At 38.7% G+C, this 144,179-nt stretch overlaps 1 protein-coding gene across 2 annotated transcripts; it reads right to left on the reverse strand.

Moving 5' to 3' along the window:
- Positions 1–24,558: 24,558 nt before the first annotated feature.
- SLC2A9 (solute carrier family 2 member 9) lies at positions 24,559–103,206 on the reverse strand. 2 transcript variants are annotated; one of them, XM_027642945.1, is made up of 12 exons: positions 103,144–103,206; positions 97,858–97,956; positions 93,972–94,132; positions 90,868–90,992; positions 89,540–89,685; positions 73,804–73,936; positions 64,375–64,562; positions 59,178–59,288; positions 50,967–51,068; positions 48,368–48,443; positions 32,608–32,735; positions 24,559–25,043 (listed from the first exon to the last, which is right to left on the reverse strand). In XM_027642945.1, the coding sequence occupies exons 1-12, from the start codon at positions 103,204–103,206 to the stop codon at positions 24,786–24,788; spliced, it is 1,590 nt and encodes a 529-aa protein (XP_027498746.1). In that variant the 3' UTR covers positions 24,559–24,785. The 2 variants fall into 2 exon arrangements, with proteins under 2 accessions (XP_027498746.1, XP_027498745.1); XM_027642944.1 differs by lacking the exon at positions 103,144–103,206 and adding an exon at positions 101,640–101,733.
- Between the last annotated feature and the right edge of the window lie 40,973 nt (positions 103,207–144,179).

Here is a 144,179-nt window from a genome sequence, read left to right on the forward strand (position 1 = left end):
TATAAAAGCAAATATGATGAATACAGTGAGGCAGCAATATAAACTTTATAACTTTAATCCAATAGGACAGATCATTCAGTGGTAAAGCTGATTTAAAAGGGATTACTTTGCCATCCTAAAATTGTCTTTGTTGCCTCCCCTCCCTCCCCTCCCCTCTCACTGTCGTAAGTCTTGGTGGTCTCATTTGTTACTTGTGTCAGGTTATGAAGTTCCTGCTGCTCTCATCCATTCAGTTAATTCTCTGACTCTGTTGGAGGTGGTGGGATCTGCACCAATGCTATCTGGTCTGGTCCTGGTGTAAATAATGTCCTTGTAAATTTTAGCCCGGATATGGTTCTCACCTGTTAAATGACCCAGTCCAGATCAAAACTCCTTGACATAATTAGTTGGTGTTCCCATCCCATAGCTTCCACTTGTTTTTGAGTTTCCAAAACTGAGAGTTAAAAGGAGTTGAAGTGCTTTTGTACTCTCTTGACTGATGTGCTCTGCAGCCCATATTGTGCCACACCACTGGCTTAATTTGTTCGCCACTGGTAAACCTCTGAATTTGATTAGAATTAAATAAATGTGATTAGAAGGAAAGATGAGCTGTCCAGGCTGACAAACCTACACTTAGAAAGTTAAATTGAAAAAAGCCCAAAAACCCACGAAAACCAACCACACAAGAAACTTTCTATGGTTAGCAAGCAGTAATTGGATTTCTTTCTGGCTACATTTCAGCCTCGGCTGCTTCCTCCCACTCCCACCTCAGCCAGTATTTCATGCAGCAACACAAAATACCCAGAAGGTGGATTATACAAAGTGTCTCTGTATTTGGTCTCTGGTTGGAATCCAGACCTGGTTAGTGATTGCAGGATCAATGAAGTCCATTGAGCGACCTACGCGAGGTAAATCATTGTAGTCCCACAGCACGAATTTCTTCCTATAGGAAGAAGTGGACGAAAAGCACCGAAAAGTGACTTAAATTCATCTTGTCAAACTTTTAATAAGCCCTAGTAAGGGTATGGCAAAGTGTTAGTTTTAACTTCTTTCACAGTTAAGAAAGTGTGTGTCCTATTTACCAGTCTGGTATTGAAGGTGTTTGAAAATAAGCCAGTAGCTCCTTCCTGAAGCGAGGAGGGAGGTTGCTGAGGTCTTCAGGAAGATCTTGCACTGAAATCCCAGAAAAAAAAGGAACTGTAATACCTGGTAAGATGTGTGCATGGTTTGTCTAACCCTTTTACATTTTGTAGCTCAAAATGAAGGCGTTGCCTTTTCTGTAGCTGTTCCTTGTTAAATTGTGCTTAAAATACTGGTATCTGAGGCATGATGTTTTATACTCAATCCCTGATTGTTGTTGTCATTGAGTATTATAAATCTCCCAAAAGCTATGATATCTTGTATTTAACTGATACAATAAACAGTCAGATTTCTGAGAACAAAAGCCTTTCTCCAGGTCAGAAGTATTTTGCCTCTGTATCTGGTGAAGCAAAGTGTGTATGCTTGAAAGTCTCTTTGGTTGTCATAGAGGATAATGAAAGATATTACCACCTGCAACAAATAGTGCTGTGCTTGGTAAGTAGCGATTCCTTTACAATTGCAACTAATTTTAGATATTGCTGAAGATTGTGTTAATATCCAGCTTAGTCTTAGAAGTTCACTACAGTTTCACTTTCAAAATTGAAGGTGCTCAACTGTTTCAAAAATTGGCTCCTGTGGTCAGCATTTGACTTGCTACATCCTTGTTTCATCTAATGCCTCCTTATTTCTTGTGTCATGTGGCAAAGAGAATGAAACCTCCCACTCCAGTGTATTTTTGAGCATATATGCTTTTAAGGTAAAAGGTTCTACACTTTTCAGTTACACTTTATGGTGGAGTAGTTTATGACCCTTATAGTTCCTGCGCAGAACCTGTGCCCTAGTACAATTCTGCCTCCGTAGTATGTAAAGTATCCTGTGATCAATGCAGGCCTGATTCAGGGATTATTGTGGCACTTTTACACCATCTTAATGTATTGTCTCAGTAAAAGCACAGCATGATTCAAAAGAAGAGTTTGAGTCACTGATGCAACTCGAAAAGGCATTTGAAAGAGAATCGCCAACTTCCATCTTTTTTCCATCTTATGGAAAAGTTTTGAGACTGACTATATTGCCCTGTGCAGATCTGGGAAAATATTGAAGTTATTTTTTTAAATTATACATCTAAGGGTTGGAAGGCTGGATAAAAGGAAATGACAGGTTTTACTGAACATCCCCATACATCATTAACTATTTGAGTCAGGGCTGTGCAGATAACATGGCAATAAAAAAATCTTCTTCAGCTGGTGCTCTTTCCTTGCCTGGAGGATTATAACTGCTTTCATATGCAGGGTTTAGTAGGAAAAACAGGAAGTATTAGAGTGAGCAAGCAAATCAAATGCTTTTAAGTGACAGAACGTGGTGTAGACAGTGTTGTATGAAGCCCCTACCCTGCATTTGTGGGTGTGTGAGTGGCAGGAACGGCAGGAGCCATATGTGTACGACAGGAGAGAAGGAGTGGGGCTGCATGCAAAGGCCAACTGTTGTTTTCCTTCCCACAATTAAAATGTGGAATCCTATATATATATTTCAGTATTAAAATTTGGAGGTAACTACAACAACGAAAGAGTAACTGCAGCGTCCCGCACGGGTAGGAGTAACTGACTAGTTTTGTAACTGAGTGGGTTTTTCATTTCCATATCCTTCTTTGGACAAATTTGGTTCTGAAGTTGATGATGTATAATGAAAGTGAACTTGTCATGAATCCACAGATTCTGAGATGCAGCTGACACTTGAGATCTGATAAGTCTAGAAGTTTTCTTCCCCATTCCCAACCCAAAACATGATAACTCGAACTCCAAAAGACATTGGAATGTGTGTATTCAAGTCAAAATATTTCTCTCAGATGCATTTAAAATAATTTGTATTTTTCCAATTGATCACCAAATTGTTAGGAAATTCTATCAGCAGTATTTTATTTCTGCTAGCTCTTTTCCTCCTCCACAAAAAAAGTAAGTTAAAGACAAGTCTGCTAGGTGCAATTTAAGAGAAGTATCATTACATTCTCTGTAGAAAGCAAACAAACCCACATCCATATTAAAACTGCAATTTGTGCTATATAAACAATTTTGACATCAAAATTTGTATTGTGTTCATAATATTTTCAGTGGCTAGCTCACCCAACTACATTAAATCTGCCTCTGAAGATGCAGAGACAATTTTGATAAATATAACAAAAATATGATCAGCTTCTGGCTATGAATTCTGTATTGTTAATGTAGTTATTTACAACCAGAGCTGCTCATCTCCTCTGAAAATCAGCTTTTCTGTACTGGTTCTGCCTGAAATAGGGTTAATTTTCTTCATAGAAGCTCATATGGCCCTGTAGTTTCATTTTGTGACCAGAACAATGCTTATAGCACACTTATGTTTTAATGATAGCACACATGATAATGTTTTTAGTGTTTTTATGTTGTGCAAAGAGTGTTTGTATAGCACCAAGACCTTCTCTCCTTCTCACTCTGCCCACCACCGTAATAGACTGATGACTGGGAGGGGATGACCTGAACTAACAAAAGACCTATTCCATGTGCTATAAAGTCGTGCTCAGCAGTAAAACAGAGAAGAGTGAGGTTAGGTAGATTAGTCATCTTTTGGTCAGGAACTGGCTGAACACTGGTCTGCACAAGGGAGGTGGTGAATGATTGCCTTTGCATCATTTGTTTTGCTTTTTCTTCCTTCCACCCTTCACTTATTAAAGAATCTTTATCTTGACCCACAAGCTTTCTCATTGCTACTCTTCTTTTTGTCTTTCCCCATCCCACTGGGGGACGATTGTGTTTCTTTTTCTAGTCTGTTATAACTCAAGGAAAAGAGCCGAAAGAAAATCCAGTAGGCCTGGATTGGAACTGCAATTGCAGCTGGGTGGGATGGTCCCAAGCCCAGGGAGCTGTGTGAAATAGGTGAGGCTTACAGAATCCCCCACTGTGATCCTCAGTCACAGGTAGCTGTGATTAGGATGGGCAGGCACAGAGTCTTTTACTGTGAGCTTCTAGGACCTGTTCCCTGCCGGTTCTCTGTGGGCAGTGGTGGCCCCTGTCACTTTCCTGCTTGTACCACAGCGAATCTGATTCTAGCCTGGTTCTGGGATGCCAGAACTGGAAAGTTGCCTTAAAAAGACAAAAAAAAACCTGAGAAAGGAAAGAGCTGATTGCTGTCTGGTACCTTCGGTAGGTGGAAACAGCAAGATGAAGGTAGATTGATTTGAAAAATTTGGTGTTTACATGGATGATCTGATGAAATTCAAGTTTTTGAATATGCCCTAAATTTATAGGTCATTTTTACGCCTTTAATGATGCAGACATTTGTCTGAGTATTACCTTCAAGCATGCATTTGAGATACTTAATGCCAGTGGAATCATTATGTTCCAAAAACAAATCTCTATTTCTCCAGCGATTTGACTCACCACTCTATTAAGATACATTTGTTCATATTTAGAAGCTGTTTTTCAGATATCCATTTTCAATGCAAGTCAAAAATTCTTTTCACAATTTTCTTTCCAATTCAGATAAAAATGGCACAGGTGAGTAAAAGCAGACATTTCCAGGAAATGTTTGTCTTTCTGATTTTACTAATTCCCTGATGATATCCTGGGTTTTCCCCTGCCTGTTGGTCACTCTATAGCCATCCCTGTGGGTGAGTTTACAGAACAGTAGAGGAGGTAAAGCACATGTGTGCCGTACTGGGGCAGAGGTGATGGTGTTAACAGGCTCAGACATCCTCTTCAATCATGCAGGTTCATAGTGAAGTGCAAATCCTGCACTGGTTCTTAAAAAAACACTGAGAATCAGCAGCCAGGGTAGAAAACCTCATCAATTTTTCATTCGTGTCTACTCTTTTAGGTTTCTACAGAAACAGAAAGGTCATATTCCATCACAGGAGCTTCTGAAAAATGGAAGTGATTGCAGGATGCCACCCTGAAGTTGAGGTTTGGGAATACTCCCAAACATGGTCATTTTACATGAGTGCCATTCCACTGACCTTGGTCCTGTGGCTGCAGGCAGGGCTGCTGTTTGGGACAACAAAGGACGGTGGCATGGGAGATCACTGTGATTCTTTTTCCCTAAAGTATCTTCAGTATAAGTTAGGATTGTGCCCCTGGACAGTGAGGGTTGTGAAGCAGCATTGGAGGAAGGAGGGAGGAGTGGAAGAGAGCAGAGCGTGGCCCTCAGCCAAAGGACTCGCCGTTGGATTTGTGCTGCAAGAGGGCTCTTCACTTGAAAGGAAGAGTATGGAGGAAGAAAGGGGAATACTGAACAGGATGTTGATGCACTAGAGGTAAGAAACTAATCAAGTGAATGATTGGAAATTATTATAATTTGCTTTGGAAGAGAATAAAAGTAAACTCTCCATCTGTGCAATTAGCAAGGAAACATGTTAACAGTTATCACAGCTATATGGGAAAGAGAGGTGAAATAGGAAGATACACAGATTAGTGATAAAATTCAATATTTTTCTCCCCCCTCTCAGCTCTCCCTAGACTAGAAGGGGATTTATCTCTCTCATGATTGTCAGGTTTGAGTCATGATCTGAACTGCAGAGCTGGCAACACAGCAATTCCTAGTTAGGGCTAGAAAGAGATGTTTTTTCCTTTAATTTGAAGAGCTAAAGATCACAAAGATACCTGGGGCATGTCCCTGTAAGCCTAAGCAATGTTGTAGAAAGGCTTAGCAGCCTTGTCTAAATTTGTTCTGGGAAGCTGGAATTTGAACATCCCATCCCACACAAAAGTAAAGCAATAAATCCATGTCTGTTTCTTGCTGTGCTTTAACCACCAGGCTGCTGTATGCCAGATGAGTGATAGAGAAGGGAATGAGCTCAGAGGATCTCTTTGGAATGTTCTCAGCAGATCTCAGTCTCTGGACCTCAAGGCTTGAAAGCTCATCACACATCTTACAGTCCTGAGTTGAGGTCCAAGCTCCAATCCGAGAACATGTATTTGACATGGACAGCTTTCTTCCATGCATAGTTTGAGCTACAGCTTTTTACCTTCATGCTAATAGCTTCTTTGAGGATATTGCAGATAACTCCCTAAATTCTTCCACATCATGCTCTTTTGGGCTTCTTGTGGTACAGAAAGTGCATACCTGCTGTATGCAGCCCAACTGAATGCTGTTGTGTTACATTTCTGTTTTAAAGATGTGTGTTGTTTCTGCCCAAAATGTGGATGATTTTTTTACTACACCTGAGCCCCCCAAAAGTGAAAACTGCCTGACCTTTCTAGAAAAGTTAATTTTTCTTTACGAGGGTCTTTAAATCAAAGCAGGAAATGTTCTTGGAAATGTGATGAGTCCACATCATGGTTTTCAGAAATATAAGAATGTAATAATTTGATTAAGGGCTTGGGAGTATACTGCATCTTACAAGCTGCAGAAAACTTCACTGTCAGCAGACAGTACCTTTAGCTGGTGATAGATTACTCAGAAATCTGTTTCCTCAGAATACCTTCGTCAGGAATTTAACTGGTTACTCTACATTGCTCTCAGCAAGACGAGTGCCCATCTGAGAGATGAATAATTTCATTTTACTTTCAGGCTTTTGATTTACACCTTATTGGACATATTCTGGAGAATGGCAACAGCTTTATTCCTAGGGAGCAGATTGAATTGTGTACCATCCCTCTATTACTCCTGTTAGGAACAAAATGTTCATCAGGCTTTTTAGATTTATGTCAGAATGATTCCTCTCCTTTTCTTCTGTGAAGTCAAATGCCCTGTCAGTTCTCTGTTTTGCTCTCCATTTCTTATCTCACTGGCCTGACCTGTGCTTTGCCGCTCCAGAGCTAAGCAGATCTGCAGTTCAGAGTCTGGTGAAGAACTCTTTCCACTCATGCTTGTCAAATTGAAAGTCATTTTTGGAATGCTGAACTTGGGAACTTTGGCATTTTCTTTCTTGTTTTTTGCTAGTTCAAAGTGAGTCATCTCCTGCTGTTTAACAATCACAAAGAATTAAGGCAGACGTTGTCTTTTAGGGAGTTAAGTGCAGTGTAAAAAGCGTGGTGAACAGAGGGGTGGCTCTCCTCAGCCTAGAACTGCAGTACTGTGCTTGAACAACTGGATTTGTCCTATGGCTGGTCACTGGGGCATTGGCTGTTATTTTGGAAGGTACACAGAAATGTCTAAGAAAAGTAATTTTATTGTCAGTGGGCTTTGTTTCCTACAGAAATCTGTAACCAGTGGAATCTTTTTAGGGACCAGTAAATAGGAAAACATTGACAGTGTGAACATGGAAATTTTTTCTGTTTTCCTAATCCATATTAAAAAAAAAAAATCCACAAAAAAACCCCAGAAATTTTTGCATAACATTTTGCTGAGAGATATGATGATGCTACACAGGTATTGTCTCCACAAAATAGGGAAATTGGGCCTATTACCTAGATGCATCAACTCATTTCAGTGCTCTACTAGAAGAAATTACAGAGAAATGAGAAACTAATTATCAGAAATGGTCCTTGCCTTGTCCCAACTCCCAGACTCTGCCTGAGAAGTTTTTGGGAGGCTACCAGTCAGCATGGGCCAAAACTGAGCCAGGGACCTCTTTAGTGATTCAATACTAGACAACTGTAAGGTTAGAATGCCCAGGCACGTGCCCTTTTGATTTACAAGCTAAGACTCAAACACAGAGATCATAAGGAATATTATTATTTTTTGGACCACCTGGTCTCACTGAGATGGGTGCCACTCCTCTGTACACCTCTGTTGCCACCTCTGGTGCTTTGAACCACGTGGGATTTGCAGGAGGTTGCTTGTGGAGGCCAAGAGAATTCCCTGCCATGCACCAGGACCAGAGGCAGCAGTGACAGAGGGAGCAACTCTATCTCTCTCTTGGTCCCACCAGCAGCTTTGCTGTAAAACTGTGTGGAGGACCAGTCAGTGTGCTGTGATGTATGGCAGGAGGAGAGAATAGACAGCTGGTATGAACATCACCTATTAGAGTTTCAACTGAAACACAACTTTTGGCTCTGCAAGAAGGGTGCAAATTAGAGAGTTATACAGGACTTGTGTGCAGGTTGTCATGAATGTCAGGCTTTGGACAAGAGTCTAATAAATATTGAGCTGTTTAAGAACAAATGTACTACCTAGTATCTTCACCAGCAAGAGGAGCAAGGCAGTGGTGTTCTCTGGAGTTTAAATATAACCTACTACTCTGCTGGAGTGAAAAGTGAGATATACAGTAAGGGAGACATTTATCTTCTTTGTTGACACAACAGGCTCATCTCGCCTCTGGAGTGATCTGAAAAGTAGTTTCCAAAACAAATGCTTTTGTTTATTATTTTAGTAATGGACTTGGACCCCACTGCAGCATTTACCATCTTTAACACAGTTTTTGTTTTGAAGCATGTAGGGAATGTATTAACATTGAATTTAATCCTAAAGGACAGTAAAATGATTCCAGAAATTACTTGTGTCACATTGTGTAGTAATAAGGTGTGCTTTGGGAGCTAAATTCAAGCCTTTGTAGGCAATAAATTGTGGACCTTAGTGCACATTGATTACATGCTATAAAATGCTGTATGAACTGATAGAAAAATATGTTTTTTCTGGCAGCTGTAATGTTACAATTAATCAGTTCCAGATACCTGGCTGTTACATCTAAAGGAGCTCAGAAATGCTGGGATGTCAGTTTATTCCAGGTGGTTCGGAGGCTGTGTGTACATTAATCCAATGCATACCTTAATTTTTAAAAAGGCTCTAGCTCTGAAATACTTGAATGTTGTCTTCCCAGGAACAATTTACCATCATACAGGACCAGAGTCCCAGAGTTTGTTGTGGTGCTGTGTGGATGTAAATCTGGGTCAGGATTTAGGCTGATTTACTCCCAGGAATACCTTAGAATAGATTGAAGATACAGTGATATGACAAGGGGAATGGTATTGAGCTTAGAGGGCAGGTTTACATTCGATATTAGGGAGAAATTCATTACTGTGAGGGTGGTGAGACATTGGAACAGGTTGCCCAGAGAAGCTGTGGATGCTTCAGCCCTGGAAAAGTTCAAGGCCAGCTTGGATGGGGCTTTGAGCAATTTGGTCTAGTGGAAGGTGTCCCTGCCCATGTGTGAGTCCAGCAACCCTGGTATCTCTGACAAGATAAGCAATGTCAAGATAGACAAGGTAACAATAATTTAGATAATTCATAGGTTCATTTCTCTCCCATATCTTTCTATTTAAAATTAATTTGTGTAACCTGTAAAAGATGAAGGTGATGATTAGATTACTGAGCAGTTGGGCAGGAATTTGACTGAGGCAGATTTGATATCTGCAGGAAACTTGTTACAAAAAGCTGGCACTTGAGTTTACTTCCTTAAAGAACAACTCAAATCAAAACATTTAAAATTTATTTTGAATAATTTGAAAGCAATGTATTTCAAAATCATTCTGTTTGCAGACTTTTTCCCAGAGCTCAGCTGCTGACTGAATAGCCCTTTTTAAAGATGCTCATGACCCAACTTGCCATGCTCATTTCATGTCTAAGTCTAGCCACCTCTGTTATTGCTCATATGCATTTCAAGGTCTCTTGAAAAGCCTGTCCTTTATCACTAGTATTTAAAAAAAAGAAAAATCCAACAAATTAAAGGTTGCCAATCAGTAATGTCATTCTGTGGGCAGTGGTTAAAGTGGGCACAAGAACTGTGTGTTCAACAGTTGGATTTGGGCTCTGGGTGGAAGGGAGCAATTTTAAAACTAGCCCTTATTTTTCTTATGCTGGTAGAAGAATGCCTTTAGACTTTATGAGCAATAAAACTCAGGGCACTACCCTGATTTTAGTGGTACATTTCATTCTTCTGTTTATACAGTCAAAGTTCTGTTATTTTTTTTTTCTGAAGTTCTTCAGTCATTCAAATGTCTTAGCAGCTGGCAAAATGACACTGTTGAGTGCAGATAACTCCAAGTATTCACCAGTAATTCACCACATTCATCAACATGAGGACTTTTTAGACTACCCTCTCATAGACAAAGAAGAATCGTATGGACAAGATGATTTTACTGACTGATATATTGGTAAGTAACAGAGCTGCTGCAATAGGAGGTTGCTATACCTCTGATGGTTGACACACACCCACATCCCCAATATACTCAGTGTTACACTGATATTTCCAGGACCCTTTGGTTCTCATGTGCAGGATGGTCTAGTTCCTCATCTGGGCTATGGGTGCTGCCAGCATGGCCAGGTGCCTCAGCATTTGGCACTTCCTTTCCTCAGGCTGTAGGTATTAATTCAAGCCTGTTTCAGAAGTTCTTCTGAATCCCTAAACTACAGCTGTTTCTTTTGTGGTGAGGGTCAGAAGCTCCACCGACCACAGCAACATTGTAAACACGTCTAAATGGCCAAGAACACAGGCATAAATTGGGTATTCCAGGAAGAGTATTGTGTTTGAGAAGCAAGAGGTGGTGGCAGCCACCCAAGGCTCTTGCAGTTGCTGTGGGGGAGTTTGGTGTGTGATGTGGTTGGGTGTAGGATGAGCTAGGTAGGATAATCTCATAGGAGATGCTGCCTGGCTGGCTTGGTCACACATGTGGGAGCTCCTGACCCACCACAGCCTTGCTGCCTCTGAGGTGAAATAGCCCAGGGATGAGAGCTGTGTTTTAAGTGCCCGGGATGAGACATGGGCCATGAAATGTGGATTTGCCACTGTTGCATTGCAAAATGTCTTTTATAGCAGTAATAGTGGAAAGAGATGACAGTATGGAGAGAGAAAGTCCTCTCCAGCCCCAGGGTCACTGGCAACAGAAGGGGTTCTGGCTCTGACAATTACATGCTCTCACAATTGAGCATGTAATTATATACCTGCATCAGCAGTTTCCAAAGCCTGAGAGGAGATTATGGTGAGATTTATGTGGCAAAAAGTAAGAATAGAAGTCTCCTCTCTCCCTGCTTGTGTGTCCTAGTGAGGTACTGTTCTCCCAGTTAAGAGTGGGACCAGAACTACGCAGAGTCCTTTCTGCCTCAAGCTGCTGTTGCCAGAGAGCAGAGTGTGTTGCATTTGGTTTTATTCTGCTGCTGAGAAACACTCTGATTTACCTTGGCTGTGATAGGCATGGCCAGCTTACCTGCCTCCTCTCAGCCTCATCTGACAGTCTTTCTAAGGGGTAGAGTCATCAGGTCTCCCTGTGCCTCCAAATGCACTTTCTGACAGGACAAAAAGACCTTGAGAAGATGACGGGAGTAGCTCCTTGGGAGCCCCACAGCTCTGCTCTCAGAAGATGAGCAGGATCTGCAGATGGGTCCCTGAGTTTTCCCAACCTCTCTGCAGTCATGTTTCACCCTTTGCCATTGCAGCAGGTCTCATGCCAGGGCAACTGCATTGCTTGTGTGGTGTTAGCCAGAAGCACTGTGAGATGCTGGGAGAGGTCATGGGCCATAGCTCACCCCAGTACAGACAATACAGCTATGACCGAGCTGATGTTAGCACGCTGTTGGAAGGTGATCTTTAAAACATCCTTTACTGGGTGTCTCTCTCCCAAGAGAGAGCTATTTAAGGTAAAGCACTATGTAACTACTGGAAGTAGGTAGTCAGCTATTCAAAGTTGATTATCTCTGCTGATGAAACCACTAATATTCAGCAACTGTGCAGTGTATGTTTATTGTGGAGCAGATGTTGGGGTTTGGTATATATACCGAAGAGACTCCATTTTCTGTTTATTTTCAACATGAGTGTGTATTGTCTTGACTCATTTGGGAAGATTAAACTTGTGCCTATCAAGTTCCAAGTGCACAGCAAGGTGCCTGGAAAGTTCTAGGTGGTTTATGGTAGAGCTTGTTCCTTCATTTAACCACATTGCCTTAATGAGGAGTGCATTTACATCACCCACTGGTTCCATCCAGAGGACATAAACTGAAATCTCTCACTCCACAATATCAACACAAATCACTGCTTCCACTAAAGCTGAGCCAGGAGAATAAAATTATTCAGCAGCAATGTTTTTTTTTTTGACACATGGCTTTAAAACACAGTGTAACTGAGTGTTGTGGCATTTCTATATTGTGATGCTCAACTGCAATTACCAGAGACTTTCCAGATCAATATGTTTAGCATTTTGAGTTTGCGATGGTAATTAAAATGTGTTTCCTATTCCTATTGATTTCTTTTTTTTGACTTTTCCCATCACATTCAGAAGGAGCACAGTTAAACCCTGGCTCTGTGGATAATGTATAGATGAGAGGAGCTAGCCACATTTTGCAGCACTGTTAGCTAAAAGTGATACACTCAGTATGGCGATGGCTTTTTCTCTGCTGAACTGTAAAATGAATTCAGGATAAAATAAGTTCTGAGCATGTCAAAAAACTATAATCAATACTGCATGCTTTTGCTGGAGAAAGAAATATATTATCAGGATTATCAGGAGAGAGGTTTTTCTGGGTGAAGTCACTCAAAAATTCAACAATTATCTCTTGTATTCTGTCAGTTAAAAAATTTGCACTGAAAGGCTTTGATTATGTTGTAGAAAAAGAGAAAAAGATAAAAGATGAAAGGAGCTGAAGCACAGATTATTCCACATGGAATTAGAAACACCTGTGTCTGATCTGTGTCTTTGAGAGTTGCCTGTTCACAGTTCACTCCCAGTCAGGGTCAGGGGGATTCAGGGCACTTCAGAAAGTAAGAGAAATTGTCATTACATTCTTGCTCACTGTGTGGTTTCTGGCTGTTCATAGTCTTTACAGTTGGCTTCATCCTGCCTTGTATCACATTGCTAATGATTGAAGTCCAGAAATTTGAACCTGTGAGCACTAGAAGACTGTTGCATATGGCCATGGGAGAACTATGGAAGTATTCTAGTGCCTTGTTAGAAAGGGATTAATTGCATCTAAATCATTTTCTACAATATAGTTTTTGGCACAACCAGAGAAAAACCTTCCCCAGCTCCCACAGACATCTACTCCACTGTCATGCTGACTTTAATGGTATTAAAAAAAAAAAGAAAAAAAGAAAAAATTGCAATTGAACCCCCCTAGCTCTTATTGAATCCTGCAAGAGCACAGTTTATGTCTTCCCTTTTTGCAGCAACCTCTTATATATATGTAGAAATATATATATTTCTACATGTGGTGGATTTCTTTATGCTGAGCCCTGCTTCTTTCATTCTTTCTTCAGAGGCTGATATCTGCCAGCACCACAAAACCTTCTTCCTCAAAACCTATGAGATGAGACTCAGGTAATATGCTGGGCAGGCTGTTCTGAAGGGTTGTCAAGCATTGGAAGAGGCTGCTAAGGGAAGTGGTAGAGTCATCATCCCTGGAGGTATTTAAAAGACATGTAGAGGTGGCACTTAAGGACATGGTTTAGTGTTGGACCTGGCAGTGCTGGGTTAATGGTGGGACTTGGTGATCTTAGGGGTGTTTTCCAACCTAAGTAATTCTGTCATTGTCAAACTCTGTATATTGGTATCATTTCACGTTAGTGCAGCTTTGTTTTGTGACCTGCAAGACTGAACTGCACCTCATTATGAACCCTGAGTAGGGAATCAAACGCATGGTGGGCTTGAAAACTGAGTGAAAATGTGTAAATCACAATTCCCATCAAAAACCTGCAGGACTGCAGACCTGAAAAACACTGTTTGCACCAATGAGATACAAGCTGATAGAAAGCAGAAAACAATGTAATTGATGGACAATACGAGAAGTGGGTTGGAACTGTGTGAGAGGTGAAGGTGCTGTGGGAATTGTGCTTAAAAGAAGAAGCTGAGACTAAGAAAAAGCGTGTTCTCAATGGCTTGGTGTCATTGAAATGGAGTCAACATGTAGGGTGAAGAATGTGATTTCCCCCTCCATATCCTTAGCAGTTCCTTTGAAAACATTCATCAGGAGCCAGGACTTTGACCCAGTCAAGCAGGCTAAGAGCACCCACTGACAGGTTGAAAAGCTGTTTGGGCAATTCAAACAAGAAAAACAGTTCCAGTTTGTGTAAAAACAGTAGATTTTGCTTTGGAGGACTAAATTACAAAATGTTTTACTGTACCTGAGCCATCTAGTCTTGTGTAAAGCTAGGCTTTAGCTGTCAAACCCCAAAGACTCTGGATTTATGATATCACACAACTTTTTTTCTGTAAACATTGTACTGGAATACAGAAAAAGATGCAGGCATCAATAGATTAATATAACTCCCCATTCTACTGCCAATATAAACTAAGCAATAGAGAAAGAACACTATTTCAGTATTAACAAGATCATAAAAATTCATGAGGCATTCAAAGCTGTTAGTTAAGCTGTGTGGGAATTTCTGAATATGTTCAGTGTAGGACCAGACTGAAAATAACTCACAAAAATTTAGTTTCAGTGGCTTTTTAAACTGCTCTCAGTTTGGCAAGAGCTATATTTCACAGCCTATTGTTATTTGGTCCTGAATTTGCACACACAGCTCACACAGGAGTACACTGATGGTTATTACAAACTTTGCATCAATAACTGGGAACGAATGCAGAAAAAAACAAACCAGCAGGGACCTGGAATCCCTCTTCACTAATTGTGCACAGTTGCATTTATATTTCAGGGACTAGAACTATTCAAGTGATGATTTATAGAAATTCTCTTTACTAACTAAAGAAAGCAAATCACTAGACTCTTTACAGACACATAAATAATTTAAAAATCTGTCAACTGGTCTGGAGAAGTGCTTCAGTTTGTGCAATTTAATGAAGACATCTAATCTACATACTCAAGGAGATACAGTTTACTGGATTACTGCTATTAGAATATGAAATTTGGATTTTTTTCAATGTTATAGGGCACATAAATTTGTATTATGTATATATAGGCATCTAAGTATAAAGAACTGTGCGTGAAAATACATATGTATCCCCTACTGTGCATATAGTTTCCATTATTCTGGGAATGGATCTGGTAACTGAAAGCAATTACTGCAATGAAAGGACATTTTTGTATACATTCCCCCTTTTGAATAAAAAGATCTCTGCACTTGTAATTTTGGAAATGAATCACAGAGCTGCACTATTGACCCAGGAGCAAGAGTTCCCTCGAGTCTGAGGTGCATATTTCTCTGTGCATAACTATTATTTTAATATATTGCAGAAGAAACAGCTGGAAAGAGCAATTATCTAATTTTAATAATTATTTTAAAAAAGCAATTACCATCACAACAACACAAGACATTTAAAGTTCATGAACATTCTTCATACTGTGATGAATATATACCAGGAATAACTGACTAATATTTAGCTGTCTAATGTATATTTTTCCTTCTGTTTTGCACCAGGATTCATCTGATGCAGAGTCATTAGTCACTACAGTGACAGAACTGTATTTACTCCAACAAGTGAGAGTAAGGTCTAACCAAACTGGTATTTGATTGCCATGTCAGTATGACAGTCAGAGGACTGTCATACTTGAAGATAAGCAAACTTTTGAGCATTATGTATAATTTTTTTTCCAAGCAGTGATTTTTCCTTGGGCTAGAAAGGTTTATAGACATTTGTACTTTGTGTTAAATCTAGTGTGCTAAGGATGCACCTTAGGTCAGAGGGTCAGCTGGCAGAGCCTGGCTGGGCAGAGCCTGGTATTTAGCTGCTATTTCTGCTTCTCACATCCCCTTCACAGTCTGCTTTTTGTCTGAGACGCTGTTGGAAACATAAGCGAGGTAGAGTGGTGCTGCTCCTTCTCCTGTCATGTGGCATGAACTTCACAGCCCCCAAAGCTGTCCTGCAGGTGAACTGGCTCCTTGCAGGACAGCAGCAGCTGGAGGAAGAGGGACTCTTCCCTCTTCCACCTTCAACACCTTCGTGGACTTTTACAACATTTGTTCTTGTGGTGCTTCATCCTTGTTCTCTGTTAGTCCTCAGTAAATCCAGTTAACAAAAGCATAGATTTTGAAAGGGGTTGTGAAGATGTTATTTGATGAGTTATTAAATAAATACCCTACAAGGTTATTTTTTTGTTTTATAATGCAAGAGAATCTGATCTCCCAGGTTTCTGCAGCTTAAAAAGAGGCAAGGGCAGAAGTTCTTTGGCTATGAAAGACACATACACAAATGAAGAGAACACCAAAAATGACCAGAATAAAGCAACTACCGAGTTCCATAAATATGAAGCACAAAAGGTCATGGAGCAGATAAACCATTTATCATGTACCAGCTCAATAGGTTGTAAGGTTTTTATCCTTTAAGTAACTGTGAAAGGGCTAAACTAAGCACTTCTACCAGGCTGAGGGAGAGGGACTGGATCTCTGATCTGCTACCAGAAGTGATAACATGTAGGAACCTGGTCCAACCCAATCAGTTGTAAGGAGGGCAGATCTCACACTGCTCGAATTGTGCATGTAGGTCAGATGAAATATTACAGATAAATGCCCAGGCCAATCCCGTTGTTGTACTAAGTCCTACCAAGCAGATTCTCAAAGCAGAAAGCAAATTGTAGAGATGGTTTTAATTTTTCTCTTAGGTGGCAGCAGGAGTATCCTGGTCAGCTCCATAATAAATCTATAGGACCACAGACTGGGGGGATTGGCCATATCTGCTGTTAACCGAACAAGGACCCAGTCCTGTTAATTTTTGGTCTTATGACTAGCCCTCCTTTGTGTTGATAACCTATCATTTCCACACTGTTACAAGCATTTATGTCAACATTGTGTAAAAGTTTTGAGTAAAATCCTGACCTATGATGGAAGGGAAGGGTAAAATGCCCACCATTACCTACCTCAGATCTGACCTCCAATATTTAGTGGTAAAACTTCTACAGGAACTATGGTCTGGAGCTCCAGAACTGAATGGCTTTTATATTTGACTATTCTGGCTTTTTTTTTTTTTTGATCGTGAAGTACAAGCAACCTAAAAGACATCTCCTTGTCAAGTGGGACAGGAAAGACTTTTCTACTGTTGGTCTGGTGAAACTGTTCATGGTATAACTGATCAAAAATGGCCATCAAATAGTCATCCATGGTCTAATATTGTGTACAGAAGAAAGTATTGTCAGCATCCTTCATTTGAAAGGAAAAAGAAATGTCTTTGCCTTCAAAATCTGATTTTTAAAGTAGTATTGAGTAACTTAATGGCAGTGAAAGCATGTATCATGTGTTACAATTTTCTTGTCACTTCTAAATTTAAAGCAAAAATTGTCAGAGCTGTGAGTGATTCTGAATTCCAGAATGATCATCTCTTCAGCACCACCTACATCCCAGGTGCCGACATCACCTACTCTATTTGAACTCCAGTTCTTCAAGCCGGTGGTTTGGACTGCAAAGCTGACCCCATTTAGTAAATAGTTTGAGAATATCTAAAAAAGCTATTTATTAGGTTTCTTAAATAATCAAAGCCAGCTGTCCTGGTTCATAGCAAACACACGAGCTTGCCAGATAGGCTGATTCTCCTCCTGCTATTGCTGAATTGTTCCCATTTTCCTTCTGTCTTACTAACATTCATTTCTAATGCTTATTAGCCCAGTCTGTCAACAATGAGAAGAGGCTGAAACTTGTACCAAGTAACAGCCATGCAAAACTGAGTTAATAAAATGTAGCAAAGCTCCTGGAAGAGTAAAGAAAGTTCAGCACACAATTTCCCAATGATTATCAGTAGGCATAATGTTTCAATTTTAATCTAAGTGCTCCCTTTTGTGGAAAAAACTTAGGGTTGGGGGTTGTTTTTTTAAACAATGTGAGACTTAGAGTCTGATTTATTTATTTATTGGGTAATCCTGGGATTCTCTCACTTCTATTGTACTTGAGTCAGCAAATAGTGTTCACTGCAACTTGCAAGAATTGTAACAGCATGTCTGAGTAATGGTCCAGACAAAGCTTATGTCCATAAATTATCTGTACATTTCAAAACAAGGTGAAAGTAGGATCTAATGTCCAATTATAGGCAACTAAGCTCCTTAGAGAAATTTCTCACATTTTATTAGCTGTAGCTTTTCTTTAATTTATTTCTGGCATCTAAGTTAAATATGAAAATTACCATCAATTTAAATATCTACTCCAAAAAAAAATTAATTAATTCTAATTTGTGCTAATGAATTAGGGTTTTAGGTTGTTTTGGTTCTGTATTTCTGAATTTTTCTGTTTCTTTAAAATTAATTTTTAATTGCTCATTGAATAAATCCTGTGCCATGTGCTATAAAAACAAGTCATCCTTCTGTCTTGCATCCTGTTTTCCTCAGTTATGTTTCTTCTTAACTTTTTTTGACTTTCATATTCCAAACTTAAAATAATTATTATCTGCCTCCTCCTAAGTCCCTTTTTACAGAGGGGGACAAGACTTGTAATACTTCTGTTGTCCATTCCTATCCCTTTGGTCCTTTTTCTTTGATTACTGTTGCAAAGTGAGTAGTGCTTTTATCATTAGTTCAGTCATAGCTCAGATGCCTACCTATGTATTTTATATTAATTAAATCAACAGCAGCAATGTCTAAGTCACTTGGATGATTTCTCAGACACAGATTTCCTCTATCAGCAGCTGCTCAGTCAAAAACTCAGAGTTTCTTCCACCTTCCTTGTGGTTGCATCATTTATGTCCCCTCCAAAATCTACAAAAAAGTTTAACAGTTGCAGCCACATCTGTCTGCAAGAGGGCCACAGGTTGCACAGTGTCATCCTTTTATCCTGCTGAGAAGTGACTTTCTCCTTTCTTCCTCTTGATACTGTTTCACTTGTCAGTTGATGAACAAGTTGTTTCTAAAGATGTGCTGACAGGAGAGGCCACGTGCAGCCACAGGGGGAAGATGGGGATAGAGGAGGGATAAAAAGGGAGCGGGTGGCAATGAAACCTCTCCACTGAAAGGTTGAGAGACTCTGGTGTACAAAATATATCATTAGATACTAGAAGAGTATATTTGGCTTGGCCCAGACTGAGCATTCTCCTAATACATCCTGCTTCTCAAGGGTCTTCAATAAAAATTATTCTCTAATTGAATGGAAAGAACTTTGATATTTTCCTTTGATACCTCAAAATAAATTTAAGTAAATGAGCAGAGTAGTCTCTACCTAACAGTTTAGAAAGGTGCAAGATGAAAAATCTAAGGCCGGCCAAAAGGAGACAGCCTTGCTAGACAACTTGTCCAAACCTAAGATCATGCAAATTTTAGCTAAGTTTGTTTGTGGAAGCATCTGAGTCCCAGTGTGTCTGACCTGTTTAGTTCAGAACTTGACATAATTTCCAAATGGTCCAATTTCTTTTATGTCTAAGAATTAAAGCTGCTGAATTTTTTCCATGGGATAACATAAAAGTATCTCTATATATACACATATGCATATACATAGTCTATAGAGTTTAATCCAAAGATATGAAATTATACAAAATTTGAATTTAAGTAATTAATTCTTGAATGCATATTTGAAAATGTCAGCCTGCAGAGAAAATTGTATTTATCACTTTTTTTAATCTTTGGCATGCTTGCTTTTCCTAAGTAGCTATTGCTTTCTGGTTTTCAAATGTGAATTGTAAAAATTTTTATATAATTGAGTGGAACAAGTCAGAAAAAAAAAAAAAGTGGAACAAATGTAGAGGTGAGCATTGCATTTAGCTTGGCTGATTTTTTGTCCTGAGAGAAACAAGAGAAAATGAAACTAAAATCAATGTCTTTGCATGGCAGGTTACATAGCAACAGACAAATTATCTCCTACCTCTACAAGATCATGCTCTTAATGGATTGTGTTTCAGGGGTCGGACAGAGTTATATTTTGCTTTTTACCTTTTCTAAATCATCTTAAGACAGCCAGCTACTCCAGGGGTCTCACTCTTGACACTCTTCTTTGGTGTACGAACCAGACTACTAGTATTCTCACTTAGATAAAAAAACCCAAAAAATCTTCAACCAACCAACCACCCGGTTCCAAATTCAGAAGAAAAACATCAGATTAGTGCTTTTACAGCATCTGAATAATAATATTGTTTCCCAGATTGAGGAAATAAGCCATTAGTTTACTACTAAAGAAGATAAAAATGTGCTGGTTTTCCCAACTCCTGTAAGTATACCATGTCTTTCTTGGGTACATTAGTGCAGTTGAAACCACTGGAAAAGATTTCTATGGACTTCACTAATCACTGCATATGTGCCTCCTGAAAGCTTTTCTTCAGTACTTTTGTTTTGTTTTAACTCAAAATCCTAGGTTTAAAAGAATTTAACAGTAGTGAAGCTTTAGAGAGAACATCTTAAGAAAGAGCTCGACCATCCACTGCCTGTGTTTCTCTTAGGTCATGGAAAAAGCAAGGTTAATGCAACTTAGCTTGCAAGGAAGAGGGCTGTAGTGACTCAGGTTATGCATGATTGCTTACTGAGCTGTGATAACTTGATTAGGAGTCCAAGTACCAAGTGTTTGCCTGGAAATTCACCTTTTCACAGGGCTCACTTTCAAATAAAACCAGTTGCAGAGACAATTAAGTATGGACTCAAGCCTGAATGTTTTAACAGCATGAATATTTGTATTAACAAACCTGCTTTGGTCTGGGTCTTTGTATTTTAGATTTTAGGTTGTATCTGAACTCTGTTTACTGGAGGTAGACTGAAATGAAAAGTCCAGATGTGTTTCCTAAGAATGCTTTACTTGGACTTGTTCTTCCTACTGTGTGAGGTGATGGCAGATCCAGTAGCTTATATGGTGATGTCTTTAAGGAAAAGCACATAAAAATAGTCAAATGAAAGAAAGTAAATTTCAAAGAGTTGAATTTAGTGTGGGTTTTTTTTTTTTACTTTTTTTTTCATTTTACTCTAAAGATGAAAATTATCCCATATGGATTATTACTCACATCTTCCCCCACTAGAAAGCAGATCCTTGTGGAATGAAAATTGGCTTAAAAAACTGAAGTATGAAATTCAACTTTCTATACATATTTCAGATTTCAGGTTTTGCATATCCATGTAGCAGAAATAGTAATTTGACTGAATTTCTCATCAGAAAGGAGACCTTTAGTAACTCAGACTTATACATTGCAAAGGACAGCTTTCTACAAAAAAGCCTCACCAGATTCAACAATTCTTATAAACAACTATTACTACTACTAACCAGTTTTAATCATTTTCCTTGTACTGATGTTTAAAGCTGAGGATAAATATATCAAAGAATGAAGTGTAGAATCTGACTTGAGAAGGAAAATGTAAATAATGCTTAAAAAAATATACAGATTCAGGGATGATTTTCTTCCCATTAACTCCCAACCACCCAACTGTAGATTCCACAATGACTTGGGTCATCCAGACCCAAGGATGGAACAGACTTGTACTGGGACACACAAAACCCCAGGGAATCGAAACATGCAGCTGTAGAGGTTCGGATTTATCCAGAACAAAATCTACATAATTTTACTTGAATTCCAAAGTTTTATTTTGTGATCACTGTGCACAGACATAGTTGATCACACACACTTGTGGTAATCATACAAACACCACCCTGCAGTGGCACCACACAACACTCGCTGGCAAACACACAGGTTATAGAAAATTTGATACATTCAAAAAGAAAAACCAAATGATAAATTGCTGATATTTTCCATTTTATCCTCTCATTGCTGGAGAAACTACAGCAACACAACAATGGAAAAAAATTTTATGGAACAACTTGAAGAACAACACGAAACTCTCATTAGGGTGAGAGATGAGAAAGTTATTGCAGTACTGGCACATCTGAAACTTCCACAAGGCAAGGCAGAGGACACTGCAGCCACCTTCCCTGGCCAGTGGGCAAAGCACCAGCTCAGTCTGGAGAATGGAGTTGCTTTTAACTTGTACCACAGGTGGCAACAAACTACTGGGGCGATGTGGAACCATCATCCCATGGCTCGTTCAGTCTGTAGCAGCTTTCTTTGCAGCCACACAGGAAGTGTGTGCCCATCTCAGGTAGGGCAAGAGGTGGGCAAATGGGATGGCAGAAGAGAAAAACATGACCCCTTGTTGTTAATGTTGTACCAGTCCCTTGAGCTGTATAACAGGAAATTCTGTTGAGCCATCTCTACCCACACATTCAGACCTAGGCTCCAAATGCAACTGTAAGAAACTGTAACATGATTTTATTTTGTTGCAGAAGCCCCATAAAACTGCCATATCAGGTCATCATGAAGTTATCCATTTTTAGAAATTTCTATAATAAACATTAATGAACAGCACTAAGTGCTAAATTCTTCTAATTCTAATAATAATGGTTTCCAATCTTGCCACCTTGACTCAAACCAGATTACATCATACCATGTTAGTAGCCCTAACTGCAATATAAGGTAATTCTCAATCTGAATGAGAAGGTCTGAATTTGCCAGTCTCACCCTGCAGGCAGAAAAGGAAGAATTTCTTCCTAAAACTGTCCTAAAACTTTTACAAAGTCATTCACTTAGCAAGACTGATGTAACTCATGGAATAGGGAACTAAAGGCACTGAAAGATAATATTTTCATTTGCTATATATAAAATTTTGTAAGTGCTTATTAAAAAACATTTTTCTTCAGTTCTCTCCACAATTACCTTCTATCTATGATTATCAGTTGGTATAATCCTGATTCACTCTCTCTCTTAATAGTAGCATCAAATCCATAAATTTTATTTTTTCATTCTTAATTCTCTTTCTCATACATATTTTTATTTTCTTACTGCTGTACCTCTATCCCAGTAAAAAAGCATAAATTCTGGCATAAAGGCTTACATCAATTTTTTTTTCTATTACCTAGTAGTAAAATTGCCCTATCAGGTCAGCTTACATTGTGTGCAGTAAATATGCCACATACAAATAAAACACAGTATAAAACTATATACATAACTTAGTAGTAACAGCTGAACATTAGGATCTCTAATTTTAATTTACAGTGTAATTTAAAGTGTAGAACAAAACAAAAACCAGATTATCACTTGTGGAAGTATGAAAAAACCCCAGGTATTGGAAAACAATTCTCCGTCTTGTGTGTGTATAAATATAAATATATAAATATAAATCATGGAATCACAGAATGGCCTGGGTTGGAAGGCACCTTACAGATCATCTAGTTCCAACCCCCACCATTGGCAATGACACCTTCCACCAGATCAGGTTGCTCAAAGCCCAGTTCAATCTGGCCTTGAACACTTCCAGGGATGGGGCATCCACAATGTTTCTGGTCAATCTGTGGCAGTGCCTCACCGCCCTCACAGTGAAGAATTTCTTCCTAGTATCCAATCTCTATCTACCCTCTTTCACTTCAAAGCCACTAATATTAACCCATTAATTATTAAAATATATCTATACTTGGAATATATATATATTCATATATGTATACATATGGATACATATGCAAATGTTCTCATGAAAACGCTCCAAATGTATGGGTTTCTGGATTAGTAAATATAACTTGTATAAGCAGTTGGCTCTGCCTACATGCTGCACTTTCTTCTTGTGTCTTACTCCTACCTGAGAGCAGCTCTAGGACTTACTGACTTTTCATGTAAAACAGCTATTTAATTTAAAAGTGTTCATTACCCCTCAGCATCCAGGTACCTAGAAGGATGAAGAAAAACTATTATCAAAATTGCAAACTGCAAAGATGATGTTCATTTAAAAAAAAAATACCATGAATGGTTCACCTAACCACCAAGAGCCCGCTGAGTTTTCCTGTCATGAAATTAAGAAGTTTTACAAAGCACTAAACAGCTTAGAAACTTAATGTGAACTAGGCCTGGAGCTTCAGAGTTTAATGCCCAAATAAAAATTAGTGTTTAAGTAAGAAATAGGCACCGAAATTCCTTTGGAGAGATCTGAGTGTTAAGAACTAACAGGTCTCAGAGAAATTTTGGCTCCTAAGACTTACTTTAAAAGGAGTTTGAAAAGAAAAGCAAAAAACAAAACAAAATAAAAACCCACAACCCCCTCCCAGCTGCCCCCCAAAAAATCAGAAAACCCCAACCCTTGGAACACTGCATGTTTGATTTTTTGTTTTAATACTATGCCCTACACATACCACCAGAGTTTTCTCACTTCATCATGAGGTTTAGTTTTTTCTTTTCATAGTAAAACTTCTGAGTCTATTCTTAAAAAATAAAATTATTTAAGTATATATCTTCAGAGAAATGCAGTGCCAACAAACCCAGAAACTACTACTATTACTAGTCAATCAGGATTTGCAAGGAAACTCATCTGGACCCAGAGCTGCCTGTTTGTGCTAAGGTGGGAGATGTTCAGAAAATACAACTGAAGGTTAAAATAGCTGGAAAAGGAACGAGAGGTCAGGGAAGTGTCATGAGTCTTCTTTCAGTTCCTCAGTTCTCATGTGCAACCTGAATGATATCTTGGGAAACGTGGAGAAATATATGCTGGTGACATTTCAGGTTTGCTTGCCTTGATTCTTAGCAGACCCCCACTGGGATCTCTTCCCTTTTCCCTGCTACCTCCTCCTCTTCCTGGAGGACATCTCCCTGTGAGCACAGGGGGATGCTCAGCCAGCTGCTGCTCACAACCCTGGCTCCCCACTGCCACTTCACTTCTACAAGTCCATATTCCCCATCCCACTCACCACAACACCAATTTCACAGGTGCCAAGAAAACCCTGTCTCTTATTTCTTTAATCAGTTGCTGCTACTCCATGCACTTAGTGCCATGGTTTCGTTGGATCAAGGGTTGGATTTGATGATCTCGGAGGTCTTTTCCAAGCCAGTTGATTCCATACTCCTACCTCTCGTTGCCTCAACCATCACCCCAGCTGCTAATAAATTTACCCATATTCACTTTAACCATATTCAAGGGAGAAGCAGTTCACAATGCCACATAAAAAATACAGGTTGTGCACTGCTATAAATGAAAAGAGCATGTTTTCCCTCATCCTCTGAGAGAGTATCCTGATTTTACACAATTCCTTTTTTGGTTTCCCCATTGTCCACTGAAGATGGGAAGTCAGATTCTTGTTCTGCACTCGATTTCCTCTCCCCTGCGTAGTGGTTCATTCCTTGCATTTCTAAAGTTACTTTATTCCTTTTGGCAAATGCCTGGCTGATCTCATAAAATGTCTTATTTTTTGTTTCAGGCAGGACGAAAAACAGGTAGGTCGCTCCCGCAAAGCAGATGGCAGCAAACACTAGGAAGCAGTAGGTCTGTAAACCAGCCTGTGAATAGAAAACAAAGGAAATAGTCATGACAAAAGGGAAAAAATCCAGAAGAAAGGCAGCATCAGGGACATTTTGAAAGAAAAAATGAAGTGTATGGAGCAATTTTTAACCAAGTACAGCACATGCTGGCACTCGTTGCAAGTCAGAGTGCTGAGAAGTTCATAAAAATGCATGAATTGTTGGTTCTTCCAACACTGCCTGTGGCCTGTCGACAGAAAAGCAGGTTCCTGGCAAAGGCGTGTGGAGCTGCAATCTGGGTGATACCAGGAGACACCGGACTGAGCTCAGGCACTGCGGGTACGGGGTGGCAGCAGGGCTCCTGCAATGTGCTCAACGGAGCCTGCAACTGCTGTGGCATTTGTGGAATTCAGGCAGATGTTTCACTGGGTTGTTCTGCACACCACCTCATAATTCCTAGGTACAAAAACTGCTGCATGCTTCTGCAATATTGGGCACCTGTACACAACCCATCGAAAAACTGCCATTGCCAGGGGCACCTTCATCACTGTAGTTACAGGCTATGAGATTTGCAAAATGAACAAGATAAAAGCCCCAAATGGTAGACATTTGTATCACTCATAAGGTTATGGGAGCTTACAGCAGGAAAAAAGAAATCCCTAAAATGCGTTGACTTTCATGCTAGAAAGTGCACAAATTAAGTGAAAACAAAGTACAGACTGTATTTTAATGTTTTGGATTTTACTTCACTGCAAAAATAAAGAGAGAAGGCACAAAGAAATTAATTTATAAATAGATTATAAAGGCTCCAACCAACTAATATGAGTTGTACTTCACTGAAACGTAAGTATTTCTTGCCTGGTGATTATGAAATCGCTTAACACCTTTCAGTTACCTTTCAACAGTACAGTTGTGAAAAAAACATTTGATAATTACAATATTGCCAGCTGTGCTTTGTTGAACTACCAGCCTTTGAGGAAACCTCCCTTCCTCCTCTGTAGATTTACGCTCTGTGTCCTGAAACCAAAAATCCATTTGACTTTCATTAATGAGGCTGAATGAAACCAAAAAGGGTATCTCCAGCTCCAAAAATAAAGTGACCTTTCTGTGGTGCCTTGTGTGAACAGCAAACCCAAGGAGACCTGGATTCCTTGCACATCACCTCAGGTGTTGCAAGGCTGAGGTTACCCCAGGGAAAATCAGTCAGGACAGAGGAAGCAGATGTGGCTTCCTAAACATGTGTGTTTATAGATGCCATTTGAGGTATGTAACTGAAACAATTAAGGCAGAACCAGACAGTGATGCAACCCTGATTTTGCACATTTTTGTAACACACTCCCATCATTGCTGGTTACACTAACCCTACACTGCAGGCTGGTTTAGCTCCCTGCTTTGGGTGCTCATGGTGTATGCAATTCCCAGCATTACTTTTATGTTTCACTTGCTCAGTATACATTATACATGGTGTGCTAGAAGAACATCAATTCCTGTGTGGAACAAGAAAATAAAAATGTAAAAAACCTTTCCTGCAGCTGCTTTTTAATACCATGGCTGATTGCCAGCCTGCCTAGTTAAACTGTTTTCTGTTTCTGTGGATAATTCATTACCTAGGTCAGCCTTTTAAATCCTGCCTGTAATAAGGAAAGCTGGAAAGTGCATGCTCTGATATTGTCTATGGACTCTTGAGATCATCAAAGCTTTTTCGTTAAATTCTAGAAGCATGAAGTTCTGAACAACCTGACAATCACAAGACAAACAGCATGAGTGATGTGGGGGGAAAATATCCTGGCATGGGAACAGATAGAACTTTCAAGCTTATACAGAGGCAGAAGCAAATGGATATAGTAGACAGGAAAAAATGATTTCACAGTGCCTCATAAATCATGCTGTCATGCTAAGAATTCAAATTTTACATCTGGATTTTCTGCATCTATAATTGTAGTTCAGCTGGATGGTGGAGTTTCAATCCAAAATCATGTTTTTCACTTTTTAAAATTTTACTGAATTAAATATTCTCCATTATGACAACAAACAATTAATGCCTCGAACAAATAAGCCTGGCAAACAAATGCAATAAGTTATCTGCATCTCTTGGTGGGGCAGCCACAACTTTGTTCCACCTTTTTTATCCCTCTCTATTTCTTTGCTGTCCAGGATCTAAATAAATTAGTGTTTATTATCTTTTTTGATTCATGTCTCTGTAAACCTTTCCTAATTGAACTGAACACTCTCATGAGTGCGTGATTTATTTGCAATTATTTTACATTTATTGGTACTTAATTTCTGCAATCCCTTAAGAAGTAGCCCTCAAGAACCTCAAGAACCTCTAAATGAATTTCCACAGAGAATAAGATAAAAATTAAATTTTGTTTTAAATCCTGCAAGTGGGGATTATAGGATTTATACAAGACTTTGCACTTGTACCAGGATTTGCCCAACGAAGCCATAATTCCCAGATAACAGCACTGCAGGGTGTTGCACACAAAGCCCTTTTCTCGCTGGCCAGTCTTCAGTCTCAGTATTTCCTTAAAACTGGTTATTATTTTACTCTCACAGGGAAGGAAACCACTTGTATTCATAAAACTTTTGTAACTCATTCAGAATTCAACTCGTATCACCCAAACCTGCATTTGGCACAGAAGAACATCACGTGTTAATTAAATTACTCGTTATAAGCACAAAACCTTCTACCTGCACTGCACACTGATAAAGGATGTAGGACAGAAGTACAGGATAAAGTGGAAGGAAAATGTTAAATCACAAATCCTAACTCAGGAAAAGCCCTTAGCAGGACATGGGTGGGATACAGTTCAGCCTAGATGTTCATTTTTATCTATTTCTGATATATTTTGAATTGCCTGGTAGTGGAGGAAAGATCTGAGGGGTTGGAACAAGCAGTAGATTGGCCAAAGCATATTGGATGTGCCCATCAGGGGGTTCAGAAGGTAAGATAATGTGATGGAAAAACATTAAATGCTGAGTTATTGAACAATGGCTACTACAGAACAGGTACTGATATACAGATCTGACAGAAAAAACGATCTGTCTTTGTTCCATGAAATGACTATACTTTCTCTTATTTATGTTATATTAGATATTATTCATATTATGTCCAAGAAACCTGTATCCCTTGTTTATTCTTTGACATCTGTAACCTCCATAGTCTCCTAACTAATCCATAGTCTCTCTTCGTTATTTTACTCCTTCCAGCTGTGTAGAGATGAGACTCTCCTGCTGCTACTCTGGAACTAAAACCCCAGAGTTTTACTGATCTTGAGCCGGGGTGAGAGTAAAAAAACTGAGTAAGAACTTCAACTAAAGTCTTCCGTGACTAAGCCCACATATGCTGCAACTCTGTGTGTTTGGGCCAACAGACATGGTCTCAAGATTCTTTTCTGACACGTGCACTGTCAATGATACAAGAATAATGACAATGTGTACGATAAAATTTAAAAGGTAAATATTGTTTCTATGCTCTGTGACATTTCACTAACTACATGGAGTTGAAGCCTCGGCGTTCAAAAGCTTGAATACTTGTATCCACCAGAAGAGTAACTTGACCCCTTAACAAAATATACCACACCCAAGGGTTAAAAGGGGAAGGGAATGGCAGGGGAAGAAGCAAAGGCAAGCCAATTCTGAATGGAAGTTGTAACTAAACACAAAATGAATACAAGGGAAGTATGCGGTTTCTGCTACTTCTGTTTTCTCCCGTAAGGACAAGTTACTTCCTCAAACTCAGTTCCCAGCAGCAGCAGCAGCGTCAACCCTGGCCATGTGAGAGTCACTGAGCCAGCCCCATCCAACCCCCCCTGCCACATCCACTCAGGCAAGTCTCTTCAGATAACATGTTCTGTTCAAGTTCAGAACATGCTGCGATCTTCACAAAGCTACTTCTCTTCCCCCAACACCAGAAAGGCTTGCCGGAGCTAGGAACACATTTTCTTAGCAAGACCTGAAGGCATGACTTTACATGCACCGTGAGAAACCCCAGGGTCAGAAGGAAGACAGAATAAACCACTACAATACTCTGTGCTTTGCAGCCATTTTCACCTAACATTTCCTTAAGCATGACCTCCTGCAGGAACATCCAAGGTTCAAAGGTGCCTGACGTTTCAGGTGGTTTCCTAAATAACAACAGCTCTGTGTCTTGATAGATAACCATTCAGAGCCAAGGTCAGATACACAGGTGAAGATCTTTGAAAGGCCAGGCTTCCGATGGGTTACTGAAGGTCGTCTGCCCTCCCAGGTGCATAGGGGAGGGCAAGAGAACATTAGACACTTATTGATGCAATCTCCTGAGGGAAGCACCTACTTACTCAGCAGGCTAATAAAACCTCTTCAAAGCAAGATTTACATTGGGTTTTTCAAGGCTGATGAGGGCTATTGTTATACAGGATATTTAATAGTTAAGCATAAACTTTTAAGTACTTCACTTTCTATTTGCATACCAGCTTTCTAAGGAGACCATTTAAAACACAGCATTTCTGCAAATGTCCAGCCAGCTGAATCCTGAACTACTCACTTTTATTTTCTATATTCTCTTTTCTGCAGCTTATCAAGGCTTTGCATTTGTCAAAAAAAAAAAAAAAAAAAAGAAAATCAAGAAGTGATTTACCTAAGATGCTCATACCACAAAAAAGAATCAAAGGTGAAGGAGTTGGGCAACCCCCTCAAATCAGACTGCAGACATGGCAAGCAATCAGGTCTGACTTTGAGGAGGATTAGATATAGCTGCATAAGGAAGGTATATGATTAAGTAGGTGCAGCTCTGCCACATTTTCACAAGGAAAAGGTTAACAAACGTATTTCCAGCTTGTGTGGGGCTGCTATGCACATTAGGCAGAATGTACAGGCATTTCCTCCACCTTCCTTTAAATAAAATGGTAAAGAATACTTGATTTTTGCTATTGTCAACTGACTTTAAGTGCTCAGAATGAACAAGCAAGAGTTCACTTTTTTCAAGCTAAAAAGTAAACTAAAACAAATAAAAAACCTAACATTGAAATGATCAGATTTCTGATTTTGATTTTAAGAACTCAACACTTTGCCACTTTTAAAGTCATCTAGCTGAGAACAGTCTTCCTGCTAATAGCTTACATGCTGTGAACACCATAGTCTGGAAAAACCTAAAAGTAGTTGAGAGGAACATCATGACGTGCTATTTTATGATGGCTGCTTACAGACTTAACACATTCTGTAGCAAAGGTTAAATTCTAAGCAGGACTGTGATACTGGAAACAGTAAAATAGATATTCTAGGGCAGCTATAGCAAAATTAATGAGCAAATCAACAAATTCTGAATCAATTTAACAAACTTAACACATTAATATTTTTAAAACAGAACTTCTGGCAAATGCCAAATGTGATCCTAAATTCTCAGCTTGCAATGTCACAGCCCCTTGGCACTGGCAATGGGTGCTTGCATTTGGAAGTTGCCATGAAGATTAGAATCATGAGATGGGGGTCAAACAGGATATTGAAGTGTTGAGGTCAAATGGTAATGGTTAGATGTCTTACAAAAATGATCAGCAGCAAAGCTGTTATTCATGTAGGCATTCAACTTTGCTTTGAATTGATATAATCCAGTGAAACAAAAGGATGAGAGAGTTTGTGTCCTTTACCCCTTGTCCTTCTTCATTTCCAGACACAATTTAAGGTTCTGCTGAAAGTGCAGGACAATGAAGGACAGAGCACTAAAGTATAATGTATGAAACATATTTTCTAAGTAAAAAAGAGATACATTTTTAGACACGAACTGCAATTTCAATCACGACCCTGACACATTCACTATCTCCTCATAAAAAGTTAACAGATCCTTATATTTTATACCTGAAGTGGGTTGCTTCTAAGTAAGAGCATTTTTTTCCTCATGTCTAATCTTCTGATAGCCTACATTTCATTTTCTCATCTTTGAGGGGAACTTTAGCCATTTACCTTAATATGGGGGCACTGTAGTTAATTTAAACATCTGATGTATTTTAAAAAGTTTAAAATAGCTTGGCTGAGGGGATCTATGCATAGGCTTCTGTGAACACCCTTGTTATTCAAATTCTTATACTGCATAATAAAAAATGTCAAAGGATATTATTATACAGTAAGGAAATAATAAGGAAAACCAAAAGGCAATCTTGCTGAGTAAATGACACTCGAGGCATGAGAAGGAAAATATCAAGTGTAAAAATAAGGAAGAAATAGAGCAGAAGTACAAGAGAGCCTCCTGAAACAAGTATAATGACTAAAAATCTAACAGAACAACCTGGAATATGAGGTAAGAATACATCAACATGTAATGAAAATAACATGTAAAATTATTTAATTATTACTCTTTAGTAAATCTTTGTATTTACACAATACATTACAAAAAGTGAACAGAACCTCTTTCTAGATAACATGTAATATATGGTCCTGCTACACCATTGGATTACAGAAATCTGTCCCTCCAAATTTACTGTTAATGAAGAGTACTAGTTTAACACAAGCCTATTCTGCTGCACCAGAGGTTTTCCAAACTTTTAGATTACACTTTTCTGCTGAGGTAGTTTGTTGTCCCCTCTGCCTGCTTCAGCTCATTGCACCTATATACATACATTCTAATTTCTGATTTACCAAGTGTCCCTGGTCAAACCTCAGCACCTCAAATAGGTAGTTATGAGGGCTGGAAAAGTAGCTACATTTAATTTTTTTTAATTTTTTTTTTGATTTGTCAAAAATTTATTTGTATACTAGCTTTTCAATATTGTCTGTACATTTTAATGTATGACTCAAGGCACAGTTTTATTATATTTATCTACAGATGGTTGAAGGGCAAAAATCTAGGCATTCAAATTAGTTAATTGGTGACATTTGGGGAAGTAACTACTGGTTGATTTTTTTAGTAACTCTAAAGTTAACAGATTTGTTTCTCAAACATTTTTGATAATTTTGTGGAAGGACACCAATGATCAAAAAAAATGGCTGCTGTTTCTCAAGCAATCAGGTTAGTATTTAAATACTTAGGCAGGATTGGGCATTCATTCTGTGAATGAATTTTGAAGGATTTTTTTCCTGGTTTAGATTTATAAAATGAGCTAAGAAGAGGATATTACCTTCCTGTAAAGAAGAGGATATTACCTTTCTGTAAAAAAAACAGGTGACTCATAAACTGAATTTTGAGAATAAGGTTGACTGAAATAGAAAAAAGGGAAAGCTCAGGAAAAAGAAGACGTTCTAGTTTGATCTTGTGAAAAAGCTTTAAAATCAAAGTCTGAGTAACAGTGCTTTCATCTCGAGGTGCAAACTCTAAACTTTTTCTCTTTTTTATGTTCTAAAGACCAAAAAAACAGAAAAACCCCTTCAAGCCGGAAATATAATTTACCTTCATTAAAAATAAACTGGTTAATTTTGTAATCACAAACCAGGATATTTTTATGACACATAATGATAAATTCCCCAAGGTACTTCATTTGGATGCAAAATCATTCAAAAAGCTTTAATATGCACATGGAAAATTAGAGAATGTAGTTTTCCTTTTTATTTGAATTTACTGAGGGTCTTTTTAAACAATTCTCACCAGGAGATCTGTCAGGTAGGATTAGCAGGACAAGAAGGGAGTGTTGAGTACCTGAATGAAAGGGAAGAGCAGTCCGACTGTGAAGTTGGAGAGCCAGTTGACTGTTCCAGCTATCATGAATGCAGCCGGCCTCTGGGACTGCTGGAAAAACTCTCCAGTGAGGACAAATGGAATGCCACCTGAAACACAGAGTCCAACAATACAGTGGTTTTAGTAAACTCCCCCTGCCATCAGCAGTTTGACTTACAGAGATGAATGTGCTCCGTGTTGCACACCTCCATGACCAGCATTGCTCTGCAGCTCTCTGCTCAGGTGTATGCAGGGGCTTCTGAGACAGTAACATGTGACTTGTCAAAATCATATTTCAGAGAAGTGACTTCTCTCTTTCGTGCCATAACATCTCATGTTTTACATTCTTTTCAGAGATGGCAAGCAGGTAGCAGAGCAGTGAATCCACACAACTGCTTCCAGAGTACTATGTGACCTGCTGTTTAGTAAAAATAAGAATGCTTGTTTCTACTAAAATGCTTGAAATTCTGAAAATTCAGAAATACTCCAAAATACTTTTAGACCTTAACAGTTGGGAAGATGGTTTCAAAGAAACTAACACTATTTTTTAAACAATTATTACCCATTTTATTTCAGCAATAAAAAAGACAAAACATTTGCCTCTCTCCAAGTGTACTTGTCATTGATGCTTATTTAATACATTCTCTTACTAAGATACACTGCTGGCACTTCTGGCAAGGTCTGTTTCTCCCATCAGCCAAGGACTCTGACCTCCATAATAACAAGCTCAGCTGAATACCACATTTGTCACTCGTGTTTCCTTCCACTTAGTCAGTGGACTATTTTGTACAGCACTGGCATATTGCTGGCCTGACAGTAACCCCTAGGGAGTAGCTGTCTAGTAGATGGAAGTCTCAGTTTATGATCTTTGGCTTCTTTCATTCCCACTGGATATTTCAATAGAAATATTTCTATTTTTAGAGAATAAAACGTGGATTGTATTTGCTGATTTGCTACATATTTCAGTTAACATTACATATTAGACATGTATCTACTTGCAGAATTGTCTCATTATGGTTTGGAGAACTGCAAACCTAGTAACATCAGTATTCTGCTTCTACCAGTTTCTACCTCTAGGTCCTCATGTGTGCTGGTATTACCTATCTCACCATTTAGCTTTGTAGGCAAAATCCATGTACACGTGTACTACGTAAGTCCTTTCTCTGTTTTAAGCATTTTAACAAGTTAGTGTGAACAATCAAAAATGTATTTATAGAAGCATTTACTTTCAAAAGCCTCTGTAACAATCCTGATTTACAAAACATATATAAATTACAATGAAAACACCACCAAAGACTGGTTCTTCTCCTTGCATGTCCTTGCTTGATCTACATGCTCATCTTTTACACTGCCCTTACTCTTGGACGTATGTGAATACATCTCTAAGTGCATTATAGCAATGCATTGCCCCTTGTGCTCTATGGCACTGAGCTTAAACACACACACCAGAAGCTGTCCTACGAGCAGTGTGAGATAGGCACTTATGAACACATAACATGACGTGAAGATGACACGTTATCAGATATTCTTTCATTCCAGATCTTTCAGATGCAGAGGCCATGAATATGTGCATAAAAGAAAGGCAATGTGGTGCAGCAAACAGCTGTTCTCTCTCATGAGCTAATGTGACTTTTTGTGAGAACACATCTAATGTATTAGAAAAAGCTTCAACTGAACTTTCTGTCCCAAAGACTGCCAGTACAGATTACACCAAAAAAGTAGAGAGCAAACAAATGTATTTACTCCTACTTTATACATAGGAAGCTGAAATATGGATAGTTTAAGCCTTCCAAACTGCAGCTTTGTGTCTTTCTAAAAGATATACCTAGTATCAGAATTCTGTGATTAAAAAAATTAACCTCTCCCAGCAGCAGTCTGAACATGTAGAATAAGCAGCTAAACATGCATAACTGAACAAAATTCAAGCAACATGTGGTCTAGCAATCCTTGATGGCTTCCACTGGCCATCCTGTCATATACTTGGGATTTGGTTCAAATGGCAGCAGTCACACATGTTCTGTCAGCATCTGCTTTAGGTCTCAAATGCCATGAGGTAGCAGTTTTCCAGGACCCTTACCCCTTGCTGAGAGGAACTGAAGGACTAGAAACACAGAAATCATGTAAGATGACTTATTTATGATCATTTATTCTGTCGTGCCTTTGCTGTAGGACAATCTACAGAGGTGTTGCTGTTCTTGTCAGTATAATAAAAAATGCTGTTGGAAAATGCAGCTGGAAAAAGAAACATTGTACAAGAGAGGAAAAAAGCTGGAGGCAGAAAAAAAAAAAAGAAAAGTACAAAAGAACAGAAACTTATCAGAAATTATAAATATTATGGAAATGAAAATGCATGGGCACTATCTTGGAAAAGGGACCTTGAAAAGGTTCCTTGAAATTCCAATGTAATTTCTGAGACATATTAATCATCACTAACTTTCAAAGGTTCTGTGGAGGAATGGGAAGGCTGGCATAGACAGACCTCCTGAGTTTCTCATGGCATAGACAGACCTATCCACAGCATCACAAAATAGAGAAAGTCAGTTTCTGTGGAGGGATGACTTAGAAAGGTCACATGGATGAACCAAGGGCCTGAAAAGCAATACTTGAGTTATGTGAAGGACAGGTCAGGTCTAGAATCATGAGAAACTGGATGAAGCCAGGCCATTGCTGTATATTGCTATATGGCTGGAAGAGCACAGACTTGACCTTAGGATGATGAAGAGGAGGGCATGTGAATGCCTGCCAAGGACCATACTACTGTGAAGAACACACTCTGCAACTGAGTGAAGTGGAAAAAGAAATTTAGATGAGCCGAAGGAAAGATGACCTTAAGACACAGCCAGTGAAGGCACCTGAGATCAGCTGAGCCTACAGCCCCAGGATTCCATGCTCAGCCATTTCAAGCCATCAGAGACGTGCTCAAGGTCTTCCTTCCTCCTGGAACTTACTGTTCTTTGAGATACAAATCTGAGTGCATGGGGTCGAAAGAAGCTCTGTTATGCTTTGAGTGCATAAGTTGGATCTGAGCTGTAGAAATCACAATATTATGGCATCTTACCAACCACTCCTTACAGTCTTTGTGCAAGGCACCCTGTATAATCACTAGGCCAGATAGGTCCATACTGGCCTGTGTTCAAACGTGGATGCTTGGAAACCACTGCCAAAAGCAATTCAACCAAACCACTGTATTTTTGGAACAGTCTTTAAACACTTTTTCATGAGTTTTGCAGCTTTAATGTGTATTTGAATGTGGGTGAAATAATTCACTGAAAAAGCTACCTGACGATCTTTCTCATGGTGGATGAACCTGGCATTGGCATTTCCCATGGAAGGCTTTCTTAACAATTTTATCTTTATTTTAGCTCTGATCACAGAATCAAAATTGTGTATTAAGATTTTCTGTAAGAGTTTTTCAGCAAGGTAGCTTCCAAACAAGAATTTAAAGAGGATGCATTAACCCCATAATTATAGTGATTAATTTCTAATGCTTTGTTCTTTTCAGCATTGCAGAGAATATAATGGAAGAAGCTCTTAACATACTGCAGTGGCAGTAAAGAAAGACTGTTATACCTGTTAGCAAACTACATCTACTGGAAAATACAAATGTCTTATTGCAGGACTTGTATATCAACAAGCTGTTTAATGAAAGGAGATTAAGCACATGACACAATTAGACATGAATAAATACTTTTGAATCTGCATATTTTGTTAATTTCTCTTTGTAATTCGTCTAGTGACATAGAATCAGTGTCATGTACTGGTAAAAATCCAAGTCTCTACCGAGTATTCCTTATGTATGAATTTGGAATGTTAGAACAAAAAAAATATTCTTGGTATCCATACAACAGATTTTCAAATATGTATTTAAATTTTCACAGGTATCAACATATTTTCTTTCGAAAAATTAAATACATATATTTACCATTTTGTTCAGTGAGCATTTATAAATAAACACTGCTTAGCAGAAGTTACATGAATCAGTGCAAAAATCTGAAAACAGAAAGCATGAAAAAGGAAGGAAAATGCTGAACTCCTCATTCTATTTTTATCTAGTACCTAAGTGGAAATTGAAGTTGTGGTTATATATATGATTTATGAAAGGAGACCATTAAAAGAATAAATGCCTAATACAAACCAGAGAGATTTATTACAGTGGTAAATCACCTCTAAAGGTGCTGGAAACTTTGTGCTCTAAGAACCAGTAAGGAGAAAGGAACTCTGTCCCTGAGCTAGCAGCTCATCTTTCAATACCCACCCAAGACAAATCGCCGTGTGTTCAGGCAGTGGCAGCCAGAGGGTGCCCAGCCCCACCAGCAGGACCACCCACGGCCACTCAGCCTTGTGACCCCCTGCACGACTCAGCACCCCAAATCCTGCCCATACAGGAGGGAGTCTGGGAATCCCAAGAGTCTGATTAGGGCAAGAGACCCCAGACCTTCCAATTCCACGCTTTGAGAGGAATCTTCAAAGGGAGATGTTTCGAGAAAACAAACTACTTTGCAACAATGTTCCCCCCAATGTTTTTTTGGGGAAAAAAAAGTCTGTGCAGCTCTAGATATTATCAAGCAAAATGGCTTTTGTCTGCAAGGTAAGGCATGTAGGGAAGGCTGGTATATCCTAATAGGGTTGGAAGATAAAGTACTGTCTCAATTAAAGGTTTTGCTATTTGTAAGTGCCCTCTAGAGTGCAGCTGTGGGAGAGAAGCAATGGAAGTGAGGCAAAAATCCTGAAAGATAACTGCTGGAAAAACAACTCAATATTCTTCAGTGAGAGAGCAAAAGGCTGTTAGTTTCCAGCCAGATCCTAGCTATTAAAAAACCCCAAACAAAAAAAACCCCAACCCAACCAACAAACAAACTCCCCAAAAGTCCATGTCAAATCCCATAGGAAAATATGCTGCAGGAATACTGCCAGTGAGGGATGCAATGCAACTACTGAGTTTCTTACATCTCTGTGGGTCTATAGATAGGAGAAGAATTTTGCAAAATGCGTATCTCAGTCTTTATAGAGGTGTTCTGTCACCTGTTGAGATTATTTTAACTTGTACTTTGTATTTGATAGAATAATACACCACTAAATCACAACATTAGTCAGATATGACAACTGTATTGCCCAGCTGATCCCGCTGAGAGAACTGGGAGCAGAAGGTGTGATAGAGATGTACTGAGTCACAGCTTCACACTACAGACTCTGCTATCTCTCTTTAGCTCTTCTCCACAGGAGAATTAAGCAAAACAGGCACTTTGCTCGTGGAAAAGGTATAGTTCATTAACCACATTAATTTGAATCTTTTCTGCCTTAAAGGCTGCTTGGATAAAGAACATTTAAAGCTATGTCAGTCTATAGCAAACCAAAAGTACAAACCATAAGACCAAATAATACAAAATCTTGGAAAACCCAATAATATAACAATTAGTACCCATAATTATTAAAAGATTTTTAATACAATATTGTGTGAAAGGCTTATTACATTGATTAACTGCCCTTTGGTTTAGCATCTATAGAACCTGTTATTCTACCAGCATATAGAAGGATTGGAGATATTCTGAAGTTTGTTGCTGCAAAGCAGTCCAGTATCATTCAGGGTAAATTAGAAAAACAAAATAAGCAATGGTGCAAACCAAAAATATTGATATGCTCTGTCATAAAATCATTAGTAAAAATGTTATTTCTTGGTTCTCAGGTAATTTATACTAAAATGGTTGACATACAACAAGGCTATTACATAAAAAACCCACACAACATTCTTTCTAGGTCCATTTAGGCAACTATTTCTACTGCAGATATTCCCTGCAACTTTGTAATGCAAAAGACACAAGAATACACTTATCTGAACCATATGATAATTTCCTCTTCAGTGAAATTCTTGTCCTCTTGAATATTAACTAGTGCATTTTCCTATATTTTTTATTTTCATAAGTCAGTGCTCTGAAGTAGAATTTTATGAGCAGTCCTTTACTGACTGAATCATTTTTCTCTGAAAATCTGTTCAGTGAAGGCAAAATATTTACTGAATAACTGGTGAACCCAAACAATTTCAGTACTTTTAAGATATTGCTTTTTACATGACCTATAACAATTCCATTTTAAATACAGCTGTTTTCTGGAAGCCTGAGGAATGTATTTAATTTTTCATAACTTTTCCTCTTTTGCCTTTTTTATTGTAAGAAAAACCAGCAGTGTGTAGGCCATTCTACCAAATTTTGAACAAAATGAATACATTCTTTTTTTGTTGTTTTGGTAACACTTTCAAGCTATTGGGGTATTTGATTAAATTTTTTGTTTGTTTTTTTATTGTTGCTGTTTGATTTTTTTGTGTTGGCTTTTGTTTGTAGAAATTGAACATCAACATTAAATTTCTGTTGTGGTACTTAGCAACATTTCTTTTTGCTTCGCAATTATAATTTGGCTTAGCTACTGAAGAATAAAATACAATTATAAATACACTCAACTTGTAACTACATGTAAATAGTCTTTTAAACATTTCTGCTATATTTTCAGACTCACTTCATCACATCACAACTCTAATTACAGCCCAATTTTCTGTTCTTCTATCTGAATGTGAGGAAAAAAATTTTTGCTGAGCTATGAGTCTTCATGATAGAATTAAATTTATAGTTACTCTCAGTAACAATGATGATTAACATAATTTCTGTTCATATTGCATTATTAAAAACAATTATCTCAATGACAAGTACCATGATGAGAGTTTTTACTTCAATAATAGCACAGAAGTGTCCCTTATGTATTCTCCCACTATAGAGATGGCAGTATTGTGCAAATGCCTGAATTAAAGACTCACAAGTGTGTTCAGTCCTAGGTAAGAGAAATATTCATACAGTTGCATCCCTATGTCAGCACTGAAAAGAAGGAAAAATCCCAACCCCTATCTAGTCTAGGCTTATTAGTTCTACAATAATCTTCGGAAAGAAATGAAAAGCCATCAGATGTAATTTCCCTGTCAGCAATTCAGGTTGACAGTCCATTAGTACAGAATGCTGCTGATTGTGAACCTATGAAAGCTAAAACAGTCTTGAAAACTCAGTGTGGCATGTCAGGTTTTCCTCATGAAATATTTTAACAAACAAATCAATCGTACTAGCAGTGCACAATTTATGTCATTGTGTAGCTGCACTCATCCTGAAGGGCCCCAAGAGTAAAAATAGTGGACCAAATTTTCAGAGAAGCTGGGACTGAAGAGTTCTCCCTGTCCTTCTCCTGTTTAAGATGGGTAACAGACCATGTCTTCACGTTTTTTGTTTATGATTTCTGGAAACTCCTGGAAGTTTTTAGGACACTTGTCCTGAAATGCCAGTAATTAAAAAATCTGGCTGCTGCCACAGGGTGGTAGACAGGGTATGAAAAGAATTAGATGTAGAACTAATTAATGTAGGACAAATAAAAATATTTTATTTTCCTTATTGTGGCTGATAACCAAAACAAATTTAGCAAATAGCAGTATCTATTTGCTACCAAACAGGAAGGAAAAGGAGGTGAGTCAGAAGAAGCCCTTTGATTAGAAGTACCAGCTTGAAGAAAGAAAGTAACAGTCTTCCTGTGAAAAGATATAAGCCTTCTTTCTGATGAAACTCAGAAAGAAGTATCCAAAGGCATAACAGTGTTCCCAAAAAAGTGAAGTTTCTGGAGTAGGACAGATAACATCTGGAGATTCAAAGAAAACAACTGCTTACTCGGTCAAACTGACACCGTCTGACTACCCTTGGTCATGCAGTTGTCCTTCTGACCTATTTTTTGCTCTGGAAGTCTCTTACTGGTCTCTTACTTATTTAGCTTTCTATGGAGTATGTTGGTGACCAAGAAACACTGTATAGACCCTAGACCAACTTTAATTGCAACATAAAACTAATAAACTTCTGCATTCAGATGTCAGCCATGGAACTCAGCCAGAAAGAGATGAAACAAACAGAGAACTTTTCTTTGCTGTGCATGGTGCCTGGGCATAAGGAAAATAAAATATTTTTATTGTCTTACATTCATTAGTTCTACATCTCCCGTTCTACAAATTTATTAGTTTGCACTTTTGTAAGTATAAATATTTTATACTAATTCACAGAAGAAGCAGTATATTTTTTTTACTAGGCTTTCCATATCCAATCCCCATTAATCTGAATAACGTACCTAGGTCACTTACACAGCTTCAGAATAAATTAATTTTTCATGGTTACATGAAGATTTAAAACACATGGGTACATTTTTTCAGCAGTAAATTTCTTCAGTTGTGAGCCATCAGCAAGTAATAAATGATTATTCAGGAAAAGCTGCTAGTTCTGGTAGGAGGAGCACTGTCAAGTGTCAAAGTATTCACATTTTGAAAGCTTCAATTAAGATAATTTGTGGAATCTATTGTTAGAGGGATAAAGTTGGTAAGTTTTCCTGCTGCTAAGAACTCCAGGTGTCACCTCCAGCAATTCCTTTATCCAACAGATACAATTACCTTTCAAATACCCAGGGTTAATTTTTCTTTAGAACTACCACTAATTATAAATAATTGAAAACACCTCTGCTACAGAACTGGTAAAAGTTACACATTTACTCTCTGCTGCTCTTGGAGAAGAATTCAAACAAAATATAAAACAGGTATTGACCCCAAAATATATGTTAAATGATGCTGTATTTAATATATTCAAGGGTCATGCTATCCTCCCCCTCAAAAAAATAAACAAACAACAAAACAGTGAAGATGTGGCCAGATTTAAAGCAATTCTAGTTTGATTTCTTAACAGCCCCAAAACTCATTTTGTTCCCTCAGAGGTAATTAAAAGGGAAATTCTCAACTACTTGACTCAATAGAAGTATTTGAAAATACTTCTGCCCCCACGCATAGGCAGAAGCTTTTTCTATTGCTAGAGGAAACCAGGAAAGGAAAGGAAAGGTAAATCAGGCCTCCTGTGGCTGCACTTCACCGTCCACACAGACTAAGACAATGCCATTAATATGGCAGGCTGTGATGGCTGGCAGCTGGGAGGCTAAAACACCAGTCCTGGGGATACTTGCATTGGATGGATGGCAGCCTACAGCAACGGAATGTCACAATAGAGCTGGGAATGGGGCCAGAGATCCCTCAGCCAATCTTCAACTGCAATGGGTTTGTGCTGTTTCCAGTTTATTACAAGTTCCTGAGCTGAGTTGTAACTCACATTTGGAGTATTTAGCTGATTTTAGAATGGTATATTTTAAATCTACTCTTGCGTCCACAAAAACCGTACAACTATCAACAAACCAAACCTTTTCCTAAATACCTGTGAAAACTGAAGGATATTTCTACAAAAATACTCTCCATGTCCGATGCAGGAACCACTTGGTACTATCAGAGGATGTTTGTCTGCTGGTAAGATTGTAAAGGCTTCTTGTTTAGAGAATAAAATAAATTTTGAAAATTAACCTTTCAAATCTACTACTTTTTAATTAAATATAGAGCAACATGGGTTTATTTGTTTCTTTTTAACATCATAGACCTTTCTGTTACAAAAAGGTGGGTTTTTTTTCAACTCAAGCAAGCTCAAACTCTTTCTCGAAGTGGACTAGCATAATGCCTCTGTGGAAGGCCATAAGCATTAGAAACTCTTACATCTCTAAATGGAGAAGCTAAAACTTCACACAAAGCTTCTGTAAATGCCTGTTTCAGGCAATAATACCAACACCACCTTTCGTTTCAGTACTTTTATGTCTACACGTGGGCTATCACACCTCTGTTTGTGTTTCACATCCAAGAGATGATTTTTGTTTTCTTCACTCATGGCATTTCAGATCGAACAAACCTCATGACTTTCGAAGTGACCCTTTTATCACAACAGCTCTGCTGTCAATACAGCTGCACACTGGCATTCAGGGTAAGAGCACAGACTGATTTAAACTTTAAATACCAAAATATCTTTGATACACCTCGGGGCACAGCAGTGATTTCCTCTAAGTTTGGTTTAATTTATAATGTCAATTTAACATGCTGAATATACTAGTATCATGTTTCTATTTTTTTCAGCTGTGCTGGGGAAGACTTCACTCACATTCTATAAGCCATGACAAATATTATAAAACTCCATTATAGGATAAAACTCTAAAAAAAGAGACAAACGTAAGTGGAACAGTTTTCTGGAATGGCCTGGTTTGTTAAGGTTTCTGAGATGTGTCTGAAAATGCAATTGCTATAAAAAACAACAATCAAAAAATGAAGATCTTGCTACCATAAAATTACTTTTTTTTTCAAATTCCATCTGAGTGTGAATTTTGTTGATTTCCCTTTCCTATGATCAGAGTGTGGCTGGAAACATGCCCCTGATCTGATTTTGTCAACCCTAAATAGAAACCTATTTTAAAAGTAGAAATCAAGACAAAATCACACAGACTCAAGTTTAATCACACATAATTCAGCCTTAGCCATGCCCCACTGAACTCAGTAGGAATTCTACAGGATTTGAGACCAGAATAACTATGTCTAAGATGTTACATGGCATAAGACAGAAAAGTCAGAATGCCTGAAATCACTTAACCAGAGACTCCTGCTTTCTTCTTACTCTAGAGCCACTGATGTAAAAATAGCAGCTAGTGATAGAAATGAAGTCAGATGCTGATCTGCTTTATGCAATGACCATCTAGAAAATCTCTCTGGCCACCTGCACATCTTTGCAGACACCGTGGGCTTTCAGACAACGGAAACAGAGTAAGACTTTATACAGAGGATCAAGCATCTCACTTACAGATAAATGAAGAACACAGGACTTGAAGAATAAAAGAATCTAGGGTCAGATTAGGTCATGTGGTTCAAATCCAATCCTCAGCTGTTTCAGACAGCATTTAATTTATAAAATATGTTTGTTTCAAGTCTCATTTTACTGTTTCCATTGAGGAGCTGATACAGAACTTGTCTCCTCTAGCAGCTAGGAGTTTTCTTCCAATTTCCATTCTAAATTTGTTCATGGCCAGTTAGCATTTAAGTTTGGGTCTTTGTTTTTATTTTTTGTAGCAATATTTGCCTTCAGATTATTCTCCCTTCTCAGTGTTGTTTTTCCTTTTGTCCACATACTTAGAAACAGAAATAATATTTTCAGCCTTTTAGACACTATGAAGTTATTCTGTATCTTTTCATATAAAAATCTATTTTCTTCACCTTCATGGTAGCCCTTCTTTGCAGCTTTTCTGTGCTAACTACTGCATGAACAGTTTTGTACTCCAACATTCAGCTCTAAGTCATCATCTCAAAAATGGTGACATGATATATGACAACACAATGAGCATTTTTCACATTACAATACAGAGAGACAATGCATGACAATATGATGTATTAGATCTCTGAGAAAACATGTGCAAGAATGTGTACAGTGTTAATATAAAAAGAAAAATCTTTCAAATTACTTAGATAAAATATAAATAGCTATAAGGAAGACTTCCATGTGATACTTAGAGGTGTTATTCTCATATTCTCCCTTAGCTAACTGGCGTTTTCAGACACCCTTAAATTCTTACCCTGTTCTGAGTTTCCAAGCCTCTTTTCCTCTCCAACTCATACAGATATATATGTCCCATTACTAGAAATGGGCAAAATGTGAAACACTTAAGTCAGATTTCAACAAAATCACTAATCTCAAACTTGAAGTGCCACGAAAATAACACAAATTTCCAGCACAAAGGTGGCTTGAGTTATCATGATCAGACAATGGATATAAAAGCATATCCTCAGATTTCTGGAATTTCCCTGAGTGTTACTGCTTATTGTAATAAAAGCTGATTTTTTTTCCTTCCAGAGGACTCCAAGAAACTCTTGGGGAATGTTTGATGAAAGAAGAAACATTACTGGACACCTTGCTGTGCACACATGTAGGTGACCTCCCTCCCAGCTACAGTGGTTGAAGAGCTGGCAGCACACTTGTGCTACACAAACATTTTTTACAGATCTTACTGCCACAATAGGGTTGGGTGTTATCTCTGCTTATTTCCAATGATAAAATAAGTCCAGTACTCTAGTTCACCATGTTTTCAGGGCCAGAAAATTTGAAAATATTTGAAAGCAACAGTACTTATTCAATTTCTGAAATAAACTGTTAAAAGAAAATTACTTCAAAGCAAGGAATTTTATTGAAACAGTCCACCTCCTCCCATCTTTCTATTTAGTTAAAGACAGTCATCATACCTAGCCTCCCTCACCCTGGTTTCCGTCCCTTCTCCGCAGAAGTGCCTTGTCCATTTATCAAAGCTCCATAGAAAAGTGTTACACTTAAAGAGCATATGCTTCTAAGAAAGAAATATCAATAAATCTCTTCATACAAAGATAATGCATGGAAATGCTTTATGCCAAGTTTTCAAGTTTTCAAGGCCTTGACTGTGTTTTTGTTATGCTTGCTTCACTAGGAAGGTTATCTAGAAGTCCATGCCAACGTTGCCGTAATCCCCGGTTAGTCAAGTTGATGGGGTTGTTTTCTCCACATGTTCCACCATCTGGCACATCTTGACACATGGCAGAAAAACCATTCTCTGGTTCAGAGAATGAACATTCAATCGTTTTATACAAATTGGAAAAAACATCTAAAACAAGGACTGCAAGCCCCTCACCTCAAAATGCATAACAAACTCACTGACAGGTGAGGTCACATCCCTGCAGGCAAATCAGGAAACTGGATTGCACACATTCTCGGTCAGAGAGGAGGGTTCATATGTTTTTGCTTATTTGTTTGGCTTAAACTATTTGGCTGGGAGATAAAAGGAGCCAATCTGCAGCAGCTTTTGTAAAACTACAATGCACATTTTTCAATTCTCCCAGAAAAATTAAAAATCACTTGTTGGCACAGCAACTGTTGCAAAGGCACAGTGGGTGAATGGGGAATTCAAGATAACAACTAAAAATAAGCAGAACCTTCTCCCTTTTTTCTGTTTAAGTCAGTATATAGAGTGGCTTTCCAGAAAGAGATTGATTCTGCAGGCACAGTTTAACATGACAGTGTTCAGTGTCCACGAAGAGACAGCCACACAAATTGAACTGAGAAAGTGGTGATAAATTTTAGGCTTTCCTTTTTCCTTAAATATTATCTAAGGCAAAGTTAAATAAGGAAGACACTTCACATGTACCTAAGCCTGTCTATCACTATCCAAATTTCCAAGGTGCTGCATATTGTTACCCACCCAGTAAGAGCTTTACAAATCAATGCATTTGCTCATGATGCATAACACATAACCTGAACAACACATATACTCTTTAGAGATACGGAAAATGTTCTCTTACTATTTTTCTTCTATTTGTTTTCTCTTTTTTTTTTTTTTTTTTTTTTTTTGCTTTTTGTTTGTTGTATCCTTAGGAGCTAGAGCCAACCCCCTCAGTTCTTTCTATTTACTCTTTACTGGATGACAATTCTTCAGCTGAAACATATCCTATATTTATTTCAGGTCAACTGTGAGAGCAAGAAAAAACATTTCCATGATGCTAGATGTTGCAAGTAGGTGCACTTAAACTGTCTGAACTGCTTAAAACACTAGAAGGGAAGTTTTCAAGAAGTTTCATTTCAACATTTGACATTTTTATGGTATTCAAAATTCAAGGACAGTTCTATTTCACAGAATTCTTAAAAAAAAATCCCAACCTCAGTCTACAAAACATGTCAGCAACACAGTGGATGTAACTGAAACTGAGATATGTAAGAACAAAGGGATGGCAATATTTTTTTCAGTATTTTAGCAGTATTTTGCACAGAAATTAGTAACAAACTCTTTTCCCAAAAACAAGGGGAAAAGGAATATCTTGGTCTTCTCCCCATTTTTCCTCTAAAGCAGCATATTTTTTTCTGAGCTTTCCAAAAGAGGATCCACAGAATGACAACAATGTTTCATTAGAGTCACATTACACATCAGCAACTCTTTCTTCCCCCAAAGAAACCACAATCAATCAATTAAACCACTCCAGTGGTGAAAATGTATAAACATTTGATTAATGTTTAATGTCAAACTCTTTACAAAGAAAAAGAGGCAATAAATAGTGCATGAAAAAAGCTCTGAGAACTCAAGGGAACAGAAGTCTTACTTTCTGGTTTACTGCTGAGCAACTGTGAAAAAATCCTAAAAAGCAGCTGACTTTTCCCCTTTTTGTGGAGGACAACTTGTAAGAGAATCTTTGAAAATTTAAGCACTGTTTTGACATCTTAGTTTGTATGTCAGTTGAACTTGGATTACATTTTTCTTTATCTATCTGCAAATAATTTTCGTTAACATTTCATTTTTTGATAACTTCAGAATTCAATTCTCTTTAAGTATCTGAAAGCTAGAGCAATATTATTTAGATAAATACTACACTCAGACAAGTATTTGCATCTCTATTAAAATATGTTTTCCAAAGATGTGATTCAATTAGAATCCCAGGATAAATTAGGCTGGAAGAGACTTCTGGAGTTCAGCTGGTCTTAGCAGGGGCAATTTCTCATGAACTTGTGCAGCTGAGTTTTGAATAGCTCCAAGGACAGACATTTCATGGTCTTCTTGAGTGAAGTCTTCCAGCGCTTTATATTGTCATGTCCTGGGGCTGGCCAAGACAGAGTTATCTGCAGTAGCCAAGAGTGGCATGGCCAGGACTCAGAGGTTATTCTATACCACCTGATGTCATTTTCCAGTGACAGGGGAAGGGCATGGCAGTGGGAGTGGTTGAGTATTGTCAGGGGATTTCCATGTGAATTGTTTGCCTCTCTCTTGTACCCTCTGTCATTGGTATTGTTGCTGTTATTATTAGTTTTCTTACCTCATTGCTGTTTCCAGTAAATTATTCTTATCTTAACCCATAATCTTTACCTTTTATGCCTCCAGTTCTCTCCATCCCGCAGGGGAAGGGGAGGGGAAGGAGGGAGTGAGCAAGTGATGTATGGTTTGGAGTGATTTCAGTGGGAACACTAAATTGGAGAACACCATTCCGAAACCACGACATCTCAGTATAATTTTTTTTCTCCTCTATCCAGTCAGAGAAGGCCTTGCTGAGACTTGACTGTTGCTCTTGTCTTTTTATTCTACATTTCTGAGGAAGGTCTGGCTTTATCAATTTTTTATACCACAAACATGTTCTTTGTTAAAGAAAATGAAATACAAAAATTACAGCCTGTGAGTACCAGATTGTCTATAAAGTTCTACTCATCTCTAAGTAATCAAAGTTGAGCTGAGAAAGTAGTTTTGATAAACACACTATAACCTACAGAAGCAGTAATCTGAGGGCATCAGCTCTGAAATGCATACAATCTCTAGAGAACTGACAGGACATCTACCTTTTCTATCATATTCCTAAAGAGAATATGTGTAAACCCTCTCACCTGGGGCTTCTTTGTCTTTGGAAAGGAAGAGAACAAAGGAAGCACACACACCGTTGTTCTCTTCCTCCCTCTCCACCAGTGCCCCATTTGAATTCCACCAGCACTGAGGTGTTAACACAACAATTTTTACATAAAACACAGCTTCCAGTCTGAGTGTTTTTGTAGATCTTGAAAAATCACAGTGATCCTACAATAATAGTCAAAATTTTAATTTTTTAGGCCCTAATTCTGAATTATGCTGACACCTAAATGAGAACGCATGTGTACAGGGGTTTTTTGTCAAGAATACTCCTATCACTTTGTGTTTCTATCTTTTATTGACTTAGACCCCTTGTGGTATTCAGATAAGGGTAAAGTGAAGTTCCACACTTCACTTTGTTGACATAATGCCAGTGAAAAAATATCTGTTCTTTGATGTGCAAAGAAACATGAAAAAATATATAAAGACATACCTGGTCCAATGCAGAATGATGCAATGATTGCAAGGATACAAAATATACTGAGGTAAGGAAGCCAATGCACAGTGTTCTGGGTAGATAAAAGACATTCACATTAAGCATATTGTATGTATCACAAATATTTTAAAAATATTTTTTAAAAAACCACAGATAGTGTTCTCCATTATTCTTTATCTATTTCAGAATTTAGTCTAGGGTTACTTTAGAAAATCACAGTATTTCTGTAGGACCTTACTAGATGACCTGTATTAAAAATCTTGGTCTCTGTGGAATCCCTGTAGAGAAACACTAGACAAGCTCATGCAACACAGAAGTCAGAACTCTAAAAATTCGCAACTTCTTGTGCTAAACTTCAAGCCAATCTGGAAAAGAGGTTTTCTTTCCGATGAACAGATTAAGCACCTCCGTCCTCCTCAAGTATTTCAGTCATTTTTAGAAAGAGTAACTATGAAGGCCCATAGAGCGTCAAAGTTCACCAGTCAAAGCCTGGGCTGAAGACTAGACACGACAGGCTGCCAGTCGGTGTGAGAGCTGAATCTGAACCTTGCCCCTGGCGGAGCCACAGCCCAGGGATTTTTCAGCCATAATCTTGCTTTGCAGACAAGGAGAGCCATGTGTGCAAACAATAGGTAGAGGTAAAATCAGAACAAACTATAAATGCTTCTTTAAGGGAACTGTAAATGGCATCACTTATTTTCCTCCCAAGGCAGTCTTTCTTCTACTTCTAAGTAGATTTTTCTCTATTCAAACCTCTAAGTGATAGGAACCTGAAACATGATGAGCAATTTCTATGGAGTTAGAACACTTTTCTTAATCACGTATGCCTGATTCTAATACCATTAAGATGGGAAAAAACCATGGATGCCCATTTCCTTCTCTCTCTGACAGGTGGGGTTTGTTCCCCAGTAAAGTGTGAATGATATTTTTATTAGAATTTTACTATTTTTGAAAAGTTGGTTAAGATACATGTTACTGTACTATCAGAAAATATCATCTTGAATGGCACTGTAAAAATATGCTTATTAAAATATTTTATTAAGAATTAATTATAAAATAAATAATTAAAAATTTATTTAAAATATTTTTTTTTCAGTAAAGACCCTCATTTTGTGATGTGGTTTTTCTTCCAGTCTGAGTTATTCCTTTAGTTCTGTTGAAAACATGGTCTCCTAGGCATTAACATTAACCAAAAGGCTTGTAAATCTATCACAATTACACAATCTGGAGTTCTTGTTTAGGAAGAAATCCAAGGTCTCTGAGAAAGAGAAGGTGCAAATACAGAGTAGACTAGGTTTCAAAAGATCTAGAAGAGAATTTTTCACTCGGTATACAAGATTTGCAATAGCATCTCTCTTCTGGAGAAGAGCTGTTTTACGGCTGTCCTGATGGCAGTATGTGAAGTAAAGATTTATTGTGCTGTACATACAGGTAAGTCAAACAAAACTTTGTAATGTTGTGGTGTACACCTGCCAGTCACACTGACTTAATGACTCTCTTCAAACAAGAAAGGAAATTTGAAAGTCAGATTAATGGCACCACACGGGTATCAACAATAGCAGGAAAGAAACTTGAAAGACCACCCAAACCCATGCCATTGCAGATGCCAGTTTTACTTCTCAAAAGTCCTCAGAAAGAGAAACAAACTGCATCGTTATGTAAATGGAAGCCAATAAAGGAAACAATACTCATGGGTAGAATTTAAACTGGTTTAATAATCCTCCTCTGATCATTTGAAACAGCTGGGGAATTGAGTGCTAGTAAGATCTGAGAATTTAGAATAAATAGTCATAGAATCATTTGGATTGGAAGGAACCTTTCAAGCTTACCTAGTACCAAACCCACTGCAATGAGCAGGGACATTGTCAAATAGATCAGGTTGTTCAGAGCCCCATCTAACCTGACCTTGAATGTCTCCAGGGATGGGGCATCAATCACCTCTCTGGACAACCTGTTCCATCATTTGACGCTCTCTCATTGTAAAACACTTCTTCCTTATAACTAATCTAAATTGGCCTTGTTTTAGTTTAAAATCATTACCCTTTGTGCTATCACAATAGGCCCTGATAAAAAGTTTATCCTCCTCTTTCTCCTAAGTGCAAATGTTCCCCAAAGGCTAAATCTTTATATTACCTATACAAATATCAGACAAGTAAGTTGAAGAAATAGCAAACATGAAATTTTTTCACTACTGGAAAAAAAAAAAAATCCAAACCTAAAATAGTGATGATATATAAAGTAAGAAAGAAATCTCAGAGAGAGTGAATCACAAAGATAAACTCATGGAATGTGTAAAAACTATTTACTCAACTATGGGTAAAATTGTCTCCTAAATACTTCATGATATGCATAAATCTCTGAGTTAAGGAGACAGAATGTGAGAAAGCCCCTCTTGCTTTTAATGCAAAAGCTGCTATGACTAATGATAGCACTTTGAAGTCAAGAGATTCATAAATTAGCAAAAGAGACCGTTCAATCCTTATGCCAAACTTATTAAAAGGATTCACTTATGTAGGAAGGTCGAGGCCAACCAGTATCAAGCATATTTAAAACAGGCCAAAGAGAGAGCAAAAATATATAGTGACTGAAGTGTTACCTGTAAAGTCAGGGAGACAGTAAGTACGGAGAAGAAGACAACCATCAACCCAAAACCTCCAATGAGAAGAGGCCTGCGCCCAAGCCGTTCAATAACCAAGCCCTGGAAAACAAAAGGTGGCATTTGACTTTCTTGATAAAGCACTGAAGAACTTGGACTATGTGATATGTTCTCCCAGTAAACGTGAAGATTAAAAATAAAACCATGAGAGTTGATTTTACATTATTTATAAGCTATGACATGTTCATAATTGTACTCACAAATATGTTTACACAATTTAGCCTCTTTGAAAACACAAGTTACCATGGCATCCTTATCTGAGACCATTGAAAAGACAAGGAAACCATCAAAGCAATAGTTGGTATTTTGTGTTTGCCCAAATTTCCTACTACAGAACAAATATAACCATTTAGGTAGAAAAATCTTCCACATATCCTTTGAGCAAAAGATAAAATGAGCAACTAAAATGAAACCTGGACTAACACCCTTAATTCTGGGAGACAGGACACACCATTCCCCTGTGAGTGTTGAGATGAAATGTGTTAGAGGAAAGTACAAAGTCGCCCAGAGACTTGCCTCGAGTGGCAAGAACTTCTTCAGCGTGGGGTTGACCAGCAGACCTGAGGACAGGCTTCAACATGTGTTCATCTTGTACCCTGAGCTGAACTTCCACACCAGAGATGTGCACTGTGACACTGCAGAACACTGAAAGCAGCTCTGTGGCAAGATTTCCTTGTTTCTTTGTATGATGAAATATATTCACTTGGAAAGTTTCCACAGCTTCCATAATAGAATTATGGAATTTCAAAAAGACGGGCACTGATGTTAATAAGATTTCACATTGTGCTCATGAGGACCAAATGTTTCAAAATTGCAACTGCTTCACTGTTGAAACCTTTACAAGATGGTAAGTAGTTTCCATTATGATGAATGAATCCATCTTGCCGACAGATTTTAACAGATTATAACATAACTTCCTAAGAACTCTCGAGATGCAAATATTTATCACCTCATTTCCTTCACCTGCTATGACTGACTGTCACTGGAATGTATTTCTTCCTGTTCTGACCCCAGTAAGAGCCACCAAGTTTCAATGGAAATATCTTGCATCACACATACACTTAACCAAGAGACATCTTTTATGGATCTGAGGGATGAATGGGTCTGTAAGACAGAGGCTTCTGCAATACATGTTGCACATGTAATTTGGTATTAATTACACATTCAGCAATAAATGCTGCGCATGTAATTTGACATATTGGGTAATTTCTCTTATTTTTTTCAATGCTGGATTGGTGGTCATGATTAAACAATTTCAGTGTTACCCAGCTGGTGGGTTTTATGTTAAAATAGGGTAAGGGATGATGCTTTTCTTAGAGGCAAAAAGGGTCATAGATGCCTCTTGTACAAAACATGGTGAAGATCCGATACATAGTTTTCAGTTGTAAAGCTCAAAGCAAATCAAATTCCAGTAAGGCAGAACAGTTTGGAGAAGTCCTTCAAAAAAACATGTGCATGCAGTTATGTCTACCTACACTGTGGACATATTTGTGTAAAACTAGATGGGTTGGTGAGGCGCTCCCCGTTTTAATTGAGACCAGCCAAGTACAGATACAGTTACAGCAGATCTGTGGGTTCTATATCCTTTTTACAGAACATAACAGTAGTTTCTAATATATTTGAATTCTGTTTTACTCAGAGATAATTTGGGAAGAAATAAAGCAAATGCATGTGCAAGCAAGTCCATGACATTCTGTTTCCTGAGCTATTGCCAGGTTTCCCAAGCATTCATCAATGCTATCTGTTTAATACAGAACCATTCAGGAACTTGGATGTTTTAGCTTCTGGGCACTCCCTGCAGTTTCTGACCCAAACAATTTATAATTGCTGTTGTTTGTTACACTTCTGGTCATTTATGGAATGGACCAACTTCCTTCACAGGAAAAATGATCAGGAATTTTGTCCTTACTCACAGGACACTATGTTGTCTCAGAATTGCTGGGAATCCTATAATCATTTCCACTTTGAGGATTCAGCAATACTTGAAAAGCAAGGTCTAACACATCTTCCACAACAGCAAGTTTCCCTGGTGAAAAAAATGCTGGTTTTGAGGTTATAAACAGACAGCAATTTAATTTTTTAGTTATGATTATACTAATCCAAAACTTGTTAACTTGCAAAACCCACTAAGATGCTTCTGACTCATAAGAAGTGGAAGATGATTCACCAGTTCTCAAGTATTTATAGTTTTGAATGCTCCACTGCTATGCATTGGTAACTGTTACCTATTGAAGACCTATAACAAGTCAAAATATACTATACAGTAGAGTAAATGAAATAACAAGAAATTCAGTATATGCTCTAGTATAGACAAAAGAAGAACCTTACAACTGTTTTCAGTGATAGCACACTGAGTTATGTGCCAAAATGTGTAGGCTGCTACTTGTTTATGTGTGATCATAAACATGCCTTTGCAGAACCCTATACCCAGTCATGATAATTAACACAGCTGAAATTACTGAAAATGTGTAAAAAAATATTGTAACCAAAATTCTCTCAGCGCAAATGTTTGGTGATAATAAGGCAACTGATATGCAAACTACGTTAACATTTCACACAACTTACTTTTGTCTGGCAGGAAACACTTGTGAATAAAGAAGCAAATGTCAACCTTTTCACTTGAGTCAGCTGCAGATACCAAGGCTGACATAATGAAAGCAGAGTGCATTAAAAAAAGATCAGACAAGCTTGTCTGGATAAAATGAATGTCTAGGCAAGTTTTACAGCCCAAATAGGAGGTCACTGAATACTATTCCCTACTTATATCCTGGCCCTAGATTATACTAAGAAAACTCTGTCAGATTTTCTTGATGTGAAGTTCTGTGAAGAAGTTTACTCTGTATGTTAATGTCAACAGTAGCCACACTTTCTTTCTGACATATTTTGGATAAAGGTCTGAGTTAGACTGGTTTCAGACTTAATGTGGCAAGCTAATACTCTTAATTCCATTTTAAGTATCAGGATGAAAAAGTATAATCTCATTTATGTAACTTTATGACACAATGTGTAGTATCTTGCATCCGGGAAAAGGAGCAGAACAGCAGACTGAGCATTATAAATTGAGGGGTTTTGCTCTGTATTTTGATGTATGTCCATCAGTCTACTCTATGAATTATACATTTTAAAACAAAGAAAAGGGTTATTGTATTTTAGTACCTAAAGTGGAATTTACAGGCCTAGCATCAAGTTTGACCACATAAGCAAAAGCCTTAAATAATTTGCTGCATTTACCTGTACCTGTGTTCAAGCCGTGACAGGATAAGATCCTACACACCTTCTGTAGCTGCCAGGCTGGAGATTACTCTCAGCAAAGGGTAGAATTGATTGCTAAGTTTCCAAGCTCAGTTTGAAGTATTTTGCAGTAAGGCATCCTTAATCAGCTTCAGTTGGAAGGGAAATTTTCTATTCACTAAAGATGCTCTCCATAGTTGATGCCTGCCAGACCAGCATGACTGAGACAGGAACTCATCCAGCCAGATGCTTTTGCCTCAGCAGTGCTTGGCAACAGCCCCTAGGGCAACAAAAAAGCACCTCATTTCCTTGTTCCTATGATGTCCCTTCAGTAAACTGTAGATATTTCTGAATCAAAACTCTTTCTGTTGGTGATTTAGCTGTTAAAAGCACTAAGTTTTGTCTTATGTCATGTTCATGCTATAGAAGCTAGTCTAGATCCCAACCTTCATCTATGACAGGTTATTGTGGCTGGTTGCTTTATTTTCTAATAATGGTATTTGAATGCCCTGATGAAGATCATCTTGAACAGATTGATACAAACATTACTCAGCAGCAGGAGATGTCTTCAGGAGTTTTAATTTCTGAATGTATCCTGCAAAAGGATTTGTACTACACAAACTCAGCCTTTAACCATGTACACCTTGGGTGTTAGGAGTGGTATGGTAAGGTAGACCTTCATAATGAGACTTTTTCTCCTGGAAGGCACTACATGGTTACTTCAACACATGTAAGCCTTGTCTATTCATAAGTCCACATGTATTAAAACAATTGAAAAGGAATCACGTCTTTGTCTAAAAGCAATTCCATTGCTCACTTGTGGATAAATGCAGTGTGCATTAACACAGTCCCACTCTCCAGTCCATCCTGCAGTGAAAATGTGCCTGTATGCCTCTGTCTATCAACAAATACCATGATCTGAGTTGCTGGTTGGCCAATCTTTCTTTTCTACTGCTGACTCTATCCAGGTTATTACAGGCCAAGATATAACTTTCAAATTCTGGTAATCCTTGAGCAACAGCTTGTCCGAGTGAGGGGAGAAAGAGGGAGGAATGCCATGTTCTTGCACTCTACTTACATCCTATTGGGGTTTATGGGCAGGTGAAGGCTGATTCTGACCTACTGTGAACAGTCTCACATGGGACTGCCTTAAAAATCCTAAAAATCAGATTATAGCACAACTCCCTAAGAACTCTTGAGATGCAAGTATTTGCCACCCCATTTTTTTCACTTGATATGACTGGCTTTCACTGATACATATTTCTTCCTGTTCTGACCCCAGTAGAGCCACAGAGTTTCAATGGAGATATCTGACATTGTCCTTTGGAAACCATGGAGGAAATGTGTTGGGGATGAGAATACCTATGGAAGTATCTGGAGTACCCTTGTTTTAAGATGAGCCATGGTCCAAGCAGGGAATCCCTCCCATGTTAAGATCTATTGACATTAGAAGAAACACAGACCAAGTCTAAGAGCTCTTTCTCATGAGATCCTGAAGCAGAATAAAATCATCTCGCCTAAGAAGCTTGGCTTCCTTGGCTTCTGTGTGATACTGCAAAGGATTTCCTATATTCCTTTATGGTCTAGTACTGAAATGTATTTTAACTCACTTGTGGTTCACATGGCTTGTCTCTGTCACAGGCTTTTAGTAACACCTTGGTGCATCACCTTATGGGAAATGCTTAAGGCACAGTGTTCTCAATATAGCCATAGCTAGTCTCTTTCTGTGAACACTATATAAAGACCAAATGTGGTGTCACAGATGGCAAAATTGGATGTGGGATGCTTAATTTGAATAACATTCCTTTTTGTTCTATACTGGTTTCATGGAGGAGGGAAGGAACCTTTTCAGAAGCTTACTTGTGTCTTTACATTCACCCTGCTGCCTTGCTAAAGAAAGGCACTGGCAAATTGTTCTTTTTGTCACCTAAGAGTAAGATAACAACTAAATTAAATAACCTCAATCAGTAAAAATTAAAAAATAGCCATAGTAATCAATCTTACTGAAGAATAACTAAGTTTGTGGAATCCCCTTACTGCAGAATTTATAGAACAGACTTCTAATAATCACAGGGAATTATTTAGGTATATTCTATCCTACTTTAATGAATGGTTTCAGGTTAGATAACGTATTGCTGTAATATGCCTACAAGTAGCAAATCCATTCAGTCATTCATTCCAGAGGACAACAAACTTCTTCAGAAGTAAACTGAAATTAATGGGCACCCTCATTAAAAAGTAGATTGTCTAGTCAGTCCTCTAAACTGAATCTGTGTTCAGTACAGTGGGTGGAATTCTCTACAATTAACAAAAAAACATACAGGAAGTTTATATTGTCTCCCTAGAGAGAAGCCAGGGCATCAAGCATGCAATGCTAAAACAGAGGTGTTTTGTGAAGTAAACTAGGAAGTGCTAGTATAAGCAGAATTTGCAGCCAAATTATATAAATGAAAGGAACATAACCATACAGGAGTTTCATTTTTCAATGGCTTGGTAACATGGCTTTTGCTTGAGGGGAAGAGGAATGGAGCTGTAGGCAAAGCATGCTACTAGCTGGCATATCATGTGATCTGAGGCAATACAGAGCTATAAAATGATGGGATGTTATTTGCCTTTCCTCACAAACCACATCAACATTATTACTATATGCTGCAGCTCCTAGGAGACACATTAAAGGGAGACTTTCAAAATTTTTCACAGTTTCAGTATTTATCCCCTAAATGTTAACTTTGTTTTTCTGTGAAATATGTCTATTTCAATCTATTCCTTTGGCATTCATCAATAGAGCTCATCAATACCTCAGTATTCTTACTGAGGCTCAGAGTCTCATAGCCACCTCATTTAGGCATAATGATCACAGATGGTACGTGATTTCTCGTGGGCCTCTCCTATCTAATTTACAAAGACAAAAACTATATCTCTGTTACTGATTATCTCTACTGAAATCCTGGAGTTTACTGTAAGTAAAATCTGGCTTCTTCTAGAAAGCACAATATATTAAAAAGACCAGGAAAATTAAGTCCTTTTTCTGCTTTCTTCTCTTTATTCCCTGAGTGGTACAAAAGGCACGCACATCTGACTTAACATTTAATGCTGTCAAATAGATTAAACAAAGATTGGGATAGGTTGAGAGTGGGAAGAAATGCCCCATCCTTAGTGCTAGAAATGAAAAAAATTGAGAAGAAGTTACTTGAATAAATAAGCTGCAAAACCCTCAACTGAAAAACGAAATTCACACTGTCGTTGCTTTAAACAGCAGCAATGAAACATCTCTGAAGATTACTGTAATAAAATTAAGGCTACAAAGCAGCATCTCTTGACCTGAGAAATTTGAAGAGAGAAGAGATATCAACACATCAGCATTTCCAGAAGCACAGCAGGTAGCTTAAAAAGAAAAAGTATTAAAAACACTTCTCTTGAGAACAAAAAGCTACACATACCAGGAGCCAAAGCAGACACATCCACCTCATTATGTATGAACAGTGTGCTCTGAATAAGCCCCACAAACTGACAGCACAGATGACAGACCCTATTTATATAATGGCTTTAATATCAGGGAATCATCTCTGTGTAATTTTCATCTGTTTTCACATAAAAGAGGTGTATTCTTCACTTATATCAGTGGCAGAATTATCATAATTGTTTTTACATATATCTTAAACAGAGGAGCATTTGTGCAGTATCACAAAGAAGAAGCTGTAACAGGTAGGGACTTCCATATTTCCCTGCTAATCAATGTCTCTTTAATTAAAAAAAGAAATTAAAAATAGAAGCTTTTGCCAAAAATAGATTTTTGGAAATTCAAAAAGATCAGAAGAAGATATTTGTGACCTTTAGAGTCCTTATGTCCTAGGCAATAAGAAAATATACCTGATAGCTGGATTTAGTTTAACATTTTATAGGTCATAAGCAGTTGCTCTGCCACAGAAAAGGATATTTTTTTTCCAAAACCATTCTTCTGACATTTAAAAATGCTTGGCTTGTGTGTCCAGTATTGTGCAAATACAGTTAGTATAGAATAGATGAAGAAAAGGAAAAATTCTAGCAAGGAAAGAAAACAGTACTTGCTTGTTTGCAAGTTTCCATTCCTAAGACCTCTCCCATTGCTTCTTATTTATTGCAGTGCAAACAGAAATGCATTTCCTTTAACAATTAATCATGCATTCACCTACTAAAACTTTCAGATTAAGTTTGCTCATTTAGCGTATTTTTTTTTTCCTAGTCAACTTTTCCAGTCTGAAATTGGAAAAAAAAATGCGCATGGATGATTTTTTCTATTACCAGTTTCCTCTCCATTCCGTGTAGAGTGAAGGTCCCCGACCTACTCAGGAGCTCATGCATTACGAAAGGATGCCTGCTGGTCCTCGGTGAGTGAGAGAGCAGAATTTAACACCACCCTAGAAATGGGACACCCTTTTCTAGCATGCTGGCTCACTTTTCCACCAATCTGGGTGGCTGTTTCTGCAAACCACAGTGAATGCACCTACCTGTACTGTGCCTGAGCCTTCTCCAACAACACTGTCTGCTTACAAACAGACACATGAGAAGGCTCTCAGATGTGAATAAACTGCTACCAGGTAAATTTGTTTTACCAGGTAAAATCATTTATGAGTTACCACTTAATATACTTTGGGCCTTACTGTTTCTGCCGCCTTCCTCTTTGCTCATACAGAGCACCTCAGGATATACCAACTCATATGTTCCTTTTATGAAACTAAAACTAAAGAGCATCTTAGAAAAAACATCCCAAAGATGCAAAACCAGGTTTAGGTTTAAAATTAGAAATAATATTTTCAATCGCTTTATCAAGTGTTACACTTAATCAAGATACTATTCTCTTTATATTTTTAACCTGTATAAGGAAATAAAATCAGTAATTTAAACATCAAGCATGTTAATGGTTTTTAAAACCATACTTACAGAAAAAACAGCAGCCAAAGTCTCAACAGCACCAGTACTTAGCGTAACATAGGGAATTGTTTCATGACTGATCCCAGCTTCACTGAAGATGTTGTTTGTGTAGTACCAGATCTGTATCAGAGAGAATAAAATGAGTTATTAATCATTATGGATTGAACTACAATATATTGGTATTCAATTCAACCACCTAATCTGCCAGAGGCCAGACTTGTTAAACCTCTGAGTACTCTCAAATGACCAAGGGCTGGACAAGGGACAACAAATGAAGGGAAGGTACAAATTCCAGGAGGATTAGTCACAAGGCCGCTGTCCTTCTGCTTGCAGAACCAGGCAGAATTACAAGCAGCTTTAACTCGATTTAGCTTAATTCACTTTAGGAGTAAATCAAAGAAACTCACTTTAAACTTGAACAAGAGGATACAAATAGGTTTCACGTGGCTGAGCCACACTGCTTAACCAGCAGGTTTGTGTGGCTTTATGGAATACTGGTGCATAACAACAGAGGTGCATAATGGTGCATAACAACAGAGGAGAACACAAGAAAGAGATGTTGAGAGGCACTGAAGAAACTGCTCTGTTTTGGATAGAAGGTGTGAGATTTGTCTCTAGTTTAACATCACTGCAGTGTGGAGATCAGCACTCAAGTCATTCCCCTAATGTTTCTTTATTATCCACAGAAAGAAAAGGTATTTTTAGAATGAGAGTTGCTTGGTGAAAAGTAAAAATCTGTTTTTAGGATGAAAGAAGTCATAGGCTAGAAGTAGCTGTCACTAATGGAGAGAAACAGAGGTTGCATAGCTTAGAGGAAGTCAATCTTGTTTGGTCGGTAAAACCGTATCCAGTGGTGACAATATCCAGGCAGAGAATAGTAGCAATATTCTAAAATAACAAGTCTGGTAATCATCGAAGCTCTACTCACATCACAAATAAAGTTTGAAACCATAGAATATTTATGTTTGACTCACAGCAAAGAACTAGACAAAGATTTTGGCTGCCAAAAGCATGCAAGAAGAAGAGACTGCCTTGGAGAGCGAAAATATAATTGATTTACTAGAGAAAATGAAACAACTGATTATCAAAAGAAAATAAAGTTCTAAATCACAGGTAATTTACCAGTGACAACAAAACTGAAAGCCAGAGATAATGATGGCACTAAACATCAAAGTAGTAGTGATATTTTTCCCCATATGCTGTCCATGGGACACACACTAACAGGGTTAAACAAAAGATTTGTCAGATGAATGGGAGTATTATGATCACATGAGGAAAATCATGCTACCTGCTGGCATATTATGCACGTTACATCTGTTCATCAAGATACTAACCCAGGAGTTTTGTAAAACAAAAAGTAACTCTAAATTCCAAATTAGCCCTTCAGCAAAGCTGCTTGTCCCAGATCAAAGAAGAAGATCCAACTCATCTTACATAAACCAAAGCAAAATAAAACGCCAGGGATAAGTCACCTTATCACCCTACAGATAAGGAGAAGCTGACTGAAGACTTTTATGCCTACTGCTGACACACCAGCTCTCACCAGAGCAGTGATGAGAATAATATCAACGAACTTCTCTGTATGAAGTAATCTGCCTTCATGTAGCACGTGCTGGTGTTAACTGACCATTGGCCTGCTGACACAGAGCACAGATTGAAGCAAAACCAAGTTTTCTCTGAAATGTTAATGCCCACTGATAATTTTTTGAGGACCCAGTACGGTGACAACACATTCACTTTGCATATACCTACACAGTATATAAGGACAACAAGGTAGGATAAGAACTGTGATAAAAATAATTTTCTTCTTCATTCTACAAGTTACAGGACTGATTTCATGCAATAAAGTTAGAAATCATGTAATTTAGGCATTTCATTATTGATATAATTTTTGTATAGCAGCTGCAACTTCTAAAAATGATAGAGATATTGCAGGTTTTCACACCTTTAACAAGAGGCAAAATGTCAAAGAGTCATTCAAGCAGTTAACTCCTGAATGCAATTTGCCAAAATGCAAGAACTAGAGCACAAGATATTTTGCAAGTGTTTTTACAGAAGAGTATGACTGACCACTGATGATAAGATTAAAAAACTGGCAGAACAAAGACAGGATAAGATTCGCTGACTTACTACTCTCTCTAACAGAACAAAAATAAACTAGGATAAAAATTAACAAAATGGACACATTTGAAAACTAAAAAGTGAATGTTTTTCAGCTTGTGTACCATTGAAAAGGGAAATATATTAGGCTATATACTATTTCCTAATATATATATATTAGGAAATATACTAGGCTAAAGATGACTGTTCTACTTTCACTTAAGTTATTTTTCTAACATGTTTTTTGTTAGCTAATGATTTCATTAGCTAACAAAATTAGCTAATGATTAGGCTAAAAGTTTTGGAGTGAAAGAGTTATTGAAAATGGTGCAGAAGGTTCAAAAACTAGATGGGAAACAACAGAGACACAGCGTGGCACACTGCATACTCACCCCTTCCTACCCCACCTGGTACCAGGTATTCTCCATACCAACTGTGAAGAGCACACTGTGGTACATCTTTTGCATAGTGAAAACATGCATTGCTACTTCAGATCCATCCCCAGCATAATTTCTTTCTGCTTGAAATACAGCCCTCTGTATTTCAGGGGAAACCCTACAGAAGCCTAGGGATCCCACTTTGGGAATGACTCCCTTAAAGTAATATGCAGTCCTTGATATGAAAAAAGATAAACCAGTGAAAACTTCACTATAGTTTTGCTTCTTCTTTAGAACTGAGATAAAATGGTAGAAGAGAAATGAATTTATTATGACTTCCATATATCAGATAAATGTTATCAGATGAAAAGAGACTAATACAAAATAGTTTATTTATGTCAATGTAGGTCAGACTGTCTGGTATTTTGTTAGAATTGAAAACATTATTATGATCAGAACTTCACCGTGGTTTCTGTTCCATGTGGAAACCGACAAATGCACTGTTTTTAAGCAAAACAAACTTTTATTTAAAGCAAAAGCCTTAAAAGGAAGCAAGTTTCTCAGATACCAGCAGGATGATTACAGAAGTCTGTCAGCTGGCAATTTCCCTGGAGAACGACCTGAGATTCTCGCCTGAAAGAATTCCAATTTTCCAATATGCTCTGTCCAGATGGTAGTTGTGGAAAAGACCAGACTGCCTAACAGGGCACTACAGACAAAGCAAATGATGGGAGCGATGAGTGAGAAGGGGTGTTCACTGCCAGTTAAACCTGGCTGATGCTGGTTCACACCCAGCAGGTTGGTTCAGATGGACTCAGGTAAACTAAGACCCAGGTTCTGCAGTATTTGTCACACCTGGGCCTGTCCTCTAATCTTGGAGTTTCAGGTGACTTGAGCAAGATCAGTCAGGAAACCCAAGCAGAAGAGACAAGCTGTTGAAGCCTGTTCTCTTAATCGGCTGGTCCAGCTATTTCTCTTGACCTCTCATAATTTGCTTGGTTTTACCATTAACTATTACTAACACTTATTTCATGTTTAGTGGCATTGCACAGGAGGAGAAACAAAGTAATAATAAAAAAGGTAAGACTTGAAATAGCCAACTCAACACACAGGTTTCCTGACAAAGACAGTTTTTCTGAGGCATGTTTTCAGAAAGTGGCCACCCAGGGCCACTTTTAAACAACTCTGGCATCTGTTTCAGACTGGACATGTCTTGCTATTCTCCCATGCCCCCAGTCGAACTATGAGAGTGTGGCTTTGTTCTGCCACAGAATACTGCACAATTTCTGTCATCTATTAAGGATCCTTGAAGTCACAAAACTCTTCTATTTCCTCTGAAAATTTAGCTGCTTCATTATTTGAACAGTCTGTTTCTTACCATAAGTGTCATTTTATTTCACTTATTTATTGATAAGTCTTAAAAAGACTGGATGACAAGGTAACTGTTTCTTTTCTAAAAAAAATTATCCACAATGAGCAATAAAATAGCCTGTCACTAGCTCTGAAATCCTAACATTAGAAGAAAACACCACCATTTGTTATTATAGTTCACCCCACAAAATGAAAAAATCTTCTAATTCCCTTCTAGCATTTTGTAAAAAACTTTTAGACACCAGAGTTCTAATTGCATGAATCTTTTAAGTGATCTTGGACAAATTACACTGTATTTGGAGTATTAAGACTATGAGATATAGCTATATACCTGAGATAAGCCTGAACTAGTGCTTATAGATACAAAAGCATATAGAGTCATTAGCCCTGGGGAAAAAAATAGCTGCAGAGCCACAGTGAGAGGTCCTTGCAGCAGCGATAATATTGCCTTTCATGCATATGAGCAAGTAGCACATTTGAACTATGACAAAAAACCCTTTCTCTTTGAGGTGCTTCATGAGAACATGCTGCAGCAAGGATAGCTCTGGCTGGAAATAAAGAAACCGTTTTTCACTGTGTAAGTGGTGTAAACACCTGGTACAGGTTGCTCAGGGAGGTTGTGGACTCTTCACCCTTTAACATGTTCAAAACTTAACTGCACAAAGCGTTGAGCTGACATTGAAGTCGCTCCTGCTCTGAGCAAGGGCTTGGACCAGATGAAGGGATCTTCCAAAGTAAACTGTCCTGTGACCCTCTCATAACTGGTAAAATAGGCTCAGACATATGCAAAAGGAGACTTCTGATATCCTTTAGCCTCTGACACATTAATAGTCAGTAGGATTCCCTACTGACTGTTTAATGTCTTTTTCCTCTCTTGCTCCACTTTCCAAGACAGGAATACTGAAGCAACAACGAAATCAAACATGCAATGCAACCTCTTAAAATCACTTACAGGAACTTTTGCTGACTTCTATAAGTACAGAACTGAACCAATGAAAGCTGAAATGGCTACTGAAAAGACTATGGATAAACATGGGGCATATCAGACCAGAAACAGAGAATTTGAGTATCAGAAGTGAAAGCTGTGCACACTTTCTTTGCTGTGCTACCTTTTCATGTATTCCTTCTAAGTTAACACAATATGGCTTCTCTCATGCTTTTTTTGATCCAAAAAAAAAAAAAAAAAGTCTGAACAATACAGATTTCTGTGGACATTCCCATGTGCTACGGTCACAGAATCACTACTAGTAAGAAAGAGCCAAAAAATGAAAGTCAGAGGTTGCTGAATGGTATAGTCCAAACCTTGCATTAAAGGAAAGAAGCATCCCAGGAGATGCCATGGCCTGAAGGACACTTACAGCATTTAGCCCACAGAGCTGGTAGCAGCCCATGGTGACGACCACGGTAACGACCTGCCATCGCACAGCGCGGGTTCTCAGGAGCTGAAGTATCGACACTAACTTGGTGTTTCTTTGGACTCGAGACTCTGCCAAAACTTCTTCTATTTCATGAGAAACATCATCTTTCCCAAGGAATCTCTGAAATGCTACAAAGAGAGGAATATGCTTTAGGCCAGACGCTTGGCACTAGGTGCGTTTATAACAGACTTGTTTCTTTGAGATGGAAATGTGTTACACAAACAGGAGACATACATGGGCTACAACCTAATTATTCCTCTGCCAACAATATCATTCTGCTCTGGGCACAATCTAGCTCATCCCTGCTACTGGTCTCAGAAACTGCAATAAGAATATAAATGATTTGTTTCCCTACAAGATCTCTCATATTATTTCATATATAATATGGCCTAAGGTCCAGTGCAGAGTAAAAACCTTGTGTAATTTGAAAAAAACATTAATACCAAAGCAGCTCCAAATATTATTTGACTTGGCTACTTTTGCTGCCTAACAATATAGCTGACTTCATTGCTGGAGATAGATTGGACAGAGAAGTAGTAAGATGTAAAAACTTATGAAAGTCTGGTAAACCAAGAAAAGGCAGACATTTGAAAGAAAGAGCTGTTATTCTTTATGTTACTTCTGGTTTTTACTATCATATAGACAAGAATTCAAGATGTCAAGATGATTAATATTAGAAAGAATTACCCAAAGCAGTTCAAGACTTTCTATTTGTCAATACTGGAGACACAAGAGCAAATTTACATGGCAAATGTAAGCAACCAACTAACCCTCATCTCCCTAGAAACATACAATTTAATATTGCACATCAACGACTTACTGAGATATCCTTCCACTGTGAAAAATAAAAGCTTTCCATCTCACACCTCCTCCTAGGTGTACTACAAACAGATATCTCCTAATGCATGTGGTGTATCTCCACCAGCTTTGTTTTAAAGATACTGTATATGCTGATATTTTATCTCAATCTCATCAACATACCCCAGGGGTTGGATTTTTAAGAGATGGTTAAAATACTCATCATCTCACAATGACTGTAGAGAAACAATTATGTTACACATACCCCTGCAACAAGGCTTTGCAACCCAGTAGGATGCTAACTCTCAAAACAATCCCTTACTCAGCAGGTCACTTTAAATTGTTTTTTTTATTAAATGAATAAGTTAATTAAGTTCTCCTAAGAGCCAAATGAATTTTTTTTATCCACAGCTTTGCATAACAGCGCATATAAATAAATGACCACATTTTTTAGTAAGTTTATATCCTTTTGGATCATAAAAAGGACTTGGATGGTGAAGAAAGCCAAAGAAACTGACTAGTCATGGTTAAAATGTCCAGACTCTATTTAGGTTTTGAAGTTACAAAATTTGAAATTTACCCAGTAGGTGAAAAGGCCAATTAGTGGCATTTCAAAGTTCTGAGGGATAGGTCACACGAATGAACCGGTGGCCATTCTGGAGCATCCCTCTCTGTCACTTTGGTGAATGCCCAACACTGCACATGCTGCCTGGCCCCCAGTCTGGTGACACAGGGAACTAACTTGTGCTCTGGGCCAAGATTTTCTGAGGCACTTAGTGCTTCTAATGCATTTTAATGGGCCCTATGTGACTGTTTAACAAGGATGGGTTTTTTTGAGGGATGAACCACCTCTGGGTGTTGAGTCAATTCATAACGTTCATATATTGCGATAACCAGTTTCTCTCTGGTGAGAGGTCAAAATTTTTAAATCCCTCAGAAACAGCACAAGATTTATCTTTGCACACAGACTGTACAATCAGAAATGAGTTAACAAATTCAGACCTCAGAACGCAGATTTTAAGCTGTAGTTTTCTCCTTATGACACTACCTGTTTTTTAATAAATAACATGCTAAGCACTCATTAAAATGAGTGTGATGTATTTAAAGACAGTGTTAAGAAATGTAAAAATAGAACAATCTGTGTCTATGGTATGATAAAATCAATGTCTTGTGCTTAAAATACCCTTTCCTCAGTACTGTGAGACCACTGATTAAGAAAAATTCAAGTAAAGATGCAAGCAACCAGACATATATCACCATACTCTTCTTTGAAAAGATTCTCTCCGATTTTTAAGCATCTGGTTTATCAGTGTAAATTAGGTCAGTGCACAAATTTCTTTATTTTTCCTGTCCTTGGAATTTTCAGCATTACTTCAGGGCACACAAGTCAAAAATATAGGTGCAGTCAAGTAAAAAGAAAGCAATCTGTCTTTTCTGCACAAGGGATCTTGCTGTATTTCTAGAGGGACCGGGAATCAAAAACCTGCAATTTCAAAAATTACCAAGTACAAGGCAGGAAAAAGATAGACACCTGATTTCTTTTTCTTCCCTCTGTGGCATTAAGTCAAGAGATGCCACTAGGCAACTTTGATGGATACTTAAAATTCACAGAATCACAGAACATGACAAGTTGGAAGGGACCACATGGATCATTGAGTCGAACTCCTGGCCTGGCTCCAGGACCATCCCCAAGAGTCACATCATGTGCCCGAGAGTATCATCCAAAAAATTCTTGAACTCTGTCAGATTTGGTGCTGTGACCCTGGGGAGTCTGTTCCAGTGCCCAACCACCCTCTGGGTGAAGAACCTTTTTCTAATATCTAACCTAAACCTCCCCTGACACAACTTCAGGCCATTCCCTTGGATCCTGTCACTGGTTACCACAGAGAAGAGATCAGTGCCTGCCTCTCCTCTTACCCTCACAATGAGGTCTCCCCTCAGTTTCCTCTTCTCCAGGCTGAACAGGCCAAGTGCCCTCAGTCACTCCTCATATGGCTTCCCCTCAAGGCCCTTCATCATCCTCATTACCCTCCTTTGGACACTCTCTAAGAGTTTAATACCTTTCTTATATTGCAGTGCCCAAAACTGCACACAATATTCAAGGTGAGGATGCCCCAGCACAGAGCAGAGCAGGACAATCCCCTCTCTTGACTGGCTGGCAAAGCTTTCCCTGATGCCCCCAGGACATGGTTGGCTCTCCTGGCTGCCAGGGCACTGCTGACTCATATTCAACTTGCCATTGACCAGGACTCCTGAGTCCCTTTCCGTGGCAGTGCTTCCCAGCATCTCATTCCCCAGTCTGTACAAACATCCAGGGTTGCCCCATTCCAGGTGCAGAATCCAGCACTTTCTCTTGTTGAACTTCCTATGGTTGGTGATTGCCTAATCTTCTAATTTGTCGAGATCTCTCTGTGAGGCCTCCCTGATTTTGAGGGAGTCAACAGGTCCTCTCAGTTTTGTGTCATCTGCAAATTTGCTTAGTGTCCCTTCCAGTCCTGCCTCCAAGTTATTTATGAAGATGTTGAAGAGCACAGGGCCCAGGTTGGAGCCCTGTGGAACCCCACTAGTGACAGGTGGCCGGTGTGATGTTACCCCATTCCCTATTACCCTCTGTGCTCGACCCATGAGCCAATTGCTCACCCACCACATGATGTGTTTATCCAGCTGTGGGTTGGAAATTTTGTCCAGAAGGATCCTGTGAGAGACAGTATCAAAAGCTTTGCTGAAATTACCAACAAGTCAAGAAAATCTAAGAAAATGCTATGCTATACATACATAGTTTTGAGTAGATGGTACTCAATCTACTTGGAAAAACGTTTTCCTGCTATATCTTTAATTTTCTTCCATTACCAGTTTTCAGTACCATAAGAATCTCAATTTTATACATAACTAATGCAGAAATAAATTCTGCATTAGCAGGGAGATGGGAAAACTCAAAGGTCTTTCAATGTATGATGTTCGGTTTATTCATTTTACATTCTAAACCCCTGCATTGCTGTCACTGAGAAGCACAGCAGTCGTTCCTCTCCTTACTGCAATGACTCATTTCCCTCCGTGACTGTCTGCTTCTCTGTATAGGGAAGTCTTATTTTCATGTAGCACTTAAAGCCATCTAAGGAGTTGAAGTTCTAGCAACTTTTAGACCTTTCCCAGATTTCTATTTAATTCCCTTTGATCATAAGGTTCTAGATGCTCAGCTTTTGAATCTTGGGATGCTGTCTTTATAAACAGTAAAACAAGTTGATAGTTCCAGTCAAGGGGAAACTTTACACTTCCATTTACACCACTAGTTTTTTTTCTTCTTGGCTAAGTGAAGGTGAAGCATTTGAAAGCGGTTCAAAGATCTGAACAAAATCAGTCAGTACCATCTTTAAAACCAATCAGTCCTTTAAATTAACTGAAGATGGACACTCAAGAACTCAACTACTCAACTACATGGAGAATGCTTTTTCCACTACAGCACTTCCAGGATTGTGCAAAAAAGCAGTTGTTATCCTACAGACAGAATTAGCATGTAAACTTTGAGAAGAAATTTTAGTGGATCAAAATGCTACTGCATGGTTTAGAGAATAGAGCCAGCCTCAGGCAAGAGGAGGTAGAAAAAGAGAGAAGCTGTCACAGGTAGTTTGGGCTTATGTCTTTAAAAACAAACAAACAAAAATAATACAAATAAGCTGTGTGAGTATTACTGTCATCTGTTTCCCATGGATGCATTCACAGTGTCACACTGTTATAAAGCTGGCTGCTGTTCTGAGCAGCAGTAGACATATGGGGTACCTTGTAAAAGTTCACCCAACCTCAATGCTTTTGAATTGACTGTAGAAATTTCCCTGTCATAACTCCATGCCAACACAAAAATAATTGATAAAATGAAAAAAACTAATTATTGTCACATATGACTAATTTCATTAGAGTACTGGATAGCCAGAAGAATAATTTAGATGTATCTTGCTAGGAGAGATTTAAATGTAATAATGCTATTTAAATCTAGCAAAATATTTATTATCTACTAGCATGTAGCATAGCAAAATTTAAGATTAAATCTCAGTAAATATAACTGCAAGCAAAACACTTCAGGCTTTTCCCATTTGTCACCTCCTTCCTCTTCTAAGAAAAGAACACACACATATCTTCTATGAGTTATCAGCCAGTTAAGGATTACATCTTTACCTTTTTCGTATGTCTGGTTTCGCAGACTATCAATAGGCCTGTTCAGGTTCACCTGAAACTAGCTAAGATGTACAGGTAAAACAAATTATCCACATGCCACCCTAAAATAACACAAGAGCTGGTAAACAGAGTTGTATTAAAGTCCAGTGAACCTAATATCTTTTGTAAAAGACAGGAATTTTAAGAAAAGTTTAGAAACAAATCAGACACACCACAAGCACTCCAGCTTTTGGCAGTTAGCAACCATCTGAGATGGAGCCTATACCATAAGTCAGCAAGTGTAGGAGTCACAGCTGTCTCTTCCTTTCCAATAAGAATAGTTTATAATGCTTACAGACATACAAAACCTACAGATAAACAAAAATAAAACATATATATCCTTGTCATCAGTCATAAACAGTTCATTTTAGTCACTGAATTTGCAGTAACTTGTTGCTGGTGTGGTTTTGGTTTTAATATCACTCCTGTCCATGTCCCACGAGGGGCTTTGTAAAAAATTAGCTACCTGCTTTCTTAAATCAGGAATGGCCTTGCTCTCTTATCACGTGAGAAAGTATCAACTCTAATCCATCTTTCTAAGAATTTAATTCTACACTGCTTGTTATCCCTATTGTAATGCTTCTTTCATAACCACAGAGTTTATAATGTATGACTGAACATACTAGATGAACAGATTTTGCATGTCACCAACAGATGTTACCATGACATTTTATCTAAGTTATTTGACATAACAATATTCTTGTTCTCTAGCAAGCTGGGATGTCAGCTGAATTCGATTTTTGATTGACAAGACCTGCTCCTGTAGCTGCACAGAAAATGTAGGTTTCCTCCTTGTAACAGTATACTTCAAAAGAGACACCTTGGCTCTCCACTTGAAAGTGTTTATAACAAATGTTGTTAGTCATAAAAAGTGTTCCATTTTATCACTATTGATTTTATTTATATTGCATCATTGCAACAGTCACAGGTCAGGGGTGCACTTGCCATGCAACTAAAAGGCAGCTACTAGAGCTCAGATGGGAAATTACTGATGTAACTATAGCAGTAAGTTTTTCCTTTTCTTCCTGTTTCTATCCCTGTTCCTCTTCATTCCCACAATCTCCTTCTAAAGCCCTTCTCTTCAAGCACTTAAATACCCATTTCTTCTTTGCTGTCCGGTCAGCATTATGAAGAAGGATCACACCAATTAAATAGTAGGCATTTGCCTCCCTTCTGTTCTTACCAAGGGAGGGGAATAGTAGTTATGAGACCTGGGAGTAGAGCTGGGATGCTTCTACCCTCTCTCCATTACCAGACTTTTAGCTTCTTGAGTAAATCAGGTTTATAGATTATGCATTGCTCCAGTTAACTTTTCTCCTCCCACAACACATAAATCAGTTCTCCCACATTCAGCAGTAAGACAGAAATACGAGGGAGAGTTCAGCTCCTTTTGGCCTCAGGGGTTCAGATAAAGGATGATGACCCCTAGAAAGATGAGCAAAGCTCAGCTGTTAACGCTGCTTTTGATAGCAGACAACCACAAGTCGAACACGGCATCCGTGTGGCTGATGGGCCAGACATGGGCTCAGCTGCCCAGAGCATGCACCAACTGCACTGCTGTAAAGGGGGCAGGAGGAGACCTGGTAAATCCCTGCTAACAGAGCACAGGAGACACCGCTCAGCTGAGGCCTCACTACTCCTGTGTTCACAGAGCAGCTTCTCTCATTGTTTTGTGGTTTATACTCACACATGATGCTTCCTGCTCTAACTGCACCTCTTCATTTTTTTTCATTGCTTACACAACACATTTTGGTCCTTCTCCTCCTTCCAGTCTGTTATTTTCCCCTTAAAGACATCTACGAGAAAAGACCACTTGTATTTTGGTAGTTATAGTCTGGCTCTTTCCTGAGACTGAGAAGAAAAAGGGGGGGATCAAAGCAGGAGTAAAACTTTGTGGAAGCTCAATGACCCACATTATCCCGCTGGATGTTATTGCTCTAAAACAATTAACAAGATTAATGTTGTCAGCTCCATTTTAGGAGCTTTGACATAGATGCACATTTTAGAGTATTTCATAAAGACTAATGTAGTCATCTGCATTAGATACAGCAGACCTTTTACAAATCACTGTTTTATATTTCTCTAACAAGGTATAATCCACAGTGAAAAATACATTTGCATGAATAGCCCTGATCCATTAGGGGAAAGAAAGGGGATTTAGTCAGAAGAAAGAGTTGCATATTTCCGATATTAAAATGCAGATTTAAGCTAAGAGGCAAATAATTCAAGAGCATTACTGCAGTCATCATTAAAATGGAGAATACTGCTTTGTCATTATATGACTTACAAGCAGAAGGGCATTTTAATAACTCATATCTCCTCTAGTCTCCCTAATACTTAGACTTTTCCTCCCTCATTTCTGCTGGTAATGCAAACATCCAGATGATTTGTCTTGATTGTTGATTCACTCTCCTATTTTGTGAATTCTGCTGTAGACTACACACAAAATGAGTTTCACTCTGTGTTACAACACATCTCAGTATTGTTTTTTTATTCTGGAATTAATCAAGTCCAAAAGCTTCTATTGACAAGCAGTTACTTTGAAAAGGTTTTTTGTATCAATCTTTTCATTTTTCTCAGAGTATCTAAATTTGTAGTCTTTAAGGTGGCTTATGAAAGCCATCTTCTCCTGATCAGCAAGCCAAAAATCATTTTCCTTCAACTACCAAATACAGCATGGGTAACTGCTCTCCTACTGCCTCCTACTCCAAAACCTACATCCAATACCTCTGTATTATCTTTCAAATTATTTTTAGAACATGTATGCTGAAAACATCCCAGACTGCAGTTGGCCCATTAACAGCAAGAGTAAATGGTGTGAATTTCAAGGCAAGTGGTGTTATTTTACTGCCATTTTTTTACAACTTTTAAACTCTACCTATGAGAGGCCCAGTTTCACTGTCAGTGCTGAAATTTCCAGGTACTGTAGCAGGAGTTGCAATAGTTCCTCATAACAAGTGTGACATTATGCAATAGCATTGCAGATGCAGACTCTTTGCCAACCATAGCTCTGAAAATACATCTACAATTTTATCAGGTAGAAATCAGTCAGTTTAAACTTGGCACCCAAAGGCATTTCTTCCCAGCCCAGCCATGATGCTGCAGAAGTTACTCACCAAACAGCCAGCCCCACTCTGGGTCCTGCATCCCTGCTGGGCACTCTGACCACAGCTGGCAGGCCGGCACTTTCCTTCACAGTCCCTGGAAAAGCTGTTCTCTGTCTCCTCTAATCTCTGCTAATTCTGTAAAGCTAAAGAACTGTCCCCAAAGCCTTGTTACTTTTGTGCTATTTTTTTAAGCACTGAACTATATCTCCAAATGTCTGAGGCTCCAATAATCACTGAGTTCTTCATTCAACATCAAACTGAAATAATGTGGGAGTCTCATCATTAGTGCACCATTTCTTTTTCAGAGCACTCATCAGAACAAAAGAGGCCAGTTTTTAATTTAATAAGAGAAGAAACAGGATAGAGTTACATTAATTTCATGCTAAAAGATTATTAAATTTATATTTCAGGTGTTGATTCACACTTTGCAAGTAATTTTGCAAGCAACCAGTTTATGACTGAAAATGTTAAGGATTATATTCAAATGAAGTTTTTAGGAATAATTTGTAAAACAATTATGTTTGATATTTTGGTATTATAATCAGACTCTGTCCTTCTTTGTACATTCCTGTTTTTAATGTGTCCCTATAATAAGCAAGAACAAATTTTCGGTACTCTCTCAGCTATATTGGGACCATAGTAAATTTACTGGGGCAGAGAATGCAGCAGCTGTGATCACACAAGCAAATTGTTTTATACCCAGAGCCTAAAGTAAAAACAAAATATTCTGGTCTGTGTCTGTGAAACAGAAGTAACATGGAAGCACTGGAAATTTTCAGTTAAACAGATGTATGAGGTTTTTATTAGATTTACGAAGGTTATTGAGTTACAGAAGCACAAGGTCAAACACAGTGACTACTTGGAAAAAAAAGTAGGAACAGAATCTATGTTTTTATTAATCAAACTGCAAAGACTGTAGATAAGGGAGAGTCACAACAACTGAAACCACCTTTCATTCCCAAATGACCCCTGCGTAGGGTGGCTGACGCAAAACAGCAGGATGATTTGGTTAGGTCTGTATCACCACATATAATGCTATATAGGTTGGTTTGTTGGAGAATTTAATTTGTGAAAACTTCAAAGCAACAGTTATGTTTACGCATACAGAGACAAACAAAAAAGGTGACAAAAAGTATTGCCAAGAGAATCTCTCCTATTAGAAAGTTCTGCTTTTAGTGTGATATCAGAATCAGACATGTCCAGCCTGCACTCCTTTAACAAACAGCCTTTGTTGAAAGAAAGTAACATGTCATACCTTTTTCTGCCTCACTTGTGTTATGCTTTTCAAGTAGGAGGTAACGAGGACTTTCAGGAAGAAAAGGTAGAATCACGACTTGTATCAACGAAGGAAAAGCGATTGCTCCAAATAAATAAGGCCACCGAGATTCCTGCAAACAGATACAAACATAAGACAGTATAGTCACGTATGGTCTTCATGTGGGCTCTTTGTCTAAACTCTCCCATAGTGATACTAGGAAGAAAAATAGCTTCGATGGGAAACACTGCAATTTTTCATCCTTCAACATATCAGTGATCAGAGTGATGTGTTCTTCCTGAGCTTAGTAAGCGGTTTGAACACCTCCCCCTAAGATCATCTTACTCAAGGGCCGAGGAAGGCAGAATTCCAGCCATCAAACGAATAAGAATGAAAAGAGAGATAAAGGAAAGTTGTAAAAAACCGCAGCAATGTGTAGGATATTTTCCTTTCCTTCAGCATCAACAATTATACAGGTAAAAATATTATATATACTCAGGTATATATTCTGCAAGTCATCCACACACACAATAGTATCAACCATTAGCTTTAAAGAAATCCTATAAAACTATTTTCATGTAGTTACATATACCTTCACATTGTCTCTTTCCCTAAACTAATCGATCTAAAATGTTGACAACACTTGAGCTAAGCTGCAGTTTAGCACAGTTTTATGGTTCAAAAGGCAGGTAGTGACTTTTCAGCATTTCACAGCTTCTGGGAACAAACCAAGGTGGTCTCAGGTCTCACCACAAACATCTACTTGATGAAACACAACATTTGCCTTGCAGGAACAACTGACACATAGTTGGGCGGTTTTCATATATGTTCAGAAAAGACAACACACGCAGTTCAACACGATTAGAGCAAAAGACAGCTAAGCTATAAATCTTACAAGAAAAACAATATCTGGCTAGCTGTTGTGAGGTGATATTTATGAATGCTTTCTCTTACAGCCAATGATTCCATCTCTTAAGCTGGCTTCCATGTTAATGTAAGAATAAAAACCAGGTTTCATCTATTCTTTTGCCCAAAATCACAGGACCTTAAAGAAGTCCTTTGGTTTTAGAGTAGTATAACTAAGAATAGCACATCGTACTGTTTCCCACTCTGAATTAGCTAACCTACCTCAGATATTTACATGAAACACTGACAGTCCTTTTCCAAAGTCTGTGAAACAGAAAGTATTTTTTCTGTTGACTTGCAAATAACCTGCTGGAAGTCTCCAGCAAGGACCTGAAACACCAGAGGCATCTGCAGCACCCCCACCAATGCAAAGCACTGATGAACACTCACTGGCAAGTCCCCCATGTAGAAGCCAGGCATTTTAACCTGCCAGAGCCCCACTGCTGTGCAGATATAGAGCACAAGGTGCTGCATTATCCAATACTGTTGATGTGAATCTATTTGACTGCTAGCAGATTTCAGATACAACTTGATTTTGATAATTTTCTTTTATATCAGCTGAAACAAAGTTGTTAACATCCTCAAATGCATTCTTAAAACCAGCTATAGAGGGTGACTTGACCCAAGCTTTTTCAGGAATAGGCTGGGAAAGACAGCAGAGAGCTCCTCTGGTTCTTTGGGCTTACTCTCAAGATAGGATTTGTTCAAGCACTTAAGGAGCAAGGTGTCAGCACTATTATTTTCTTCTACAGAGAGGCTCTTGTCTGTCCATGTTCTTCAGATATCTTCTGTTCTAACTCAATGTCAACATGAAAATTTTGTCATTCTCTCCAAGTTTAGCATTCATCTATTCAATTCAATGCTTTCTAATCTGAGACTTAATTGAAAAGCCTGATGAGACTTCAGTGGGTCTACTGTTTAGGCATCATGTCTAGCACATTTTCAAAAGCTTGGCTAGTTCAGGGGCAGACTACACTGCATCCTGGCTGACTGATTTCCAAAAGGCACCAGTGGTTTGGATCCTATCCCTCCACCAGAATGAATCTGTCCATTCAGAGCCTGTATTTCCCTAAACAGAGCTGGATAAATTTTATTTCAATATAATTTTCAAAGTCAAATTAAAGGTCAAAAGGCCCCAAACTATTTTCTGTTGACAGTTTTTATTTTACACTCTCCCAGTTCAGCAATGCCTAAAACACCACGTACTGCATAGTATGAGATGTAATCCATGCCCAAACCTGAAATGGGACCCAAGATAACTGAATAACTCCTGGGAACAATATGTGGGGTATCTCCTAATCAAACTTTTCACTTGCTCTTTAAGTGATAGAGGTGTTTTTTTAAAAAAAATCTCCGGGGATGGGAAAACAACTTGAGAAAGGGTGTTTTGCAAACAGATTAAAGCTTGAGGTAATCAGTTATCCTAAGAGCCTCTATTACCATGAAGATTTCAAGACACTCTTAATTCCTTTTTTCTTCTTTTTCCAATGTAGTTGAGTGGAGAACTTTACCTAATACAGGTGAACACTCTGTTTATAAACAAATAAACCTGTATCTTATTTTAAAAACTAGGAAACTAAACTAAAGTTAAAACTTTAGGAAAGGTCAATAATCACATAAACAAAGTGGATACTGGTTTGTAAAGAATAACTGAGGAAAACAGGCAGTATAACTCATCAGCTTCATTCCATGTCTGCCTGGAGTAATTTCCCATAATATAAACACATTTGTTGTGTACTGTACAAGAATTTTTGACAATACTTCCAGATAAAAATCTTACTCTTGATCAGCACATCATATTTTCTGTAGTTTTTTTTCCACAATGTCAAGAATGTTTCTTAAAAGAAAAAGGAAAAAGTATTCTTTGTACACTGTTACTATTAGCATTCTGCCAACCTACGGAGACTTCCTTGGAATAAGCTTAAACTTCTTTTAAAGTCTCCCGTAGTGTATGGTTTATCAGTTGGTCACATTCTCTCAAAAACTCTTCAGAAAGTGTTATTTTGAAAAAGTTAGGAACAACACTCTGAACTTACCCTTTACAATAAATACCAGTATAATGAAAGGCCATTTATTTTCACCACATTAGACACCAAGTTTCCTTTATTTCTTCTATGAATGATTTCTGTTTTACTTTTTATCATGCTAAGTTCTAAAACCTTAAGGTAAACACTCATAAATATGATCCCATTTGCCATTGCAGGCATGAGAGTCAAGGGAAACTTCTCTATCCATTTCAAAATTCAGGTGATGCCTATTCAGTGCTATGGAACTGTGTTCTACTTGCTTTTTTCTTAATTTACATTATCCAAGTTCAAATTCTTCATTCCACTACATTAAAAAAATAGTAGGACTAAAATAAATTTAAAAGCTTAATTAAAAATTGTTGAAAATCAGGCTGAATTAGACCCTATAAAGAGAACAAAAAGAAGCAGGGAGAAGGAGGGTTTCATAACCTCTTTAGAAAGGTTAGGACAGGCCACAAACTGGGACAATGTCCAGAAGCAGTAATAAGACCAGCAAAAGACAGTGCAGGTGTGACTTAGGAGACACATTAACACTTTACCTCAGTTGTCAGCAGTAAGAAGAAGATGCACACAGGCACTGCTGAGAGAAATGAAAACAACTACATCCCATTTTATCTCTGGAAAAAACTTAAAAGAGCATTAAACATTTTACAGGAGATTTGATTTATCACCTGCTCAGAACTGGTACAAATAACATGTCAAGATGGTAAAATTTTAATTTTAAACTGTCACATTATGGATATTTGCTTAGGCTGGAGCACGAAAACGCTGGCTTTGATGTATTAACAGAAGACAGTTAAATAGTACAGCAAGTTTGACAACCATAGACTCATTCAAAGGTTGACATAATAAAGTGCAAACCTGCAGATATAGAATGTTGGTGGGGAGTGGAGTAGGTAAAGCATAACATGGATTTATCAACTGCAAATGAGACAAGATTAAGCTGTACTGGAATACAGTAAAGCAAATGTTACCATGCCAGAAAACCATCAGTTAAAGTAGAGAAGATGGAATTTACTGTAGCCATCAAAAGGTGGAAAAGAAACTGGTATGGGGAAATGTCAACAGGCACTGCTGACAGCTGAATTACTGGTCCATATCAAGCTCAATGACCGATTTAAGCACCAGTGACATTTAATATTTTCAGCAATTAGGAAGATTTTTATAAGATTTGAAGACTGTCAACACAGAAGAGGTTAACAATATATACATAGATGAATTTTAACAGGGAGAAAGGAATTGTTCACAGGGTCATGCAACAGAGGCGGGAAGAAGTGCTATACTGCTCTGGACATGGACACACGTTTTTTAAAAGATCTAGTGTAGTGGTTTGAACCAGGTTTTCCCCCTGCAATTATAAAATGGTAAACCCCCAGGGGGTGGTGACACTTGAGATTTGAAACAATGTGCGCCTCTGCAAAATATAAGCATATCACAACCAGACCAGAAGAGAAAAAGTTGTAGTTTGTAGTAGAAGAGGTAGCCATGTTGTAAGACCACGAGGAAGGGGGCTCAGAGCCCCTTGGGGCTAGCAGCCTTGAGACAGAGCACAGAGCTCTGCAAAGGGGAATTTGAATCCCCTGAGGAAAGGGACTGCCACGAAGACCCCTGAGCCTCGTGGTATGACGTGGTGACGCGAGCTTGTCCCTGCTACTCAGTCCACGGAAGAGAAGACCCCTCGCTTGAAAGATGACGGGGCCAAGGGGTTTGGATATCCCCTCGTGTGTGCTGGCAGAGATCCAGCAACAGCTGCATGCGTGAGAGATAGACTGCTACTCTGAAGAAGCTGCTGCCCTGAGAGTTGGAAGGGATCTTTCCTTCTTCCCTCCTGGACTTTTATTTGGAGGGGAGAAGAGATCCGATTGATTGTAAATACTTATGTCGTGGTGGAGATAGTTGAGATCGTGTGTATAATGTATTACAATATTTATTTGTACAGTCATTGTAATATAACCCTTCCCCCCATTTTGAGTCTTGTGTGATTGTCTGGAAAACACATCTTACACTGGGTTGAGATGTGGGAAGGGGCTTGGACTGGGGAATTGGATTTTGGAGATCTCAAACCATGACATCAAGTGAGGCCAATTAAATATCCCAGTATGAGATGGATGACAGGATCATCAAAAAGACTCAGTAAGGAAATACACAACTTTGACAGGCTCTACTCTCTCTGTCTCTCTCTAAATAATTTCCCAGAAACATAGAATGACTTGGGTTGGAAGGGACCTCAAAAATCATTGAGTTCCAATGCCTTGCCATGGGCAGGAGCACTTTTCAGTAGACCAGGTTACTCAAAGCCCCATCCAACCATCCAACCTGGCCTTGAACACTTCCAGGGACAAGACATCCACAGCTTCTCTAGGCAGCCTATTCCAGTGTCTCACCACTCTCATAGCGAAGAATTTCTTCCTAACATCTATTCTAAAACTCTGCTCTTTCAGTTTTATTTAGTTGTGATGGGCTTACTGCAATGCTGAACACTTTATAAACAGCAATGAACTTTTTTTATACCTTTCTCGTGTAAAATTACAAGTTTTACCCATTTCATATGGGGGGAGCAAAGAGACAAAAGTCTCTGGCATCCAATGCAAGATACTCAAAATAGCCAGGAAATAGTGATTTGGTAGTTTCTTCATTTTTATGTTTCTTTAAGAAGCAGGAACACATTTAAAATTTTAGGCAAAATATAATCACAGGCACAGATAAAAAGAATTACATCTAGTCTAATTTCTAGATGTCCTGAAGCATCTTGCCTCACCTCTTGCTGTGGCTACAGAATGATACTGTAGATCTGATATTCTGCGTCACATCTACCGGCCCCCACAGGGACACTTAAAGCACCCATGGGCATCAAAATGATATTATGTGTCTTTATTCAAGTAATTGAATTTTGTCCTCTCTCACAGACACTTGGCACGAAAACTTGTTATATCAGAAATATTTCATTTTGCACAAAAAAAAAAAAAATCACATCCCTGCTCAGAACAAACTGAATAAACTTACTTGGGTGTGCAAAGTTGAGAAGACTGCACAAGTTCAGCATTTCTCTGTTAATCTGCTACCATGCCACATAAAGAACTCCTAAAAGTAAAGGACAATCACACTGGCCTGGGGTCAAGGACTGAAAAAGCACTGAGATGGAACTAATTTCTTACCATTAGAACTGTCTTTTCTTCCTTGGGCCAAGTGTATGGCACAGTGGTGATGATCATGAGGCAGCTGAGAAAAGAGTACTTTCATAACTCAGGCTTCAGACCAGCTATTCAAGTAAGGTGCAGAACAACTACCTTCATCTTACCTTGTACCACTCCAAACACTGCTCTACAACCTCCTCTGGCTGCAAAGGACACTAATCTCACAGTTACACTCCTGCTGGACACACTTTTCTCTTTGCATGACCATTCCTGTTACCCCCTTTGACAAAATGTGTTTCAGTAGCATTGTTACAAATTGCTTACCTTCTCGTCTAAAACATAGGCAACCCAGATAATATGTGCGTTCTGCCTCTGTTCTGCACCCACATGGATATTCATTTTTATATGTCACTACTACAGGTATAGCTCTGACAACAAGATTACTCAAGTCTCAGTATCTTCCCAGGTATTAAACACTACAGAAAGACACCAGACTTGAGGCTGTACAAGTCTAATGTAAAATTCACAGAAGTCAGTGGGAGGTTTTTGCTATTAAGTAAAACTACCTTTGAATCAGGACTTAAAACAGCCTTGAAAGTGGCTGGCATCTGAGTGCCATGATTTTCCTTTCATTACATTGCGTGTTAGATCACATTTTACATACTGAGAGGGAGAATTAAAGTATCTGTTACCAGTTTCTGAGATGTTTTTGGTCCTACTTTTTTATTGGAGTAACAACTAGCTTTTACTCCACGCTTACATGGCACAATTTGTCTTCGTTGTTTATTCATTTCCAAGAAAAAAAAAATTTCAGAGAAAAGCAGTGGGAAACAATAAGCTTTCAAATAGTTAGCAGCAGCCAGCATATATACTTGAGCTTCTTTAGAAAGAAGTATTGGAGGGTTGGAGCTAGACAAAATTCCTGACAAAGTTTCCTTTCAGCAATGCATGTAGACTCAGGTTAGCTTCCATAAATAATAAAATACAAAATATTAAATTAAAAAAAATGAGGAGGATAAGATTCAGTTTCTCAAATGAGCATATAGTGTCATTCTGATATCCTCAGGCACCTTTAATGTCCCTGTGGGACTAACAGATGCGACACATACAACTCCAGAGACCTGCATCCTTCTGGAGCTGCAGCAGGAGATGAAGAAAAATGCTCCAGGTCATCTAGAAATTGCATTAGATGCAAATCTTTTTTATGTGATTATATTTTGTCAAACTGAAGTTATGAAAGTTAGACTACAGTATGTCAAGGTTAAGAAAAACAAACAAACAAGCAAACATAAAAATACCCAAAGCATGTTTCTTGATTTAAAAACAACTGATATAGTTGAATATTTAATCTTTTTTCATGGCAACAACTCAAGTTTAGATTAAAAAAAAACCAAAAAAACCCAAAAAAACACAACTCATTTTAATTTGACATTTTCTTCAAGTTTGAAAAAACCCCTCACAATACTAATCAAGAATATATCTCCTGATTTTTCCCTTTGCCAGCAATTTCAAAAGCAAACTAAGAAACACAGGTCTAGAAAATACACCCAAAATACTCAATAGACTGCATGCTGTAGAACAATGCTTGACCAATTTATTAATATTTAATATCCAATTGTAAGGGACAAATTAACATCTTAGTACATGAATTTGCAATAATGGTCAATTTTACAAAGTACAATGGAAATGAAAACTGAAATCTTAATCATCCAGAAAAAGGTTTAAATAGTAGTTATCTCCCCTGTGAGTGAAATACACTCAGAAGGAAACCACAGGTCAAATAATTTTAGATTTATTGCTTAATAATAGATCCATAAATATTACCAGATAACAAGCACTAAGGCGAAGGCAACTTTACAACATTCCCTTACTCATAATCTTTTGAAGCAGAGTCCAACAAACACAGGGTAAGATAAGGTTCACAGACAGATGTTGCCTGTTATTAGGTCACCTACAATAAGTGAAAAAGTTCACCTTTTTAAGTCTGACAAAGAAACAGAAAGTCATAATTTAAATATTAGTATAAACAAATGCTCTAAGCTTAATTACACATTTTAACTATGCTTCAGTGGACCAGGAGAAAGCTGTATGACAAATTACAAGCAATTGCTATCAACTTCCATAACATTTTGATGTCTTTTTTCCTTTAGATCTGTTGAAGGACATCTTTCCGTGAAAGCTTGTCTACTGTTTTTCCAGCTGACCTAATTAAGCAGAGTACAGCTACGTAGAAGACTTAAGAGTCATATGAGCACTGTTCCAGCTGTCTATGAGAAAGCAGTCCTCACTGATGATTAACTTGCATCCAAACATCTGCCCTAAAGTCTTTTGTTCAGCTTGAAGTCTAAATATATATATATCTCCATAGTGCTCTTTCTTCTATAACCACACTTTCATTTCCACATTCAGACAAATCCTCTCCTGCAGGATGTTCTCCTTTCCAGATGCAAAACTACAGTATATCAATATTACATATGGCCAATCAGCCATGTGTTGTTAAAACTTCAGGAATTGAAGTCTCACAGCACAACTTTAATGGACTGAAACTCATTTGCAAATATGAAGATACTCATCTGTTTTCCCATGCTTTACTTAATGAGTTCTGTACAGAAAAGGAATGAATAAATACTGCTGTGTCTGTCTTGGGGAACCAGTAAAAAGCTAATTAATAATCTCCAGTAAATACATAATCTCTGCTGATCCACAACAGATATAAACAAAATACTTCACTTAACATGTCCATTAGAAATACATCAACACCCACCACAACCCACCAACAGGGCTGGTGTAACAGAGCAGAGCTCTTCCTGTGGGTACTACTGAACTATGAATATGCAACAATCTAGAGGGTCCTGGCAGTGTTCCTGCACCTTTATCAGCACAACCAAGGCTGTGTGCATGGCATCTTCCCTTGGCTGCATCCACTAAGCCTTGAGTGAGGTGACCTTCCAGCCCCTGATCAACAACTCACAGCTTGTATGAAGCACAAGTGCCTTGATAAATGACATGGAAATTGCTTCAGCAATAAGGAACTTAGTGCCTAATGTATTACTGTGAAAAGAGGAAGGAAATTTCCCACAGCAAGAAAAGAAACAAACCCAGAAAATATCTTAAAAAAGATTGCCATCTTCAAAATTGCTACCTCAAGCAATTCTTAATTGGCAGGCCTAATACCAGTTTGCAGGAAGTGCAGGCAGGTTTCCATCAAGACACACATAATCAATCCAGGCTCAGAAAGGCATACAACCACCTGCTGAAATTGGTCAATGTCTGAATAAGCACCAAAACATTTTCCTGTTCTGTTTTTGGGTTTGTTTGAGGGGTTTTTTTTGTTTGTTTGTTGATTGGTTTGGTTTCTGTTTGGTGGTTTGTTTTTTTTTGTTTTGTTTGTTTGGTTGTTTGGGTTTTTTGTTTGTTTCATTGCTTTTTGTTTGTTTGTGGGGTTTTTTGTGGTTTTTTTTTTTAAGATTGTAATTCAGAAGCTGTTTTTCTGAGCAATTCTTAGCAGTTATCATTGTCATCCCCTTCTGGTTTTGAACAGACACCTACAAGCACCAACATGTCTCCTGTATCCTTAGCAGAAGTTTTAAAACGCTCTTCAGGGAAGAATTTTGCATTTTACTAAAAGAATATAAAGCAGCTTTGCTTCTGTGCTCTTAAGAAACACTGTACAACTTCAGCAGTCCAATAAATTGGTAGGGACCAGGGTAACTTGGTGCCACCTTTTGCAAGTCTTACTCGATAGTAGAATAGTTTCTAGGAGTAGTTGAAACCACCTTCTCAAACTCTTGCTATAAACTTAGGCAAATCCTGATCAAATCCTGATCAAAAAAATCCACAAAACCCCTGGGGAACAGAACTGATAAGCCAAATTCCTAGTTTATTTTTCCCATGTCCTAACTTTTTCTCTTAAGATTTTACTCAGAACTAGCAATTTATATCCTAAAATATAGCCAGATGTTTGAAATTATCACAAACAGGACGCTTCAGGAATTCAAGTGATCCTGGAAAATGCTAAACTAGTAGATGTATTTGTTCTACTCTAATGGAAGCAACAAACACCTTTTTATATTCTGTAAACAGTATAAGGCATAAGCTGCTTTGATTTCCAAGATCCTCCATGCAGCTGCAAGAGTTCACCTGTTTCATTGCCACAAGAGCTCTCTGTTCTATACTCTGAAATAAATTATCACTCATATCTTGAAAGAAGAATATCTTTAACTATAATCAGTATCATGGCTCAAGGCGAAGATAAACATACAGAAGAAAATAGCTCACAGAAAAATATAAGGAAAATGGCTGATTCATGCTTTGTGTTATCATGCTAATGTGTAAGATTCATTTCAAGCACATCTCCAACAGACCACTTTGTCTTTGGTATCCACCGGCAGGCTGCAGGTCCCTACAGCAATTCTGAATTCCTTTCTTTATTCATCTGTAATTTGCTGACAGTTCTTAAAGAATCCTTGTATTGGAGTCAAGAGTCTTAGGAAGAAGGATCAGTTAAAAAAAAAGAAAAAAAGGGAAATATCACACTGAAAATGAAGCTTTGACAAGTAAAATCAAAGCTTTTTCCAGAACAGCCTTCAACTGCACAGGCTGTTGAACTACCTATTCCATCACTGTCTATTTTAGTGCAAGTGAAGGAGTACTTTTAAAAGAATGTGGTAAAGCAAAACGAAAAATTCCTATATAAACATTTTCAAATACACAACTATCTATCACATTAAACACATCATTTCTAAGAGGTCTGTTAAGAAAAATTAGAGTCTGACACAGTATCTACAAAAGTTTTTAGTTGATTTTTTTTTTTAAATCACAAATATTTCTTTGCAAGGTCCACTCATGTAAAGAACTAACTTGAAAGGGACTAATCACAGAGATGCTTCCTTATTAGATACATAGTACAGTGTCTGTGAAGTTCATTTGTCCCTTTCTAAATTTAGCTCAATTTACTGCAGAAATTTATATTGATATTTATATCAGTAACAGAATTACTTTGCTAAAATAATCAGTTGTGTGGAGGACAGTTTGGCCATTGTCATCATATATCAGGACGTATTTCCAGCTAACTCCTTTTTTTAAAAACAGGAAATTTCTAGCCAGATATGTATTAAAAATTCAAAATCCTCAAAAAAAGTGTAATTTAAAATGAATTCATGTTCCTTCTATGACAAAGACAATGTCTAATTAATACAGTTCATAACCATAACCACTTATACAAAGTTTTGCAACATAATAAATTCCAAACGTATTTAAAGAAAGATCGAGAAGAGTCTAGAAAAGACAGCATGTCAGTTTAAGGCAAATTCTAAGTCTTCTCAGGTGTACTTTGTTTTTCATTGCTTTGAGTGTTTCCCCAGTATGGGGTTACCCGTAAGAGCTGTTTAACCCTGACTTCTCCTCAATAAGCCACTTCCCATCTCTGATAATTGCTGCTCCTTTCTGTACCCTTATTGCTTGACCCTTTAAAAACAGAATGACCAAAACAACTTGCAACATTCAAGAGATGGACGCATCAGGAATTTTATGTTGTTCTGTTTACGCTACTTTTTTTTTTTCCCTGGAAACACTTACAGCAGTAATAGGGTTTATTTGGCAAGTCTTAGGATGCAAGCAAAGCAGGGTTTTTAGGATGACACGCTATCCGCTATGAAACAGTGCAACAATGTAGTTAGACAAGCTCCTGGGTGCGTTACCTAGAAACACTTGAAGTCTATAAAATAGGGTTGCTGAAGTAAACCTAAAAAATTCTATTTTTCTGTTGGCCTACCTATGGCAAACAGCTGTTTGGTCAGAGAAGCAGCCAGAGCCAGCCAACCACTGGGACCAACTCCAGAGAAAACAACTGCAGCTTGGCAAAGCTTTACACACCACACATAGGAAAGGGGGCTCAAAGCAGAAGTCTGAGGAAAACCTGGCAACAGGCAAAAATTTCGGTTTTATCTGCCCTGAATACATACACATACCATAAAAATTTTTTTTGTCCCATTTCTTGTATCTATACACAGATGAAAGAGATACTGAGGCTCTAGGTATATTAAAAAATATGAACATTGTAACTACTGAAAAAATATTCATAAACTAAATCCTCTATCATTCAAGGAAAGATTAAAGCCTACCTTCATTAAACAAATGAACCAATAGAAGAGACAGTCTTGTGGTTTATAAAATCTAAAAGATGTTTTCATGCTAAGGAAAACCTGTAGAGCATGACATCACATGCAGGAGAAACTAGATGAGATAGTCAGAATGATGCCTAGAGTTTCACGTAATACGCCAGAATCAGGCCAGACAATATTCCCCCAAGACAGTAAGTGTAAATTTGAACTTTCAAAACTGAATTTGACAATGCACTGGTCTTTGCTTTGCAGGGATCAATCTTTTAGGAAAAATGGGCTGGGTGATTCAATTGTAGAATCATAGAAACAGACAGAATGGAAACACCTGAAGGGCAGTGTTTGAAGAGTTGACAGATCTGAGACCTCATCTTAATGTCTGTTTTTTCCTTCAGTCAGATACATGGAAAACTGCACACGTAATACAACTAAAAATTAAATAATCCTGTAGCCAGTAGGAATAATCTGGTGCTCACATTACAGCAGACAACATCTCTGCACACCTGTGGGCCTGCACCAAGTTGTCATTTATAGTTGCCATGACATCTTGAAGAATTAAGAACTCTGGCTTACAGAACACTAAATAAAACGAGATGCTAGCACATGAAAACAAGCACTCAGCTCTCAGCAGTCAGCGTGGTGGAGAGAAGCAGGTCACCAGCACATAAAGTTGTCATGCTCTGTGCTCTGATCGCCAGCTGGCTTTATGACTGTGTAATTTACCAAACCTCAGTGGAGACATAGTAGATACAGTTTTCCATAAGTTATGGCCTACAAGAATCAGAATCTTGAATAAAAAGCACTGCTGAGATATTTGTATGTGAGGGAATTAAGGCAGTGGAAAGAAAGAAAGAATATCAAGTCACTGCAGCATTGTCACAACTCCAGCTTTTCTCCTTCAGATAATCACTCTTGCTAAGCATTGCATGCTAAAGGAAAGCATTCTTCAGACTTGGTACTCTAAAATTAGTACCTTTGGAGACAAATAGGATAAAAGTCTATATATTCAGAATCTAAAAGAATGCCTGTATTTAGATTTTACTGCCATTATTGGGGGTTTTTTTTGCCTCAAGTTAACACTCAGAGCTTCAGAGCTATTTTTATCATAATTCCACATTTAAAGCAACACTTTTGTATTTAATAACAGAGGAAGTAATCACTTAGGTTGTTAATAAATGCTTGTTAACACTATGCCCCCCTGCCGACACAAACACTTTCCTTTTCTGTGAAGAGACTTCTACAGAACCACTGAAGGCAACAACTTCATATAACCCACAAGAATGCATCAAGCTCCAATTTAAAAGTTAAATTTTCTGCTCAAGCTACTTCAGCTGAGAGTCTGTTCCAAACATCCCTCTGATGAATTTCTGCATGCAATTATTCACACAATTATTATAAAAGTCATTCTTGTAGCCATATTGTCCTTGAGATTAAGCCACTCTATTCCTTCTGCAGTTCTCTTTCTTGTGTTTACATGGTGCAGTCAGTTTGTCTCCCTTCCCTCTACTTGAACACACAAGCAATGTTGCTGTTACCTGCTCTTACAAGACAGAATCCCAGCCATGCTGAAAGCCCTGCTCATGTCCCCTCCTCTTCCAACAAATCTCTTCCAGTATGATGCCCAACTCTGGCTTTGTCCCTCCTTTCTTCAAAACCATCACTGCTTAGATACTACAGTTAATAATCTCTTAGATATTTGCTCAATTTACAAGTAATAGATAAATGACAGAGCTCAAGAGAATACTCTTACGAAACCGTGACAGAAGACATGAATTTGTAACTATTATTATTTACAACAAATTCTGATAGGAAACCAACAAACAACCACAGAGCAACAAAATAAAAACTACGTCCCACTGAGGGAGGTTCAATGGGAACCACATAAAGCTAGTGAATAAAATCCTGGCTTGACCAAAACCAATAGAGATAAAAAGAAAAATACACCCACATACCCAACTAGGAAATTCAAGCTGCTTCCAATAATTTTTCTGGAAATATGCTAATTCACATCAGCCAACATGCTGATGTTATCTATCTTGAAAAGAACTAATTCTACGGATAAAGTTTATTTCTTCTTACATAAATTAATTAATGTCTATCTTTAATAGTGTAATATTAATTAACTTCATAATAAAGCAGGTTGTAGAAGCAATCTCCATAATTTGGTAGCAGCAACAATGGGGATGAAAGGAAGGTGAGAAATAAAAACAGCAAGAATGAGCTGGAACCAAGAAATAAGTATTTCCTATTCAAAATATCCCAAAGACATAAGAGGGAAAAATTTGCATGACATCTCACCTTTAAAAGTGTATGCATGTTTAAAAAAAACAAAAACAAGCAACAACCTCCCCAAAAAACCAAATAAAAAACCCAACCTACTACATAAGGGCTGACATATATTCTAAACAATCTGATTGGCCTCTTGACATTTCATACATTCATTTCCATTAATTTCCAAAGCAAGAGAGGGCAACTCTGTAGAAGTCACCAAAGAAGGTCAGTAAAAGCCATTTAAAGCTTTTTTCTAAAGTTTGTTGCTTTGAAGAGGACAGAGGAGAAAACTATAATTCAACAAAGGGTAAATTGAATCAAACTGTTTGTCTGCAGGAGGGCTTAACAGGATAAAGGGACAGAATAAGAGAGCTGGTCAAACAAAATTAAAAGTGTCAGGGAGAATGACATTGTGTATTTACAAAGGAGCTGAGTTTGGATGGATAGAGGAGGAAAAGTTCTCCTCACTTTTGGAACAGTTTACTACTTCTGCTGGCTGTCAGAAGGGATTCTGAGTTCAGGTTTCATTGTGAGAGGATACAGATATTTCCTCCACACTGCATTGAAGATTCACATCTGAAAGGAAAGTATCTGGTTGGATCAGATGACCCACTGTGGTTCCTTCTAACCTTAACAATTCTGTGATTCTGTATTTCCAAGCACCAGCCATAACCAAACTCAAGTTCATTTATTTAGAGCAATGATGACATCCAGTGGTCACCAAGTTAATCTCAGTCTATGACAGCAAGACAACCTATTAACTGAAGAGATAATCTTTCCATAAAGGTATATATTAGCTCTGCTCTTCCACCTCATAATCTAAAAGCAGGAGTGCATTACAAGGAACACTCTAATCACTAAGCAAGGGTCTTCCTATTCAGGTTCTCATACGAACTCTAACCAAGCCTTTTTCAGTTCTATCTCACACTGAAAAATCACAAATCAAAAATGTAAAAGCTATTAGGCATTTCCCTGATATGCAAAGAAACTGTAAACCAGCAAAAATAAATGTACATCAAGAAAGGGGAGGAGGGTAACCCACACATGGACACACACAAGCTACTCAAGCTGTTAAAACTGCTGACTACATCTACCAAACTTAGTCATATGTACCTGCTTTTAGAACACATGGAGGAAACTACTTTTCAAAGTGCTTCAAAACAAAAAACCCTATTGTTTCTATTTTCCACTTTTGTAAAGAACTCAGTCAAAATACAAAAAATATGACACTTAAAACACACTTGTGTTCTTTGACAGAAAAGACGTGTTAAGTACTTACTTGCCCAAATATTTCTGGCAGCCCTAAAACTTGACCAGTGAAAACGCCAATGCAGATGAAAATTGCTGTGACCTGACCCAATGAACCACGGATTTCCTTAGGAGATATTTCACTCAAATACATGGGAAGGGCACTTAAGGAAATTCCTACAAAAGAAGAAAAAAACCCATATATTAAGTCAAAACTTCTTTTCATTATGTCAGGTATGGAAAAAAAAGTCTACTGGAAAGAGTCTGAGCGCTAATCTGCTCACTAGAGTGGCATAAGAACATGCAAAGAGCAGAAATATATCTGTCCACGGACAATATGAATTATCTTCCCTGTACGTCTAATTACTCTTACACCATTTAATAATCATTGGATTGATTATCTTTTATAGATCTACAGAAATGTGTGTATGTGCTATTTGATGAGGAGCACCAAAGGTTACTCAGAGATGAGAATCACCAGGAGAACAGATTTGGTGTTTTAAATTTGCTCATTCCGAAGCAAAGAAAGTCATGTTAGCACTGGTGTGGGTAAGGAAAAAAATGCAAACCAATGTATCCATCAAATAGAACAGATACTGTCAGGTGAAATATTTTTACTGTAAACAGTACTAGCAGATATTCCTCTCAGTACAGGCTTACACCTGCAATGAACTCTTCATAGTAGGCAGATAATAAGGGTGAGGTGGCTGCTCAAAACCAGGAAGAAACAATTCCATGATCCTAGTTAGTACAATGAAAGTATTTACATAGCTCCAGAAGCTTGGTAGTTTGGTGGTAACCTAGACAAAAATTAGCAGTCAGCACCAAAATGACTCATGAACTTCACATCTAGTGGCCTGAGAAGTTGCTGAGACCCTTATTTTTAGCTGCAAGACAATTCTAGTGCTGCAGTGCCTCAATGGTTTACTTTTAAATTGGGAAGACCATATTGCTAGGAGCAGCTGAAGATGTACCAAACCTTCCTTAATCCTGCCAGTATTAGCATGGAATCCAACAACTTCTAAACTCACAGCAACAAGCAGTGTTAATAAATAGGCTACACCCTCCCAGCTTAAGGGTTTTCATGGCATGAAGGCAGATAAAATACACCAGGGTTGGAAGAGGAAAAGTGGGAGAACAACTAGGATGGATAGCAGTGGCTGACATTCATTCCAATGTCTTCTCCAAACATCAGATCCTTCAGCCCTTAGTCTGCTGTTTTGTCCCAGTGAAATCAGTGTGGCTACAGCTAGTCCCTGAAACACCTCTTCAATGTAAAGAAAGTTCTAGCTGGAGGAGAGGGGGGATTTTATGCATGGCACAAGCATTTCAGACAGGTAGAGCATGACCAAAGCTTACCTGCATCAACACCCATGATAACGCGGCCCAGTATGAGCATTTCAAACGACCCTGCCAGCAAGGAGAGGGACATCAACAACGCAGCTGTCACTGCAAACACATTATTGAGCAGCAACGTACATTTCCTAAAAGGAAAAGACAGCTTATATAGAAACCAGCACCATGGCAGCTAAATCTACTCAAATTCCAAGCATACTAGGCTGTTAAACATTCATGAATAGAAAGTTCCTAACAAACACTGCCTCTTAGATGTTGTGAGGTTCCAAAGTACAGCACTATACCCAAATGTATACAGTTTCAAACCTATACCACAGCTTTAAAATAAAACATATCATAGCTAACTGAAGAGCTGTATTTCAAAAGCAGAGCAATTAGCCACTCCATGCATCCCAAGAACCCAAATGACATGCCCAAGATTCTGTATATGAATATAAGCATAAACGAATGTACTCTGGGTAGATGATGTCTAGATGTATGGAGGAACTGTGGAATATACTTTAAATAGCAACAAGCTGATATAACTACAGGCATTTTAATGCTACATATGTTTTTTGACACGTTGAGAACTACTCAACACTGACATATTTATGTCATTATAGTTCATTCTTAAATCCATGATAATGAAAACATACATTGAGGAAAATTACCTCCTACCTGTCGAGTTAGAAAAAAAACTTGGGCTCATATGAGTAGTAAAACTCAACCCTTCTCTAAAAATTGTTCAAATTATCCAAAATACAGATTTACATATTTCTTTCCCACTTTTAAATTTAAATAATTATATAACAGTTAAATAAAAAATTAAAAGTATTTTTCAAATAAAAGAAATATTCTCTATGGAAAATTATTACTTTGTTAAAAAAAATTTTTAAATCACAAAAATATACTTTAAAATTTTAAAAACAGGAGGAGGGAGAAGAAAGGAACGGCACAAAGAAGTTGTTACACACTGACTCTGACTCCTTGCACTGCCCATTCTCTCACTGAAGGCACTGGGTGTGACCTGCTGTGGCACAAAAAGGAAGGAGAGGGACCTGTAGTGATGCTCAGCCTGGGAATGTGGCTCCCTAGCAGCGGTCTAAGCAATCCCTTGAGCATGTTGCTCTGGGTGCTCAGGATACACAACAACAGCTGCTCTTCATTAGAAGAAGAGAATTTAAATTATGAAGCGTCAAAGACACAGGGGACTTAAGCTTATGTGTGTGAAGGTTCCCTTTCAAAAAACTACTCTATATCTCTCTTGAAGTAAGTAGGGCCTAGGAATCCAGTAATTTGGAAATTATGTTATTAACCTTACAGCAATGTGATTCAAGTGTTCTTTTTAAAGTCATACATTATTTCTGACTAATGCTTTTGATCCCCCTTTGCTCATTGTTCTGTGTCAGTGTAAATGGAGCTCAGCTTCATCATACATACAACCCTCCAACCTACACTTGAGCAACTTAACAGCAGAGTATTTTATTGTTCTGTCAACATTTCACAATGTGCTCCCCAATTACTATAATGATACATCAGTCTGAGTTCCTAGACCAGAAAAACACACTGCAGTGTGAACAGCAAACTTAAGAACCACTCTTTGGTGAGTAGCCTTTATCCACACAACCCTTTGCCATCTGTACTGTAACATTCATACACCATATCTGTAACAGAGCTGTTTTCATGGCTTAATGGAGATAAACATAATAAACACGGGCAGAATCTGCAAGTGTAAAGGTCTACCCTGGAAACACAACCAGCTCCAATTGAAGTGGTGTATCTATGACTGATCAGCCACCACTTTAAGGAATTGCATGCAAAGCTGTTCTACTCTTCACTGAAAATTCAAGCCTTCTTTGAACGAATTTTTTACTTCACTTTATTTTAATGAAGACTTAGCAATATTCTGGGAATTAATCTGTCTTAATCAGGCATAGTTTTATATATTACACAAGTGTGTAAAAGCCAAATTGGCAGAAGAAGTTGAAAACCTAAAAAAAAGAAATAATGTGTCTATGAAAAATATTTAAAAATTGAAAATCAAATGGTGAAGTGACAGAACAAATTAATGAAGAATGAGTAACAGCAAAGAATACTGACTTGCTGTAAGCATGAAATGGAAGAGCTTGAAAATATACTCTTTGAGGTGAAAAATGGAATATGGAAGAGTCAGGAGAATGCCAAAGAGACCTAGGACAGTACAATCAGTCAAAGTGTACAGAAACGTCAAAGTGTAAAACAGAAAAGTAAGAACAGTGGAGGTCAGTGCTTGTATTTAAGCCTCCATGATGATGTTCTCCTGTGATTTAACTGACAAAAAAATATCAAATTATATAGAATTTGCAATTAAGGAAATCCAAATGAGCAGTTATGATGAATACTACAGTGGCAGGGTTTTTTCATGCTCTTCTAACTATAGGTAATTAATGAATTACCTTTAAAATTCTCTTTGGAAGACTGTATGAAACAAAAATTTGACAGAAATATCTAGTCAGTACCTGCAGCAAAAATGCAAACACGCACCAGCACAAACATTCCTAAAATGTTCATATTCTCTGTGGTCAAGACTTGGTCAAATACTGCAGTGTATAGAGCAGGGACAGTATCCCCAAACTTGGCAAAGACCAAACATGAACTTCATCCTAGTTTAGTTCTTCAAGCTCTTTTTAAATTGACATAAGGAAGGAAAAATATGCAAATTTTCATTACTATATGACAACAGATATTGTTAAGAAGCAAATGAGATATATTGATGGCTTTGTTTGCTTACAGTAAGGTACTCAGCAGACACATGAAACAAGAATCTACCAGTCCTTTGTGACATCATTTCTATTTTACAGTATTTTCCCTTCACATTCTTGACAATGCAACCTCCTTGACATCTCAACCCACTGTCAGTTCAGAGCAAATGGCTTCTTTGACTTAAATGATACACAGTAAGGCCAGAGAGAAAGGTACCAATTTCACTCTTGGAAATTCATATCTCTCAGAAATGAGCTTTCATGATTTAAAGATACTTAAATTTGTATTCTGGTGAAGAGGGTGCTTTTCAAAAATAAAAGTAAAGCCTTCTAGAGAGACTAAGTGAGAAACCACTTTAGAAAATACAAGTTTTGCAGTACACTTACCGTCCGAAGAACTTCACAATTGGGGTAACAATAATGGCACCCACAAGGCCACCAATGGCAAAAATAGAAACAGTTATGGACCAGAGCAGTGTCAGAGTGCTTTCATTCACTGAGAAGCCGTATCTGCTCTGCCAAGTTTCATTGTAAAACTTCTTGATATACTGAAAGAAAATAAATAGTAATAATACATGTAAAAAAAAAAATCACACATTAAGAATACAACTGAGGGAAATAGAATTAGAAAAAAAAAAAAATCAGCCCAATAGCTTACTTGCAGCAATCACCCTTGCTCTCCTCCAAAAAATGGACCCTCAATTCTAGATGCAACTGCAATAAAACTAGATCAATGAAAGCATCCATACGTATAACTGCATGGCAGTCCCAAACAAGGTGTGGAAAAAACTACAGGTAGACATAAATGTCTAGGACCAGCTCACTTTTTAGCCTTCAGTGTGACAGAGTTTATACTCTTTTTCTGCTTTCCTTATGAGCACAACTGCAGGTTTTTGAAGGATGCTTTCTAACAACTTCTCTGTATTGTCTGCAGAGACATTGCCTGTTTACTTTCTTGTTAGTCAGACTTCCTCATTTTTATGCTGCTCCCATTTCAAAATCAAGGACCGCTGTGCCTGATGCTCTGACGAGGATACAGCACCAGGCAGCTGCAGTCACTACAGCAGAAGGGCACAGCATGCTTGTGAAAAGCTCTCACCTTTTCTCTGTCACCGCTTCCCAACAAGCTCTACAATATCACAAAATTCAATCTTGGTTCTTTTCCCCAGTTTCTTCTCAGATTTCCTTCAGTATGTAATAGCTCCTAAAGTATCCTGGAACAGGACTCAGCAATATAAGCCACAATATTTTCCCCATTCAAACTAGGAATTTCAAACTTTAGTCTAGCCTTGGACACACAGAATATTTGATTTGAGGACTTCAGTTAATTTGAATCACCACCTCTCCATCTGCAAGGTACCTTAAGAAAGGTGGAGGTAAAAGCATACAACTTTCTGAATTCCTTCTATCAAGTTTCTAGTAGACCTCTTGTACCTTGAATTAAAAGGTGGACATGGATATTTCTCCAAAGCTATCTTATGTGTTTCTAAACAGATAGAAAAAAAACCTCTTAAAAAAAAAAGAAAAGGATAAAAGTCAATTTGATACTTTGTCTATTTATAAGAATCTCACAGTAAGCTTCCAAATGAATCTGCCAATAAATCAAGTAGTACATCTTATCTCTTTAACACCAATACTCAGATTATATTTAGATTCAGAGATCTTGTTTATTTGAAGTTAATTACTGATAGTAATGAATGCTAAGAGAAAGCCCTTTTACAACACTATTAGCATTTCTCGCTAATGATAATGGTTCAAAACAGTATGCAATTTATTCTCCCCTTGTGTTATGACTAATTTTCTCATCATAGCTTGGTTTTTTACAAGGAGACATAAATAACTGCAAATATTCAAGAAAAAGTGCAAACTACAACACTCAGTAGTAACATACAGATGCTCTGACATGTACAGCACCTGTGTTTGGATTTTCATTGCCAATAAATTGGAAGCTAGTAACACATAGAGGTTTTGAGGGGAAGAACATGAAACAAAACAAATCTGATCTAACAAATCCACTAGATTTTAATCCATTTAATTCTATGGAAAGGCTCCTTTGGGATTTTGATCAAGTGTCTCAATAATTTTAAAGTCATAAACCTGTATACACAAATTTTAGCCCCTAATCAAAGCCAACAAGAAACAGTAGCTGATGCATTATCAGTATCTTATTTTCTCAATTGCTTTAGTCTATTACAGTAGTAGTGCTAGGGTGAGAAAACTAAGAGGAATGTAAGGGATATATATAGTTATATATATATATATTAATCTAATGGGTACATTTTAGATATAAGGGAAATATTTTCCTCGTCTTACCCATAGTTACAAAGGTCACTTACACACAGCAACCACTACTGAACCAGCTGACACAGCAGGCTGTACATTTTTGCATTAGGAATTCAGAACTGCAGCCCTCCCCAGGAAGAGGGCAAGAGCAAATCAGAAAGTAGCAGAGGCTTTGCTTCCCTGCATAGAGCACAAAGCACATCTTTGTTTCACAGGCCTTGTCTACAATCGGTCTATGAAATGAAATTTAGAAATTCTGCTCAGAAAAACACAGCTTCAACTCATATGTAATTAAACCTTTTGTCTTCCGACTGCCAAATGCTCCCATAATTTAATAAATTATGGTAGCTCTTTGAACAAGTCCATAGACACTTCTAACTCTGGGTTTCTTGGGAATCATACCTGCAATGGGCCACTGCTCTTTCCCACAGAACAACAGGGAACTGAGCTGGATGTAATCTCAGCTCTGAGTGGAGTTTGTACAGTTTATTTCCCCCTTTCAGTGACCAGGAAATTGGATTAACTCTACCTTATAAGATGACATGAGGTAAAGCTCAGTGAGAACTACAGGAGTAGCAAAACCCAGTGAGAACTATAGGAGAATTTTTCTGGAGTTTGATGAACTGACACGATTTGCAATATCAAAAGAAAACGGACACAAAAATTTACAAATAGTTCTTCAACTTTCCAGCCTTAAATTAACTTCCCCCTGTAGCAGGGCTCTTCATCCTGGAATGAGGTCAAGCAACTCAACAGGAAAGTACCCTATTTGCAAATCTATAAGTGGTGGATTGAGAGGGGGTCCAGGTGCTGTTTTTGGTATTGAATTATGCCAAAACCAGTCTGGCTTATCAATCCCAAACCAACATACTGGTAGTGAGGCAAAAATATGACAGATAAAATGCTAAGCTGACCTGGAGACATGAGACTGACAGTCAATCACTTTATACTATAAAAGTCCAGTCCACTTTCATATGGCAGGTTCTTCTAACATACTCTTCCTGGAGTGTGTGGAGATTCTCCCTGGAATGGGACACCCATTCAAGGATACTCCTTGAGGTTAAGAGAAAGAGATCTGCCTACAAGCATTGTTGAGCCGTTACATCAATTAAATAATTACTTCTTTTTGCTAGCTTTAATCTAATTGCTTTGAGATAATTGCTTTGATATAGTTGCACTATACTATATACTACTAATAGTTTTAGCTTTTCTATGGTGTGATAAATAGTTCTGATTAAGATCTTTTGTCTGATCATTTGTCATAATAAATAATTCATTTTATATAAATATACCTGGTTTGACATCTATAAACCTGCAGGTCAAAGTTGTTCTTAAAACTGTTGACAAAGCCTGGGGCTAAGATTGTTTGTGATAACTGATATTTTAATGAAATCACCACAAGTTTTGCCTAATGACTCCACAGAACTCCATTCATCAAATCTATCCCACATATTGCAGCCAACAGATGGTCAACCCAGCAGTTTTGAATTCAGAACCAAACAAGACATCACCACAAAATGCAGGAGAGGAGGCCTATTATTTGAGGGGAAGCCAGAGGCATTATTTTTAATATTAATCAACAGGAATGACATGTTGTGCAACCCTCTAGAACTGAACCATGTGAACAGAAGTTGCTGAACATGTGCATACAGCTACCAAATACCCATTAGGCAGATATTAAAAATACTTCATCATACAAAAGTGTGCAAGGAGATTTAGTATTTGTCTGGGCTTGGGGAGAATGAGAAGCAAACCATGTGCACCCATGCACCACAACAGTGGCATCTAGATTCCTGATAGCTACTGGATCTATGTGAAAACCTCATGGAGAGCAGGAAGGTTTCAGGCAAAGGAAAGTTAGTGTATGAGCTGTAATCTTTTTCTACTGTGTAATCAGGAGGACTGTAAAGGTAGGATACTGAAGAGTGTGCAATAGCTGGACAAGGCTGCCCTCTACTGATATTAAATTCCATTTTTGTCAGTCACTTACCACTGCAGGAGCGTTCACCACCGAGAGATTGTAACCATAAAGAAAAGATGACCCAAAAGCACCAGTCAAAGAGGCTAAAATGAGACTCCCAGACCAATTCTGAAAGACAAAGAAAAGATGCAGCCACTGTTAGCATATCTTAAATTAATGTACCTCAGGTTTTAAACACTTCTTCTGCTATCTTGCATAGTTCCTGCAGGCAGATATCCTTGTTGCAGAATAATGGCCTGAAACACTTCTCCTTTCTCAATCTGAGAAACAGTAAATTTGAAGTGACAGCATCTCAGTTAACATCTACAGAGGCATAAGTGAACATTTGAACTTCTTTCAACCTCACAGAGTTTTGCTGCAAGCATCCTACTAGCCCCCACTATTAAAAGTAAAATGCTGCAGAAGCATAATCTCAGCAAAGGAAATTGTTGACAATATTTCACTAACACAGCAAAGCAAGGAGTAGTGTATACGGGATACAGTAGGATTGTGGGTAGACCTGGCTTGGATAAAGACTCATGAGATGATGTGCCTCTCAATCCCACAAGGATTAATGAAATTGTGACCAAAAAAAATTTAAAATGATGCCTACAAACCAGGTTTTGCAAACCAAATGCAAGTCTCTGACAGTAATTTGCTGCCACACATGCTCTCCAGCGGAAACGCATTTACCCTTTTTTGCTAATGACACACTTGTACCTCCCCCTTCTCAGGCCTCCTCCCTTCATCCTCCTCATACTGTTTTAACCAACCTCTGCAAACAATTTCTTCTTCCACATCAGCTGTAGTATAAAAGGTAGAACTGCTTTGATCTGAGAGATTTTGCATTTCAGGGTCCTTTCCACCTACCCCAGTATTACTTTCTGCCACTCAGTTCTCCTGGATTACAGACAGCAGCAGCAAAGACCCCTGCCAGCCAGTCCCAGGAGACATTAAAGTTAGTGTTTATGTGGCTGGTCAATTTCAAATATAGTTTTGTAGATCACGAAGGATAACTTTGAACATGTTAAAATGGATGGCTTTTCAATGTGTTTTCAATTTAAAAAAAAAACAACTGTGATAAGAATCTAGAATTTCAAGAAAAGCTCACTGTCAGTTATGCCCAGCTTCCTCACTCACTGAAGCCTCAACCCTTTCAAAAGGAGACAGACCTGCTTAAGCAGGCTTGAGAAACTCAGACTCAGTTATATCACTTGCAACAGTGAATCAATATATTCTCTCAACTGCACAAAGCTGTATGTTCACTTTGGAAAACATTCATGTAGCTAGCACATGGCATAGCAGCAGTGGCAGTGGACTGGAACGAGTTCCACCAGCCTCCTGGGCACAACAGGGCAAGTGGCTGTTAGAATGTGCCAGAGCTTGTGTTCCACAGTCAGTGGAGACTCACTGCGACCTGTGAAGAAGGACTGAGGTACCTGTGTGGTCAGGCAGGGACTACAGAGTACAACCTGGCACACGTGGGATCTGCCACACTCATAGCTGCCACTCCAGAGGGCTCAAAATGCACCCTGTAGGACAGCGGAGTGTTTTTAACTTCTTCCACATGATGTGAGAACCTTTTAAGAGATTACACAGTTCATTAACCAGCCTGGTTTTGGTCAGGTCAGGAGGAAGTGTGCAGGGGGAGAAAAGCCTAGTGTAAGAAATATATCCTGCAGAGACCACTACACAAGGCAAATACAATTTCTTATTATTAGCCTGCTTCTTAAAATGAGTGTGTCACACACACACGCACAGAGCTTTGTGCCATTACTTTGGTAACAAAATGTAGAAACTTTGACATAAGGTTTTATTTAGCTTCTGGTTACAACACCTCATATTAGGTGCTTATTATTTCTCTACTATGCACAAGCATTCCTAGACTTAGGAGAAATTGCTACTACTCTGAACGTTCATTGGGGAAAATTCCCGGTGGTCTACCAGGCTGCTCCTGAAGGGTTCACAAACAATAAGCATGAGTTCACAAGTAATCTTGATGCGATATTTCTAAAGGGCTCTACTCCAACAACATTAGACCCATCAGAAAAATCCTGCAAGTAAAATGATTTGGAACATATAGCCTTGGATTCATTAAAAATTCCAATGAATGCTTAAGCCTTTTAGCACAGGCAAATTATATGCACATAAGGCTAAGTGGAAGATAATGCAAGGCAAATCACAGAAGTGCTTAGAAAACCCTACATTCATAGTATTTTCAAGTATTTTGAATAGCTGGGTTTAGAACCTACTTCAATACCATGATTTTTTTAAGCATACAACCTGCTGCAGAAAACCTCAGACTCATTCTATTCAGAGGTTTTGGAGCTTGGAACATGAACTTCAACTTCTCCATGACCTGTCTCCTCATTCACTGTTTTAAATATTTGCTCAGGTTTCAGCAACTCCAGATAAAGGTGAAAGCACAATGAAGCAAGAATGCAAAAAAAGAAAAAAAACCCACACAAATTGTTGCTCAAAAAAATATTAACCCTGTGGCAGCACTAAAAAAAAGGAAAGAAAAAAACCAACCCACAATGTCTTTTACAATTGCCAGGAAACAAGAAGGCAATTGCCAGGAAACAAGAAGGCAATTGCCAGGAAACAAGAAGGCAACCGCGCCTCCTGCCTCCTTCACAGGTGTTCCTTGGCTTCACAGCCATGCATGTGCTTATCCGTCCCTGCCGTCAGCCAAAGGGCAGGTAGGTGTGACCGTCACCACAGCAATAAGTGTTCAGTCAGGAACGCTGCGTAACAGTTCACAGCAAAGATTTCCAGGTACCCGAGGACTGCTTACTTGTGAAAGCCCACATTTTTGGTCTAATTGCAATTCCCAAGGCACTGTGCTCTGAAGGTGCTTTTCTCAACTCTAGTTCTTGGTCAGTGTAATATTTGTGCTGGCTGCCGTGGGTCTCAAATTGTTTTGGGGTTTTTGTTTGTTTGTTTGTTTTTAAATGCATGACAGTTTGCATTTCAGTTTTCAAAACACAGTTTAGAGTACTGTACTTTTGTTGGTCAGTCACAGCCCCCTTCTCAGACTAAAATTAAACACAACCGCTAGCAGTAGACATTGCACACATGCATAACGAAGCTTTAATTTTTTAAACAGCTATTGCTAAGACTTTCTATGGATATAGGGAACCTGGACTCCGGAGAACCTTACCAGATACCCTTAACGGGACCCGGGTCCCGTTACGCACCGCGGAAGGCTGGCTCTCCCGGCAGGTGCCCGTGGACCCGGTGCCCTTCGGCTACTCTGCCCTCGGGGCTGCGGGAGAAAAAGGGAAACCCTGCAGCCCTCTCTGCCCGGGTCTGGCCTTGCCCTAAGGACTTGTCCATACGGGTGGTCTTGGGAAGCAGCGGGGAAGCAGCAGCGGCGCCCTCGCCTTGCTCTGCTGCCGCCGCTTCCCCCGCGGCGGCGGCTGCGCTCCCCGGTCGGAGCACCCCGACCCGGCCGCTGCCCTCCGCCCGTCCTCTGGGTCCCGGCCGCGGTATTTTTAGCTCTGCCCGCCGCCGGCCTCCCCTGCATCGGCACCAAAAACTTTCCAAGCGGGTAAGGGCTCGGCGTCGTCGCTGTGCAACCGGAGATCCGCCCGGCTCCCGGGGGAGCTCCGGGCTGTTACTCCAGCTCCCGCAGCCACCGCGCACCAGCCGAAGGTCCCTCCCTCCGCACCGCGCCGGAGAGGGTCGGAATCACCCCCTCTCCCGTTAATCGCCCCCAAGGCGCGGGCAGCGCAGACCGAGTTCCCCCACCCGCCCGCACCGCCGGGCTGGCTCCCGCTTCACTGGAAAAGCCGCCCCGCGCTACTTACGCTTCCGCGGGTGCGGCCTCCCCCGCTCCCCGGTCCCCGCGCCACCAGCGTGTCCCCCTCGGGCCCCGCCGCTCCGGCCATTCCGCCGCCACCGCCGGCGCGCAGCGGCCGCGCATCTCCCGCAGGCAGCGCCGGGGGCGGGGGCGCGGCCGCGGTGGCGGGGCGGGGGGAACGTGCCTGGGCTCGGGGGTGCCCGGGGGGGCGGCCCTGTCCCCGGCTTTGCAGCGGGGAGCGGAGAGAGTCGGTGCCGGCGCAGGGCTCGAGGGATGGAAGAGCCCGAGCGCGCTCCTCCGCGTGCTCGCACGTAACTCAAGCGCACACAACCCACCTCCGCGCCTCTGGCTTTCCGGCTGGCCCCATCCCTCAGCAGGGATTCACCCAGCGGCCCAGGCGGGCAGGGGGTCACGATATTTGTCACAACTCGGTGTCCATCACGACGCCCCCGCCGAGTGGTACCGGGGCTGGGGAACCACGGCTGGCAGGGCGGACCCGTGCCGCGGTCCGAACTGGAGACCTGGGTGACCCTTCTGTAAGCAAGACGCTAGAGTGATGCGGGGAAGCGTTTTACCGTGTTGCCGAGGGTGGGAAGTGAGGATAGAAAAAGGTTTTTAGCCAATTAAAATGTTAGGGATGCTTCCACAGCCTTAGGAGGTTTAGAGCTGACATACCACACTACTGCCGTGCAACAGAAGGAGATTAGACACGCTACCTGGGGAAGATAGAAGCTTTCAACTATTATGTTTGAAGGTACCTATTTGCAAACATGGGGATTTTGAACTGCTAAGAGTTAAACAGCACCTTATATTTGGCAATGATGAGTATTAAGTGCATCCAGGAACTGTTCCCAGATGACTGCAGTTAATATTGGTGTAAATCTGAGGTCTTTCCACTTTTGACGTGCTACATACCTCAGAACTAGCTTGGAGCTCTCAAAGGCATAATATGTACTGCCACAGAGCACTGCAGGTTTGGAAGAAGTTTATGATGCAGCAACTTTGAAGCGTCGTTTGCTCAGATCAAACTGAGAGGTGTTTGAATAGAAAGCCAGATGCTACTCATTAACATGTAAAATAATTGTACATATTGATAGATGATCCAGACATCATTTATAATCTTTTTGGATGGTCATAAGCAGTAAAAGACTAAAGTTAGGAGAATCAAGCCTCTAGAACACATGGAGTGCATTTGAGATGAATCAGACACCTGTGTTTTGTTTAGTTTCATTCTAAATAGCACAGTGCGAGTAATTCAGTTCATACTCAAATAGAAATAATATGCATGTGATTAATACACATACATAATTTCTTACCTTAACACACCATTTTTGACCTTTTACAATCGCTATTGGTAAATTACAGAAACTAAACACGTGCTACCCTATATATACCTAAAAAGCCCCCAAACCCACAAAGTATTCATACAAGGTTCCAAATAGTTATTTTCTACCTCCAGTCCCCAAATAGCAAACAAATGTCTTGACAGAAGATTTGATGAATTCACTCACCACTTTTTTCTTCACCTCCTTGTTTTCTTTCATCACACTGTTGCTTTGCTGTTTGTTCTCCATTCTGTTACTTTGCTAGGTAATAGCTGAGGGAAAAAAAGGAGAAGTTGTGCTACTGTTTAATAGGGGAAAAAGCAACAGTATCAGGCTCTTCAGTAGGCATGCTGTCTCTACTAGGACAGGAGCATCAGACCCACTGCAACTGCAAAAGAAGTTTAGTCAGTCAGGTGGAACATTGTTATGGCTGAGTTCCAGTTCAGATGTTTGGATTAATTGGTGGTGTGATTCTAATTATTATGAGACCTTATACTAGCTGGGTCATTGCCTGAACACAGTTTGCAAAGGTGTCCTTTTACGTATTGCTCTGTCAAGAAAATTCTTGCCGGAACATCACCTTATGTCCTTTAATAGTGTTAAAGGATATTTTAATCTTAATTTATTAAGAAACTAAACTGATTTCTGGTGTTTCAGAGAGGATATGATATTTGCATGGTGCTTCATCATATGACCTTGGGCAGTCTGCCAGTTTGTTCAATTTATTTTGGAGTATGGATTACTGGGTTCTTCTGCTTCAAGTGCTGGGGTGACAGCACATTTCAAGATTTTTGCTTACGTGACCATTATGGTAATAATAGATCCAGTCCTGAATGCAAGTTTTCTTCCTTGTAGACAAGAGTCTATAAGACAATGAGCTATGACACATGGCGAGTAACAGGCAGTTTAGCAAAACAGCGCATAGGAGTGGAAATCTTGTTGAGGCCATCACACATACAGGAGGTTTTTCACGTGAAATCCTGTGTCATAGGAGTACTGCCACTGGCAGTATTCCTGTGAGACATTGGCAGTACTGGGGCCATTATATCTGATGGTTCCAAGAAATCAGGCTGAGCTTTTAAGTAAGAGAAACCAGAGATGTGACAGCATCCTATAAACACCAAAGCTGGAAAAGTTACCTTCTTGCCTCTCTATCCACCAGTGCAGTGCAATGCACAAAAAACTTCTCTCTCTCTACTGCAAAGGGCCTTAGTCAATTCCTGCTAAATTATTCTTCAAAAAGAGCTTTCAAGTCAAATGTATTTCACTTAATAGGAAAGATACTTAGTCTCACCATCAAACAGGTCACTTGTCTCTTGCCACATTTAACAAGTAAATAATATCAAGACCTGTTCAATGAACCTCCCACATCCTATACAGATTTCATACATAGACAATGTAGATAATTAAATTAATGAAGGTTCTGGTGGAGCACAAACAAAGCATCATCAAACTGGAATTTAAGAGCTGACAAGACAAAGTATATGGGGCATAGTTCTGAAACAGAAACAACACAGGCTCAGTATGAAACAATCTTTTAAACATCTAGGGAGATACAGCCTCACAGCTAAGCCACTAGCAGGGATAACTTGTATCTACCTTCCCTCTCTGCATTTATTTTTATATGACTGAATCTTTTCAGAGCATCTTTAAAACATTTTAAGATATATCTGTTGTGACTAGAAAGTTTAATTGCTAACTGTGGAACTGTTCAGACTGAACTATCCCTTCTATATTTCAGGTAACCCTTGTTTCACTTTTTGAACACATCCACTTGACTGTAGCAAAAGGACTGTTCCTGTATCCAGAACAGACATTCTACATCACGCAAAAAAAGAAAAAGGAAATCTGGACTGGGGAGGGAGTAGAAATCACTGAAATCCTGCATGGATTTATCAAGGTTATTTTTGCATTTTATTGACGTGTGTGCAAGGAAGAGAGATGTGATTACAGCAGAAACTTGTTCTTCAGACTGCAATATTTGACAAAATCTAAGGAAGTGATGATACACTTAGGGGAACAAAAGGTTGAAATTTGCTCTGCTGCTGCTGTTAAACATTCACTGAAAAATTTTAACAGATAGTGTGGAAAAACATATTCTTTTGCTAGTACCAGGTAAGTTGCTTAAGTTGTTGATCCAGAAATATTAATTCATTATTTGTTCTTTGTCAGAGCAAATTAGATTTTTCTGCTCCATAGCTTGTACAGTTAGTCAGGAGGTGACCAACAAATCAAGAAAGGCTCATTTATGTTAGGCCAGGAGGCATCTTCCATTTCAGCTACGGTTTGCTTATCTACTTATCCAGCAGTTTATTTAGCAATATATAGGCTGAGTTCATTGGTAGGACATACAGTAAAACTGAGTCCTACGAATTGCTAGCCTTGGCAAGGATGGCTCAGCACTTCACAGAAAGGGAACATTATGACTGACACAGCAATGACACAAAAATGACTTGAGAGAGGTATGAATAAACATAATCCAGATTTGGTTCTGAACTTCTACTGAACATCCGGCTTTAATTTACTGACTGCAAGTCAGGAAAAACAAAAGCTGTTGGAAAGCTGTCCTGTTCACAAAAAGCGAATATGCAAGGGGAGCATATTTTAAATAGCCATATTTGTTATGATGAAATCACCAAGGAGTTGATCACCTTGGAAAACCTGAATTAAAAGATACAGTTGTTAAAAAAAACCTCCAAACCTAAACCAAACTAAGAAGCGTATAAGATCTGGACTAGATTATATATTGTTGTCCAGTCTGAGCATAAGGCATTGTTTGGGCCAGTAGTCAGTGAAGGCCCATTTGCCATCTTGGTCAGATGAGTGTGAACTTACAGGAAGGCCCCAGCCACTCCAACCAAAGCATAACACAAACAAGATTCAGGCAATTTATCTGTGATGTAAAAGGTTCTTTTATCACTAATTCCTCATGGTGGGCATGCACAGCTTCCCTATCTGTCTCCCAAGTGCAAACTTATACTACCTCTAGAGAAATATAATGTCTGTGTCAACATTACACTACTATGGACAGGGAAAATGTGGAAGTGGGAAGAGCAGCCTCCAGCTGATAATTGTAATTATAAACAAGTACAATTTCTCAGGGAGGATAAGGGACTGCTTGCACCCCTCAGGGTACCCCTGTTTCAGATGTAGCACAGAATAGTTTGGTTTCTTTTAAAAGCAAGAAGAGGATGCACTAAGAGGAATAACATCACAGTAGAGTATGAATTGCAAAGCTTTGGAAAATGTGTTGGTGAAAAATAACCAAAACACACTCAGTAAGTCCTATTGTCTATGATAGACTGACATGTAATAATTTTTGCTTTAGGGAAAGCAAAATTGCCCAACTTGATTACTTTTTTGTTTGCTATGCTTTGCACTAGAAATAAGTATATGTTTCAAAAGACATTTTACTTTATTTTTCTTTTTGATTCAACACTAAACCTCTAGTAACAGAGGATGGAGAGCAAGAGTTTTGGATCGCACTCCAATGCTGTAGCTCGTGTGCTGCTATCATTTTTCTACGCAGTTATAGCCAAAACTTTTCTATGGCTGAGCACTCTTGCCTTTCAAAAAAGGAGACTTCCTTGCAGTATAACAGACTTAAGCTGAGGACTTGCCTATGTTTCAAGTTAGATATTTCTGTCACTAGTGTGTACTGCAATGAATGTGTTCCTCTCCCTGGTACTGTAAATCACACATACACGTGCACACAGAAGAAATCCAGCATCAATTAATAAAAACATTAATTAGAGCATCCAATGTGAAGAACATATTTTGTATTTCTCTGTCCCCTGGAGCAGAAAAGTTTGTATATGTTAGATCCTCATAAGTGAAATAACTATCTGGTTAAATTGGGTGCACTGGAAATCCATTAAGAACTGAAGGGATTATTTTCTTCTCAAGTAGTTTTATTAAGCTAGATCTATTCTGATGCAAGTGAGAATGTGCAAGTCAATGCTTATACTGTTTATGGAAAATGTCTAACAGCCCTAATATTTAGATACTGTTGAGGGAGTCAGGTGGGGCATGACTTTAATTTGACACAGAGTATTACTATAGTACTGAACTACTTAGCAAAAGTTATTCTCAAATACTGTAGACACCCCAGCTTCCAGAAATACCTATTTTTATAAGTAGTCAGTTGACACAGTGGTAAAAGATATACGTCTCCTTTTTTTCCTATATCTGTAGTATCAGTGCTAGAGTGTCTTTAAAAGATGATGAATCAATTTATCTGGATTTCAGTATTTGATACAGGTCACAGTCTTATCTGTTATACTGAGAGGTGGAAGGATTGAATCTCTATTTTAAGGTGAAGTGTTTTGCTGTGGGTTATTGTTTTGTGGTGGATTTTCTTCTACAAATTGTCAGAAAAATTAAAGCTATTTTCCACAGAAATCTATTAACCAGGAGAGTAAGACAGATTTCAGAGTTAATGAATGCTTATATAGAAGTTGAGTACTTGACTAGTAGAGGAAATTAGTTGTTTATAAATTTCACAACATTGGTTTATACCAAGATAAATCTGTTCCTCCTCCCTCCCCAAGTCAACCCCTTGACAACACTGCCAAATCTGCTGCAAAGTATCAAGTCCAACTGCTAGGTACTACTCACCACTTATCTGAAGTATTCTTCACTTCCAGTGATGTTCAGCGCAGTGTAGAAGCAGCCCTCTTCAGAGTTGCTACAGCAGCCTTCTTCTCTGAAATAGGACCAGTTAAATCACTGCATTAAATGTAAAGCCAGTTTTAACTCTTTTATACCTTTTCAGAGGTAATGAATAATTAACAGTAAAACCAAAGAATAGTATGACGCTCCAACTGGAATTCATGCAATGTGTATTTCCTACTCAACAGAAAACAAACTGCCTTGTATGGCTCTGATACCATACAAGAGGTCTTTGTTTTGGATGCCACAAACCGTAAAAAAGCTTTGGAACCATTAAATGTTTGAAATGCAAGTGCCTAAGGCGAGGACTTGCATTCATATAGTTTTTTACCTGACTGCAAGTGACCAGGTGGGGGAACACCCACAGAATTCCATGTGCTGTAAATGGCTTTTAACAGTGATGTGTTGGACCAGTACTGCATGTGTGAGAAGACTTCTTGTCAGGAATCACCCTTTTACAAGATTTTGAAAGGCTGGGCCGGAACATACTGTGCAATAATTAACTCCTCAATAGTTAATAAAAACTTCATAAAAGAGTTTGGCGAAATAAACACCTGAAGAAAAGTACCAAGATCAGTGTTTACAGAGCCATATACTGATCTGAATCATGGGTCATCTACCGCCACCACCAGCGTCTCCTAGAACGCTTCCAACGCTGCCTCCGTACAATCCTAAACATCCACTGGTCAGATTATGTGACCAATACATCTGTTCTAGAACAAGCAGCAGTCACAAGTATTGAGGCCATGTTGCTGAGAACACAGCTGCGTTGGGCAGGACACGTCTCAAGGATGAAGGACCACTGCCTCCCTAAGATCTTGCTTTATGGGGAACTTGCCACCAGCTGCTGCAAGAGAGGAGCCCCAAAAAGAAGATACAAGGACTCCCTGAAACAACATCTCAGCCTTGGCCATATTGATCATCATCACTGGTCTACTCTGGCCTCCAATCGGGAGGCCTGGAGACACACTACTTTCAACGCTGCTGATGCTTTTGAGAACGCACACAGGTTCACTCTTGAGGAGGAAAGACTACGCAGAAAGAATTGTGCCGTGCAGAATTTACCACCTAAGGACTCTTTCTGCTGTGCCTTTTGCAACCGGACGTGCCTGTCTCCTATTGGCCTTCTTAGCCACCAGCGTGCTTGTAACAAATGTGGGTGGAGCCCTCCCCAAATATTTGTTCGCGAAGCCCAGCCATGATGATGATGATGATGAGTTAATAAAAAAGATTTCTTTGTCTGCTCTTCAGGTTTTATGCCATAGAGAGGCAGTCCATAGCAGTGTCAGTTCAAAAACTAAATGAAACATGGGTCAGGACAAGGGTGTAATAGTTCTGACTCTATTTTTGCTGTTAGTTCCTTACATCCCAATGCTAAATAGAGATAAGGACACACTGTTGTGAAAAGGTGCTCTCTGCTTGGGCTTTTTCCTGCTGGTATACATATTGTTTTATTTGAAAATCCAAGGTATGTTAAATCAGTGTCATTCCTCAAGGACTTTTATAGCTAATTTAGTTGGATTATTTCTAAACTTGTATATGCTGAGATATTCAAGATGTTTTAGGTAGAGAGGCAGCTGTACAGATGTGAGTTGGCTGAAACTGTAAATATTGGCTGGGATTTGAAGTAACCTTTTTCTTTTAGGGAAAGTGGGATTATTGAGCATGTGGTTCTTGGTTTGTATTCCAGCTATGATTGTTCTGGCAGCTCCTACGGATCATTTTTGACCCTGTTATATAAACCTTGATGAGGTTCTCAAAAGATATTACCATCAGATTTACTTCAGCTAAACATAGGCATCCTTCTCAGGTTACAAGATGCTAATCAATGAAAACATCACTTTCAAGGGACAGGAAAGAAGTTTTCTTTAAGATCCTCTAGCATATTTTATCTAAAATTAGTTTCTTTAGGCTTGGAATCCAATATCCTATAATTAATAGGAAAAAAACAAAGTCTTGTATGTTAGTTCTCTGTAACATGGTGGTTATAAGCAAGTAGGAGATTCATTCTCTGGAGTGAGAGTGAGGGAGCAGACAAGTGAGTTTCAAATAAATGTTTTATCTCAGATACAAATAAGAGATGATACCTTCCAGACCTATATACATTTAATTTTCATCTTAATCTACATTTTAACTGAAATCTTTGCAACTTTTAAATTAACCCAATGTTATTAGGTTGTGACAACTAAGCCCAAGATGCACTGCTTCTTAGTAGCATCAGTCATGTGGAAAGGACTTGTTGCTTAGTGTGTCCCATGATTAGCACATGGACAGGAAAATAAGCAAGACAAGGATATAAATCTGGCACAGCTACAATATAAAACAAGTTTTACAAGCTTTGGAAAGACAAGCATGTTCAAAAACATGAATTCAATGATCACTGAAGATCAGCTCATTCTGTGGCAGAACCAATCCTTTCAGATGAAACAATGACTAAACAATGAATCAAACTCTTTGATCCAAGTTTTCCCGAGTTTTAGATTCAGGTTTATAAGTTTGGTCTGTATCATCCTGAGTAAGAATACAAAGAAACCTTCTCAAGGGCAACTTACACAAGACCAAGAAATAACGCAAACCGAGAAGTGATTAATTAGATACTACACATGAAAGAAACTTCAAACAGAACAGAAAAAATAGAGGGAATCTTTACAAGCAAGCCTAAGTTAAAATTTCACTGAGTCAATATTCATATAGGAGTCTATGAAATTTCATGTTCAAGATTAATTTTTTTGTTGTTACAAAGTTGGAAACACAAATGATAGAGAAAATGTGATAACCAGAGAGTATACAGTGTCTGTAACTATACATGGAAATGCTCATTCACATGTAAAAACGTAGTTGGTTCATATGCAGATAGACCCCCTTGGAAATGCAGGCTAAAACCGGTAAACCAAACTGATGCTTAGATTTTGAGCCTAAAATGTCTTGACCTAGCAAAGTAGCAGAATACAGTTTAGTTTTAATCCTTATTCCGTAGGAAAATTAAGTATGTACATATATACTTCGCTAGTGAACATGAGAACATCTAGTTTCTCACTTAGGCAAATCCCTCAAACCGAAATTTGGTGTCTTTTCATGGCTACAGATCCTTGTATCAGTTTCCTGCACTGATAAAACCATAGTTTTGAGAGAAAAACCAGGACTCTGACCATTTTCATTTAGTAGTCTTTTTAGCTTAAAGACCTCCAAGTTCCCAATACTTAGGCATTAGTACAAGGAGATCAAACAGATCTGGGGGGAGCAGAATAAGAATACTGAATATTTTAAAATAGTTTTTGCTGATTATTACATAATAGTCCCTCAAATCAGCGACAGCAGAGTATTTCCCAGCTCTTTTGCAAGAAAAAGTGGTTAATAATTACCCTTTACTGTGTTGGCCATTAGTGTTGTTTTAATAATTTTCCCCCATGTACACATGCAAGTCTGGTATGTCATCATTTAGGAAAAATCTTATGAGCCGTGAGTTTAATGTTTTCATTATGCTAAGGTTATTTCCAACATTAAATTCCATGTATATTTAAGCTAGTTAAATCTTTGCAAAATTATTTCCAGCAAAGTCAGCCTAGCATCCACCTACCATTTAGTAAATGTTGAATTAAATATTGACAAGTGAAAGGTTTTATGTTGTAAGGCCATGCCCTGAGGCAAGACCAGAGCTGTTCCTGTGTACATGTTCATTCCAGGTGGTAAAGAAATAACCTTAATGTAATATGTATTATAAAGAAGAGTGATGCCCCAAAATGAAGCCCTTCTAGGGTGAGAATTTTGGGCTCAATCCTGAAGGCTGAGAAACCAGCATCTAAGTTTCTTTTGGTTTAACTTGAAGAATACTTTCAAAATTTCCGAGATCAATACATTTGCAGCTTCTGTTGTTTATTAATAATATTGCAAGGAAACTTCTTTTCACCAGAGTAGTAAGGATTTCAGCCTTCCCTTCAGGCAGTAGCAAAACCTGCTTCCAGCAGACAGATACATCCTGACAGATGAATTCTTTATACAATTCTTTCCTAGGGTCTCATTATAGGCATCAAGAACAGGTAAGCAATTTCTAGCAAAACAGTTTTTCCAGCCAGTGGTCTTATTACACTCAGGAATTGTTTACTAATTCTTTTGAAATCTTCAGTGGGAGAACTGGTGACCTTTCTGAAGGATCACTTAAATTGCTAAGCCTCCAGGTGAAGCTCCCTTATTCTCACTCATACAAGAATCATCCTCATCAATATAATGACTCCTTCTAGCCTTACATATCACTCTTGACCTCTGTGGAGGGGGAAGAAACAAAATGTCTTTGCATGCATTGCACTCTCAGCTAGTCTCTAGCTTGCTCAAAAATTGAGTTGCAAGGCTCTGGTCCCCTGGGAGCAGCAATCACTGCTCTTGCCCAGAGTACACACATTCCTTGCAAGGTTGACTGTGCCTAAAAAGGATGCAGAGCAAGCCCAGAGTAGAAATATACACTCATGCTACTTTCTTGTGAAAGCTAGTCCTAGAAATCAAGCTAGGAAAATAACCTTTACCAAATTTTGCCCTATCCAAAATGCCCAGATATTTTTAAAAGCCCCAGTCCCAGCTTTGCTTCAAGATACCAAACCCTTTTAGCTTGTCTAGCTGTGGTTTTAGGTTTGATGTTTCATTTTTTTCTTCATCTAGGAACTAAAAATAATCAGAAATATTCATGTAACAAATTATTCTCTCTGCAGAATCATGAAATCTGGCAAGCAGCAGCTCATTATTTATTCTCTTGAAGGCTAAGAGATATTATCAAAGTATTCTCCTCTAAAAGTAGGGATAGATAATGTAATATAATAATTGGCTTTAATGTGTCACTACCTTAATTTGTGTAATTAAAACTTTATATGTAAATATGGTAAAATTCTGCATGTTGTGAAAATATATGTTCTTCTCCCAGTTTGAAGAATTGGAGAATTAAAGAAAAAACTAATGAGATAGATTCTCCTCCCTCTCTCAAGCCTTAGCTGTGATTTCCAGGGACATTTAAATGTCTTTTGTTGTAGTTTTAAAAACAGTACCAAAAAAATGCTTTGTCAAACTCAGTAGGCTTCAATTACGAGTGTAAAGATGCAAAACTCCCTTACATTTCCAAGGGTTATGAAGCACTGGAAAGGTTGATTACTAAAGGGCCTGCTTTGCATTTCAAAAGATATTGGGATCAAAGTCTGTTAGTTATCACCATTTTCAGCATTTCTTGGTGTCAAGCCCTGGGCACCGAGCCTGTCCTGGGCTCAGGGCCAGCTGAGAGGGTGGGTGCAGACACTCAGTCCTAAGGAGAGCCTTCTGAGCAGCAGGGACTCTCCTCCACCTTCACTCAGGAGAGCACATTGAGGGCACATTCTCAGCTGTTGTCCTCAGTCCACAAAAAACTGATCCAGACCTTTACACTGACCAACAGGCTTGACTTTGTGGCTAAAACTCAGACCTGCCTTGTCACCATGGACTTGCCTGTTGATGACAGGGTTGTGTCTGACCCTCACTTGATGACTTCAGTCCACATCTGAATCCCAGACCTGCTCATCACCAGGGGCCTTTCTGCAGATCAGGGCTTTCTGGTCAAACATGATCACTGCTACCAGATGATTGGCAGTCAAACAAAGAAATACCCAAATACATGTTTCTAACATGCACAAAAGGCGCTGCTATATAGTAAATAAAAATAAATAAATCCCAAAGATTTTATTTTACAAAAACCCAAAAGACTTGGAGGTGCAGGTGACTTGTCACAACCTGTGGGAGGTGTGCCCTGTGCCCTGGACACGCCTCCCACAATAACGCACTCCCCACCATGGTGAAACCATCCACCTTAGGAGAAACAGGGAATGGACAAGCAAAATGCTAGGGAGAGGGGGAGGGTCTGAGCAGCATGTGTGTAACTCTACTGACTGCACTGTTGTCCTCTCTTTCTCTGTAGATCTGGACTAATAACAGGAGTATTAAAATTCCAGTTATAGAAACAGACTCACAGTTAACAGTAAATTCTTAGTAGATCTAAGGTGTGCTTCTTCTTTGACAATAAACAGTATTTTGAGCAGTGTTTCCATTCCATTTTTTTTTCTTTTACTCTGGAAACTGAAGTAATTTGAACTGTGATCTCCAGAAAGGGAGGCAAGAGTTTAGTACAGTATCTCTATTTGTCAAAAGCAAGACTCTCTCAGCTGGTTAGCACGAGTGACAGCAAAAGGAATTCTCCATAAAAGGTTGTCTTTTTTTCAGTTGCAGTCAAACTGTAAAATAATTTTTCTGCGGTAAACTTCATTGTCAATCTTTGTTCAGGATGGTAAGTAATAGTTTTTAACCATCTAATTGTATAGATGGTCTAATGATTCATAGAAATGATTATGTAAGCAAAACAGCATAAGACATTAGAAATGAAGCTAATTTCACTGTGATTTCAAGTGAATAATGTATCTTTTGGCTCATTTTGTGGAATAAAAGGGCATTGATAGAAATCCATCATTTTGAATCCAGACTTTTCTTAGAGAAAGAATAGAAGCAGGGCAGTAGTCAGCACTGGTGAGGCCACACCTTGAATCCTGTGTTCATTTCTGGGCCCCTCACTTCAAGAAAGACATGGAGGTGCTAAAGCATGTCCAGAGAAGAGCAGCAAAGCTCGTGAAGGGGCTGGAACTCCTCTTTTGAGGAGCTGCTAAGGAAGCTGGGTTTGTTTAGCCAGGAGAAAAGGAGGCTCAGGCAGAATCTCTACAATCACCTGAAAGGAGGTTGTAGTGAGGTGGGCATAAGTCTCTTCTCACAGGTAACAAGTGACAAGACAAGAGGAAATGGCCCCAAGTTGCACAGAGGGAGGTTTAGATTGTATATTAGGAAAAAATTCTTCACTGAAAGGCTTTTCAAGCACTGGCAGAGGCTTCCCAGGGAAGTGGTGGAGTTATCATCCCTGGAGATATTTAAAAAGTGTAGATGCAGCACTTAGGGACATAGTTTAGGATTGAACTTGGCAGTGTTGGGTTAATGGTTGGACTCAATGATCCTAAAAATCTTTTCCAACCTAAATGATTCTATGATTCTATGATTCTCTGATAGCCTACCCTGTTACTACACAAGCTTCCAGAAAGATGCATGCCCAGTTTCTCAGGTAACAAAATCACCAAGTTATATATCTGCATAACACTCCATGATAATCTAATATCCTCTGTTTGGGTTGCTACTGGCAGCTACTGTATTCAACCTTTTCTGCTTTGTTCATACTCAAGCATCTCCCATTGTAGCAACCTTTTGGTCTCTTCAGTCTTAAGTACTGGCTTTAAAGTTCAATCTGAGTTGGCCTCTGCCCACTCTCACTGTTAAGGGTTTGAATATCGAGCAAGCTATTGCAATTTCATGGTGTAAACTAGTATATGAAAGCATGACATGATAAAAGTCGTGTCACTAACAGTGAGTTTGTCCCTAGTTTTATTGCCAATTACAACAGGATGTGATAGTGACCGGATTATATCCAAGTGCATGACTCATGCCATGTATTTTAAAAATCCCATAACGACTCTAGGTTATTGCATTCCACTTTGCTGTTCATTTAAGGGGCATTACCTCCATGTTAAGCTTTATGTCGTTAATTAATAAAACATTAACCTGAGAACAGAAACAGGAGTCTATAGGTAGTACACACTAAGCCACTGGAAGAATGTTCAAAGTCGTCATTTTATTCCCCAAGCAATTATTGAAATAATTTGCAATTGCATAGATCCACTCATCTTCCATTTATGGTTGTAATGAAAATCAAAGTTTTAAGTACTTTGTGTGACTTGGTCTGTGAAAGGTAATTCAGTGTTCCCGACAAATATAGGTTGCAAGAGCACGCTGTCTAAGCACACAAGCAAGTTATACAAGTGCTAAAATACACTTTTAAAGAGGATCTTGGGCATCTGGCTGAATTTAGTTACTTCTGTGTAAAATTAATTGCATTAAATGATAAAGCAACACACAATACCACCATTATCTGGGGATTGTATTGCTCAATCTATAATTTAGTTATTTTGAAAAGGAAGGTAGATGGGAGGAAAAACTTTACATAACAGGGTACACTAAAATCTAGAACTGATTGCAGAGAGCTGTAGAAAGTAATTTTGTGCTTTAGGCGACAGATAAGATTGGTGGTTCATAGATGCATATTAATGTTGAAAAAACCTTAAGGTGTGTACACTAACAGAATCACAGGTATCTATTTTTCTGAAACACTGTGGACATTTCTAGAAAGCTGACAGTTACATTCTCTGGGGCAGACAAAACAAGGAAAGCATTAATATTAATCTTAATAAAAGATTCCTTACGTTGGTACTGTTCCAACTGCAGCCAGCAATCCATTTTGTAATGGACCTTTCCTCTCACAGCAGGTGCAGATAAGGACAGAAATTATTAATGCTACTGTTGAGACTAAGTATACCAAGGACCCCTTACCTTAGGAAGGAGATGTGCCCTTTCCCTTGAATTGTTCTTTCCTTGCAGAACCTTTGTAAGGTACAGAAAACAACACAGTCTCACTTCAATTAAAATTTGTCAGAGCTATATTTGGTCCAGCCCCACAGTCACATCTTATCAGAGAATCACAGAACATGCTGAGTTGGAAGAGACCCATGAGGATCATCGAGTCCTTAGCCCTGCACAGGACCATCCCCAAGAGTCATACCATGTGCCTGAGAGTATCATTCCAAGCCTTCCTGAACTCTGCCAGGCTTGGTGCTGTGACAACTTCCCTGGGGATCCTGTTCCAACACCCAACCACCCTCTGGATGAAGAACCTTTTTCTGACATTTAACCTAAACTTCCCCTGACACAACTTCAGGCCATTCCCTGAGGTCCTGTCAGTGGTCACTACAGAGAAGAGATCAGTGCCTGCCCCTTTTCTTCCCCTCACAAGGAAGTTGTAGACTGCTCTCCTTCAGTGTCCTCTTCTCTAGGCTGAACAGATCAAGTTCCCTCAGCTGCTCCTTGTACGGCTTCCCTTCATGGCCCTTCACAGACTTCATTGCTTAATAGTGCTGTAACCAAAGCTGCAATATAACCAAAGCTCCCGCTCTGCTCTCCACTGGTGCAGCCTCACCTTGAATATTGTGGCAGTTTTGGTTACTGCAATATAAGACAGATATTCAGCTGTTGGAGAGTGTCCAGAGGAGGGCAACGAAGATGGTGAAAGGCCTTGAGGGGAAGCCGTATGAGGACTGACTGAGGTCACAATGGCTAATAGTGGTTATTCAGGGATGCAGTGTGAAACAAAGCAAGTTTACCTGGCCAGATTCTCGTTATTGGTTTCTTAGCAACTTCCTAGCTTACAGTATGTATTTGGATCCACTTTCCAATCTCCCCTGTCCTTTCTCCAATTTATTTATATTTTTTTGTTCCAACATCCTATGGCAATGAGTTCAAAAGGATCCATACATCAGGTTGTCAATTTTAACTGCTTTTCTGATGACTTGTTTGGAATCTCCTTAATTCTTGTGTTGTGAGATTTATCAGCCATCCCCTTCCAAAGTGAAGTAGTGGTGGTTTACATGCACATTTGTACATTAACTGCTTGGTTCCCTGGGCACACTCCTGTTGTGCTACATTAGGCAATTGTGCCTCACAGGCTGTATCTATATTAGTCACTAAAATAGTTCTCATTTTCCTAAACTTGACAAGACATCCAGTTCACATGCTCCAAGACTACTCTGTCTCACATGTCTTGGTTTACTGAAATTCAAACAAAACCACAACTGTTGTACCACAATCTTCCCAATGTGTCCAAGGGATTTCCCCTCATCTAATGCTTTAACAGGCAACCTCATCCTTAGGTTTCTCCCCTGCCAGTAGTGACTTGGTGTGTTTATTTTAAAGAGGAATTGGTCTGGACAGGAAATATCTGCTCTGGTAAAATTCTCCACTTTTTTTTTTTCCCCTGAGCTGCTGCAGTAGTTCCAGAAACTGGTGCAAGATATCACTCAGAGCAGAGACAAAACTGAACTGGAGCTAGATGCTATAGGACAGGGAGAAGCAGGACTAGCAAAGGGGAGTTATCAACAAAATGGAGCACTACAGCCTACAGAGACAGCCTGTTGCTTGTGGAGTCTTACAATGTAAATACCCTTTTAAAGCAAGAGGCTCAGAGTGGGAAGAGAAGAGCAGAGGTAGTTAATCAACACTTGAAAAAAAGCTGGACTACTATCAGACTACTCTGAGTTATTAGTTTGCCTTTGGGCCAATAGTTAATTTTTTTTTTCTGCATATTTTTCATCCTCCCAAGCTTTCTGCTATAAAATTCCTTGTTCAGTCTTTTACTTCCATTTTAGAAAGGGTTTAATTAAAACTCTCTCCCCTTCACTCACATCTAATTTGATGATAGTTTATGCTGTTTCTACTTCAGTTGTGATACAACAGAACTGTAAAACTGGAGGAGAGAGGACTGGCAGTTTCTGGCTATCCCTAAAGTCCTGGAAAAGGATATATTGTAGTTATGTAAAAGTATAGAGATTCTTGTACTTGCTGGTTTTTGTGGCTGAGGAATACAACCCATCCGAGTGTTAAATATCACAAGTGTCTGGCAAGCCTGCTCCTTTTTTGCCTTCCTGTCCAAGCCCTTTCTGAGAGGAGACTGTGTGTGCATTGGGCTTTCAAAGTGGTTTTTGCTCACTGACATTGCACAGCAAAAGTTTATGCACATCATAAGTGTCAGGTATGCTCCAGAGCCCCACAAACTGCTGCAATCCCGTTACTCACAAATCTCACTGTTGAGGGGCACAGGGAAAATCATTCTATTGGCAAACTTATTAGCCTTTTTCCATTCATTTATTTTATAAATGCAAAATGGAGTGGATTCTCAATTATTGAGACTATGTCTGGTCTGAAAGTAAGAGCTCAGCCAACTCTAGCAGTAGAAACAGACATGTCCTACAGAAACTTCTGAGAGCTTTTAGCAATATGTATATTAGAATATTCCTCTGGTCTTATGCACATTTTCTCTTCTTCTTCTCCCTACTCTCCCGACAGATAAATTGTGAACATAAAACTCTCTAGTCTGATATACAACAATGAGGTCTGCTCAATAGAAAATTAAATCTAAAACTGCTCATTAGTGTTCCACAGCACATCACATATCAATTAGTGAGATGAAGACAATATATTAATCATGTTCCTGAAAGAATCTTCTGCATGGCATTTAAGCTTCAGACTAAACAGTGTAAAAAGTGTAACATGGTGTTCTGCAGAAACACCGAGAGCAAATATCCACCCTGCAGTTTAATAACCGATTATCAACAAATGGTATGACATTTAAATAGAACCATTACTGTTTTATCAGCTGCACAAAACAAGCTGATAATCTTCAAGTAAACATGATAATAATGCCACTGAATTCAGTTTTTCCAGCTTTGTACTCAAGATCTTAACAGACGTAGACAGAAGAGCCAGCACAGAAGAGGGAAACACCATGAATTTGTCTAAACTGAAACTCATGATGGTGTTAGTACAGGCCCTGTTTGCTATTTCCCCTTCTTCCCTAGCAGGGAACAAATCAATTCACATGCAGTTAATAAAAGCTGGAAACCGGCCTGATTGTTTCATTAGGCTCCAAAAGCATAACCCAGGGAAGCAGGAAAAAACTAACTTGTGTAATTACTGTTGCAAAAGAGGCATGCATCTTCTAGCCAACCTGTAAGAAGCAGCTATGTGGTGTGCCAGAATAAGATAGGCAAACGTTTAGTGTAGCCACTCTCACCTTTGTGAATTCTTAGTGTCTCAAAGGAAGGAAAAAGATGATATACCGTAGTAACTTTTCTCTCTGCAGTACCTACCACCACAGCTGCTTTGGGTGGACACATAAGCTGTACACCACAGATATATATGCTGTTTTCATGGAATAGCCTGAATATATCTAACTGCTTGAAACAGTTGAATGCTGTTATCAGCTCTAGTTTTGATATGCCCTCAACAGTCCTCAAGGCAGCGAGGTAGGGTAAATGCTATATTCTGCAGATCTAAGAGACTTTGCACTTCTCTCAAAACAGAAATTTTGAAAATTTTGGTGATCTCCATTCATTCTCCTGTGGTGGTTCTTTTATTACTATGATTTTTCTCTTCGACCCCTCACAGGATTTGGTGAAAGCATGAAATTTATTCCTGAAGCTCCTTAAGCTGCTGTCCCCACCTTGCCTTTCCTCATATTTCTGCAAGACCAGAACACTATGTTATCTGAGGCTCAATTCTGCCCCATGGCCTCCAGATCCTTATGGATCCTGATTTGTCACTTGATCATTTTGATTAATATTTGTTTCCGTCCAGGTGCAAAGCACTGCCGCAGCACCCTGCTGTCTGCAGTTATCCCAGCTTCAATTTTTCTTGAAACTCTAACTTTAACTCTTCAGCTCCTTTCTCTAAGTAATTTAGACCTAATTCCCAATGGAACTAGTGCATAATGTGCTGTTCCTCACTTATTTATGGGGATATTACCTTATGCCCACTCTTCGTCCCAAATTCCACAACAGCAGATACAATAGCCAGACTGTTTACCACACAGGACCCCTACAGCTTCCAGACCTCATTAAGTGACTTTTGTCCTGATTTACATCAGTTGATTAAAGTCTAGTATTCTTTGTGGGATAGGATATACCAAGGACAAGACAATTTTTTAAATGAGAGGTTAGATTGCAGCACCTTTACATATACATCTTTGTTCTGACTCATGCTTGTACACATAGCTCCACAGAAGCCACAGCCCTCTCTGGCCAAATCAAGACTTGTTTGTGTCTTGTTTATCAATCTCTGACTGACCACAGATTTTCTATATAGCAGATTACATGTGATGTTATTCCTTGGATCCACACTTCTGTTGTGGTAAATTGTATGTGAAAATGAATATGGAGAAGACTCCAGCTGCATTTGGACACTGACCAACCAAACCTATTCTAATTCACTGTTGCCTCTAATCCGAAGTGATTTGAACTACTGATACAAACTGTTGTTCTACCCAAGATGCCAAGGAAACACTTGGAGAACAAAGTGAGGGAGCTTGTAGATATGAGCAATGAAAGGGATAATGTGACAACTTCAAGTGACTGTGGAGACTGAGAAGAAGACCTCACAACTTTTGACCACATGTGGCTTAACTTCTTTTTTCAAAAGTCCAAGGAGGGAGGAATCGGGCTGTGACTTTCTTTCAAGTTGCTCTCTTCTCTACAACATGTTCTTTCATGTTTGCAGGGATTACCTTAAAATACTGACAGCTCGGCAGACAAAATATTTTTTTAAATATAGTTGCTCTTCTTCAAGGTTAGTGTTAGGTGTTTTTCCATTAAACGAAATTACTTGTTTTCTGTAGCTGTGTAGAATGATTTAAACCCTGTTGCCCAAGTTTAATAGTTGATACCACTCTCTTCAGAGTTTCCTGGCTCTGTGTTATGATCTTGTTCTATCTGCTTCACTTCATGACCTCCATTAGGTTATTTTTTAATCCTTTTTAAAAACAGCTTGCAATCCAAAAAAATTTTTACAGGAATAACTTCCTATTATACAATCTGAAGGGTTTTTTCCAGCTGGTAATCCAGATATCTTCTAATTTTACCTAATTTTTCTTACTTTTAAACTTAAATTAAAAAGTATAGTTGCTGTATGACCATAAAAAAATAATAATAATAATTAAAAAAAAACAACAACAACAAGAAAACCCCAAAACAAAACAAAAAACCTTGCCAATTTGTAAATCAAGAAGCAGTAATAAAATAATGGAACAGTAATAAACATTTCTTCTCCAAACTCTGTGGTGCACCACAAAATCATTTCACAATTAGAGCAACCTGATTTGACAACTCCCTTGTTGAACAAATTTTTACTATTTTTCCTTCTACCCATTGTCTGTGATGTTTGTTCATAAAATTTCTTCCTAGTAAAAGTCTAGTAAGAGCCAAAAGCTCCATTCCCCCTCCACTATAACACCCTGTTTAGGAATGAGGAACAACTCCTGTCTGCTAAGCCAAAGCCATGAGAGAGCTGTGTCTGTCGGTACGACTCCTCTGTTTCAGTGCAGTGGGGAAGAGAAAGATAACCCCTTGCTTCATTACTTGTTCATTTTTTTCTTTCTCCTTCATGGACTAGTTTTGTCTGACTTGAAAGCTGGAAGACATTAACTGTCTTTAAACAGTTTGAGTTACAGCCTAGTAGCAGAAATAAGGAGTTCATTTCTATTTTGTATCAGCCATTGTTTTGAATATGAAGGAGGACTAAAGATTAATCTTCAGTGATTTGCTGTACCTATACAGAAATTATAGAACCTATAATTTGACTTTTTGTTGCTATAACATGAGACTCACTGGGAAACACACATCCCTGAGGTACAGAGTTATAACTAGGGGTTAAGGATCTGGCATTGGATAGGGGAGACTACCCCATATTTCAGCACAGTGGTATTTAGAAAGTTTTGGTTTTGGAAAACAAAACAAAACCCACAAGAACAACACCACCACACACACACCCCTCCAGATCATGAGAATTGAGAAGTAATTTTTTTTCCATCCTTTTGTTTTCTCCATACAGCCACCTTCTTTCTGCTCTTCTTCCCCTGCCCTTTCAGCACTATGACTAAGCAATACAGAGCAAATCTCATTTTCAGGTTGAGGAACAAAACTCCTCCTCATTGTGAGGAGCAAAGAAGGGAAGAATGAGGAATGTGAAGTTGACAAGGCTAGAACAGAGGCTGATAGGGAGAGAATCAAACCTGTCTGGACTAGGAGCCTGGTAGGTATCAGGTCTTGTTGCTTAAGGAGCAAGTTGCTTAAAGGCAAGTTGCATGCAGACCCTAGCATCAGCTGGCTCTCCAGTTCTCTGACACTGGTACTGAACAAGTCAGGACAACCATTACAGATATTTGAGAGTAAAGGAAACATTTGGATTGTATACACGTTTTGACTCATCCTATTATATTACCGTTAGATAGTCTACGAGTACGAGAGGGAAGTACTTCCTGTCAAACTATGGTTCTTGACCTGCCTAACTTCCAGCTTTGCAGCCTTAGAATTTTGAACTCTATGACTTAGTGCAAGTGGATTTGTTAGCTCTTCCAAATAAGGTGTTTTGGTGATTTAGCAATAATGTGGTACTCCAAAACACTGGGGACAACTGACAATATAATTTCTGAACAAAACCATGGAAACAAAATTCAAAGCAAGCAGGTAAGCAAATATACAGACTCCACCTCTGGTATTACCAGTTGTTGCCTCCTGCCTCTGAGGATAGATGACACAAAAAAAGTGCTTACAGGAGGAAAGTATTTTATAGGTGTTGGGTATTGTTCCTCTTAAAAATCTTGAAGATTTACTCCAGATCAGTTAACACCAAATGTTATTAAAAGGAGATGGGTTTGTTTTTCTGATATGCTTGGCAGATTTGAAGCAGTCTGTGATCTTTGTTTGCCTTTCACACTGTGTGCCTAAACAAAGAGTGCTCTCTGTGGTTTGTTTTCTTCTACCTTAGGACTCAAAAAGATAATGGATAAAAAGAGATACAAGATCACAACCTCAGCTTAAACCTGTAGTACTCGTTAGAGTTTGTCAGGAAAATATCTTAAACCTTTACCCCCTAAATTATCTCACCATAAGTAACATAGGTAAGACAGAATTAGGCCCCTTGACCAAGTAAGGAGTATCTTAATATATTTTATTAAGAAGGATATGGTGCAAAGATTTCCCAGCCCTACTTTCCTGCCTTCCAGTTTAGAAAGCATCCTTCACAGTTTTAAAAATTTATTTAGACCTAAACTAGATCCCACAAGACCAAGTGAAGAGATTCCCATTAACTTATATAAATACTTGATCATCCCTCTTAAATACAAACAAGCAAGGATACGAGTCTCCATCTATCTGTTGCAAGTTTCCTCATATATTACTACACATTGTAAGAAGCCACCATACCTTTTCTTTAAATCTTACAATCATAAGATTATTTCCTTGTATATTGGTTAGAATATTTATGTCAGACCCCAAGTTTAAAACTCAAAATTTTTGCCAAGGAGCTGAAGATCCCCATGACTTTTTGTTTCCTTTCTATAATGAGTATTTTAGTGTTCTTGAAGATAGAAGCAATTTGCAATAAATCCACCTGCCAAGTTAGCATATGATTGATATATACTTACAGCAATTAAAGAAAACATTACTGCATGTTTTTTTGCCTCCAAAGAATGCCACAGTTACAGAAAAATACCTTCAGAAGATAAAAGCTGTGGCATTACAGGCACAGACTCCTCTCAATCAGAAGACTCCCCATAAAAACAAACCTTTTGTGGATCAGTAAAGAGATGAGCAGCTGCTGGGCATCCTCTGCTGTGCTGGCCCTCAAGAGAAAGAATGAGAAAGTGAAGAGCTTCTTCCTTCCTTCTCAATCAGCAGAAAGGGCTCTGGACAGTTTTAGTAAAGACAGCCAGCCCCTATGTCCTCAAGCTGAATTTCAGTCAGTGCATGGCTGACGGAGGGGAAGGCGAGGCGTGCCGGCTGTCCCAGTGGGCTAGAAACTGCTGAGGTCTCAGTCTGACCCTCTTATGCACAGTAACCAAATACATCATAAAACACACCTCTCTGTTCCCCAAGAAAACTCTTCCTATGTCCTGCACATTTGCTTCCTGCGTTGGGAGTGGTAATTAGTTAGCCTTAAATTTCTCAGGAGGAAAGACACTGAATAACATGTAAGGAACAAAGTCAGCTAACGAGTGAAGAAGTGTACAACAGATAAGCTAAACTGCTGGTTTAATATTGTGCAATTAATTGTACTAGAATAAAGTTGAAAGAGGAAAGATCAGTGAGGTAAGTCTTAAGAGAAAGCATGCATTTATTTGCATGTTTGATAGGTTTTTGTGTCAGGCAATCTGTTTTACTGCAAAGAAAGCTTCAAAAAGACAATAACACCTGTCTTAGAAGGTTTTTGGGCTAAGAAAATAAAAGAAAGTTTCTTAAATTAGACATTAATACTCTTATAAGGAATTACTAATAATTTAAATATCCAGTTCTTTACTTGCTGTTTTTCATTTGCTCTTACCTTATGTAGCATTCTGAAGAACACACAAACAGACTATTTAAAGAATAGGCACATGTAAGAAATCCTGTGTTTTACAGCTTCAGTCACATGGATGAGAAGAAATTAAGTCAATTTGAAGCTGACTCCAGCGTCTAGTTGTTTCTTTCAGAACTCTTTTCAAATCAGTGTCTTTCCCTGCCTCAACTTTACTGGAACCCAGCTTTGGGCTCCAACTATCACAGCAAGTACCTCAGACTCAGCACTATCCAGCCAAAGTGACCACACACCTCTTGAACAGGCATTGACAGAGAACAAACTGTTGTGATTACATTAAGTGCCTCACTTAAGGGTCTAAGTGTGCTTCCTCTAACATCTGCCAAACCTTCTGGCTTGGATCCAGAAGACTGTAATAGCAGTGCCAGTAACACTTATGGGTGATACACCCTTTTTTCCCAAAGACTCATTATCACTGATATTAAATATTTACACTGTAGTGACTACAAACACCAGGTTTGGCATTGTGCTTCACTACCTAGTAGATAAAGAGCTTCTTGGTAGGATGTTCACAGCACTTTGGATGAAGAAAACAATATGAGAAAAACAAACAAAAGAAGAAAGGGCAAGTCCCTATTAGTCATGCAGCACATTTGCATCTCATCCTGCTGGAACCTTCTGACCATCAAATCACTCTAAAACATCAGTGAGGTATTTCAGGAAGTACTGAACAGTTGCACCAGTTTTCAAGACTATGGTTGAGCCATGAAGAGTTTGCTGAGGAGTTTGTGTCTCAGGACTATGCAAAAGCTTTAAAGAAAAGCGTATACCATGGACAGTGAGTCACAGAACGTGCCACCGAGTTAGTCTCTTATAACCAAGTCATACTGACTGCTTTGGAGATTTACAGCTCAGAAACCTGCTATGGGGATGGTACCAGCAGCCATTCTTTGTGGGAAAGACTAACACCCCCTGCCTGTTTGGTTTTCCCCTAAAAATTTAGGGCACTTATGTTTCCAGCAGTGCCATTATAATCACCCGTAAGAGTACAGGAAGTGGGAAACTTTGCTTCAGTCCCTGAGCATAAGATTCAGTCCCATTCCTCTAATTCCTACATCAATCAGGCTCAGACTAGAGGAGACTTGGAAAGGCATTGCTCCTGATAAAGTGATACCCAGTGTGTAGCAATGAAGATGAAGTTTACTAGGGAAAAAAGTGTAGCCAAGGGAAAGCCTGAGGCTGGGGGATGAGTGTGTATGGCACTCCAGTATAGAGCCAGGTTCACAGCCTAGGAGACACTCTCACCAAACAGGCATTAGAAAGACTGTTGTTGCTGGGATTTTTGCTGAGTGATACAATGCTAATCCCTTCAGCCACTCAAGAGCAGCCAACAGCCTGTGTCTTGGGGTGAGTAAGCTTTTAAAGTCACTGGAGCAAAGAGATCATTGAAGCTTCTCCTCCAGCTACATGTTCATGGCTGCCTCTTTTTGTCAGGTCTGGTCCTAGCTGCTACATTGGGGCAGATAATAAGTACACCTGCTTGGAGAGCTTCTCAGTGTGCTCAGAGCATATTTCTGCTCTGAGAAAAGTTGAGACTTTTCCTAGTACCTTAGCCCAAACTCAGCATTATTGCTACTGCAGAAACAGCAGACATGTACAGAGTTATCTACTGTGTTTAGGGCTATCCAGTTCACAAAACTGAATTTAAAATCAAATTTGACTGGACTTCTATAAAGTAATTTTTGACTCTTCCAATTCCATCCAAGTCATGTGTTGAATTTAACCTACTATACTAAATAAGATGCCATATAATCCTGTTAATCTGCAGTCACCAAGTGATCATCATTCCAGCCTGGAGCTGGATTTACAGGAGATTAGAGTGGAGAGTCTCCAAACTGACTCAGAGACAAGAGGCAGTGTTAGGTACAGCAGCCCACAGCAACCCAGTGTCTGCAGCACTGCACATGGGGAAGGGCACAGGACAGAACCAGACCTGAGACCTCACCTGTCATACCAGGCTGGGGGTTTGTACCAACTCACTGTGCGAGTGCAGGAGTCTCGTCACTATACTCCTGCAGTCACTGCAGAAGTAGCTCCAGACTGGAAAAAATAGGCTGTGGACAGACTGCACTGAAATAAGTCTTAAGGAATTTTCCTACTAACAGGACAATATGGTGAAAGTGTTGAGCTAGCAGGGTAAGGGTCAAGGGCTGCTAAGCCTCCATTGGGTTTTCCCCTGGAATGACACAGGCCATAGCTGACAAAAATATCAAGTATTCACCTCAGTGGTTAATCTCTGATCTCAAGAGACAGCATGGTGGTGTACATGATGACTCCTGTATCAGAATTACTTCTGTGTGTAACTGCTCAAGAACTTAATCCAGAGACCAAAACTTTGATGAAATAATCAAAGAAATTTCATGAACTTCAATACTCCCTCAAGTCTCTTTGCAGTTCAGCCACTTGTGCTTGTTTTCCACTGGGAATCTTTTTCTTTATATATCTGAACATTTTGCTGAACCAGAACAAACCATACTTAATCCTAGAGCACAGAACAAGGAGTAGAAGTAGAAGATAAGTAGAAGATAAGTAGAAACCCTGGAAGATAAGCAGAAGCCCAAACTTTTTTTCAGTGTATAACACTTATGTTTTGAACAATTGAAGAACTGGCCTTTAAAATTAACTTGGTTTCTTTTTTAAGAACCGTATTAACTATGCACAAACACTTACTTGAAATTGCAAAAAACACAAGCTATATCCATTATTTCATAATGAAATATTTATGGAACAGATATTTCTGCTCCATTCTGTTAGTATTTGCGTTGTTTGTTGTTTTAGTCTACTTCTTTGGAAGATTATCTATCCCTAAAAGAGAGTTTAGTCTTGCATGAGAAATTCCCTTCTGACAGCCCCCTCTGATCCTACTAAACACATGCTAATGTGAGATGTAGCACTACTAGACTAGACTATACTAATAAATATGTTCCATTGTGCATAATGTAATGAACTAGGATTTTGTGAAATAAAAATATGCCTCTGGGATTTTATGGCAAATGCTAAGTTTTATTCAAGAATAAATTGTGGTTAATTATCTGTCTCAAAGGATGAGAGTTCCAGGGTTCTTACTGCTAATTCAGACAACCATAGTGTCAGTTATTCAGCCGTAATAGTAATTAGAAAGCCATCCAAAGGAAAATCCTTCCTGGAAGCTGTGCAAGTGCTTTAGGCAGGTCAAGGAACGTAAACCTTTTATAATTTTAAGGCGTGTTATAAATAAAATAAATAAAGAAGTAAAAGTTCACCATTCCTAAAAATGTTTCTTTTTTTTTTTTTTTTGATGTAGAAGCTATATCCTGAGTTATTTGAACAGAATAATGGATATGAAAACAGATATACAAAAGGAAGAAAGACCTGGAATGTGATATGTCCAAGATAATTGTAGCAGATACACTAAAAAAAATGCACATCCCATAAAATAAACACTTGCCTTAAATACAAGGTAAAAATATAACTATGGAGGCAACTGAGTGATTAGAAGGAGGCATTATTAGTCAGGTCATAAGGAGTCTGGTCATACAAACTTTAAAGAGATCACAACTTATGAAGCATATATATACTATATTTATGTACAGGTGAAGAGGGTACAAACCACCATGTCCCCACTGCACACATACACTCTTCTCTTAACATGCTAGCTCAGAATGCCCCAGTTCAACATCCCAGCTTGTACAGCACATAAATATACGAGAAACAAATTGTTTTTTATTAGATATATTCTTCTACTTACTACAGTCTTAATTCAGGCTGAAATTTGTTCTCTTAGTCATTCTTCCAGCAAATCTTCAGTTCTTCCTCTTCACCACTGCCAACTCTCTTTTATAGTGCTTGTCCTAGGAGTGTTAGTCCATCCTTAATTCAGATAAACTGACTAATTAAGCAAAGCTGTTCAGCTGCATTCCTCTGTTCAAGTGTTCCTGGAAGGGGAACAAGTCTAAGAGAAAGATTCACACTTTATGACAGCTGGGAAAAATGGAACCATTTCCTTGAGCATTTTGCCATGAATACCGCTCCTGGGAAAAAAAAATTAAAATATCACATGAAACATATTCAATTTAAATAAAAAAGCCACAGAAGATTTTGCCTTTTATTCAGTATTTCAAAAGTTCTGTCATTCCAAACAATGCAAAATTATGCAAAAAGATCTCCATAAATATAGTTTGTGATTTCTTTAGGAACAAAATAAGCTAATTCTGACTTCTTTTATAATACCTCTTATATTTGAGCATCAGTTTAGGGTAGGGATTTAGCTACTCTGAGATATGAATACAGATCTTTAAACTCACACAACCTAGGGTTATTCCCCAATTAGATTCTCAAAGAAAAATTATATCTCTGAGATATTTTCAATAATTTTTTAGTTTAATTCTTTGGTATTCAAAGTAATTTCTATATGAGCAAACATTGGTCTTAAAGACTGATTACAGCAGAAAGACTGATGGCACCCTTGGCAGTAAGTCAAGGGATGTGATAATGGACAATGACTTGGCATTTGCAATGCTGCCTCTACAACACCCTGTCAAGCTGTGGGTACCCTGGGACAGGAAAGAGATGTGCAAATGAATGGGAGCTCAGAAGCTGCTGGGATGTCAGAGCATCCAGCATAGAAATAGAGTGTGAGGGAGTTCAGTCTGGAGAAGTGGAGACTTAGGAATGAATTTAATTACTGTCTTCCACTTCATGAGGTAGGGGAAGGGGAGAAAGGACATAGACAAACTCTTCTCTGAAGCAATCAACACCAGGGGCAGAAAGAGAAATTCTAGTTGTAATGTATGAGAAGACAATGTTCTCAATGTTAGGTTGGAAGAGGTGCCCGGAGAAGCACTGGTTTCCGAGGAACCTGATTCAATGCTGAAGTTAGCTCCACACCACTACTCCAGAAATCTGTCCTAGGTGAAATCCAGAGATCCCTTCCAACCTAAATTATTTCATGATTGTATGACAGAAGAATTTTAATAGCCTGTGACAAGATAAATTATACAAATTCCCTTAAGGATTTAAATTATACTACCAAGCTTTCTTTCTACTTGGCATACTTTGCTTTATTTTAGGCCTTCCCCTGTATATAAAGATCACAAAAACAGTTGAACTAATAAAACCAATTAAGACATTTTCATACTGACAACTGCCTCCTGTATTTCTAGTCCAAATCTCCAGTCAGTGGTCAGCATGAGGATAATGCATGTACAAATCTTAAATATTTCTGATTAAGTGTAGAAATGAAATCCAGTATTTAGGAAAGCACATTAACAACAACAGAAAAATTGAGGCTATTTGTTATTCCCCACTGGACTCTGAACTGCTGGACTTTTAGCCAATACCAATGAAAATATTTTTGTCAGAAGAACTTCCCAGATTTGCAATAAATGGTTAATTTGTTGTCTGTTACCAAATCTCGTTTTTCCTAAAATATTCCACCTCTCTGTCTAGTCCAGTTACATTTAATACTACTTCCATATCCACATCTCCATCCTTTACTGGAGATAGGTGCCAACATATCACAGGAGGAGCCCTAGTTCACTGAATTCCTGACCTTTCTAACAGTGTTTTAGCCATCTGTCCCTGACCCTGATGATCTTAAGGGTCTTTTCCAATGTAAATGATTGGAAAGGTGGGATGGTGATTCTCTCGATCACCCAATGCCCTCTGCTCATGATGAGTCTTACGGTCCCTTATTTTTTCTTGCTTGATTCTTAATTACCCATCTCCCCTTTCCTTCCCTCTCTGGTCCTCTGGGAGTCTTGTCCTGCCCATGGGCAGCTTGCTTCCCTTCAGAGGTTCAGTACCTTCTGTTGCCAACCCCAATCTGTGCTGGCATGCAAATGCTCATTTCTACTCTGTACTAAACAGCTGCTGAGGTCCCTGGTGTCTCATCTACTTCCCAGCATTGTGTTTTTCAACCAGAAGCTTGCCAGTAGGAATATTTTGATTTTGTGTATAACAGTGTAGAATTGAAGGGAAACTTCTACCTAATAGAAATGAATCTATGGTGGACCTTCAGGTACTTTTTAAATTCAAGAAATCTTCAGGCTGAGAGTTTATACAGATACTAGAGACTTGACTTACACATCTTTGAAGTACATGAATAATTTAACCCTTTTCATCAAACCTTGTTTAGAGATGAGGAAACTGAGGCATTGCAACTGTAAAGTCAACAATTCTGACATTCATTATCATGCCATACTACATAAAAACCTAACTGGACAGAGGTTTAAAGGCCATGGGCACTTTTTCAACCCTGACTTCTCCTGCCTTTCTAGCTGAAAGTGTCCCTTTTGGGCACATAAAAAACCCAGAAATCTAAGTTCAAACTCAAAATTGGAGAAAAGAAATAAACATAAAACACAATATATGAAAAAAAGCAAAATGAAAGCTAAAGGTAGAAATATGACCCTCAGATTAAGAAAGGATTTTATTGTTCAAAATTGAAGTATAGGCCAGAATAAATGCTTACTATTCATTAAAGACCACCCCAGCACCTCTTTCATGGGAAGAGAGTTACCTGGCACTGTACCAGTATGTCATGAGGTTTTAAAATGTGAAAAAAGTAAACAGAGATTCTGAGTCCACCCTTGGGATCCTTTCAAATCCTGCTCCTCTGGTTTGTGTATGTTGGATTTCTCCTGGTTCATCAGAAAATGATAGCTTGGGCAGTTCATTTAAAGGTTCAAGGTCTTGGTGACTGCACAAAACAGGGCCTTCAGAGAAATCCTTGGAATTCTTCCTCAGGTTCTTGTGAACTTACATTATTTTTCTTTGGTGCTGTCAGTGCTCATACGCTAATTTCTTCCTTTGTTTTCTTCTCAGAAAGGGGTCCTTCTATTTCATGAAGTACTGTTTTCTGCTCCAAGGGAAATCTCCCAGGGTACTATCCCTTCTCACACACCATGCAGAGTAACACAACATGTCTGATTTTTCCCTTAAGGATAGAGGTGGAGTAGGAAAATTGGAAGATTATGCCAGGAAATGACTGGAGTCTAGACTCCACTCACTTCTGTTTTCAGGCTATGCAGGCTGCCTCCAGCCCTGAGTAACTCACGGTCATCCTTCCACTTACTTCAGTGTCTTGCTTATACATGGATCTTCTTCATAATTTAAATGCACTTCTCATCCATACAGTCCAAGTGGCCTATTTTTTGTACTTAACAGGTACAATTGAGAGGTGATGATTTCCTTTGATTATCTCTAGATGTGACTCATTGGAAATTAGGGCACTTTATGAGCACATCAGTCATGATATTCACTTCCTTATAGAACTTGGACTGGTTAGTCAGACTTGGCATTTGTAAAGACATAGCAAAAACATGTTTACTAGAAATGTTAACTGTTCTTAATGGTCGGTAATCATATTGTGAATAAATGCATATCATTCTTAGATGTGGCTAAGGAAATACAAGCACAAGTTAGTATGGTTATTGGTCTGGAAACACTTAAGATTCCCTAAAATGCATATGCTGTTGTTAGGTGATGGCTGGGCTACCTGCTTGCCTAAACTCAGAGCTGACAGTATTAGTTGTGTATTCACTCACTTCAATGTCCAAAATGCACAGAAGGACAAGGCCCCAGAGGAACCACCCTCTCCCTTTTCCCTCCACTGGAAGTTGAACATGAGGATTTGTAAGAAATTGCCCATACAGAAGAGCTATTGGTGTAGGAGAATAAGGATAGTTCATGCTTTCCCTCACCTCACCTGTACCTTATGATTGCACAATAAAATACTCAACTACTCAGACTCAGAAATTAATGTTAAATGTACTACTTACATTCTTGGGAGATATTTTTTTTATATGTACTATGGTATAGTCTTTAACTCTATAATCATATACTCTTTCAATTCTACATTACAGAGACTCAGCCTCCCTCCAGCCTTGACCTTGTATTAGTGGTCTTAATATGTCTTTATTCATAGTACCTTATGTCTTTATGAATCCCTATTCTTTTCAGCCTGTTACAATTTCATAACTGACAAATTTGAAAATGAATATACCTGTAGATATAGATCATTCAGTCATATTGCCCAGGAACTTTCAAATATATTTTTTTTAAAAATTCTTAAATACCAGGAGAGCTTTTTTTTAAAAAAAAAAGGTAATTTTTGAGAGTCACAGAACAGCCTAGATTGGAAGGGACCTCAGAAGACTGCCTGATCCAGCCTTTCATGGGAAAGGGAGCCCAAATGAGATTGTCTAGCATCCTGTTCAACTGCACCTTGAAAACCTCAGTGATGGGAACTCTGCCACATCCTGGGGAGGTTGTTCCTGTGATTGATTGTACTCATCAAAAAGATTTCCTTCTTATATTTCAATATTATATTTCAATATAAGAAAGAAATCTTCCCTGGATCTACTGATATCTGTTGCCACTTGTCTTCTCTATGTGGCTCATTAAGAAGAGAAAGCCTCTGCCCTCCTTGTAATGACCCTGTAAAAACTGAAATACAGTAGTGAGGACCCCCCCGAGTCTTCTCTTCTCCAGGGAAAAAATACCTAACTCCTTCAGTCTTTCCTCATAGGGCAGGTTCTCCAGCCCTTTGATTATCAAACTATCACTTCAGATTTATTGTCACCATGCAAGTGAAACACACCCATTTTGAGAAAAGTCTTGCTTGCTGTTGTCATGTAACAAGAATAACACACATCCATTTTGTATAAAGATGGACTTTAATACTATCCATTGTTCTTCTGGTAACAGCTTTCCAAACACAACTATTATTAGAGAGAAAATTCTAAATTACATATTAAGATACAAGGTGTATGGTTAATGGTTGTTTGTTGTGGGATCAACAGATTTTGGCAGAACATAAAATATACTTGATAGTATATATTGCCCAAAAAAACATTCGGGTAATAGAGCTCACAGAGAGAAAAAAAATTTACAACATTTATGCATTGAAACACATACGAAAAGAGTTAGTGCTTTGGTTTTTATATAAATATCTAGGCCACAGTTTATAGACAATAAAACCATAAATTTGCTCTAAGTGTCACAACTTTCTTTTATATTAAATTCTTTTGTTTGGCGTCAATATTCACACATTCAAACTACGCTTGAGCTTCTGCTTCATAAAAAGTGATTCCTCATGTGTAGTTATCCACGAGATAACAGACACAGACTGCAGCTGACCTCCATCTCCTATTTCCAGATTAAAAATAATCACTATCCTTCAGCTTTGGTGGAAGATACCAGAGTGTTTTGGGACTGAAAACTCATGGAGGCCACAGTTATCATCAAAGTCTTCTTAAGTAGTGGATACTAGACTTTCCCTCTAGATTCTGCAAAATACTGATTAATAAAGTATCTAATTCATTCTCATTGAATTCTTATCAATTCAGGTCTGAAAAGATCACCTTGTGGAATAACCTACCATATGTGGAAACTAGGTACAGCATTTTAGCATGTCAGATTCTTTAGCCTTATAATTTTCTATGGTTTACTACATCACCACATTTTGTATGTAACAATAAATGATATACATTATATATATTAATATATAATTGCAATCATGTATTGCAAGACTAATCAATATTAAAATGTATAATTCACTTACCTATTACATTTCATAATGCATTTTATATATTGCATTATATAAATACATTATATATTGTGCATAATACAACAAAAATTGTATCATCTTACAATTTATTTCAGGAAATATAACTTCAATTTTCCTCTGCAGAATTCTAACTACTGGGTGAGTCTTACAGTTTCCTGCCTGTCACTTTAAATTCATTTGGTTCTAAAAAGATCAAGACAGAAATGAAAAGGATTTAGGAACAATGTTAACTATGCTTTTCAACCTTATGGTACAGGGAAACATTTCTCCAAGTCATTGAAAATAGCACAAAGAGATTACTGTTATGTTGGCTCTCCAGGTTACCGTTTCATTATTCTGCGTGACCTCCCTTGCTGAATATTCCTTAACAAGATACTACCACCACCTCCTCAGAAAGTTTCAGGCCCCCAGTCTGTGAGTGTTTCTCTTACCAAACAGTTTTCCTGCCTCCAGTTGCCACCTGAGATAAAAGAGCCCTTGATCCAACTCCTGATCCCTAGGTCTAGCAACAACCCCTCAGACTAACACGGGCCCCTTATAAATTTGAATCTTCTCATTTTCTGATGATCTCCGGTTTATGGATGACTGATGTAAACAAGCAGATGCATAGAGACAGTCTTTGGGTGGAGTTTAGATAGATTGTTTCTGGTGGGTTTTTTTTTTTTTTTTTTGTTTGTTTTGTTTTGGGTTTTTTTGATAGGAACAAGAAAGTAAAGGTCATTTAGAAATGGTCTTATTTCCAAAATGCAATAATCTTTCTCTTCACCCTTCGCATCTGATTCTCTTTTTGAAGCCCAGAAAAAGCAAGTCCCCACTTCATTATCAGCTAAGCATAGCTTAGCTGAACTTTTGTCTGGCTGAGGACTAAGCTTCCTTTATTATTTTTTCTCTCTCCCATCAGTCTTCACATGCAAAATGTATTCCTTTCCCTGCTAACATCTAGTTTCTTTGTTCATATCCTGATAATGTCCTATTGTTCCAAGACCTCTTCTGAGGGGAAAAATAGTTTCATTTCTGATTTTTACCAGCTCTTACAATTCAGGTACTTTGTCACAGTGCAATTGCTAATAATTTTTTTTTCCTTCAGTAGGAGTACTGTTCCACTATGGCTGAAGCAGAATCCTTAAATGGGGCTGTTATGGGGTTTGGAACTGAAACCCCAGGAATCTGGGGGAACTGAACTGTTGGGGTTTGGAACTGAACTCAGGGATCATGGGAAAAATACAAATGTAAGCAGATATTACTGTAAATCAGGTGGCAGCAATAGACTGTTTGAGGGACCAAGACAGCAGTGATGTGTGAGATTCTTTACCTGGCTCTATATTCTAGTTTCAGGTTAGAAATTTCTTTCCTGAGAGTTCCTCTTCTTTTTCCCCAAATCCAGCTTCTGGGCAAGGGAATGTAAAAATGCTTTCCTAGTACAGTCAGTTCTCAGCTAATGGAACAGGCCACAGGAGTTATGAAGAGCTAGCATAAACTGGAGTAGCCATTTCTATCATTTTTTAATGGATTCGGACCTGTAGATTCTTGGTTTGTAGTGGTTTGAACCTTGTTTTCCCCCAGAGGTTGAAAAAGTGGTAACCCCCAGGGGTGGAGACCCCTGGAAGTTTTGAAGTTCTGCCCAATGAGCGCTCCTGCAGAAATGAAAACATATCACAAGCACCGGAAGAGAAGAGTTGTAGTTTGGTTGTAGAAGAAGTAGCCATGTTGTGGTAGAGCCACGAGGAAAGGGGCCCGGAGCCCCTCGGGGCCTCTGGGGCCCCCCCAGCCCCAGCTGGGGGCTACAGAGACAGAGCAGAAGCGGTGGCAGTGTCCAGAGACTCTGGATAAGAGCCAGGACAGATAAGAACAGAACCGGAGGAAGCAGCAGAAAGTAGCAGCAGAACTACGGAGTTCTGGGGGTAGGAACTGATACCAGACCCCCAAACTCCTTTGAGACCTCCTGGAGAGGAGGAAGATGATGGACTCTTACTTGAAAGAGCCTTGAAGTGCAACATGCACTGCAGAGAGGAGCTGAGAAACTCAGTCGTCCTGAGAACTGAGCCAGGACGGTGTGGGAGGTTGGCCTTGGGGGCCCTCCCTTGCTGCAAGCTACAAAGAAGCTCGCAGCCTGAGACAGGGCACAGAGGCCCTGCAAGGAGCTTCAATCTCCTGGAGATACCAGACCATCACGAAGACCCCCTGCGTCTTCGTGATATGACATGATGAAACGACCTTTGACTGGGGTTACGAAGCCCACGGAAGACCCCTTTGCCTGCGTCAAGGGGCCGAGGGGGATACCCCCCTCGTGAGTGCTGGGAGAGATCCAGCTATCAGCTGCTGCATGCATGAGATGAGGAGAACCTGCTGCCTTAGAAGAAGCTGCTGCCCTGAGAGACTGGAAAGGATCTGTCCTTCTTTCCCTCCTGGACTTTTATTTGGAGGGGAGAGGAGATCTGATCCATTGTAAATACTATATGTCATGGTAGAGATAGTTGTGATTGTGTGTATAATGTGTTATAGTATTTATTTGTACAGTCATTGTAATATATTCCCTTTCCTCCACTTTGAGTCTGGTTGTGTTTTGTCTGGAAAAACCCATCTCACATTAGGTTGAGAGGTGGGAGGGGGGATGGAGCTAGGGAATTGGATTTTGGGGCTATCTCAAACCATGACAGTTTTATAGCTGACATCAACTCAGATCAGAGTCTTTTAAAAGCAAGTTCAGAAACGCGATACTTCAACACTAAGCAAAGATATAATTTGATGTTCACAGCCTGCCTTCAAAGAACATATGTAAAATCAAGTGCTTAATTGTAGAATAACTCTTTAGAAACGACAGAAGTTGGCCACAGCTTTTAGGGTAGAATCTATGGTGTAAACAGGGAGGAAACCACTCACATTGCTACTTGTGGAGCTTTTAGTAGGTTTCAATGTTGAAATGAGCATAGTATACTCCTGAATACACATAACAATAAACTAAAAAATAAATGATTTAGGGGGAAGAAAAACAAGGAAAACTGCCTTTGACTCTCTCTATCTGCATTGAAAATGCACTTTCAGAGTTTCAGAGATGCTGCAGTCAAGCAAAGAGCCTGTAGGTGCACACCTGATGCCGAAAAATAGGATAAAGGTGTAAAGGTTTATCTGCAGAAATAACCAAATTCTTCATCCTCTATTTCAGCTGCTGGGTCTATTATTTGAATGACAATGTCAAGAATGCTTTATCGCAATGTTGTTGGAAGAAAGTCCGTATGAAGAGATTAGAGCTTTGTACAAGCCTTAGCCATGTGATTTCTCCCTGAAATGAATTTCTCTCCATTAATATACCTTCTTATCTCCTGCCATTCTTACACTAACAAGAAACCACTTCAGTGGTTTCTGATATCCTAGGGAGCACTCCAGTGACGATGCTGTGGTCTGTCCTCTACAGGCAAGGCAGGGAGAGTTACCATTGTCATTTTCTTATGGTTCTCAATAAAAGTTTAGTCTAAATGAACATATTTTCAGAAATTTTCAGTTTAAAGACAAACTATCAGAGTGTTCCTGCCAAATAGTACTAAGCAAATGAAGTAATCCAGAAAATTTAAATTAACCACATTTTAAGATAAAGAATAGCAATTTTTTTGAGTTAATAGAACAGTAACAGACCTGTTGTGAACAAGTAGAGCATAATTCTGAACACAGGAAAATGAAGAAGAACTTTACTGTGAGGGTGACAAAGTACTGCCAAGAGAAATTGTGGAGTTTCTTTCCCTGGAGATGTTAAAAAGCTCTCTGGACACAATCCTGAGGAACATGCCCCCTCCTTGAGCAGGAAAGTTGAACTAGTTGTCCCTTCCAACATTATCTATTCTGTGATTCTGTGACTCAGGTCTGCATCCATCTTCACTACTTTCCTTGGGGCATTTCCACCAAATCACTTCTTGAATTTCCTTCCTCTTACCCAGAGTAAATGACACAAATGACAAATCTAAACATCAAAGGAACAAAAAGTAACCGCTCCTTTTTCCCAGAATTATTACAAAGTCAATATATTAGTTTCAGGAAACAAGTGCCTGGGGAAAACCTTTTCTTCCACCTTATACAACCCTGAAGCTCTTGCAGCTGTATATCGTGACGTCAAGACCCTCTGCGTGGCTTTGACCTATGAACCCTAATCCTACCAGCAAACAGATCTCATTTTATTCTCTTATCTTGTTAAGGAGAAATCTGCTGTTGCCAAAATGGATATGCAGCCAAGAGGCAGGTGTAGCAAGTGACTCCCTGTCTAATTTATTATTACTTTTTTTGCTATCAGAATATTACAAAAATTCCAGAAAACACTGGAAACAAAGTAAGTTACTGCCATTCTCTGGATCTGGTGTGAGTCAGTCTTTTCTCTACCAGATAGTTGGTATATATCACAGTTCAGATCCACTTCAAGCCATCCTTTAAGGACAAACATTTTGAAGGAAAGTGAAGAACACAGAATTAAAATAAAGAGACTACAAGAAACCATAAGTTAGATATTTCTTTTTTGTGAACTGGAAATCTTGAAGATTGTCTTTTTTTTCTATGTTGCTCAAATGGTGCTGCTCAACAAGAAGAAATTTCCATGAGTTCACATTTAGTTGAAGTTTATGTACCTCACTAAGTTCTAATTTGTATTAAATGAAAATGGCACTTTAAATAGCAAAAGCAAGGTTAAAAGAGGACAAATGTTAACATAATAGGATGTTAGTGTAGGGCTGCCCATATTCTCTGTCAAGATGAGGAATATTCTCTCTCTAACTGCACCAAATGGCTGTTGTGACAGACGCGGCATTGAAGAGGCTGTGCAGTAACAGGAGTAGGTAATTTCCACAGAATCAGCAGGTCAGATGTAATCATAAGACCTCACAATTGAGTGCTGCTGGCCAGAAAGCAGAGGCAGTGTATCTAGGAATATATTAATTCAACATACGGTCTTCTAGCAAAATCCCTGTTGACTCATTAGTAAGGATTAAATCAAATACTCCATGACATGATGGGGCTTCCTGATTGTTCTCCAGATTAAGTGCCCTAAGACTCAGCTCTGCAAGGAAATGCTCCCATCACAGCATTCATCAGTTCAAAGGCTGAGTTTGGCTTTAAATCTATTGTTAATTAACTTGAACAATTGTCTGGAAAATGGGGGCTTTTGACTTGTTTTAAATTTCAAATTTACCCTTTAGAGCAAGCTCTCTGAAATTTCATAGAATCATAAAATATCTTGAGTTGGAATCAACCCACAAGGATCGTCAAGTTCAGCATGTGGCTCCACACAGGGTCCAAAACAACTAGAGGTGGACCCCAGCCTTCACCTTCACTGTAATTATGGAACTTGTTAAATATAATGTAAGTTTCCTAACAGTAAAGAATTTACCTGTGTGTAAACATGGCCCTGGTTGTCCCTTACAACTCTGAGTCACAAGACAATGAATTCTCTTTTAAGTAGATCGGTATCTTACATATAATTACAAAATGTGGTTCTGAAGAGAGACAGAAAGTAAACAGATCTTTTGCATTTGTACAGCATCTAAAACAACAGAACCTCAGGTTTGTGAGTCCATGATTTGTGATGGGTAATGAAATACAAATGAATGAAAATCAGACTACTTCATAATAATCCTGGGCCTATTGAAACCATTGGACAATTTGGTACTGGCACCAGTTACTTAATTACTTCTGCATCTTTTCTTACGTTTCAGATAAAATGCAATCTTTCAGCTCAATTTGAGAAGTAATGGGAAAAGAACTCAATAAATTGCAAGTTTGGAGCTTTCTTTATTTGCTTCTTTTTTAAAGCCAATTAAGTAGAACCCATAAAATTCAGGATGGTATAAAAAGAGAATGAAAACATAATAAAATTATGGGCCTATTTTAGCTAAACAATTTGATACAAGTTATTCATTGAGTTTTACATCCTTTTAGCTAACATATAAGCATATACACACATGAACTTTTCAATGCTGCAAAGTACAGGTTTGTTTCTGCAGACACCTGGCTTTCTTCACAGGCTTCCAGATACACCTCCTCTACCTCCCTGAAAATGGAAAGGAAGAAGGTAGGTTTCAGAGGATTCCTTGCCTACTCTTATAGGAGCAGCTATTTGCACGGAGGAAATAAAGTGTAATTTCAGGCACTTCCACAAAAAGTTCTCTCCAAACTTAAAAAAATCCTTCTTTTGTCCAGGAAATATATTTCTTTGGGTTCAGAGTCCCTTCATAGATGTGTCAGCCATTTCCACATCGGTCAGAAGTAAAGGGCTATCTGACTCCGGATGTTTTACTGAAGAACTTATGCTAGGAAACTGCAGAGGATCCCCACATCTCACCAGTTTTCCGATACTATCCCATACATTAGAACCAAGTGAGACCACAGAGTTGGGTCCAGTCAATTACACAGAACAAAGTTTACATGATAACAAGGTATGACATTATATATGCCAGTTCTCTCCTTTTTAACAAATTTTGGGCATAATAACACAGTATAAATACATAGAAAAATGCTGGCTGCGGCTGTGTGTAATCTCCAAAATCGCCAGTGAGGTTCCCTGTTTAGGATTAAGAACAGAACTTCAAAATCCTTGGTATTTACACTCCTGTCCCAAAAGGCTTAGCATTTGCACTGATTTATGCTGATTTTTCTTAAAAAAAGAAAAACAGAAAATGGAGTAGGTGTCCTTTAGTCATACCTAGAATAAGGCCTCAGCAGTATCAGCTTAATTGTTGAACCAAAAACTCTGTAGTGGGTGTGATTTAATTGCACAGGCAGTGAAGTGGCCTGTACCAAACCTTTGTATCTTGTCATGTAATTGTCCCCTTACTAGGGACAGTCTCAAGCTGGACAAGGCAACAAGGAAAAATGTTCTAACTTATTGATTTACTAAAAAATGTACAAGATTCCTAATTCTGATTAAAAAGTCCAAGTTTTTAAAACTTTACCTCTTACTCTAACATTTTTAATTTAACAGTTCATTACTGTTATGAGTCCCTTGCAGTTGAAGGTCTGAAGTGGGATGAGTTAAGGTTAACATGTACTCTCCTGACCTACATGCGAAGAGTACCTCTGTTGCAAAATTAATGACCCTTTTTAACCTATAACCTGTCTTGGCATTGCCACTACATATTTCACCTCAATACTTGTCTTAACCTTGTTGTGCCATGGTTGCGTAAGCATACAATAGCTTTCCTTAATATCAGATTTCTGTTGTTGCTTGTTCACACTGAAGACCTCAAAGCTGTGTTCTGCTGTTATGTTTTTGAGGCAGCTGAAAAACAATCTCCACACTTGGACAGGGAGTTTGGTTTGCTCTAGAGAATCATTTCTTGGTGTTATTTCTTGTTATATCTAGATAATTATTTTTATTAAGGGCTGCATGAGCTGTGTTCATAGCAGTGACAGCAGGACTCCAAACAGCTATTTAAGACTGTGTTAAACTACAAAATACCTGGACTTGTAAAGAAGACACGGTGATCCCTTGTGCAGTGCCTGGGGCATCAGGGACCAGTGAACTGTCCTGTCCTGCTTGGTCACCAGGCTGCAGAGGAGACATCATGCTCTGATTCTGTTGGGAAGGGATTCTTATATTTGACTCCTTTCTGATGTTTACTATTCAAGGACAATTGTGAGAAACATTTCAGACATGGTAAACTGGATTGCAATCTGCATCAGAGTCCTTGAGTATAGAAGAAGGCCAGGAAGGCTGTGGTATGCAGTAGTAAGACTTTTAGAGGGAAGAATCCCTCCATTTTTAATGAATAACATATTTGCAGGTGCTACCCTGGTTACTTACCCAAAGATTAAATTATATTGACTTGTTGCCAGTTCACATTTTTGATTTGGTCACAATGTTTTGTGTTGAGTGCTATCATAAGTCAAGCTGGAACTGAATAAGAATTGGTGAATTTAGGATATATTGCTAAAGTAGGTCTTTACAAATTATCAGAAAAGAAAGACTAAATAATATGGTAGCCTGTAATGCTAAGAATCCCAAAAGGTAGTTCACAGTCAGTGAACAGCTTTTTCAAGGAACTGGCAGATTCAGAAAGATCAATCTAGACCATAATAGTCTTAGTCTATGTTTCCAAAATTGTTTTCCCAGACAAAGAAATTAAAAATATTTTTATGAATACAACTTTAAAAAGCAAACATACTCCACAAGTGGGTAAATAATTTCTTTGGGCTCTCTAACATGTAATCTTGGAATACACAGAGTCCCAAGATCAGTGCTTTTGTGAAGTTATTAGTCCTATTCACACTCAAAGAGTTTGGCTGGGGATGATGAAAAGCATAAATTTGCTTCTCAGAGATCCAGTGATAAAATTATAATTAAAAGTCATGCATGAATGTCAGGAGGAAATATATGTGCTACTGTTATGATGTTTAGACATGATCTAGACACAGTCCTGGTTGTAGGCGGCCATGTTTGAGCATGGGGTTTAGACCAGATGATCTCCAGAGGTTCCTTCCAACATCAACAACTCTGTGATTCTGTAAAAATATTATACATATGAAAACATAATTATTATTTTTAAAATTCAAGAAGTTTTAATGGCCATGGCGAAGCCACAGTAAAAGAGCATGAGGAAATCAAACCAAGTAAAATATTGCCTGTTTTTGCTTGATTGACGGCTCTGTTCCTTCAGTATTTATGTAAGCACAACTAGATTGAAATCAGCCTTTTCTGACATCGTGGGGGATTCTACATCTAGCCAGTTCCTCATCTAGCAGTTTGTTACAGAATGAAGGAATCTCCTGTGATCTGTAAGTAGGTTAGTTCTTCATTCACTGTTGATGGTTTCAAGACGAAAAGACAGACTTATTCCATCACCATCCAATTTTCATTATTCAAAAAATTACTGTTCAAAGAAAATCCATCTTCAGTCAAAAAAATCTTGCATATATGTCTTCCAGGAAGGAAGACCCAAACTTCATGGGTTTGTGAGTTCTGGGTGAAAAGACATGCTAGATCTTATTGGGTGTGGGAATCTAGGTCCCATTTCTGTACTGATACTTAGTTTGAGCTGGAATTGCCTTCTCCCTAAATCAGATGGGCTGCTTGACACAGTTACAAGATATGGGAATTCTGCTAAATAATAGGAAATGCAGTAATCTTTAGGTCTGTTGTCAAATAGCACGGTAGGGACTGCCAGTATGTGGCATGTTTTTGATATGTCCCAGTTAGTCCACTATGAGATGATAATAGCCCAGTCTGGAAGACAGCACATTACAAGGACCATTCACAACAGACATTACGGACAAAACTGTGTCAGGTTTGGCTTCTCCACCCTACACAGTCCTCCAATGTCATCCCAGCAGACTTTGTACCCTCAGGCAATTTTTGAAGGTATGCAACACACCCAGGTCATGTTGTGTTATCAAACTGTGCCCTGATGGGTTGCAACACAGTACTTGCATTATTTCAGACTCGTTGAACTCAATATTGTGCCCTAGAAGCTCAGAAACTGTAATGTTCAAGAGAGGTACAAATTCAAGCACTGTGTGATGTGGACACGAGCAAACTGTTCCACTTTCACCCTGTTTATCTTGCAGTATGTAGCTGGCCCTGCTTGATTTTACAGTCTGTATGCAGCCATAGGGTCTTTGACCTCCAGGCTTCTCGGTCCTGGTGAGAACAAGAAATATTTCAGCTGGGGTAGGGAGAGGGGTCCACCTTGTTAAACCATAGAATCACAGAATATTCTGAGTTTGAAGAGACCCACAAGGATCACTGAATCCAACTCCTGTCCCTGCACAGGACCACCCCAATAATCACAACATGCTCCCGAGAGCGTTGTCCGAATGCTTCCTAAATTCTTGCAGGATTGGTGCTGTGACCACTGCCCTGAGGAGCCTGTTCCAGTGCCCAGCCACCCTCTGGGTGAAAAATCTTTTCCTAATATCCAGCCTAAACATCTCCTGACACAGATTTATGCCATTCCCTCAGATTCTGTCACTGATCATC

This window comes from Corapipo altera, unplaced genomic scaffold (genome assembly GCF_003945725.1).
Source record: "Corapipo altera isolate COAL_440 unplaced genomic scaffold, ASM394572v1 22, whole genome shotgun sequence".
In the NCBI taxonomy this organism is placed as follows: Eukaryota; Metazoa; Chordata; class Aves; order Passeriformes; family Pipridae; genus Corapipo; species Corapipo altera.

Coding starts and splice junctions, on each gene's coding strand:
- SLC2A9 (XM_027642944.1), bottom strand. CDS start 101,720: ATGGCCGGAGCGGCGGGGCCCGAGGGGGACACGCTGGTGGCGCGGGGA. Junction 64,563..73,803: donor CACAAGTGAGGCAGAAAAAG/GTATGACATGTT, acceptor CTCTCTTTGTAG/CATTTCAGAGATTCCTTGGG. Junction 32,736..48,367: donor ATCATTCTGCATTGGACCAG/GTATGTCTTTAT, acceptor TCTGTGTTTCAG/GTGGCATTCCATTTGTCCTC.